This window comes from Scyliorhinus canicula, chromosome 13 (assembly GCF_902713615.1).
Source record: "Scyliorhinus canicula chromosome 13, sScyCan1.1, whole genome shotgun sequence".
NCBI classification, from domain to species: Eukaryota; Metazoa; Chordata; class Chondrichthyes; order Carcharhiniformes; family Scyliorhinidae; genus Scyliorhinus; species Scyliorhinus canicula.
In genome coordinates, this window is record NC_052158.1 from 11,959,122 (window position 1) to 12,078,583 (window position 119,462).

General features: G+C 44.8%; 5 protein-coding genes, 1 long non-coding RNA gene and 1 other non-coding gene across 10 annotated transcripts; 4 read left to right on the forward strand and 3 right to left on the reverse strand.

The window, feature by feature from the left end:
• Positions 1-881: 881 nt before the first annotated feature.
• On the reverse strand, positions 882-7,435 carry LOC119975432 (zinc-binding protein A33-like). The gene is made up of 6 exons (XM_038815075.1): positions 6,991-7,435; positions 6,805-6,900; positions 6,478-6,711; positions 4,294-4,316; positions 4,084-4,199; positions 882-2,765 (listed from the first exon to the last, which is right to left on the reverse strand). The coding sequence occupies exons 1-6, from the start codon at positions 7,396-7,398 to the stop codon at positions 2,215-2,217; spliced, it is 1,428 nt and encodes a 475-aa protein (XP_038671003.1). The 5' UTR covers positions 7,399-7,435; the 3' UTR covers positions 882-2,214.
• A 9,856-nt stretch (positions 7,436-17,291) lies between these two features.
• LOC119975433 (zinc-binding protein A33-like) lies at positions 17,292-27,018 on the forward strand. The gene is made up of 6 exons (XM_038815076.1): positions 17,292-17,708; positions 17,799-17,894; positions 17,987-18,220; positions 19,073-19,089; positions 19,192-19,307; positions 25,970-27,018. The coding sequence occupies exons 1-6, from the start codon at positions 17,298-17,300 to the stop codon at positions 26,518-26,520; spliced, it is 1,425 nt and encodes a 474-aa protein (XP_038671004.1). The 5' UTR covers positions 17,292-17,297; the 3' UTR covers positions 26,521-27,018.
• A 9,614-nt stretch (positions 27,019-36,632) lies between these two features.
• On the forward strand, positions 36,633-36,741 carry LOC119976893. Its single transcript, XR_005463051.1, has one exon. It is a non-coding gene; the product is annotated as a U6 spliceosomal RNA (small nuclear RNA).
• A 2,723-nt stretch (positions 36,742-39,464) lies between these two features.
• Positions 39,465-42,885, forward strand: LOC119975436 (zinc finger protein OZF-like). Of its 2 annotated transcripts, none has more exons than XM_038815082.1 (2): positions 39,465-39,804; positions 41,214-42,885. In XM_038815082.1, the coding sequence occupies exon 2, from the start codon at positions 41,472-41,474 to the stop codon at positions 42,780-42,782; it is 1,311 nt and encodes a 436-aa protein (XP_038671010.1). In that variant the 5' UTR covers positions 39,465-39,804; positions 41,214-41,471; the 3' UTR covers positions 42,783-42,885. The 2 variants fall into 2 exon arrangements, with proteins under 2 accessions (XP_038671010.1, XP_038671011.1); XM_038815083.1 differs by lacking the exon at positions 39,465-39,804 and adding an exon at positions 40,584-40,900.
• Positions 42,886-61,336: 18,451 nt separating this feature from the next.
• On the reverse strand, positions 61,337-63,888 carry LOC119975441. The gene is made up of 2 exons (XR_005462763.1): positions 63,702-63,888; positions 61,337-62,419 (listed from the first exon to the last, which is right to left on the reverse strand). It is a non-coding gene; the product is annotated as an uncharacterized LOC119975441 (long non-coding RNA).
• Positions 63,889-69,167: 5,279 nt separating this feature from the next.
• LOC119975439 (E3 ubiquitin-protein ligase TRIM69-like) lies at positions 69,168-88,779 on the forward strand. Of its 2 annotated transcripts, none has more exons than XM_038815092.1 (4): positions 69,168-69,635; positions 70,513-70,535; positions 71,367-71,482; positions 87,535-88,779. In XM_038815092.1, the coding sequence occupies exons 1-4, from the start codon at positions 69,450-69,452 to the stop codon at positions 88,068-88,070; spliced, it is 861 nt and encodes a 286-aa protein (XP_038671020.1). In that variant the 5' UTR covers positions 69,168-69,449; the 3' UTR covers positions 88,071-88,779. The 2 variants fall into 2 exon arrangements, with proteins under 2 accessions (XP_038671020.1, XP_038671021.1); XM_038815093.1 differs by lacking the exon at positions 87,535-88,779 and adding an exon at positions 77,039-77,285 and having other exon boundaries at positions 69,181-69,635.
• Positions 88,780-94,419: 5,640 nt separating this feature from the next.
• Positions 94,420-107,647, reverse strand: LOC119975435 (nuclear factor 7, brain-like). 2 transcript variants are annotated; one of them, XM_038815080.1, is made up of 8 exons: positions 107,014-107,647; positions 106,829-106,924; positions 106,504-106,737; positions 106,015-106,037; positions 105,728-105,843; positions 102,693-102,802; positions 102,126-102,230; positions 94,420-95,080 (listed from the first exon to the last, which is right to left on the reverse strand). In XM_038815080.1, exons 1-8 carry the CDS (start codon positions 107,422-107,424, stop codon positions 94,775-94,777), a joined length of 1,401 nt encoding a protein of 466 aa, XP_038671008.1. In that variant the 5' UTR covers positions 107,425-107,647; the 3' UTR covers positions 94,420-94,774. The 2 variants fall into 2 exon arrangements, with proteins under 2 accessions (XP_038671008.1, XP_038671009.1); XM_038815081.1 differs by lacking the exon at positions 102,126-102,230.
• Between the last annotated feature and the right edge of the window lie 11,815 nt (positions 107,648-119,462).

A 119,462-nucleotide genomic window follows, 5' to 3' on the forward strand; every position in this document is an offset into this window, starting at 1 on the left:
CATCCAGCGGGATCTGAATTATTTGTGTCTATCTTTCCCCGCATCGGGATCACGTAACCTCTACGCGCAGGATTTGATTCATTTCATGTTGGTTACCAGATCACTTTGTTATTCCTGGTGTTCAGGGGAAGCCTCCCGCACACCAGTACCTTTTACACCAACTATCTGTTGTGGATATTCTGTGTCGGCACTAATTTGTTAACAGCATGGTGGAGTGGTCCGACATTAATGGTCGGTTTCTTGGTTTGGGCATTCAATTAGATGAGATTGAAGAATTGTCCTACACTGTGGTAGGTTATTACCACACCTGAGGGGGAGGTTTTCAGTTGTAACTTTCAGTGTCGCAGCAAGGAAGATTGAGGAAAGTGTTGGTGTGATGACGCATCCTGTTTGACACCTACTTTTATAGTGTAGGCTCTGAGATGGGATTTGTTGCATGGTACTGTCCCCTGTTTATTTGCAAAACTGACTGCATCTGCGCTCTATTCGAAATACTGCATAACCATAAATGTTTGATCATTTTCATACCTTGCGTTTTGTAATGTTTCTTATACTCGCTCCTTTGATTTCGGTTCTAGCTGGTTCCACTTTATAACTCGGTGATTAATTCATGTCTCAGACGGTTTCCTTCGTCATGTCATTCCCACTAGTGTTTAATCTCACCTTGGATCCTTTACCCCTGCTCCTGGTTACCTTCAACCCCCCGCCAGAACCTACGGTTCTCTTGGCGTTAGTTATTCACTTCCTGACCTTTTATTAAATTCACCACTCTCTGTTCTTCTTGATGACATTCTTTTATTTAATTTTAAAATAGTCTCTGGAGGAGTCACCACGAGTGTGTTTTACCGAACAGGTCAAACAAAACAACCATTGCCACGGTGCCAATTTGGCAGATTGTAACTTTTATTGCTTCTTGTTTAAAGCAAGGATGAACAGAGTCGCAAGACCATGGATTGATTTTTAACAGCATAATAAAACATGTATTAAACATGAAAAGATTAACTACCGTGCACAACTCCTTCGCCTCAAATACATCTTTACAGGTATATACAGATTCGTAAGAACAACACAAGTTACACATTTTATCGTATTCTCTAACGTTCTCAGTAAGTGCACGCTCCAGATAACCAACAGGCGAGATATGGCCAGATAGCAGACACTCAGAATCCAAGTGACAGAATTAAGCTTCTGAGGACTTCCCATCAAATCCTTCCAAATGCTGGTAGCCAACTGGTCTGACTGCAACTCTGGCTTCTATACAAGTGCTTCCATACTCCATTCTCGAAAAACATACTTGAAATGTTCTCCCACATAAGGATTTCTCTCAGATCCCTTCATCAGGGCTCCACATCCAGGATTTTAAACTGTTCTTTCTGTACTCTTTCTGTCCTGGATCAATGCGTGCATTTAAATTTCCACATAATTTCGCAGGTACCCAGCTACACCAACAGGACACTATTGTTTCACAGGCTGTACTAAGATGTCATCAACCTCAGGATTACTTCAGGTTTCTCGCTAGCTGACTCCACCAGGTCTGCACATTGCAGTTGTCATTAACTACGAGCTCATCGCTGCTCCTCTCTTTGACGTCAGTGAGCCATTCCTTTTTCCACATTCTGTTTCTTTGAACCTTTGACGACAGTCTTCCTGGGATTCCGCTTATCATTCCCTGGTTTCAGGAACGTTCTGTTATTCAGTTTTTTTGACTTGTTTCTGCGCTTACTTTATTATCCTGCCTGTATTGGAACCTTCCGTGAGAGCTGCTTTCTTCCGGATAACTGGTTCAAACTGAAAACTGCTGCTTTTGATTGTGAGCCTCTGGTTTCTATGCAACAGATTATTTTAAAGCCTGACATTGTTTTATGTCCTAAATCCTTACGCACCATGCAGGTAAAGTTTACAGTGGAAGCAAAACCTACAGGCTTGCAGTCACCCGTGTTAACATGAAGCTAAGCTGAGTTTTAACAATTTCTTAGCACACAAATACAGAAACACAAATTCAGCTTAAACTTAATTATATGCCTTATTTCTAATACATGAAATACAAATATGATATTTTAAAACCAGCTGTGATTTCTAACATTGTCACCAACAAGATATTGCCACTTGGCCTTCTTTGTCCTGATTTCAGGTAACATTTGGACCACCGGCCTCGCCTATTCAGACCGATGCCCATTCAGCAGACAGACGCTGTGAAAGTATGGGATAGATCTGCTACTGACGTCTAACCCCACAGATTCTCAATGGTGCGGAGTTTGTCCCATCGATATTAAGACCTGGATAAAAGATGGGAAAGAGTTTCCCAGTGAAAGTTTGGGTGAAAGTGTGGAGATGGGTCATGTTGTCCGCATTGTAAAATGACACCTGCCCCCTTTCATAGTCCAGGAAAACACCGATGATCGGCGCTTTCATTCTCTGGGTGAGGCGGGTCTCGTTGGGTGAGGTGCAAGCTACATATCCTCTCCCTGGTTTCAACCACAAAATCCAGAAACCGGTTTCAGGTCTGTGGTCAATTGGCCCTTTCCTGTTAATAGATCCTCGGGCTACTCCCAATCGCCACTGAGTTTTCTCTCCCACATGCACCTGCCAATAATGCTTTCCTGATGAAAACCCCTCAGACCCCAGGACGCATGCACACTGATCAAACCTATCCGGGGTGTCAGGAAGCGACTGTTGTTTGTCTCCGAGTCTCACACTGGCCAGGTCCTTGGACAGGATGAGCCAGGGGTTCGCTGTATTTGGATTCAGAAGCAGCGAGGCTGGAGCTGAGGAAAAGTTAAAATAGCACATTCAGGATCCACTTTATTGCAAGAACTTGCCTTTTTAAATTGCCCTGTCGGGCTCTGCTTTGATGGAATGTTCTGCCACTCTAGGAATGACAGATGGAATTGCCAGAGGAAAGAGCTTCTACTACATACTCAATCAAAATCCCCATAAACCTTAAATACTTCTATTAATTCTCCATTTACATTCCCTGCACCCGGTTCAGGAATCCTAGCTTCCCCAGACTATGCACATAATTGTATTCCCTCCTTCCCAGTAGTATCCTGAGAAACGTCCACTCCACTATCTCCAGCGACTTGTGTCATTAATACACACAAACCATAAGCATTTATTGTACATGAGAATCCAACGCAATTGTTGTCTTCCATCGGATGGTTCATGAGCTGTACAAGCCCTGTTCAGTGGCACTGCCTGTAGAATTCCGTAACCTACCTTCTAAAAGAGACGCTAAAAGCCCGACATCATATGATGCCAGGAGTTAGTTCTGCCCTGTATTCTGAATAATATTTATCCCTCAAACACTATCAGCAACACAGATTAATTAGGTCATTTTCGCATTTGCCTTCGTGAGATCTTGCTGTGCATGAACCGATTGATGCTTCCTCTGCAATATAACAGTGACTACTCTATAAAAAATGTTTCATTTGTTGTGAAAGGCATGGTGAAGAGGTGCATTGTTTGTTCTCCCTACTGCTGGATATCCCTCGACTTTTCATCTCTCCACATGTCCCATACTCCATTTCTCTGCACTTCACCCTCGCCTCTAAGTAGCTTCTGCTCAGATTAAGCCCGGTCGGATATTGCCTCTCTCTTGCCGCCGGTCTCACTGCGGCGTGAACACTCCCCCAAACTCCAAATCTGTGAACAATTCACCAGAATATTGGACTGAAACCCGGCGCTGAGACCAGATTGAGTCTCTGACCAAATTCATTTGGCGAGCATTGGGTTGACTAGCTACCTGCCTGCCTGGGTCCATGGGGTCATTGAAAAGCTGATCCGCATTCACTGCAGGCTGCCTTTCACCCTCACTGTTCTAAGGTTGAAGCTATGGCGGCTAAGTTGTGCACGCTATGATGCTATAAAACCTATAGTTATTCACCTTTTCTCTGAAGATTAAGGTCTTGAAAAAAGCATTTAGATAAGAGTATAAGACTAAACTCTCCCTTATCCAGTGTAAAGACTCCCGAATTCGAGATCTGACAAGGGCATCAGTGACTGTTTAACTTGGAGTCTGGGGACCGATTTCTACCTTTGCCATCTCGATATATCAATCAGGAAAAAATAAGATAAGTGTATTACCGGGTTTAATGAAGTGTATCATCTCCTTCCACGTTCTGTACTGTAAAAGACCGTTGAACTTTATGATAGACAGGGCGCCACCTTTTACTGTTAATGTTTGACGTTCCTCATTAATCCTGCCAATATTAAACTGCTGTTATAAACTGACCACAAACAATGTTTTGAGTTATTTACTAACTTGTTCAGAGATACGGGAAAGACCTGTCCTACCTTCTCTTCCGAGACGCCTCCTCCTGAAATAAATCAAACACAGACCGTAAGCGGGACTGCGACAGCGTTTACAGAGGAATAAGTAGACACGCTGATGAGGAAATTTAATGCAAAGAATGAATTGTGCAATTCGGGAGAACATTAAGGCGAGGCAATCTAAAACCAATGAGACCATTTTAAATTGGGTGCCACAAGAGATCATTTACAAAAATTATTAAGATGAATGGGAAATGAAGTGGGATTTATTTTATTAAACAATGGCTTGTGGCGGTCTGAATGCATTGCCTGGTAGGGTGTTGGAACTCACGTGCCACGGTAATTTCCCCAAAGGGACAATACGGGATAGTGCTGACGATTGGAAAATCTTGCAGGCAGCTGACAAGAGCAAAATGTGGCAAGCTGCCTCCTTTTAGGGATTTCAAACTGAAAATTCTGATTTGCGTGCCAGATATTGGAATTAAACATCGATCTCATCGACAGGAACATGGATTCTCATTGCCAGAAGGTCACATCCACACACACTCACCAATTCAATTTAAACTGGATAGTGATACCAGATCTTAAAAAATAAATAACTTCAGGTGGACTTTAATCCGGACAAATGCAAGGTAATGCATTTTGGAAGGTCTAATACAGGTGGGAAATAGACAGTAAATGGCAGAACACTTAAGAATATTGACAGGCAGAGGGATCTGAGTGTACAGGTCCACAAGTCACTAAATGTAGCAATGAGGTGGAGAAGGTAGTCAAGAAGGCATACGACATGCTTGCCTTCATTGTCCGGGCACTGAGTATAAAAATTGGCAAGTCATGCTGCAGCTGTATTGAACCTTAGTTAGGTCCCACTTGGAATATCGTGTTCAATTCTGGTCGCCACATTACCAGAAGGACGTGGAGGCTTTGGTGACGGTACAGAAGAGGTTCACCAGGATGTTGCCTGGTATGGAGGACAATAACTATGACGAGAGTTTGGATGAACTCAGTTTGTTCCCACTGGTGTCATGGGAGAGTACCTTTAAGAAATGGGTATTTATAAATGAGTGTGTATATACATATCTGTAGTGAGAGTACCTTTACAAAACGAGTGTTCATCACTGCAGTGATGTCAGAGAGTGTTGGAGCTGAAACCAGACCAAGCAGGTGTACTGCTGTTCTCTCTGCAATCAAAAGACGATCTCTTGATCATTTGGTGAATTCAGAATTATAAATGTTTTCAGTAGTGACTTTAACCTGATATGCTTCTGATAAAGGTTTGTCTTTAAGTCCTATGGATGTTAAAAAGGAAAGCTTAAAGGTTTACTTAGTGTTGGTCTTTGCGGGTTGTATGCAAATTTATGGTTGCCAAGATGTTCACTATATGTTTTAAACATGTTAACTTGAGCTCATAGAATAAACATTGTCTTGCTTTAAAAATACTTTTCCATTTCTGCAGTACCACACCTGTAGAGTGGGCTGTGTGTTCCTCATACCACAATCTACTAAAAGTTGTGGGTCAGGGGAACACTATGATACACTATGGGGTTCTCTAAACCCTGGCCCAAAACACTGGAATGATGGAGGTTTAGGGCAACCAGATAGCAGTCAGCAAAATTATGAGGGGCATGGACAGAGTGGATAATCAGAAACTTTGTCCCAGAGTGGAAGAGTCAATTACTCGGGGACATAGAGTTTAGGTGCGAGAGATGATTTTAAAAGAGATTTGCTAGAGATGTTTTTAACACAAAGGGTGCTTGGAACTCGCTGCTGGAGGAGGTGGTGGAAGCAGGTTCTATAGTGACGTTTAAGGGCATCTTGGCAAATACATGATTAGGATGGGAAAAGAGGGATACAGACCCCAGAAGTGTTGAAGGTTTTAGGTTAGACGGGCAGATTGATCAGCCCAGGTTTGGAGGGCCGGAGGGCCTGTCCCTGTGCTACACTTTTCTTTCTTCTATGTTCCGAGTTCAGAAGCAAGTTACAAAATAAGTTTGAACATCACTAATTATCCCCTTGACATTCAGGAACTTGACTCTGCTGACAGCGTGGAACGGTTAATTCGATGAGAACAACAGAACCGACCCGGAATAGATCAATCCATTTAAGTCACTTCAACTTTTCAGAAAACTTACATGTATTTCAAAATCTTCATCAAATATTTTGTGACTGTGAAGTTTCCCTGAACTGACCGGCAATATATTCCCTCACCTTCAGAAATATCAGCTCGTCTTTTTGCTCCATCTGTTTCCGCAACTTCAAGCGTTTCTCCTCAATAGAATTTAAGTTCTCCTGAATCTCTCGAAGGTTTTTCTCCATTGGTTCTAGAATCCTCTCCTCTTCTTCCCTGAGATCTCTGAGTAAACGCTGCTCTTTCTCAGTGAGAATCTGGCGCATTTTACTGAACTCGGATGTGATGTGGGTCTGCAGACTGCCCGACTGTTCCTACCAAATGAAATGTGAAACATAATTAATGTCCCGCGATAAAGGGAACAAAACTAACCGAGATCCCAGAAAATCAGCACAGGGAGACCTTACCCTAACTTCAGAAATCTTCCATTTTTGTTTCTGTTCCGTTTCTAGAACCGCCGATTTCTTCAATGAGAGAGAATCTAAGGAAGATATCAGCTGGTTCTGGGATTGGGATAGAAAATAATAGAATAAACGATTTTGAATATGGAAATATGCCACTATAATCTAGTTGTAAAATATTTTTTCCTTTACCTTGCAGATTTCAACAGCTTCCTTAATCGGCAGGAAGTTATGAGATTTGTGTTCCCGCGAATCTCTGCAAGTGTAACAAATCAATTTCTTGTCAGTTTCACAAAACAGCTTCAGTTCGTCCTGATGTTCCTCACAGTGAAGTTTACTTTCCTCTGCTTTCGGACTCAGCTTTAATTGCCGAGCTTTCTCGGCCAGATTCGCTAAGGCGCGATTAACCTTCAAGTTTCTTTCCTGAAACGCCGCTTTGCATTCCGGGCAGGAGTTCAGCTTCTTTTCCCAACACAGGATGATACAGGGACGGCAGAAGTTGTGTCCACAATCCAGAATTACCGGATCCTTGAAGAAATCAAGGCAAATGGGACAAATTGTGTCCTCGGTCCAATTCTCGCTCTGCAGTCTGGAAGCCATGTTCACAATCAGCACTTCCTGATACAAACTGCCTTCTTTGACACTTTGACTTCCAGTGTTGCAAAATGATTTCGGTTCAGCTATTTCGTTCACCACACTATTAAACATATTATTATTCAATATTTTCCCATGTCTCATCGGTACTTTTACCGAGAAGCAAACTGGAGCCGTCTCAAGTTAATACGGGGTTAGCGCAGAGGGCAAACAGTGAAGACCAATGAATCTTTTGGCAGTGGGGGACGGGAAAGAGTTGTTGGGGGAGGGGCGCGGCGAGGGGGAAGGGGATAGGGGCAGGATACCGAGATGGGCGGAGATCGAGATTCAGTTGCACTTCTCCAAACGGAGCTTGCTGCCCACTGTAAACCCTCCAGTAAAACAGGTGGAATTATTCGGATCCAGGAACTATATTGTGGTGACGATAGAAGCCGCTCAGCCTAAAACTCAAACATAGTAATGTTAGAACATACAGTGCAGAAGGAGGCCATTCGGCCCAACGAGTCTGCACCGACCCATCCAAGCCCTCACTTCCACCATATCCCCGCAACCCAATAACTCCTAACCTTTTTGGTCACTAAGGGCAATTTATCATGGCCAATCCTCCTACCTGCAGGTCTGTAAACTGTGGAAGGAAGCCGGGGCACCCGGAATTCAGCTCTTTGCTCCGGCTGGGGGAGATGTTCAGTTTGATGGATTGGCTTCCTCCGGGAGCACACGGCTCTAGATCTCATTCAAGTCATAATCCAAACTCTGGCCTGCAGTCCTGCTCCACACCTTATCATGTACTTCCTCTTTGTTAGGAACTGGCGAGCTGCACTCTCTTCGATAAGAATCCACAATGAACAACATTGAAGCACATGGACGCATTCGAATGTTCAGTTTCGTGGAATCTCAGGGGGAAATTAACCATAAAAAGAAAGCTAATGATAGTCACAAATAAACTTAACACTGCAGAGAGCCTAGAGGAGTATAGAAAGTACAGGGGCCAATTAAAAAAGAAAATAAGGAATTCAAAGGGAGGGCATGAAAAATATTAGCAAGCTAGATTAAGGAAACGTCAAGGATGTTTTACAAGTATATAGAATGAAAAAGGATAGTTATGGGAAAAGTGAGACCTATCAGAGATTAATAAGGCAACTTGTGTGTAGGTTCAGAGGATATGGAAAGAGCATTCAACGATTTTTTGTCTCTGAATTTACAAAGGAAAAGGATGATCATGATGTAGTAGTTCAAGAGGAGCAGTGTGAAATATTGGTGTTCGTGGAGTTGGAATACTTGAAAGTGGATAAGTCACCAGGGCCGGATGGATTGTTTCCTAGGATGTTTAGGGGGGTCAGGTAGGAAATAACAGGTGCCGTGAGAAATTTTTTCCAATCTTCATAGGACACAAGGAAGCTGCCAGAGGACTGGAAGAATGCAACTGTAGTGCCATTGTTTAAAAAGGGCACGAAGGATAGAGGAGCTTCCACTGAAAAGGGCAGAGAGGAGCTTCAGATACCTGGGGGTCCAGATAGCCAGGAGCTGGGGGGCCCTGAATAGGCTGAACTTTACGAAGCTGGTGGAGCAGATGGAGGATGAGTTCAGGAGGTGGGATGTGTTGCCACTCTCCCTAGCGGGCAGGGTCCAGTTGGTCAAAATGACGGTGCTCCCGAGGTTTCTGTTCCTATTCCAGTGTCTACCCATCATGATCCCAAAGGCTTTTTGCAGGAGGGTCAGTAGGAGTATTACGGGGTTTGTGTGGGAGCAGAAGACCCCGAGGGTGAGGAGGGTATTCCTGGAGCGGGGTAGGGAAGTGGACGGGTTGGCGCTGCCCAACATGTGTGGGTACTACAGGGCTGCAAACGTGGCAATGATACGTAGGTGGGTGATGTGGGGGGATGGGGCAGCGTGGAAGAGGTTGGAGGTGGCGTCCTGTGTGGGCACGAGCTTAGAGGCGCTCGTGGCGGCGCCGTTGCCGCTCCCCCAGCAAGGTATTCTATGAGTCCGGTAGTGGTGGATACCCTCAAAATCTGGGGGCAGTGGAGGCGGCATGGGGCGAGGTGAAGGCATCAGTTTGGTCCCCGATACGGGGGAACCACCAATTTGTACCGGGGAGGATGGACGGAGGGTTTTTGAACTGGCACAGGGTAGGTATCAGGTGGATGGGGGACCTCTTTCTCGATGGGAAGTTTATGACCTTAGAGGAGTTGGAGGGGAGGCGGGGTCTCTCCCCAGGGAATACCTTCAGCTATATGCAGATTAGGGTGTTTGTTAGGCAGCAGGTGGCGGAGTTTCCACTGTTGCCACCAAGGGGGGTTCAGGACAGAGTGCTGTCGGGGACGTGGGTCGGTGAGGGGAGGATCTCGGCAATCTACCAAGTGATGCAGGAGGGGGAGGAGGACTCGGTGGAAGAGCTGAGAGCGAACTGGGAGGAGGAGCTGAGAGAGGAGTTCGATGAGGGGACGTGGGTGGATGATCTGTGGAGGGTGAATTCCTCCCCCTCTTGCGCACGGCTTAGTTTAATCCAACTAAAGGTGCTGCATAGGGTGCATATGACTGGGACCAGGCTGAGCCGGTTCTTTGGGGGAGAGGACAGGTGTGGCAGGTGTTCGGGGAGCCCAGCAAAGCACACCCACATGTTCTGGGCGTGTCCTGCATTGGAGGACTTTTGGAGGGGTGTTGCTGGGACCTTGTCAAGGGTGGTTGGCTCCAGGGTGGAGCCGGGCTGGGGGCTCGCAACTTTCGGGGTAGCATCGGAGCCGGAAGTGCAGGAGGCGAAAGAAGCTGCCATTCTGGCCTTTGCGTCCCTGGTAGCCCGGTGGAGGATTCTTTTACAGTGGAAGGATGCAAAGCCCCCAAGCGCGGAATCCTGGATCAACGACATGGCTGGGTTCATTATACTGGAGAGGGTCAAGTTTGCCCTAAGGGGATCGGTGCAAGGGTTCTTCTGGCGGTGGCAGCCGTTTTTAGACTTCCTGGCAGAGCATTAGGGCTGCCAACTTCAGCAGCAGCCCGGGTGCGGGGGGGGGGGGGGGGGGTTACTTGTTCGCTATGGGGGATGGGTGTGTGGTTTCATGGTTTAATGCTCATTCTTATTGTTAATTTATTGTTTTTGTATTGGGGGGGTTACTGTTTTTCTTTGTTTTGTTGGTTAAAATTTGTTGAAAATTTGAATGAACATTATTTTTTTTAAAAAGGGGCATGAAGGATAGACCAAACAGTTATGACCAGTTAATCTTACTTCAATGGTGGGTAAACTGTTAGTATCAATCCTGAGTCATTGGATAAACCATCACTTAGAAAGGCGTACACCAGTCAGAGATTGTCATATTGTTGTTGTTAAGGGAATATCATGACTTATAAATTTGACTGAATTCTTTGAGGAAGAGGCAAGGAGCATAAATGATGGTAGTGCAGTGGATGTTGTCTACATGGAGTTTAGTAAGGCCTTTGACAAGGTCCCACATGGCACAGTGGTCAAAAAAGAAAACATCCATAGGATGCAGGGTAATGTGGAAATTTGCATCCAACGTTGGCTCAGTAGAAGGAAACATGGCAATGGGTGATAGCTGTCCTTGAGAATGGAAGGACATTTCAAGTGGTGTTTCGCAGGTCTCGGTGTTGGGACCCCTGCTGTTTGTTTTATATATTAACGATGTGTACTTGAACGTGGGGGCAGGATTGGGAAATGTGGCAAAAGTTGACAGTGTAATGGGTGGTGTATTGGAACAGGTGTCATCTCCAAAATCACATGGATGGGTTGGTGGAGTAGGCAGGAAAGTGGCAGATGGTGTCTACTTAGATAAGTGTAAGGTAGTGCATTCAGGAAGGTTACGCAGTAAACGGGAATACACAATACACTGCAATATACCTAAAGGGGGAGGTAAAATGAGTGATCATGGCGTGAAAGTGCACAGGTAGATTAGGTTATAAAGAAGGCATATGGAATCTTGCCTCCATTGGCAGAGGCATAGAATACAAAAGTAGGGATGTACTTATGGAACTGTAGAAGACACTGGTGGGGCCATAACTGGACTAATGTACGCAGTTGTGGTCACCACATTACAGGAAGGACGTAAATGCTGTGGAGAGAGTGCAGAGAAGATCTACTAGAATGTTACCAAGGCTGGAGAATTGTAGCTACACAGAGAGATTGGAAATATTGGCGTTTTCCTTGGATTAAGAAGGTGGAAGGGTGACATGATTGAGCTATACAAAACTGTGAGGGACAGAGATCGAATAGATATGAAGAACCTGTTTCCCTCGGCAGAGATTTGAAAATACATTAGGCAGAGATTCAAGCTAAATGGTACAAGTATTAGAGGGGACATGAGGAAACATGTTTTTGTGGAGACAGTAGCGGGTGTATGGAATTCGCTGCCTGAGCTGGTGGTGGAGGCAGAGACCCTAAACTATTTTTAAATATTTGGATCTGCACCTTAAATGCTGAAAGTTGCCGTGCAATGGACCGTGTGCAGAAAGATGGGAATACAAAGGACACCTGGGTGTCTTTGGGTTGGCACGGACGATGTGGGCCGAATGGCACCATACTATGCTGTGAGAATTATATGGTCCGATGGTTCGCAATATTACAACTCCCTTTTCCTGACACGTTTGTCATTCTGTCTGAAGAAAGTTTATATGGTTTATAGGTTAGGACTCGTAAACAGCACACAAGTCTCAACGTGGGCTCTCAGAAAGACTAAAAAAACAAATTGCTTCCTGTATTCTTTATCCTATTCTCCCAACATTTTCAAATAGAAAAAAAACAGAAGGTAACAATAACCTGGTGGAGGGTTATATGCAAATACATTTTCGGTGGATGTGATGGGGTGTACGATGCCTTTTCTCAGGTTGTCTACGTATCATATTTTTTGGTGCCCAATGACGTAGCAGGAGTTAAGCGTAAGAATTTGTTCAGGATAGCCACTCCCACCACAATATTCATGAAGAACTGACACAAGGGATGTAGCAGATTGGGAGTGATTCCAACATGCCAGGGTGTTGAGACAAAGACCACCAACAATTCTATTCATGTCCTGAGTTTGCTAGTCACTTATTTTCTAATTTTTTGTACCGTGCCATTGGAGCATTATTGACTTGATGTAAAGCGTATTGGTTGATATGTAAATGTGATACAGAGTAAATCTGAGCAAGCTAAATACTGTAGAATCTATCAAATCCTATAAATTGGTGGACAATCTTAATTCGTCTATATTTTCCTAATTGTGAACATTACTTTGGAAGTTTTTTATATGCTGACTTTTCCCAATGATAGCCATGAAATATGTATTACTGTGAAGCAATAGTGCCAACCACTGTGCTACCATGCTACCCTGTTGTCCAGGGAGACCTCCTTGTTCCTCTTTACTGTGGAATGAGAAATATCCACTTGATGCAAATACAGCTTATGTTCAAATATCTCACAGGAAGGACTGACCAAATGATAGGAAGACATGAAAATGAGTGGGTAATTCAGCTATTTGAACTATTTCCACTTTCCAAATCAATCGTGACTCATCTCTCCCTTAATTAATTGTGTGCCCCTTAAATCTTTGGATACCAAGAGAAGGCCCTGACTGTCCCAATATCTATAATTCTTTTTGGGGGGGGGGGGGGGGGGGGAAAGAAAATTCCCCTTTTCTCAGATGCTTTGCAGTGAGAAAGTGCTTCCTGATTTCACCCCATGGTGACAATGCTGCTAATGGGTCAGAGCATTTTCCAAAATCAAGTAGAATTTCTGACAGGGAGGATTGTCGCCAATGACAGAAATGTCCCAGAATTTCCTTCCATTGAAATAAATGTAAGGAATTTCCACTGGGCTGCGAAACATGAGGTTTTCCTTCCTGTGCTGCAGAAAGGAGCTGTTTAACACCCAAACATGAGCAATAAAAATACACCTGGATGCTCCATATGACAAAATATCTGCAACATTTTGCAAAAACAGGGGGATTCTCCATCGGCCGATGCCAGAATTGGAAAAGGTGATTGGGCGGAGAATTGGTTTTGATGCTGAAATCATGGCGAGCACCGGTTTCACGCCAAATCGCAATTCTCCGGTGCCTCGACAGCGTCGTCAATACGTTTTACTCTGCAGTACAGAAAACGCGTTCCCATATTATTAATACTGACCCAGTATTCTCCAGGGCCCCCATGATTCGCCGCCTCCACTGAGGAGAATTCCCAATGGCAAGGTTCACTTGTGCTTTTAAAATTTGAGAAATCAGCGTCATGGCTAATGAGGAAGAGAGAGGAGGTAGAACACGGAGACACACGACCGTGGGCTGCTGGTTCTGACACTGGCCAGGCGGGGGGACGAGGCCCGCCAGGGCTGGGGACCACTGCACCCCGCAAAGGACTGGGGCAGAGTACAGGCACGGATTACCATTGCAGTAGCCTGAAAGGCAGCCACCTTGTTGCGCACCCCACTGACCACCCACCTTGGCATCTGGTTCTGCAGAGTGACACCGGCCATATGGGCGACCCCACTCCACCCCCTCCCCACACCCTAGTCCCCGCATTCCACCCCCCACACCCCAGCCCCCACTCTCCACCCACCACCCGTGCACCCAACCTCCAACATTCCACCCCAACCGGCCACCACCCATGGAAGCATACGGCTCACCCAAGGCAATGCCTATTATTGCCATCACGGGGGGCAATGGACTGGGGCTAAGGACCATACCCTTGGCAGCAGGGACGTGCACCAGGGCCAGAGGCCCCCATGGTGCCGGGCACCAATGGGGCCTGGGGTGCAGAGAGGGGATGGAAAGGGTAAACATTCGGGATAGAGTCCGCAGTGCCAACTGGGTCCACCGTGTTGCCCGGTGGACCTTTGTAGGCATAATATTATGCATCATTGTCACACGCCGGCCTTTCACACCCTGCAGACAATGGATATTGGTATTCAAGCAGTGCCGGTATTCCTCCTAGTCGCCTTAGCCGCTGAGGCTGTACGGGCTGGAGTTCCTTGAGAAGGAGGATGTTACAGCAGTGGAATGCACAGACGTGGAGCATGCTCCAGAGAAAAAGGAGGCAGCCGCTGACCATGGAGAGCGCTCACCCAGCAGGCCGAGGAGGAGGAGGAGGTGCAAAGGAGGTGCCACCTGAGGCCTCGTTTGTACAGGCAGTGCTGTCATGCGTTATTCTCTTTCCATTTGCTTTCTGTATTCCCAACTTAACCAAAGTGGTTTCTGATTTCTCGGGTCAACCAAGGAAACATCGCATAATGTCACAGTCTTTGTTTTCTCCCTGATGGATTACCAGGTGTGACTTGCTGCTGGGGAAGAGCCTCAAGAGCAATCCAGGTAAGATGTGGATAGCCTATCAGGGGAAAGCAACAGCAGCCAGAACCGTGGCCACAACTGGTTCTGTTGTTCAGCATAGGAGAGCAAAGTGCAGGAGAGCAATAGTTATAGGGGACTGTATAGTAAGGGGCACAGTTAGGTGCTTATGTGAATGTGAAAGATAATATGTTGTCTCCCTGGTGCCAGGGTCAAGGATGTCTCTGACAAACACAGGACATCCTGAAGGGGTGAAGAGCCAAAGGTCGTAGTGCACTTAGCTATGAAATCTGAAGCAAAAACTGACTTGGGAGTCCTTGTTCACGATTCTCTTAAGGTTAACCTGCAGGTTCAGTCAGCAATGAAGGCAAATGCAAGTTAGCATTCATGTTGAGAAGGCTAGAATACAAGAGCAGGGATGTACTTCTGAGGCTATATAAGGCTCTGCTCAGACCCCATTTGGAGTATTCTGAGCAGTTTTGGGTCCCATATCTAAGGAAGGATGTGCTGGCCTTGGAACGGGTCCAGACGAGATTCACAAGAATGATCTCTGGAATTAAGAGCTTGTATGAGTAACGGTTGAGAACTCTGGGTCTGTGCTCATTGGAAGGATGAGGGGGATCTTATTGAAACTTACAGGATACTGTGAGGCCTGGATGGAGTGAACGTGGAGTGGATGTTTCAACTTGTAGGAATAACTAGAAACAGAGGACACAATCTCAGACTGAAGGGACAATCCTTTAAAACAGAGATGAGGAGGAATTTCTTCCGCCGGAGGGTGTTGAATCTGTGGAACTCTTTGCTGCAGAAGGCTGTGGAGGCCAAATCACTGAATGTCCTTAAGACAGAGAGATATAGGTTCTTGATTAATTAGGGGATCAGGGATTATGTGGAGAAGGCAGGAGAATGGGGATAAGAAAAATATCAGCCATGATTGAATGGCAGAGGAGACTCGATGGGCCGAGAGGCATAATTCTGTCCTCTGTCTTATAGTCTGATGCCATAGCGCCTTTGCCTTTCCCATGGGTCTGTCTCAACATCCTCCCTGTGAAGTACTTCCTGTTTATCAGTAAGTGGGAGAGCAGCCAGCGCTGTCTGAAATGTGAATCTGTAGCTCAGAGTTCAAGTGTCTCAAGATTTGTTTTTTTCTGTTTCCAAAACAACCCCAATATTCCAAAACAGATACCAAACAATCTCCAAATGCATTGTATATTGCATCAAGGCAGCTTGTAATGCAGGCCTCCCTGCCAATATAGCAATGTTCTGCACTTCGATTACTCCAAGTGGCAGTGAGTAATTCTCACCACTATGTAAGCCAAGAGTATCCTGACATTTCAGCAGAGATGCGACTCCAAGATCTTCCAGCATCAGTTGATGTGATTTTGACTCGGCCATTGTCGTTGGGTAGGATCCACTGAAAATAAATTAAAATCCCTTATTGTCACAAATAGGCTTCAATGATGTTACTGTGAAAAGCCCCTAGTTGGCACATTCCGATGCCTGTCCGGGGAAGCCGGAACGGGAATTGAACCCGTGCTGCTAACCTTATTCTGCATTACAAGCTAGCTGTTCAGTCCACTGTACTACACCAGCCCGTTGAGAGCAAAAGCTTGGGTTTTGGGCTGGTTAGCCAGGAGGTGGACCAGAAAGATAATGCCGGATTTATACCTCCAGCCCTTTCCTTGGTCATCCAGTGCGCCTGGAGATCGAGTTCCACCCCAGAAAACTATTGACAGAATCTAGGCAGAGACTCCAGCGCAGGACTCAGGAGAAGCTGGACATTGAGAGCTGCGTTTTTCGGATGAGAAGTTGAATAGACTCTTTGTTCTGCCTCTCAGGCGGATGCAAATGTCTCTATCGCACCAACGGGAACAGGGAAATCCCCCCCCCCCCCCCCCCCCCCCCCCCCAACAACATTTCTCCCTTATCCGGCACCTAACCACTGTCACCCTGGACATTGATTTCATAGCTGTTCGTGAGAATTTGCTGTGCTCAGATTGGCTGATGTGTTTCCCTAAATCACATCAATGTCTATAGGTTCTTCGTATTTCGCGGTATTTTAAACCCTTTGGGCCATCCCGCGGCGGTATAAGGCGCCAGAAAAATGCAGAATCTTTATTCCTTTCCTTGCTGACAGGAAGAGAGAATGTCATCGCTCCAATCCCTGCCAATATCTTCGCTATACCTATTATCCATAATGACTCATTGACGATTCCACCTCCTTGCCTTTAACGTTGAGCGCTGCATTCATTAACATAATTCGATTACTGGGACGGTACCTTACCCCGTGCTGCACCAGAGGGTTTGTATTTGGCAGCAGGTTTAGTCTGGGGTAAAGGGCAATGCAATCTCGGTCTCCGTTTATCTCCCTTCCCTCGCCCTCCTCTCCTTTTTTCCCATTGCCAACAATCCTTGTGACTTTGCTTTCCCAGCCCGCGTTCAGTTACTCGATTCTGCATTCGGAGTCGAATGGTACATACAGTCATTTTTGTCCGACCTCCGCAAAAATCGACAGCTATTAATGTTTTCCGAAGAAGTACAGTGACCTTCAACGGGAAATCACTGTACTGATAGTGTTCGGCAGCGAAGTAACATTGTAACCAATATCAGTTAGACACAGGGGAAGCGCTGAGTGTGAACATGGCTTCCACACAGCAAGCAGAGAGTTGGATCGAGGAGACAATTTGTCCCATTTGTCTTGATTTCTTCACTGATCCGGTAATACTGGGTTGTGGACACAACTTCTGCCGATCCTGTATCATCCGGCGTTGGGGGAAAAAGACGATAAACACTTGCCCGGAATGCAAAGAGGGGTTTCCGGACGAAGACTTCAGGGAAAATCGGGCCTTAGCAAATTTGGCCGATAAAGCTCGAAAATTGAATGCGGATCCGAAAGAGAAGGAAAGGCAACTTCGCTGTGAGGAACATCAGGAAGAACTGAAGCTGTTTTGTGAAGCTGACAAGAAATTGATTTGTTACACTTGTAGAGATTCGCGAGAACACAAGTTTCACAGTTTCATACCGATTGTAGAAGCTGTTGAAATCCACAAGGTAAATGAACATGGACGATCTCTTGATTATTTCATTCCATATTGTCATGGTCTAACACTTACATTCTGTGATGTTCTCTCCCACTGCCAGGATCAGATCAAATCTGCCGTGGATTATCTGACAGACAAGAAGACTGTGGTTCTGGGAACTGAACTGACACAGAAACGGAAGATTTCTGAAGTTAGGGTAAGGTCTCCCTGTACTGATTTTCTGGGATCTCGGTTAGTTTTGTTCCCTTTATCCGGGACATTAATTATGTTTCACATTTTATTTGGTAGGAACAGTCGAGCAGTCTGCAGACCCACATCATATCCGAGTTCAGTAAAATGCACCAGATTCTCACTGAGAAAGAGCAGCGTTTACTCAGCGATCTCAGGGAAGAAGAGGAGAGGATTCTAGAACCAATGGAGATAAACCTTCGAGAGGTTCAGGAGAATTTATATTTGATGGAGAAGAATCTCCCAAAGTTGCAGAAACAGATGGAGCAGAAAGACGATCTGATATTTTTGAAGGTGAGGGAATATATAGCGGGTCAGTTCATGTATAGCGGGCCATGAATCTTCAGATCTTCAGATCGAAACATAACAGAGAATAACCTTGAAATTAATATAGTATTCGAATGAAAAATAGAAGCGGATTGAAATTGATTGTTTTGCCTATCCCCAGTCGGTGCTGCTGTAGTACGAACAGACGCTCACATGGTCTGCAAAATACATGGCTAACTGCCGCCTCTCAGGAAGGATTTGTCGTGATCTTGATGCTTAAACATCTGTTCCATGTTTAGCAAGTTTAGTATTGTCCAAGAGCTCATATCACTTCATTCCCCTTTTTAAGAATGCATCTAGTTCCCTCTTGAAAATTTCTGTGGGCAATACCTCTGTCACTGTGACAGTCAGTGCATTCTTACTTCCGGCACTGTGTCAGTCTGTGCATTCCTCCTTCCAGTTTTGTGTTAATTGCAACCGTACTTCCGGTTCTCTGTCACTCTGCGCAATCCGACTTCCTAAACGGTGTCACGGCGATCATTGGTTCTGAAGAAAGCTCCTTGTCATGCAAGGTTAACTCCGTTGATTTGTCAACCGATGATGCCAGATCTACTGAATATTTCTGGCATTTTCTGATGTTATTGCACATCGCTAGTCGTTGTTGAAAATAAATTATCTCTCTTGTTTTAACAACGCCATTTAAAATTTCCATATGCAGTGCCTAGTTCTCTCTGTCCCTGCACCCAATTTGAAACGGCTTCATTTTACGAGTCTCTGCAAAAACATTCCAGTTGCCCTTGTCTGTTGATTTCACCAACCCGAGTAAGTCCTCCTAAAGTCTGCTCCGAACCTCATTATTTGGTTATTCATGTCTTGCAGGACGTGGACCAAGAAAGGTAGGACGTGGAATTTACTGAAACTCTCTGCAAATATTGTTTTTAAATAACCATGGCAAAATCTATAGCCAATATTTAACATGTACTCTTTAATATTTACAGGAGTCATGCAGAATATCAAATAAAACCAGTAACATATGGCAACATTAATGTTTGGAATGCCAAAGGCCCTTTACAGTACATTGCATGGAGAGAAATGTTAGACTTCATTGACCCAGGTAAGAATTTATAAATTCCGAATAGACGAGCATCCAGCCCTCAGATCAGATAATCGATAATGCTGTGTCAAACATTGATTCAGGAGTCACTGCATTGTAGATGGTGAGATGAGGGTGATTTTAGAATGATACCTTAGATACAGCACAGTAAGGATGACCCATGTACAGCTTTAATCAGATCACGGAATCAACGAAAAGGTAACGAGAATCTGAAATTTAGAGAAAACGAGGGTCAAAACGCAGTTCAGAGTGAACGAGGTTGAGATTTTGGGGTGACCCCTTGGATCGAAAACTGAGCCAGAGTATCCACTGCTTACCACATGAATATGGGCACAGTAGGAAATCTTACAACATCAGGTTAACATCCAACAAGTTTATTTTCTAATCACTAGCTTTTGGAGCGTAGCTGCTTCGTCAGGTGAGTCACTGACCTGACAAAGGAGCAACACCGAAAGCTAGTGGTTCTAAACAAACCTGTTGGACTTTAACCTGGTGTTGTAAGACTTCTTTGTCAGACTTCTTACTGTACCCCAGTCTAACTCCGGCATCTCCACACCATAAATATGGTTAGTGGTCCCAACCATTCTCAGGATTCGGATTCATTGACAATTATCGGTGTCTAGTATCTACATTTGGAGTGAGGCAACATTTGCTATGATCCCTGATGGGGAAGTTGAGAGACAGTAAAACCACTCAATTCTCAATCGAGGCAAGTCAGTATTAGTTGGGAGAATGGGTCAGTGACTGGCATGGGGGTGGAGCAAAATATGGAACAGTAAAGATTGACCAGCAGCAAGCAGAAGCATTCATACACTTTCTGGACACCAATTGTTATAAAAGAGTGAGGAACAAAAACAATGACTCAAATTTATATAGTGCCTTTCTCAATTACTTCATGTACCAAAAGGCGTTACAGCAAATGAACTGGTGGCAAAATCTGCAGTCTGTTGTACGGTTGGAAATGCAGTTACCATTCTATGCACAAATATGACATTGACCAGACAATCTAATTTTGTGATGTTGTTTGAAGGATAAATATTGATCAGGACACTCACCGTCACTCTCTTTAACCTTGACTCTCACCAACTTTTCCCTATTTGTTTTCAGTTATTTTCTGTTCTCACTGCACATCCATCTCTGTTCTGATAGACAACAGTCCTACTTTAAAAATCGGTTACAGGGTTCGTATCAGTTATAAATTCTCACTGCATTGTTCTTTATACTATACGCTTGCGTGGTGCAAGTAATCAATCGGAGTAACCAATTAACAGTCATCAAGCTGTTGGTCCAAAGTAGAATTTATTCCCAAGCCTCCTTACCCCCACTGTTTAAAATTCCTACCCTGAACCCTTTCTGCCAACGCCATACTCGCACTCAACTTCATACCCTTCGGTGTTTTTAGTTTCTAAAATCTATTTCTTGTTAAATGCATTTAAAGATATGGCCTCCACATGCTTACACGATAGAGATTTCCATAGGCTCACCACCTTCCTAACTGCTTGCTCAATTTGCATGCAGACTCCGAATGACTGGTCCACTTGGACATCCAGGTCCTTTTGTACATCAATATTTCCCAATCTATCATTAAATAGGGGCTGGTTTAGCACAGTGGGCTAAACAGCTCGCATGTAATGCAGAATAATGCCAGCAGCATGGGTTCAATGCCCATACTGGCCTCCACGAATAGGCGCCGGAATGTGGCGACTAGGGGCTTTTCACAGTAACTTCATTGTGACAATAAGCGATTATTATTATTACTAACTAATACTTTACCATTCTGTTTTTCCTATCCACGTGGATAACTTCGCAGTTATACACATCATTCTGCATCTGACAAGTAATTTCCCTCCTTTATTTAACGAAGTTAAGGCTTGAAAAAATATTGAAATAATCAAGAAATAAACACAACATGTTGGAGAATGAGAGGGAGATAGCCTTTACCCCCAGTAATCATTTAGTTTGGGTGGGAAAACGTTTTGGAAATTAGAATTATAGAACATAGAACATAGAACAGTACAGCACAGAACAGGCCCTTCGGCCCTCGATGTTGTGCCGAGCAATGATCACCCTACTTAAACCCACGTAATCTGTATACCCGTAACCCAACAATCCCCCCATTAACCTTACACTACGGGCAATTTAGCATGGCCAATCCACCTAACCCGCACATCTTTGGACTGTGGGAGGAAACCGGAGCACCCGGAGGAAACCCACGCACACACAGGGAGGACGTGCAGACTCCACACAGACAGTGACCCAGCCGGGAATCGAACCTGGGACCCTGGCGCTGTGAAGCATTGATGCTAACCACCATGCTACCGTGAGGCCCCACTGCAATTATGTGCTCTCTCCGTGGAATTTATTCATTGGTGAAACACAATAAGTATATTTCTGTTGTGGGGGTAACACTAGGGCACCATACATAAGCATTATTCAAGTGTACATAAACTGGGTTCTGACTTCCAAGGCGGCAGCAGGAACTCTGACAAATGCATTCGCACTACAACAGAATGCAGAGCAGTGTGTACTCTCCTCACGCCACAGGTTTTCTGTATGGTAGTGCACATCCTGTGCAACCACAAATGTTTCCGACCTTCAGCTACACTTGTTCTAGAAGTTTTGCTTTCCCCCCGGATTCTACTGTATCAACTCGTATCTATACAGAATATCTACATACTAAATTACAGTTATTCCAAGCTGTCCTTGACAAAATCAAGTTTCATTCCACTGTGACTCTCCCCCCTCCTCACTCCTCCTCGCTTTGGCCTGAGGCCAAACACTTGGCCTCAAGCTGCCGAAGGCCTACACCTGTGGGTATATCCTCAAGGTCCACCGGGGTCCTCAGCTGCCAGGTAATATATCTTTATGACTCTTATGGCCCTGAATTCGTCCTATTGGTCACCGTTAGTCCTGGGCAAACACTAACAACAGTGTCTGTCCCATTACTCTGCACCACATGCTGCGGTGACGTTTCACACTGGCTAATCACTGCTTGCTATCGTGAGTGCTTCGTCTTCTTCCTTTGAAGAGTTCAAGTGAGGCAAATCATGTAAATCGTCAAACAACTGTATTGCAGCAATCCATATCTTTAGCCTCACATCTCTTTGCGACTTGTATCTCTTCTATCTGGCTTGTGAGCTCGATCGAGCCTCTATTCATCTCATCCAATATTTAGGCTACGGATTGAATTGGGATAGATGCATAGGTTGTTGTATTATCTGATTTCCACTCAAACATCTTTTAGTTTAAATATATAGACCAACCAACTTTTGCAGTTGTCTACCACCATTGGCCTTTCTCCATATAATGCTACCTGGGTTGGTTCCATACTGGCTGTGATGGCTTCTGTGGTAGTTATTTGTGGTTGTTAAATCAAATGTCTTGTCATAAATAGGGCGAGGATACAAGATCGTAGAGCCCCTGGTGCTATATGCGACCATTGTCATCTCTATCATCTTCCCTCAATACCCCTATGTTCTCCACTCTCTGACGCCTGCCCTCTACCAGTGGAGTTAAGTCAGCAAGCACAGGCATGACCAGCATCAGCCCGATGACACCCTTCTGTTTGCAATATCATCAGTCTGACTTAACAATAGATGTATTAGTCTCCTGGGTTGGGATGTGGTTGTGCCAGACACTATTTTCCTTGTATGTTAAAAGATTGATGGATCCAACACTTTGCATTGTATATATCATCATCATTCACATGTTCATTTCCTATCTTGGACAGGGTACATTAATTTCCATGATGGTGATACTCTATTCTTTGCCGTATTAGTGATCCTTCATTTTGAGATGTGATACCAATTTAGTCTACCATATTCGCTGCTCCAAATGTCATCTCCTCTACACCACGAAGACTAAATCCAGACAAGGCGACAACTTTAAACAGTGCCTTCATTCCGTCTGCAGACATGGCCCCAACCTTCAGTTGCTTGCCATTAAACTTGGGATCTTTCTCACAGACCATCTCCATTTTTGGCCTACTGCAATGTTCCAATAGAGCCCAGCGCAAACTGAAGGAGCAGCAACTCATTGTCCAATTAGAAACATAGAAGGAGGGGGTATTCGGCCATTCGGCCCTTCAAGCCTGCTCCGTCATACATTATGACCATGTCTGATCATCCAACTCAGTAACCTGGTGGCCAACACTATTTGTCTTCTTCACCACCTCGTGCATCTACATGCTCACAGGATCACCTAGATTTCGTTGCATATTTCCTCCCCCAATCTCCAGCAATTCCGGTAATGATATCTTGCCTGTTTCTGCCACCAAAGTGCTGAAACTCATATTCATCCACATTATCCTATCTCGGCCATTTATTTGCCCACTCACTCAACTTGTCCAAATCTCATTGAAGCATCTCTGCATCATCCTCACAGCTCACCCTCCCACCCGGATTTGTGGGGTTACATTAGCTACCCTGCAATTCATAGGAACTGTTACAAAGTCTATAGAGTCTTGGAAGATAGTTCCATTAATAAGCCGTGTAATTATCCAAAACGTTTTTTGTTGCAACCAACCGTCCCCACTGAAACTGATGAGCAATGCTTGTTTGCTCTCAGGTGGTCATAAATATTGGGTACTCTCTCCTTCAGCAGGGATTGACGGCAGGGGAATTGAATAGTTTTAAGGCAGAAGTAGATATATTTCTGACTAACAAAGAAAAAAAGGAATATCGGGGGTATATGGATATGTGTGCCTATACACACTTTCTCCCCTCCATGCGTTTATTTCGCCACATCAGTTTCCCCTGTTATATGTAGATATTTGTGCACGTCCTATTATGTGTTCTCTATTTGTCTCTGCTCTCTCTTTCCCATCCTCCCTCCCCTCCTTTTATCTCTTACACACTCCTCATTCTCAGCATTCTCCTGCTTTCTTCAATTCCCCCACCTGCCTCCACTCCCCCCTCCCATTCCGTTTTCTCCCCTTTTTGAGCAATCTCACTCTGTCCCCTTGCCTTTCTGTGCTCTCTTTTACCTCCCACTCCTCCCACCTCTGTCAACACTCCCCTTCCTGTCGTTCTCTTGCCCCTCCCTGAGCCACTCTATCCTCTCACTCCCCTACCAACCCATTCTAGCTCCCCTCCTGGCCCTCTTCTTCTCTGCCTCTCTTTGCACACGCCCATTGCCACTCCCCACATCACTGCCCGCCTCCACTGCTCACTCTCTCCATCCCATCTCCTGCATTTGATCTTACTCCTCCCAGACTCTCTGCTCTCGACAGCCCTCACGCCTCCATTTCAGCCTATCGATCCCTACTCCTCCTCTTTGCTCCTCTGCCCTCTCTCTACCTTTCCTGTCACTGTTTTTGCCGCCTCATACCTCTCCCCTCCCATTCTCCCCCTCCAGCTCCCTCTCCTATCTCCCACTCTCACATCCTCAACTCCTCTCCACTTCTAGCTCTCTCCCTCCATCTTCCATTCCTATCTCCTTTCCCTCTCCATCTCCCAATTTCCACACCATGCTCTCATCTCTGATCCCACTCACAATATTTCCTTCACATAACTCAACTTCCCACTCAGTAACCCCTCACGTTCCACTTTCAAATCTCTCAATATCCCACCATAGCTGTACCTGATAGTCCCCCCTCCCTCACTATTTACCCCTCACTTATATGTTGCGACCCCTCCTGATCCCCTACCCCTCACTCCTCCCTATTCTTGCCATCCTCTGGACTTCCTGCTGCCTCTTAACTTTTCCCATTTGCTGTCCCTCCTCCAGACTTTGTCCCTCTATTCTCTAGCTCACATATTCCTTTTGTCTTCATCCCCTCCCTTGGGTTAACAATAATAATCTTTATTATTGTCACAAGCAGGCTTACATTAATACTGCAATGAAGTTACTGTGAATTCTCTATCCTTCAGGTTCCCTTTTCATCTCTCTCACTCTACTCACTCTCCATCCTTCTGCAGTCACCCCTCTCCTTATGCACTGTCAAATCCGTGGGAACCCCCTCCGTCTAAGTCAGTGTCTTTCAAACTTTTTTTCTGGGGACCTATTTTTACCAACCGGCCAACCTTCGGGACCCATGCCAGCTGACCTTCAGAGCCCATGCCAGCCGACCTTCAATGGCCATGCCAGCCGACCTTCACAACCCACACTGGCCGACCTTCACGACTGACGTGAGCTGACCTTCACAACTCACGCAGGCCAACCTTCATGACGCACGCCAGCCAACATTTGGGACCCACCATTTTCTCTTACCTTTAATGCGAGAGGTGAGCCTCCTTGGTTCTCATTTACTTGTTTGCTGCTGAAAAAATGGAGGAATCGCAATCGTGCCCAAAGCACATGACAGCGACATTCGGGGTGCATGACCTGCTCTTTGCCTCCCTTCAGGCAGGAAGTTTACATTGAATTTAAAAAAAAATCTTCTGCATCTCCGATTGCGCAAATCCACGTGCAACAGCTGGCTTTTAACAATGCCAGCTGCGAGCGGCCTTCAATATGATGGCGAGGACCATATTCAAAAATACATGCACAGTGCGCATGCGTATCCGCACATCGGTGCACATGCGCAGAACCTCTTGAAGGCCGCTCACAGCCGGCTCCGCGACCCTCCTAACATCCGCCAGAGACCCACCTGCGGGTCGTGATCCCAACTTTGAAAATGCCTGCTCTAAATCACTGACTGTGTTATTTTAACTTTCCCCCAGCTCCAGCCTCTCTGACTTTGGATCTGAACACAGCGAATTCCTGGCTCATCCTGTCTGAGGACCGGACCAGTGTGAGACTCGGAGACATGTGGCAGCCGCTCCCTGACACCCCGGAGAGGTTTGATTTATCACCCTGTGTCCTGGGATCAGAGGGATTCACATCAGGGAAACATTACTGGGAGGTGGAGGTGGGGAGCAAGACTGAATGGCGGCTTGGAGTGGCTCGGGGCTCAGTGGACAGGAAAGGCGAAATCGACCTGAAACCTGAGAACGGATATTGGATTGTGAGACTGATTGCCGGAAGTGTCTATTTTGCCTCTACTTCTCCCGCACTGACCCCACTAACCCTGAGTGTGAATCCCCAGAAGATTGGAGTTTTCCTGGACTATGAGGGGGGACATGTGTTATTTTACAATGCGGACAACATGTCCCATCTCCACACTTTCACCGACATTTTCACTGAAAGCATCTTTCCCTTCTTCAATCCGGGATCGAAAATGGATGGGGCAAACTCCGCGCCGCTGACAATCAACAGGATGAAAGGTCATTAGCCGATCCATCTCCCTGCCATCTCCTTGCCTCCGGTCAGCTGTAAACTGATGGGTGTGGGTTTCAGTCACAAGATGTGAGAGCAGCCAGGTTAACATTAACCCTGTATGGGAACTGGGAACTGAAAAATCAGCAAGGACTTCTGTAGGGCTGGGGAAAAGAAGCAGGGAGAGAAAAGAAACAAATAGAAGCTCAATTGTAGAGAGGAACTTACTGGGTAGAATGAGCTGTGAACTACAGGAAGCCGGTATATCTTCCTTTTTTTTTAATAAACGTTTTATTGAGGCATTTTCTTTGGCTTTTTAACAGCAACAAAATCAACAATATAAATAACAAGATAAATATATACATAGTGCAAATTCCACCACCCTCTCCCACAGGTCTTGCCATTACTTACCCCGCTAACCTATGCTAACCTAACCCCCTCGCCCCACCTTTTTTTCTGCTGACGATTAGTTCTCTGTGCGGAAGTCGACAAATGGTTGCCACCTCCCGGTGAACCACAGCTGAGACCCTCTGATGGCGAATTTAATTTTCTCCAGGCAGAGGAAGCCAGCCATGTCTGAAAGCCTGGTTCTCCGATTTTGGGGGCTTTGAGTTCCTCCATGCCAGCAATATACACCTCCGGGCTACCAGGGAAGCAAATGCCAGAACGTCTGCCTCTTTCTCCTCCTGGATTCCCGGGTCCTGCGATACCCCAAAAATCGGCACCTCCGGACTCATTGCCACTCTCGTATTTAATACCTTGGATATGGTGTTGGCAAACCCCTACCAAAATCCCCTCAATTCTGGACATGCCCAGAACACATGGTTCGCTACCCCCCCCCCCCCCCCCCAACAACCTGCACACTTCGCACATCTGTCTTCCACGCTAAAGAATCTGCTCATCCAGGCCATTATCATGTGGGCCTGGTGAACAACCTTAAATTGGATCAGGCTGAACCTGGCACATGTTGCGGTAGCATTGACCCTTCCTAACGCGTCCGCCCAAAGGCCCTCCTCTATCTCTCCCCCCAGCTTCTCCTCCCACTTACGCTTCAGCTCCTCGGTCTGCGTCTGCTCCAAACCCATAATCTATGTCCGAGATGCTCCCCTCCCCTATCCATCCTCTAGAGACCACCCTGTCCTGGATCCCCCTTACTGTCAGGAGTGGGAAGGTTGATACCTGCCTCCGCAAAAAGTCCCGCACCTGTAAATATCGGAGATTATTCCCTCCAGTCAGTGCAAACTTCTCCTCCAGCACCCTCATACTCGGGAAGCTACCTTCCAAGAATAAGTCCCCCATCCTCTCTATCCCCGCTCTCCGCCAAATACGGAACCCCCCCATCCATCCTCCCCGGACAAACCTATGATTGTCGCACATTGGGGACCACATCGATGCCTCCTCCACTGCCCCCAGACTCTCAGGGCCGCCACCACCACCGAACTGGTGGAGTACCGCGCCGACGGGAACGGCGGGGCGCCGTCACGAGTGCCCCTAAATTTGTGCCCTTACACGAAGCCGCCTCCATGCGAACTCACGCCAGCTCCCCTCTCCCCCTCCCGCCCCCACCAGCTACCTCGTCACCATGGCTATATTAGCCACCCAATAATAATTACTGAAATTTGGCAGCGCCAGCCCTCCATCACCCCAACTCCGCTTGAACATTGCCCTCTTCACACGCGGGGGCTTGCCCCCCCCACCCCCCACACACACAAAGCCCACAATAATCTTATTAATCGGCTTAAAAATGGACTGTGGGATGAAGATGGGGAGGCACTGGAAAATGAAGAGAAACCTCGGGAGAACCGTCATTTTTACCGACTGCACCCTACACGCCAGAGACAACGGGAGCGTGTCACATCTCAGGAAATCCTCCTTCATCTGGTCCACCAACCGGGCCAAGTTCAATTTGTGTAGCCTATCCCAATCCCTCGCCACTTAGATACCCAGGTATCTGAAACTGTCCCCTACCACTCTGAATGGCAGTTCCCCTAGTCGCCTCTCCTGACCTCTCGCCTGAACCACAAACAGCTCGCTCTTCCCCATATCAAGCTTGTAACCCAAAAACCGGCCGAATTCCCCTAGGATTCCCATAATTTCCCCCATCCTTTCCATTGGGTCTGAGACCATGAAGGCAAGTCATCCGCATACAACGATACTCTGTGCTCCACCCCCTCCCCCCCGAACCAACCCCTTCCATTCACTTGAGGCCCTCAGACAATTGCCAGCGGCTCTATCGCCAGCACAAACAGCAGTGCGGGGAGGGGACATCCCTGTCTCATCCACCGGTGTCATCTGAAATATTCTAACGTCGTCCTATTCATCCACACACTAGCAACCGGCGCCTGGTACAGCAGCCTAACCCAGTCAACAAAGCCCCTCCCAAACTCAAACCGCTCCAGCACCTCCCATAAGTAATCCCACTCGACCCGGTCAACACTTTTTCAGTGTCCATCGCAACCACCACTTCAGCTTCCCTGCCTTCCGGGGGCATCATAATCACATTGAGCAACCTTCTTACATTGGCCCCCAGCTGCCTTCCCTTAACAAACCCTGTCTGGTCCTCCCCTATAATGTCTGGTCCACAGTCCTCAATCCTAAAGGCCAGAATCTTGGCCAGGAGTTTGGCATCCACGTTTAACAGGGATATTGGCCTATAAGAGCCGCACAGCTCCAGGTCCTTGTCCTTTTCAAAATGAGCGAGATCATGGCCTGTGACATCGTCTGGGGTAAACCCCTCTTTCCTTGGCCTCGTTAAAGACTTTCAGCAGTACCGGCCTACAATATTCCGAAGAACGTTTGATAGAACTCGACTGGGTACCCGTCTGGCCCTGGGGCCTTCCCCGACTGCATGGCCTTCAAGCCCTCCACTATCTCCTCCAGCCCGACCGGGGCCCCCTGCCCTTCTACCAGCTCCCCATCCACCTTTGGGAAAGTCAGCCCATCCAAGAAGTGCCTCATCCCCTCCGGCCTCCCAACCTACTATAAAAGTCCCGAAAGGTGTTGCTCACCCCCTCCGAGTCCCCAACTAAGATCCCATCCCTGTCAACCACTTTCCCTATTTCTCCAGCTGCCTCCCTCTTTCTGAGCTGCTGTGCAAGCATCCTGCTGGCCTTCTCACCGTGCTCGTAGATCGCTCCCTTCACCTTCTTCAGCTGCTCCACTGCCCTACCTGTAGTTAACAAACCCAATTCTGCCTGCAGACTCCGGCGTTCCCTCAATAGCCCTGCCTCTGGAGGCTCCGTATTCCTCCTATCCACTCGTAGGATCTCTCTTACCAGTCGGTCCGTTTATGCCCTTTCCGTCCTGTCCCTGTGAGCCTGGATCGAGATCAGTTCTCCTCTCACCACTGCCTTCAGCGCCTCCCAGACCACTGCTGCTGGGACCTCCCCAGTGTTGTTTACCTGCATGTAGTTCAGCATGCACTCCCTCAACCTCCCGCAGACCGCTTCATCCATCAATAGCCCCACATCCAACCTCCAGTGCAGGCACTGCTTGCTGTCCATACTGACCTGCAGGTCCACCCAGTGCGGAACATGATCCGAGATCATAATCGCCGAATAGCCCTTGTCCACCACCCCCGCCAACAGGACCCTGCCCACTACAAAGAAATCTATCCGGGAATACACCTTGTGAACGTGGGAGAAGAAAGAAAATTCCTTGGCTGTCGGCTGCCTAAATCTCCACGGATCCACCCCCCCCACACACACACCCACCCCCTCCCCCATCTGTTCCATGAACCTGTTCAGCTCCTTCTCCATTGCTGGCACCTTGCCCATTCTCGAACATGACCAGTCCAGGCCTGGATTGATAACCGTGTTGAAATCCCCACCCATAATCAGCCTGGGCGAATCAAGGTCCAGCATCTTCCCCAGTACCCGCCTTATAAAATCCCCATCGTCCCAATTTGGCACGTATATGTTTACCAGCACTACCTTCAACCCCTGCAGCCTGCCACTAACCATGATGAATCTACCTCCCACATCCGAGACTATTCTCCCTGCCTCAAATGCCACCCGCTTGTTGATCAAAATCACAGCCCCGCTTGTCTTCGAATCCAGCCCCAAATGGAAAATCTAACTAACCCAGCCTTTCCTCAACCTGACCTGATCCACGACCCGAAGATGTGTCTCCTGCAACATCGCCATGTCCACCTTCAGTCTCCTCAGGTGTGCAAACACACGAGCCCTCTTCACCGGCCCATTTAGCACCTGAAAATTCCAGGTGACCAGCCTAGTTAGAGCAGCGCCTTCTCCACCTTCTGAATCGCCTGGTCCTGGGCTTCCAGTCTGCTTTCCAGGCGATCTATAGACTCCTTTCTCGGGCCCAGGCATTCCCGCTTCTGTCCGGCGGAACCATCCTGAATGGCCTGCATCACTGGGTCCGCTGCACTCTGCGCTGCCACCCCAGGGGTCCAGACATCGGCCATACTGTCTCCCGTTACAACTTCAACACTGCTCGCTACTGGCTTCTTGTTTCTGCCCTTTTGCACACTTCTGATCCTTTTTTCCATGAACCAATGCAAGGAAACAGTGCCCAGCTGCATCAGCCAATGAATCTTCCGATTAAAACCAAAGAAAAGGCCGGGAGAATGGTCCAAAAGTCCAACCAGAGCGGGAGCCACCAGCTGTGTGACTTAGTCCTCCATAGCCGCCACCGGAAGTCGCCGGTGACCTTCCTGTATGTAATGTTGCTCCACAGGCGGAAGGTAGTGTGACATCACCATGTTTGAGATTAATCAGTTCATCAGATTCTCACACTGGGGTCTTTCCAGAGGGTCCCCGAAATAGCTTTCCGAGAGGGTGGGGAAGGAAAACAGTGAGTGAGATAGAGTAGAGAGCATTTGCGAAAGAGGCAGTGTGGGGGGTGGGGGGAGAGTAATGACAAGAAATCCACTTTGTATACATTCCCAGGAGTTAGTGTTAGTTCTGTATCGAGCATTTGCATATTTCCACCCCAAACCTCCCGAATCCTCTCCCTTCTTCACGGTGATGGACATTTCACTGTCATGGTTTTCAGCGGTGAGTCTCACATTGACTTTCAGTAGGAGGGGAGGGGAGGGGAGGTGGGAGACCAGCTGCTGCTGTGATACTCACTGTCTTCAGTTTGGGCTCAGGCAGTGAGTAAGTGCCGTTATCCAGCTGCCCGGCCTGCTGAGTATTTCCATCATTCTCTGTTTATATTAAGCTCTAGTTGGTTAGTCTCCTGTTGAATGTTTGAATGAGTCCAGAGCACGATGGAAGTGGGGTGTCCCACATCGGATGGCTCCCACCTAGGAAGAAGAAAGAAGGCTGAAGCCTGGTCCCAGGGGAGCTCTGGATGAATGCAGAGGAGAAAGAAAGAAGATTTTAAGATTTAAGGAAGTTTGGTGAAGTTTTTTTTTCTTTTCCCCCTTTTATTTTTCAAAAGGAAAAAGAATAATTCAGATTGATGAAGGACAGGAGGGTGGAGGGGGGGGGAGAGGAGAAGAGAAAGAAAGTAAAAAACAATAAACCGCTGAAGGATGCGAAAAGCAGCGTCGAAGAAAGGAGTTCGCCGCAGAAGGAGAAGACGAATAAAAGTGTTGACAGGCTGGCGGAAGCCGAACCGCAAGGCAGGGCAGCATTACCTACAGTGGAGAAGATGACCGAGGTGATGGCGGTGGAGCTGAAAAAACAGTTTGCGAGGCACATGGAGGCCTTGAGGAAGGAGACGGTGGTCGTATTGAAGTCACTGGTGGAGGAGGCAATCGCCCCGGTGGCGGTGGCAAAGGCATTGGCCGAGGTGAGAGAGCAGGGCGAGTAGATGAAGGAAATGGAGGAAGCCGTGTCACGATATAGCGACCAGGTCACCTCGATGGGGGATGAGCTGCGGAGGGTTGTGGAGCTTAACAGAGGACTCTGAGCAAAGCTTGAAGACTTGGAAAACCGCTCAAGGTGGCACAATTTGAGAATTGTGGGCTTGCCCGAAGGGACAGAGGGCCCAAGGCCAACACAATACTTCACTAAGAAGTTGGCGGAGCTGATGGGGGAGGGTGAGAACCCCTCCCGGTACGAGCTAGACCGAGCTCATCGGTCATTAAGGCCGTAGCCCAAAGTGAACGAGCCGCCAAGGGCAGTAATTATCTGCTTCCATCAGTTTTGCATGAAGGAGAAGGTATTAAACTATTAATCGGGTCGGGGATTAAGACGCTAAAAGATTTGTTTCTTCGGGGTCGATGTGCAGGATTGAGGGAGCTGGAAGCGAAATATGGGCTGGAGCAGGGAGAGGTGTTTAGATATATGCAGGTTCGGGACTTTGCCAGGAAGGAGATACAGAACTTCCCGGAGGAACCGGCTTCCACATTGCTGGAGGAGGTGCTGGTGATAAGGGGACTGGAGAAGGGGGCAGTGTCAGCGGTATACGGAGCTATGTTGGAAAAAGATAAGGCACCACTGGAGGGGATCAAAGCAAAGTGGGAGGAAGAGTTGGGAGAGGTTATAGAGGAGGGGGTCTGGTGTCAGGTGCCCCGGAGAGTGAATGCCTCCACCTGTGTGAGGTTGGGGCTGATACAGCTGAAGGTGGTGTACAGAGCACACCTCACGAGGGCGAGGATGAACCGATTCTTTGAAGGGGTAGAAGATGCGTGTGAACATTGCCGGTTGGGCCCCACTAATCACGTTCATATGTTTTGGTCCTGTCCAAAGCTTGGGGAGTACTGGAAGGAGGTGTTTAGGGTAATTTCGAAGGTGGTGCGTGTGAAACTAGACCCGGGTCCCCGGGAGGCTATATTCAGGGTGTCGGACCAGCCAGGGTTGGAAACGGGTGTGGAGGGAGATATTATCGCCTTTGCCTTGTTGATCGCCTGAAGGTGGATGCTGCTGGGATGGAGAGCAGCCTCTCCACCCTGTGCCCTGGCGTGGCGGGGGGACCTGTTGAAATACTTGACACTTGAGAAGGTTAAGTTCGAACTGAGGGGAAGCTCGGAGGGGTTCTACGAGTGGGCACTATTTATTATGCTCTTTCAAGAACTGGATAACATCGAACATTAGTTGGGGGGGATGGGTCGGTGGGTTGGGGGGGAGGGGGGCTGTGTATATTAAAGATGGCTATGGGTAATCTCTGATTCCTTTTTTGCAATTTGTTTGTGTTAACATGCAGGCTGATGTTTGGAGGTTGGTGGGAGGATGGGATCGTTGTTATTGTTATGGGGTTTGATATATTTGTTGTTGATTATTGTTTGTTGTTGGTGGGTGTAAATTTGGGAGAGAAATTGTGAAAAAGGAGGGAAATAAAAATATTTTTAAAAAAAGAAACACGTCTAAAGTCTGACTTTTTAAAATTTCGAACACTCTGTCCTCAGTTGTGGTTGGCCTATAGGGTACGAACAACTGGAATTGATGAATCATGTGGAATTTATTAAGCAGGATATTACATGTGCTGAACAAGAAACAAATGACGTTTTCCATCTCGCAAAATGCCAGGAATTCTTAGTTAGCATGGACGATACACTTCCTTTTTGTCTTTGAAGTTATATTGAAATGTGCCCAGAGGAGTCAGACGACTGAAACCATGGTTCCCACTTTACAAACAAGGATTATAACTTCTCCACTTCTATTACCTCAGTTTCCCATTCCTCCTTCCTTTGTTTGGAGATGGTCCAAATTCACTCCTCCTTATGGAGATTATGCCAATCATTATGTGTCACCCAATCTTTGCAACAACCCTTGCTTCATGGGTCACAGACTCTAGAAGTTTACATTCCATTCCAAAGAAATGCATATTTAATCCTGATACGGAGAAGCCATAAATTAAGTAATATTCTCTCATCAACACATCTTAACCCAAGCCCCATAATAAAGATGTTAAATTCAACAGTTAAACCCACATCCTATTATAACGTCAGAGAATAATGATACAGATCAATTAAAGCAATGACTGGTTTAAACATTGAGTCACCTTAGGTTCACAATGTTTTAGCCATTCCTTCAGATTGACACATTGTGGTTTTTCAGACAACTTCAGTTCAAGACTCAAAGGAGTTCTGTCATAAAACAATAAAACAATTTTGTTTCTTCGCAAATCACTGTTTTCCAACTCTGCAACTCTCTCCTCGATTGTTAATTGTCCAACCTAATGTCAAAACAGGAATATCTACTTTTAGACTGTGGTTACAGAATAAAATCTATACCTATTACACATTCTAAAAAATTGTAGAATGACAAAAATCTTACACTGATTCTCAACCCATTCACCAATAGAAACTGATCCTTCCGATCTACTCTGACCAGACCGCTCATGATTTTGAACACCACTATTAAATCTCATTTCAACCTTCTTTCCTCCACGGAGAACAGGCAAACTGTCTCTAATCTATGTACATTACTGATATTTCTCATCCCTGGAACCATTTTCTTCAATCTGTTCTCCACCCTCCCTAATGCCTTCACATTCTTCCAAAAGTGTGGTGCTCAGAACCTGGCACACTGCTCCATTTTTGAGGCCAACCCTATTTTCTTTATACTGATATAATACAATTCCTTGCTTTGGCATTCTATACCCCCTGTTTAAAATCACAAAATATCATATATTTTATTCACTGCTCTCGATCTGTCCTGACTCTTTCAATTATTTATGCACAAACATAATCCCGGTTCCATTTTTCCTGCACCCACTTTACAATTGCGTCCTGAATTTTACATTGCCTCTCTCCATTCTTTCAACCAAAATGAATCACTCCGCATTTCTCTACATTAAACTTCATCTGTGAATTGTCTGAATTCCACCAACTTGTCTATGCCCTACACTACCCTCCTCGCAGTTCACAACACTTCCAAATTTCATTCTAGTCCTGAAAATGTTGAAATTGTGCCATATTCACCAAAGTTTGGGACATTAATATATATTAGGAAGAGCAGGGTCGTAATAACAACTCCTGGAAACTCCACAAAAAGAAATCCCTTTGTTTGAAAAACAACCATTAAACGCGACTTTTCTGTTTGTTGTCACTCAGCCAGTTTTGTATCGATGTTGCTATTGCCCCCTTTGTTCCATGAGGTCTACATTACTGTACGTTATCAGATGTAGTTTGGAAGTCCATATACACAACAACAGAAATCCAGAACGTTAGTAAATACAATATACATTTAATAAATGTGTGCTGGTTTTCCTTAATTAACTAGAATTAGCCATATGACTATTAGTTTTACCCTAAGTTACCATTTCTTAAAGCTTTCTCACCACCAAGGTCAAACTGTTGCCGGACTAAGTTGAACATTAACAATTTTCCCATCCACTGCTCCTCAGAAAATATGAAAAATAATGGTGAGTGCCTCCACAATTTCCATTCTCACTTGCCTCATTATCCTTGAATGGATCTCATACGGTCAGCCTTATATATATGCAATACTAATCCAGTAAACAACCAGTTTGCGCTGAAATGCTATCAGAATTCCCGACTCAAAGCTGCATAAACAGCTCTAGTCTGAGATATTCCAAATAATTAGTTCATACTGGGATCAAAGGAAATGTTTGAGATTATTTTTTATTTTTTTTATTAAATTTAGATTACCCAATTATTTTTCCAATTAAGGGACAATTTAGCGTGGCCAATCCACCTACTCTGCACATTTTTGGGTTGTGGGGGCGAAACCCACACAGACACGGGGAGAATGTGCAAACTCCATATGGACAGTGACCCAGAGCCGGGATCGAACCTGGGACCTCAGCGCCGTGAGGCGGTTGTGCGAACCACTAGGCCACCGTGCTGCCCTATGTTTGAGATTATAATCTTAAAACCTCTCTTACGGTCTGCACTATTGACAGAATACTTGGAAGCAGGTGTCCAATTGTGACTAAAATGGCCATTCATTCTCAAAAATGAAGTCAAGACTTTTTATTCAACAAGACCAGCTACTGGGAGATTAAGAGAGGGCAGATGATCGAGCCAACAATCAAGCACAGCCTCGATAAACCAATAGCTAATTTCTTTACTGTGGAAGAGCCTGCAAGGCTAAGAAAAACCTTCTGGCCCACCTGTGAACGTGCAGCCAAACGTGGCATCACCCAAGCATAGAAATGATGGTATTATTAGGGGTTGCTGATGAATAACTACTTTGCTATCATAACCTTCTTTATCTTGAGATAAAATTACCTTACACAATTGTACCAGCGGTGCTCGCCTTGGCAGCATGTATACTAAAATGGGAACGATACAGAGAAGATTAGCATGGCACAATTGTACCAGATGTTTACAAGCATATGTGAAGTTGTGCACCTGATTTTAAGGTGGTCTGCAAACAATTTATTTTAAATATGTTTAAATCAATCGACTTCATGCTGAATTTATAAATAAATCAATGCTAAGATCTCATCTAGAGTGCTGTGTTCAGTTCTGGGAAGATGTCACGGTTTTTCAGAGAAGACAGAAGAGATTTACCAGAATTGTAACAAGGCTGGTGGGTTTTAGTTATGTTGTTTGATCGGGTTGGGGTTATGTATCTTAGAGGAAAGACAAGTTAAGAAGAGATGAGTCACAGATATTGAAACATGTGAGTACGTTTGACAGACCAAGTAAGGGGAAGGGTGGCCGTAAGATCCAGAGGATATAGATGGAAGCTGATGCCAAAATGACATCTGTTTTCAATTATTTTGAGCTGGAACACAGTCTGAATTGGTGGGCGTAACAGAATCTGCAGTGACATTCAAGAGAACATTGCAGAGCCATTGAAGGGTTTGAGTAAAGAACAGGTGAGTGAGACGAATCAATAACTATACAAAAGCATGAACTCGGGCATGGTGAGCCAATGATGACTCATCTGAATGTAATAGCGAATAATGTCCAAAACTCCAGACTCCTGAATGACTCTCGTATAGATTGATCTGATCTCTTCACACATCTTCTCTACTGAGTTGTACCGAACTCCGTATGCTCACCCGTTGCCTGAGCCTATGTCTTTACTCGCCCTTAGTTTAAGATCTTACAAAATGAGTTTCCAGTATATTATTGGCAAGGTGCAAAACTGCGGACCATGGATGATTCTGTCTGGGAAAGTAAAGGTTACTGATTTCACATCAGCAACTTGCATTTACATAACATTGTGGTAAAATGTGCCAAAGTGCTTCACATGAGCATAACCATTGAAGAACTGACACTGATCCAAATAAGCAGACAATAAGAGGGGTGCACTTTCAGAGGTTCGGTGCAGACTCAATGGGCTAAATGACCTCCTACTGTATTGTTGGGATTCAATGAATATGAAAATAAATTATGGCTGTAAACACCAGGTAAATGTGTCACCAATTGTCTGAAACATATTAGGAACCTCAGGTGAACAATATTCTGATACATGTTATACAACTTTATTGACAAAAGAAATCTCAAATATTTTTCAAAATATTATTTTCTTGAACAACAATTCACTCAGACCCACGCCTCAGTCGAGTCGGGTTCCATCCCTCGAAACAGCAATTGTTTACAAATCCTGCTGCTGCCTTGGTACTCCAGGCCTCTGAACGTCGTCCTGACATTTCCCAGAGCCACCAATCACTATGATTCTCGTATAGATTGATCTGATCTCTTCACACATCTTCTCCACTGAGTTGTACCGAACTCCGTATGCTCACCAGTCGCCTGAGCCTATGTCTTTACATTGTGTATTTATGTATGTCCTATGCTTTTTTTTCATCTGTGGAATGACCTGTCTGGACTGTTCGCAGAACAATACTTTTCATTGTATTTCTGTACACGTGACAATAATAAAAATCCAACCCAAATGTGCAGGTTAGGTGGATTGGCCAGTGGTAAATTTTCCCTTTGTATCGAACAATAGGGCAGCATGGTAGCATGGTGGTTAGCATAAATGCTTCACAGCTCCAGGGTCCCAGGTTCGATTCCCGGCTGGGTCACTGTCTGTGTGGAGTCTGCACGTCCTCCCCGTGTGTGCGTGGGTTTCCTCCGGGTGCTCCGGTTTCCTCCCACAGTCCAAAGATGTGCGGGTTAGGTGGATTGGCCATGCTAAATTGCCCATAGTGTCCTAAAAAGTAAGGTTAAAGGGGGGGTTGTTGGGTTACGGGTATAGGGTGGATACGTGGGTTTGAGTAGGATGATCATGGCTCGGCACAACATCGAGGGCCGAAGGGCCTGTTCTGTGCTGTACTGTTCTATGTTCTATGAATGGTTAGGTGGGGTCGCGGGGATAGTTCGGATGGTCAGTGCGGACTTATAGAACATAGAACAGTACAGCACAGAACAGGCCCTTCGGCCCTCAATGTTGTGCCGAGCCATGATCACCCTACTCAAATCCACGTATCCACCCTATACCCGTAACCCAACAACCCCCCCCAACCTTACTTTTTAGGACACTACGGGCAATTTAGCATGGCCAATCCACCTAACCCACACATCTTTGGACTGTGGGAGGAAACCGGAGCACCCGGAGGAAACCCATGCACACAGGGGGAGGACGTGCAGACTCCATACAGACAGTGACCCAGCCGGGAATCGAACCTGGGACCCTGGAGCTGTGAAGCATTTATGCTAACCACCATGCTACCCTGCTGCCCAAGGTCACTGTCTGTGCGGAGTCTGCACAGAGTCTGCACGTCCTCCCCATGTGTGCGTGGGTTTCCTCCGGGTGCTCCGGTTTCCTCTTGATAGGTTGAAGAGCCTCTTTCTGCAATGCAGGAAATCTATAATGCTATGATCAAATTAAATGATATGTTGAATAGGTGGATTGGCGATGCTAAATTTCCCTTAGTGTCCAATAAAAGGTTAAGTGGGGTTACTGGGTTACGGGGATAGGGTGGAGGTGTGGGCTTAGTTACGGTGCTCTTTCCAAGGGCCAGTGCAGACTCGATGGGCTGAATGGCCTCCTTGAGCACTTTAAATTCTATTTGTTCCGCACCACATCAATGACGCGACAATACACAGAATGCTCACGATTGGTGAATCGGGTCTTTCCATCAGGACAGAAAGGCGCATGCGTACTAAGGCCCGCCTGCGAAGAGCCCACGTGACTACGAGGAGCATGCGCGGGGTGGCTGCACAAAGCTGAGCTGGGGCGAGTGCATCTGGGCAGGGTCGGAATTCAAGCCGCCCGGCGAACCTACGGCGTGGTGCTGGAGATCGGTCGCCATCAAAGCGATGATGCAGCGGCTCCCAACCCGAAATGACGATTCACTCTCCCGTTTTACCGAGTTCATTCAGAACAAAGGAGCCGCCAGCAATGACCTTGGGGAGCATGCGCACTGTGAGGGCAAACGGAAATGAATGCGTTGGATAGTGATTGCTGGGGCACAGGGCATTGTGGGAACTACGGCCGCCATTACTTTGTTGATTTTCTTTGTAAGTATTTGACCGGCCGGGAATGTCAACTCTCTTTCCAAAAAAGCTATCCGACGTAATTTTCCAAATTTATTTATTTTATTTCATATTTCTAGCATCCTTACTAATTTCAGCACGGAAGCATAGAACATACAGTACAGAAGGAGGCAATTTGGCACATCGAGTATTAACCGACCCACTTAAGCTCTCACTTCCACCCTATCCGCATAACCCAGTAACCCCTCCTAACCTTTTTTGGACACTAAGGGAAAATTAGCATGGCCAATCCTCCTAACCTGCACGTCTTTGTACTGTGGGAGCAAACCAAAGCACCCGGAGGAAACCCATGCAGACACCGGGAGAATGTGCAGACTCCGCACAGGCAGTGACCCAGCAGGGAATCGAACCTGGGACCCTGGCGCTGTGAAGCCACTTGTGCTACCATGCTGCCCACAGTGGTTAGCACAATGGCTTCACAGCACCAGGGTCCCAGGTTCGATTCCCAGCTTGGGTCACTGTATGTGTGCAGTCTGTACATTCTGCCTGTGTCTGTGTGGGTTTCCTCTCTGTGCTCCGGTTTCCTCCCACAGTCCAAATATGTGCAGGAGTAGGTGGATTGGTCGTGCTAAATTGCCCTTAGTGTCCAAAAAAGGTACGGTCAGGTGGGGCTACAGGTATAGGGTGGAAGTGTGGTGATAGGGTGGAGGTGTGGGTTTAGGTAGGGTGCTCTTTCCAAGGGCTGGTGCAGACTTGATGGGCTGAATGGCCTGCTTCTGCACTGTAAATTCTGTGATTCTGATTCCCTTAGCGTTATTGCACATGTCGCCACTGAACTGAGTCGTGAAACATAGACCAACGTTTGTATCAACGTAGAGTGTTGAATGTAGAACTCGGTCCCCTGTCTTGTGTCATTTTTTTTTGTTGTTGCACGGTTTTGAATTATACTGGCAACAGTGGATAAGCTACTGGTTTTCTCTCAGGGCACATTTGAACCCAGTGGGACCCAACAATATCCAGCGTGCAACTGTCAAGAAACCTAGATTCTAGGCGATGATACGTTACTGAAGCACACTATCTCTACACCATATAAATGAGTGAGATGCAGAAGAATTTGGAGGTGATGATTTCCCATGTAGCTGTTTCCCTTATCTTCCCAATGTTTATGGTTTTGGGAGATTGTCAAAATTCTGGTTCGATTGACGATCTATTAAATTCATCTTCATTCCTTGCTACGTCCACTCTCTTCGCATTGAGTTCAGCATGCTGTGTAGTCCTCTATCAATTGGACCACTTGAGGTTTTAAGACAATCAATAGTTTTCAAGCTCCTGTTTTCCTAGAGTTGATCCTACCAATCCATTCAGCTCGATTACACATCTTTCCTTTTTATTCCTTTTTCACTCACATTTACTTATTAAAATTTATTTCACAGGATATCAGAGGGAGAGAATTTTCAAAACCTGATCATTCACTGATATTGACCTTTTGAACATGGAAACAAAAAGTAACATGCAGAGCGAGGAGGTACTGTCCACTTATTATACTGTGGTAGGGCAGAAACTGATCATCAGGCCTGTCGATGCACGATTACTGTCACACCAGCAAGTAACCGCGTAAATGTGGGGACTGTGGCAAAGAATTGAATTGCCCAATTGAATTGGGACTTTATAGGTTTATTCACAGCGGGAAGATGCTGTTCATCTGCTCTATTTGTAGAAAGGAATTCACTGATTCATCCCATCTGATGAGACATCAGCGAGTTCACACTGGGGAGAGGCCATTCAGCTGCTCCATTTGTGGGAAAGGATTCACCCAGTCATCACATCTGCTGAGGCACCAACATGTTCACACTAACAAGAGACCTTTTCAATGTTCAGACTGTGGGAAGACATTTAAAAGCAAACAGGATTTGCTGAGGCACCAGCACACTCACACTGGAGAGAGGCCGTTCACCTGTTCAAAGTGTGGGAAGGGATTCACTAATTCATCCAACTTGCTGAAACACCAGCGAGTTCACACTGATGAGAGACCTTTTAAGTGCTCAGACTGTGGGAAATGCTATAAAAGCTCAGAGGAACTGACATGCCATCAACGTGTTCATACAGACAAGAGACCATTCCGGTGCTCTCACTGCGGGACAGGGTTCACACGATCGTCTCAACTCACTGTACACCAGCGCCGTCACACTGGGGAGAGACCGTTCACTTGTTCCATATGTGGTAAGGGATTCACTTGTTCATCGCACCTCACTGCACACCAACGTATTCACACAAATAAGAGACCTTTTAAATGTTCTGACTGTGAGGAGAGCTTCAAAAGCAGAAATGAGCTGCTGACGCACCAGCATAATCATACTGGTGAGAGACCATTCACCTGCTCTGAGTGTGGCAAGGGATTCTGTCGGTCGTCCCACCTCCTGATACACCAGCGAGTTCATAATGGAGAGAGACCATTCACTTGCCCTGAATGTGGGAAGGGATTCACACAGTCATCTATCCTGTTGACACACCAGCGAGTTCACACTGGGGAGAGACCATTCATCTGCACTGTATGTGGGAAGAGATTTGTCCAGTCATCCCACCTCCTAACACACCAGCTTGTTCACAATGATAAGAGACCTTTTAAATGTTCTGACTGTGAGAAGAGATTTAAATCTAAAAGGGATTTGCTGACTCACCAGCGAGGTCACACCGGAGAGAGACCATTCCACTGCTCCATGTGTGGAAAGGGATTCACTCATTCATCCCAGCTGCTGACACACCAACGCACACATACTGGGGAGAGGCCATTTACCTGCTCCGTGTGTGGGAGAGGATTTACCTGTACCTCACACCTGCTGAGACACCAGCGGGTTCACACTGGGGAGAGACCATTCACCTGCTCTGTGTGTGGGAAGAGATTTACTCAGTCATCCCACCTACTGACACACAAGAGATGTCACATGCGTCAGCAAGGATTGGATTCTGCTGTTACTGCTGCTGTTAATCCCATCCAGGACTGAACTACGACAGCTGGGATTTGTTTCTGTTGTTAAGAACCCCTCGAATTAGACTGAAATTGAATATTCAGGACAGATGTGAAATAAAGCAACTTTGTTTTAAAAACATTCTTGTCAATTTTTGTCTTTCCCACCTGAGTGTTCAGCATCACCTGGCTGGAGCTCAGAACAATCTGAGAGAGGATTATATGGTGTGAACAGTCTGGTGGACAATTCTTTATCCAATTATCTACCTCTTCATTTGTACAGTATGTATATATATTTTTATGTGTCATATATCCCACATAGCAGACTAGTCAGAAAAGTAAAAGCCTGTGGGATGGAGGAAAATGTGGTGAGTTGGATCCAATTTTGACTTTGCACCTGGAAGCATTGGTTGATGGACGTTTTTGTGAATGGGAAGCAGTTTCCAGTGGCATTCCTCTGGACTCAGTGTTGGGTCTCTTGCTCTTTGTTGGATATAATAGTGATTTGAACATAAATTTGGAAGGCATGACTTGGAAATTTGCCGATGATGCAAACGTTGGCTGTGCAATTTATTTGGCAATGCATCTGGAGAGGGCAAACAAAGCAAGGGAATACACAATAAATGGTAGGATATTGAAAGGGGCAGAGGAAGTGAGAGACCTTAAGAATATATGTCCATAGTGCCCTGAAGGTGGCAGGACAGATAGATAAGGTGATGAAAGTATATGGCATTCTCTCCTTTGCACAAAATATAGAATTCAAAAGCATGGATGTATTGCTGGTTGGGGCAGATCTGGAGTTTTGTGTACAGTTCTGGTCATCATTATACAGGAAGGACATAATTACGCTGGAGAGAGCACAGAGGAGTTTTCCAAGAATGTTTCCAGGGCTGACATTGCAGCTATGAGGAAAGATTGAATAGGTTATGGGTTTTTTCCTTGGAACGGAAGCTAAACTGGATGGAGAACACGTACTTGATTCCCCTAGCTGAGAGCTCATTTACGAGGGGGGATTGGTTTAGGTGATTGGAAGAAGGATTAAAAGGACATGATGAAAATCATTTTCATCTGGAGGGTCTTGTGTGTCTGTAACTCATTGCCTGGTTTGCTGGTGGGAGGCAGGAACCCTCAACTCATTTAAAATGTATCTGCACCTGAAGTGCTGGAACCTTCAAGACTATGGGCCAGATGCTGGAAAGTGGATGAGAATGGACGACTAGTCTTTTTTCCCACCAGTGATGGGTTGAATGGTTCTGTACTGTTAACATTTCTAAGCTTTTATGAATAACAGTGGTTTTGTATTTTCCATTTTATTCAGAACATGATATGGATCTTCCCAACTGAACTGCCAGTGCCTTTTTAAAATGTTCCATGGCGGATGAACGTAACGGGTAGGGTGCTTATCTCTGGAGGTGATAAGATGTGCAGCACCCATCTTCTTTGCCGCAGGTAGTTGGGAGGATACAGACATATGTTCAAAGTTCTGAACAATCTGGTCATGAGAAATAGCAATGGCGGCTGGAATCCTGGTGAGATATATAACCCGCATTTCATAAACTGACACGATCTGAAATATGTGTATGAGAGAGTGAAAAGAGTCAATGGTCATTTAGATAACAGGCAAGGCAGTGACTCAGTCATTGGCCAAAACTGCCCACAATATTCCAGATGTGGCCTCACCAAGACCCTGTATAATTGGAGCAAGACATCGCTGATCCTGTACGCTAATCCCCTCACAATGACAGCCAGCATGCGGTAGCACATTCGTTAGCACAGTTGCTTCATAGCTCCAGGGTCCCAGGTTCGATTCCCGGCTTGGGTCACTGTCTGTGCGGAGTGTGTACTTTCTATCCGTGTCTACGTGTGTTTCCTCCGGGTGCTCCGTATTCCTCCCACAGTCCAAAGATGTGCAGGTTAGGTGGATTGGTCGTGCAAAATTGCCTTTAGTGTCCAAAAAGGTTGGGTGGGGTTGCTGGGTTACGGGGATGGGTGGAGGTGTGGGCTTAGATAGGGTGCTCTTTCCAATGGTCGGTGCAGACTCGATGGGCCAAATGGTCTCCTTCTGCACTGTAAGCTCTCTGATTCGATGCGAGTCCCAATGCAGTGATGGATGAAGAAAAGTCCCCTGTGATATTCCATCTGTTTGACCATAGTCACATACAAGCATTGTAAATAGAAGCAGGAGGAGGCCATTCAGCCCTTTGAGTTTGCTGCACCATTCATTATGATCATGGCTGATCATCAAGTTCAATACCCTGATCCCGCCTCCACCCTCCCCATCCCCACTTATATCCCTTGATCACTTTAGTCCCAAGAGCTATATCTAATTCTGTCTTGAAATTACACAGTAAAGAACAAAGAAAACTATAGCACAGGAACAGGCCCTTCGGTCCTCCAAGACACACCAACCATGCTGCCCGTCTGAACTAAAAACTCTACCCTTCTGGGGATCATATCCCTCTATTTCCATCCTACTCATGTATGTTTTAAAACGCCCTTAAACGTCACTGTCGTATGTACTTCCACTACCTCCACCAGCAGTGAGTTCCAGGCTCCCACAACCATCTGTGTAAAAACAATTGCCTTGTACATCTCCTTTAAACTTTGCCCCTCACACCTTGAGCCTATGCCCCCTTGTAATTGACTCTTGCTGGGAAAAAGCCTCTGACTATCCACTGTGTCCACGCCCCTCATAATCTTGTAGACTTGTGCCCCTCAACCTCCGTCGTACCAGTGAGAATAAACCAAATTTCTCCAACCTCTCCTCGAAGCTCATGCCCTCCATACCAGGCAGCATCCCGATAAATCTTTTCTGTAGCCTCTCCAAAGCCTCCATATCCTTCTGGCAGTGTGGTGACCAAAATTGAACACTATATTCCAAGTGTGGACTAACTAGGATTCTATAAAGGTGCAACATGACTCGCCGATTTTTAAATTCAATGCCCCGGCCGATGAAGGCAAGCATGCCATATGCCTTCTTGATTACCTTCTCCACCTGTGTTGCCCCTTTCAGTAACCTGTATACCTGTCCAGACACATCCATCTGCCTATCAATACTCTTAAAGGTTCTGCTATTTACTGTATATTTCCCATCTGTACTGGACCTTTCAAAATGCATGACCTCACATTTGTCCGGATAAAACTCCATCTGCCATCTCTCCACCCAGGCCGCCAACTGATCTATATCCTCTGACAGTCCTCATCACTTTCCATAATTCCCACAACCTTTGGGTCATCCACAAACCTTTTTTTTTAAATTTTGAGTACCCAATTATTTTTTCCAATTAAGGGGCAATTTAGTGCGGCCAATCCACCTACTCTGCACATTTTTGGGTTGTGGGGGCGGAACCCACGCAGACACGGGGAGAATGTGCAAACTCCACATGGACAGTGACCCAGAGCCGGGATCGAACCTGGGACCTCAGCGCCGTGAGGCAGCTGTGCTAACCACTAGGCCACCGTGCTGCCCAGGATCATCCACAAACTTACTAATCAAAACAGTTACGTTTTCCTACAATTTATTTATATACATTACAAACAGCAAAGGTCCCAGCAGGGATCCCTGAGGAACGCCACTCGTCACAGCCCTCCATTCAGAAACAAACCCTACCACTGCTACCCTCTGTTTTCCATGAGCCAGTTTTGTAACCATCTTGCCAGCTTAACTCTGATCCCATGTGACTTCATCTTCTTTACCAGTCTGCCATAAGAGACTTTGTCAAAGTCATTACTGAAATCCATGTAGACAACTACCCTGATTCATCATCTTCATCACTTCCTCGGACAAATTGATCAAGTTAGTTAGATATGACCTTCCATTCACAAAACCATGTTGCCTCTCGCTAATACGTTCACTTTTTCCAAGTGGGATTTAATCCTGTCTCGAAGAATCCTCTCCAATAATTTCCCTACCACTGACGTAAGGCTCACCAGCCTGTAATTACCTGGATTATCCTTGCAACCCTTCTTAAACAAAGGAATAACATTATCTATTTTCCAATCCTCTGGTACCTTTCCTGTAGCCAATGAGGATATAAAGATTTCTCTCAAGGCCCCATTAATTTCCTCCCTTGCCTCTCTCTATATTCTGGGGTATATCCCATCAGGTCCTGGGGGCTTGTCTAACTTAATGATTTTCAAGACCCCCAATACTTCCTCTTCTTTGATCTCAACATGCCTACCCCAATTTAGCACCGTCACCTGAGGACTGCACTTATCTTTATCCATCAGTACCTTAAAGCTTACTGAATTGTGGTCACTGTTCCCATACTGCCCCCCTACTGAAACATCGACCACCTGGCTGGACTCATTCCTCACTGCCCCTTCCCTAGTTGGACTATCTACATACAGTTTCAAGAAGCCCTTCTGGATACTCCTTACAGTCTCTGCCCCATCCACACCACTAGCACTAAATGAGTCCCAGTCAATACAGGGGAAGTAAAAAATCACCCATCACAACAATCCTGTTACTTTTACACCTTGCCAAAATCTGCCTACATATCTGTTCCTGTATCTCCCGCTGGCTGTTGGAAGGCCTACTGTAAACCCCCAACATTGTGACTACACACTTCCTATTCCTGAGCTATACCCATATTGCCGAGCTGTATGAACCCTCTGAGGTCCTCTCGATCCACAGCTGTGATATTCTCCTTAACCAGTAATGCAACACCCCCACTCCTTTTACATCCCCCTCTATCCCACCAGAAACATCTGTATCCTGGAATGTTAAGGTGGCAATCCTGTCCTTCCCTTAACCAAGTCTCTGTAATGGCAACAACATCAGAGTTCAAAGTACTAATTCAAGCTCTAATTTCATCTGCCTTACCTGTTACACTTCTCGCATTCAAACAAATGCACTTCAGTCCACCAGACCCTCTGATCAGCAACCACACCCTGCCTGCTCTTCCTCTGAGTCTTACTGGCCCTACTATCTAGTTCCCCTTTAGTTAATTCACCTTTACTTTGGTTCCCACTCCCCCGCCAAACTATTTTAAATCCTCGCATGTGACACTAGCAAACCTCCCGGCCAGAATATTTATCCCTCCAGTTTAGATTCAACCCTTCCTTAATGTACATGGTCCACCTGACCCAGACAAGATCCCAATGGTCCAGATATCTGAAATCCTCCCTCCTATACCAGATGTTTAGCTACATGTTAACCTGCACTATCCTCCTATTTCTAGTCTCACTGGCACATGGCACAGGGTGTAATCCTGAGATTACAACCCCGGAGATCCTGCTTTTTAACTTTCTACCTAACTCCCAAAACTGCTGCTGCAGGACCTCGTCACTCTTCCTATGTCATTAGTAGTGTTAGGTACCACACCTCTGACTGTTCACCCTCTCCCGTCATAGAATCCATAGAATTTACAGTGGAGAAGGGGGCCATTCGGCCCATCGAGTCTGCACCGACCCTTGGAAAGAGCACCCTACTTAAGCCTACCCTATCTCCGTAACCCAGTAACGCCACCCAACGTTTTTGGACACTAAGGGACAATTTAGCATAGCCAATCCACCTAGCCTGCACATCTTTGGACTGTGGGAGGAAACCGGAGCACCCGGAGGAAACCCACACAGATGTGGGGAGAACGTGCAGACTCCTCACAGACAGAGACCCAGGCGGGAATCAAAACCCGGGACCCTGGAGCTGTGAAGCGACAGTGCTAACTACTGTGCCGCCTGTTTTCAAATTTCACCGTCTGCCATTGCGGGATTCAAACCCAAGTCCCCAGAGCATGACTCTGGGCACCTGGATTACTAGACCAGCAACAATACCACTGCACCTCTGCCTCTCCCATGCTTTTAGCCTGAGACATCCAGTACCCTGGCACCAGGGAGGCAACACATCATCCCGGAGTCTCTTTCACGTCCACAGAAGCGCCTATCTGTACCCCTAACAATAGAGTCTCCTATAACGATTGGTCTACTGCTCTTTGTCCCACCCTGCTTAACAGCAGAGCCAGCCATGCTGCCACTGCTCTGGCTGCTGCTGCTGTTATCCCTTGATAGGCCACCACCCCCCTACCCCCAACAGTATCAAAAACGGTATACTTTCTGGAGAGAGGGACGACCACAGGGGACTCCTGCACTGATGGCCTGTCCCTTCTAGCAGTCACCTATCTATCTGCCTGCACCTCAGGTGTCACTGCAAAACTCCTGTCTATGGCGCTTTTCGCCACCTTCATGCTTCTAAGTGCATCCAACGGCTGCTCCAACCTATCCATGCAGTCTGTGAGGAGCTGAAATTGGGTGCACTTCCTGCAGATGTAGTCGAGCGTCACGTATCTCCCACATCTCACAGATGCAGCACTTAACCCCACTGACTGACATTTCTATCACCAATTAAATTATTGAAGAAAATTTATTAAACTCTTACCATCACTTCTCGCTGCAGATTCCTGAGGTATCTCTTTATATCACTTGCCTTCCCAGGATGCTCTCTGGATCTCTCCCTGCAGTTAACAGCTACAAAGCAAGAAGAAAGAAAACAAAACAAAAAGGGAAAAAGCACCTCCTCCCACTCTGCACTGAATTACCACACTGCTCCAAATTATCAAGTTTCAATCGCACAGTGGCTGCCTCACTCAGGCTATCTCCAACGTCATGTGCGCAAAGCTACCTGAGAGTGCGGTTATGTCTCTTGCGTGTATAGAGCTCAGCCGGGCTGAGATGACTCCCACACCAGTTAGGCTTCAAACAGAAGAATGCAATTTACACCTTTTGTCTCTAATCAGGCTTCAGGTGATTGACAGATAACTGCCACTCAGTTATTTGGGTGGGGGCATCACCTTTTTACCAACTAACTGGAGCACTAAACGTATAACTGAAAAAACCAGAAAAATTAGGTTTACCACTTACCTCTTTAATTACCACACTGCTCCAAGGTACCAACTTTCAATCCCACTCTGGCTGCCTCACTTGGGCTGTCTCCCACTTCACGTTTTGGCCTCAACTACTTTCTGTGGTAGCGAATTCCACAGATTCATCACTCTCTGGGTAAAGACATTTCTCCTCACCTAAGTCCTAAAAGGTTTACCCCTCATCCTCAAACTATGACCCTAGTTCTGGACTCCCCCACCATCGCGAACATTCTGAATTTCCCCTGTCTAATCCTGTTAGAATTTTGTAAGTGTTCTATGAGATCCCATCTCATTCTTCTAAACTCCAATTAATATAATCCTAACCAACTTAGTCTCTCCTCATGTGACAGTCCCGCCATCCCAGGAATCAGCCTGGACTCCCTCCATAGCGAGAACATCCTCAGATAAGGACACCAAAACTGCATGTGATACTCCAAGTGTGGCCTCGCCAGAGCCCTGTACAATTGCAGTAAACATTTCTATTCTTGTATTCAAATCCTCTCGCTGTGAAGGCATTGCCTTCTTTACTACCTACTGAAACTGCTCGCTTATTTTTAGCGACTGATACACGAGGACGCCACAATCTCGCTCAATATCCAGCTCTGCCAATTTACACCCATTAAACAATAATCTGCCTTCCTATTTTTGCTACCGAAGCAGATAACCTCACATTTATGCACATTGCACTGCATCTGCCCACTCAGCCAGTCCAAATCCCACTGAAGCACCTCTGCATCCTTCTCACAACTCACCCTCCTACTCAACATTGAATCATGTGCAATTTTGAGATAATACATTTACCTTGTCCGCCTCCCCTTTTTACAACACTCCCTCACCCCCCCCCCCCCCCCCCCCCCCCTCCCCGCCTCGTCCAAATCATTAATATATAATGTGCACAGTTGGGATCGATCCCTGCGGTACGCCACTAGTCACTGCCTGTCAATCAGAAAAAGACCCATTTATTCCAACTTTTTGATCCCTGTCTGCTAACCAGCTTTCTATCCATCTCAAGACACTACCCGCTAATTCCACATGCTTTAACTTTACATATTGAAAGCCTGCTGAAAGTCTTAAGTAAACCGCACCCACCCGTTCTCCCTGGTCAACTCTTAATAGTTCAATCTTCAGAGAATTCTAGTAGATTTGTCAAGCATGATTTTTCTTTTGTAAATCTATGCTGACTTTGTCTGTATGCCACTGCTTTCCAAATGCTGTGCTATGAAATCCTTGGAGATAAATTCCAGCAACACCCCTACTAGCGATGTTAGGCTCATGGTCTATAGTTCCCTGATTTTTCTCTCTCTCCCTTTTTGAATAGCAGGGTTATGTTCAAAACCCTCCAATCTGTAGGAACAATTCCAGAGTCCAAAGACTTTTGGAAAATGACCACCAATGGATCTACTATTTCTAGGGCCACTTCCTTAAATACTCTGTGATAAAGATTATCAAACCTTTCCCTCCCTTAATCCCGCTTTCGACCTCCTTATCCTGCAGTCCCTAGGCGTTAGATGCGGGAATGTTGATACCTGCCATTGTCCGGTGTCCTTCCTTTCAGTAATGTTTCCCAGTCTCTCAAAGCCAGATACAAAGTCCCTCACCTGCAAATAACGGAACCCATTTCCACCGGGCAGCTCAAATTCCTCCTCCACAGAACACCCCTGTCTATAAACAGAACCTCAAACCACTCGGTCTCCGGCTGCCACTTCCAAAATCCCCCATCCAGACCACCCCCCCCCCGGAGCAAACCAGTGATTGCCACATATCTCTGCCCACACCGAAGATCCATCCAGCCCCATGTGCTGCCGCCACTGTCCACACACCCTTGGGACCACCACCACTACTGGGCTTGTGGAGTACCTGGAAGGCGAGAGTGGTGGAGGTGTCGTTAATAGTGCCCCCAAACTGGTGTCCTTGCATGAGGCTACCTTCATTCACTCTCAAACCGACCCATCCCTCACTATCCGCTTCCTGATAATTTCATGCCCAGTGGTAATTTATAAAGTTTGGAAGAGCCCGCCCCCTCACCCCCTCTTCGCTCCAGCAGCAGCTTCTTCACTTGCAGGGTTTTACCCGCCCACATAAATCCTGAAATGACTGCGTTCACCTTCCCAAAAAAAACACCGAGGGAATAAAAATATGGAGGCTCCGAAACATGAACAAGAACCTCGGGAGGCCTATAAAACTTCTACAGTCAGTTTTAGAGTCCCCGCTAGTTTGCTGTTGAACCGTATTTTCCCCTTCTTCATCAACCCCTTGGTCTGTTGAATTTTAAACTGTTCCCAATCCTAAGATGTATTGCTTTTTCTTGCTAATTTGTATGCCTCTTCTTTGAATCTAACACTACCTCCAATTTTCCTTGTAAGCCATGGTTTGGCCTCAGTCCCTTTCTACTCCTGCGCCAAATAGGAATGAATCACCTTTGGAGATCACCTATTTGTTCCTTGAATGCATGCCTTTGTCCAATGTTCTTCCTTTCAATAATGTTTCCCAGTCTCTCAAAGCCAGTTCATGCCTCATACCATCATTGGTCTTCATTGAGGTTCAGGACCTTGGTCTCAGAATCAACCAACTCACTATTCACTTGGATAAAGAATTCTATCATATTATGGTCACTCAGCCCTAAGGATTCTCTCAAAGTTAGATTGCCAACTAATCCTTTCTCATTGCACAACACCCATTCCAGGATGGCCAGTTCCCTTGATGGTTTCTCAACTTACTGGCCCAGAAAATCATCATGTATACACTCCAGAAATTCCTCCTCTATTGTACTGTAACCAATTTGAGTCACCCAACCTATATGCAGATTAAAGTCATCTATAATAGGGCGGCACGTGGCATAGTGGTTAGCACTGTGACTACAGCGCTGAGATCCCAGGTTTGATCCCGGCTCTGGGTCACTGACCGTGTGGAGTTTGCACATTCTCCCCGTGCCTGCGTGGGTTTCACCCCCACAACCCAAAGATGTGCACGTTAGGTGGATTGGCCACGCTAAATTGCCCCTTAATTGGAAAAATATATATTTGGGTACCCTAAATTTAAAAAAAAAAGTCACCCATAATCACAGATGTTCCTTTATCACCTGCATCTCTGATTTCCTGTCTAATGCTATTGCCAACATTACCTGCAGTTTGGTGGTATGTATACCACACGCACAAATGTTTTTTGCCCCTTGATGTTTCTTAACTTGACCCAGACAGATTCCACTCCATATCACCTGTACCAATACCTTTCCTCAATATTGTATCAATATCTTCTTTAATCAACAATGCAAATCCACCTTTTCCTTTCTGTCTGTCACTCCTCAAAACTAAATAGCCCGCAATGTTTAATTCCATCCTTGCTCAACTTGGAGCCACGTCTTCGTAATCGCAACTTTATCATATCCCTTTACATCTATTTGCACAACTAATTCATCCATTTTATTTTGAATGCACATTCAAGTACAAAACCTTAAGGCTAGTCCTTTTATCGTTCCTTGTCCTGTCCCTCCTATTTTTTTTACAGTGCCGTTATCTGATACAGGCCCGGGATTTCTCTGTCTATCACTTTTCTTACTCTCCTTTCTGTCTTTTTCTCTTGTTCTTAATTCTCCCTGCGCTGAATCCTTACATAGGTTGCCATGCCACATTAGTTTAAACCCTCCACAACCGCTGTAGCAAGTACCCGCCCCCTCCCCGCAAGGACATCAGTCCCAGTCCTGCCCAGGTATAACCCGTCCAGTTTGTATAGGTCCCACCTCCCTTAGAACTGATCCAAAGGCCCCAGGAATCTGAAACCCTCCCCCTCACACCATTTCTTCAGTCACGTATTCATCCTACTTTCCCACTCTGACTAGCATGTGGCTTAGGTGGTAATCCTGAGGTCACTACCTTTTGAGGTTCGACTTCTCAACTTTCTTCCTAACTCCCTATATTCTGTTTTCAGGACATCCCTTTTTTGCCTCTGTCATTGGTACCGATGTGCACCACAACCACTGGCTGTTCATCCTCCCCTCCAGAATGTTCTGTATCCGCTCAGAGACATCCTTGACCCTAGCACCAGGGAGGCAACATACCACTCTGGAATATTGTTTGTGGCTACAAAAACACCCATCTATTCCCCTTACAATTGAATGCCCTTTAACTATTGCATTCCCACACTTTTTACTCCTACCCTCTGCAGCAGAACCAACCATAGTGCAGCAAATTTGGCTGTTGCTGCTTTCTCTCAACAGTATCCAAAACGGTACATCTGTTTTGCAGGAGAATCACCACAGGAGACTCCTGCACACTCTTGCTCTGCCTGGTGGTCACTCATTCCCTCCCTGCCTGTGGAGTCTGAGGCTGTGGTGTGACCATCTCTCTGCCTCACGGACGTTCCACAGTGCCCCCAGCTGCAGCTTGAGCTCTGAAACTCAGCGTTCCAGGAGCTGTAGCTGGAGACACTTCCTGCACAAGTGCTGGTCCCAGGCACTGGAAAATTTCCCAGCCTCCTACATGGGGCAAGAAGAGCAAACCAAGGCTTTGAGTTCTCCTGCCATGACGTATCCTTTTCAATTAAAGCTTTGGAAGAGTGGCGGCATGGTGGCACAGTGCTTAGCACTGCTGTCTCATGGTGTTGAGAACCCGGGTTCGGCTCCGGGTCACTGTCTATGTGCAGTTTGCACATTCTCCCCGTGTATGCGTGGGTGTTGCCCCCATAACCCAAAAATGTGCAGGATAGGTGGATTGCTCATGCTAAATTTGCTAGAAACTGCAGACTGTGGTGAACTCAGCCCAACGCATCACACAAAAATGCCACCCCCACATTGATTCTGTAGACACCTCTCACTGCCTCAGGAAGCCAGACAGCATTATCAGAGACCCCTTCCACCCAGGCATTGCTTTCTTCCAGACCTTTCCATCAGGCAGAAGGTACAGAAGTCTGAAGACTCGCACATCCAGACATAGACAACAGCTTCTTTCCCACAGCTACTAGACTCCTCAATGCCTCTCCCTCAGACTGATCTGTTCCCTGCAAGAACACTATTCACGGCGCCCTATGCTGCTCTTGCTCGTGTATTTGCTTTGTTTGGCCCCTTGTTCTCCATTGTGACCAATCACTGTTTTGTCGATGTACCATTTGTCAATGGTCCCAGTTGATTATTCTTGTGTCTGCTATGTACGTACTGTGTACGTTTCTCGGCCGCAGAAAAATACTTTTCACTGTACTTCAGTACATGTAACAATAAATCAAATCAAATTGCCCCTTAATTGTAAAATGTTTTAATACTTTGGAAGAAGTTTGATATTCAATTAAATCCAATTCTCTATGGCCCTTCTTTGCTCTTCCTCATCACTATCTGTTATAGCCCTTACAGATTATAATCCGCATCATTTATTTCCAAACTATAATTGATGAAAGTTGCAAAGACTCATTGACCTTGCCACTACTTACCAAACAGCTCTCCCCATTGTATCCTCAGCTGCAGCAGGGCCAGATCATTTGCTGAAGATTTAAAAGTTACATAGCAAGGTGAAAAAAACAAAGAGCACCTCTTCCCAAGCTGTAACCGAATCCCCACTCTGCTTCAGATTCCCAAGGTTAAAACTCTCTCTGTCTGTGGTCTCACTCCGGATGTGACCTCTCTCCACTGCTCATGCGCTAAGGTCACTTAGCTCTTTACTGAAAGCTCTTTACTAGCACAATGTGTTAAACAGCTGGCTTGCAATGAAATGAATGAAATGAAATGAAAATCGCTTATTGTCACGAGTAGGCTTCAATGAAGTTACTGTGAAAAGCCCCTAGTCGCCACATTCCGGCGCCTGTCCGGGGAGGCTGATACGGGAATCGAACCGTGCTGCTGGCCTGCTTGGTCTGCTTTAAAAGCCAGCGATGAAGCAGCGCGGGTTCAATTACTGTACCGGCCTCCCCGAACAGACGCTGGAATGTGGCGACAAGGGGCTTTTCACAGTAACTTCATTGAAGCCTACTTGTGACAATAAGAGATTATTATCATAGAATCTACAGTGCAGAAGAAGGCCATTCAGTCCATTGAGACTGCACCGGCTCTTGGAAAGAGCACCCCATCCAAGGTCAACACCTCCACCCTATCCCCATAACCCAGTAACTCCACCCAAAACTAAGGGCAATTTTGGACACTAAGGGCAATTTATCATGGCCAATCCACCTAACCTGCACATCTTTAGACTGTGGGAGGAAACCAGAGCACCCGGAGGAAACCCACGCACACACGGGAAGGATGTGAAGACTCCGCACAGTGACCCAAGTCGGAATCGGACCTGGGACCCTGGAGCTGTGAAGCAATTGTGCTATCCACAATGCTACCGTGCTGCCCGTGCTAATTATAATTATATTATTATTATTAAATAGAGCTGAGATTGTCTGAAATGATTCACACACCATCAAGTTGAATGCTCTGACAAGTTGTTAAACCAGGTGTGACTGGAGAAATCTGTGCCAAGGTTTGTGCTTTGTGTGGATCCAATGGAATCACCTCTGTAGTAGGTTTATGGTTGAGTCAGTCAGCCTGGTTATTCCCATCATCCTTTTCACTAACTCCTGCTGCAGATATATCTTCACCCCACAAGTAGCCATTTGTCGTGGAATCTTACCAGCAATTTCACAAATCGTTCCGAGTGGTGGGTGAGTGGTTTCCATTCTGCTGTGGAGAAGTCATGTTTTTACTGGAGAGGTAGGTTTTCCATGCGGGAATTACAATCAAAGCAATTGTCAGAATAGATGACAATTTTATTCATAATGGTTTGAAGGGCTGTGACCATAAGAATTGGCTCAGCTTTCTGGACCTAATAATGCAGTGGGAATTTAATGAAAATTCTCCAATCATCATGTGAAACCCAATGAGGCAGCATGAATCCGATACTTGTTCAATGGGAGCCATCTACATTAACCCCGAGTTTAACAGTAATGTGACAACCGGACATGGCCTCTTCTACCTTGTAGCTATGTGGTGGTGCTTCATACTGCAAGCCAATTAATAGTTTTGAGATTGCAAGGTGGGAATATCTTTGCTTTGTCACTCCATGATTCAAGAACCCAATCACACTGGGGATACCACTTTAACATGATCCTTTATTAACAATGCTGCATAGATATGTGGTATGTGTCAAATTATTAAATTGACACTAGATGCACTCTACCTACACAAAATGAATGATTGGACCTGCGTAGTGTACTGGTTGATTATTCCTTCCCCGCGGTGAGTGTGTAAGAAATAACCAACCAAAACAACTTTTCCATCCATCTCGTCCTACAGCAGATACCAATCATTCTGACAATGTCCGAAGGAATTGGGGGCTGGATCAATGGATCTTTCAAAGAATCACCACAGGCATGTTGGGCTGAATGGTTCTATATGTGCTGTTTCATTCTATAAAATAATGAATGTGCAGGGTTTGCGGGGGTGTAGAGAGAAAGGGAACCAATGAATGTAGAAGGGAACCCACCCAGAATCCGCTTCAGAGGAGGAGAAGCACAACATTAACAGCTTTATTCTGTACCCCTGCCACCAATTTACCTACTCTAGGGAAAGTGCAAAGGAAGCTTGGAAAATTTAGGAAACATTTCTTGACAAATGGAATTTTCTTACAAAAAGCAGTCAATCCTCAATGAATAATGTTGGTCTGATTATGAGTTCTTCCCATTGTTCCACTGTGTCTCCTCTTGGATTGGATCAACATGTCTATCTTATTCTTATTTACTTAACTGTTGTTAAAGAATCACTTGCATAGGTTTCTCTTCTCTGGTGTCCCTTAATGATCTATCCTTGGACCTCTTATTTCTCACCCACTTTCTGCCCCTCAGCGACATAATCTAAAAATACAGCGCAAGTTTTCACATGTATGCTGATGACCCTCCACCTCCTAACCACCATGTCTCTCCAACCTCCACTGATTCCATGTTATCATATACAGTGCTGGGTGAAATTCCCTCCAATTAAAAAATGGGAAGACTGAAGCCATTGTCTTTGATCCCTGCTGCAAACAACAGGATACTGACACCATCTCTCACTCTGGCAACTGTTTGAAACTGAAGACTTCACAAATTTGGTGTTATATTTGACCCCAAGATGAACTGCCAAACACTTACCTGTGACATCACTAAGACCACCTATTTCCAAACTAGTAACATTGCCTGACTCCCCACCTGCCTCACAGTATTTGCTGTTGGAATATTCTTTAATGCCTCTGTGACCTCCAGACTAGACTCCTCCAATTAATTCTTGGTTGTTCTTGCACATTCCACCATCAGTAAACTTGAGGTCATGCAAGATTCTGAGCCTGTCTCTTAACTCGCATCAGCTCCTGCTACCTATCATCACCGTGTTTGCTGACCAGTATTAGCTCCTGGCCAAATAATATCTTGATTTAAAAAATTCTTATAGTTGTTTTCAAATCCCTTCATGGTCGTCACTCCCTATCTCTGTAATCTTCTCCAACTCCTGAACCTTCTGTGGTAATCCCTAATCTAATCTAATACCTTTCATATGGGACAGTTACCTGATTTTCTTTTATAATTGCTCCTGTAGCAAACCTTGTGATGTTTAATTATATTTAGATTTACATTTGTCACGTGTACAGAGGTACAGTGAGAAGTGCTGTTTTGCATACATTCCAGGCAGATCACTCTTAAAGATACTGGATAAATACAGGTTGTTGTGAGGAAGATAGGAGATAGACAAACCATTTGACCATTTGTGTTTGCTCCAACATTCAGTAAAATCTTGACTGATGTGGTTGTGGTATCGGCTCCACTTTCCTGCCTACCTCCTTAACCCTCAACTCCCTTGCCCAGGAAAAATCTGTCGAACCCTGCTTTAAATAAATTCAAAGACCCAACCTCTCCTTTCTGAGGAAGAGAATTCCAAGGATACGGCACGGTAGTACAGTGGTTAGCACAGTTGCTTCACAGCTCCAGAGTCCCAGGTTCGATTCCCGGAGTCTGCACGTTCTCCCCGTGTCTTCGTGGCTTTCCTCCGGGTGCTCCGGTTTCCTCCCACAGATGTGCAGGTTAGGTGAATTGGCCAAGATAAATTGTTAGGTGGGGTTACTGGTTTACGGGGATAGGGTGGTGGTGTGGGCTTAAGTGGGATACTCTTTCCAGGAGCTGGTGCAGACTCGATAGCCGAATGGCCTCCTTCTGCACTGTAAATTTTATGATACTCAAGGAGATAAAAGTTTATTCTCTTAAAAATGAATCCTATTTTAAACTGTGGCCCCACACAAGAAACATCCTCTGGGTATCCACCCTATAAAATCCTGTGGTGACTTAATATATAATTCTCTATACTCCCAAGGATTTTGATCTAACCTGTTCAACCTTTCATCATATGTAAGACAACTCCTAAATCCCGGAATAAGGTGAGTGAATCTTAGCAGAACTGCACACAGTAATCCAGATGTGGTCTCTCTAAGGCCACAGCCATCGTAAAACTTCACAAATGTTTTATTTAATTCTTCTTGCAATAAATGTCAAAATTCCATTTGTCCTCTGACTCGCTTGCTGATCCTCCATACTAAAATGTGGTGATTCATATACCAGGACACCTGGAAAACACTGTGCACCAAGTTCTGCAATCTTTCTCCATTGGAACAATATGCTGCTTTTCTATTCTTCCCGACAAAAGTGAACAAGTTCACATTTACTCTCGGTCATTTTTTCAGCCACTCGTTTAGCCTGTCTATATCCCATTACAGGACCCCAGCTCCTCGTCAACTTCCTTTCATACCTGCCTGGTGTTTCTGGCAAATCTATTGGCAAGTCATTTGTATAGATTGTAAATGGCTGAGGACCCTGCATTGATCCCTGTGACACTCCATTAATTACAATTTACCAATCTGGAAAAGACCCATTTATGTAGACGCTCATGCTCTGGAGCGGGTACAAAGGAGATTCAATAGGATGGTACCTGGGATGGAGCTTATGAGCTAAATGGAGAGATTGGATAGTCTTGGATTATTTTATTTGGAGCAGAGAAGGCACCAGGGGTACGATTGAGGTGTATAAGATTGAGGGATTTTGACAGGGTAAATAGGAAGCAACTGTTCCCCTTGGTTGAGGGATCAATCACAAGGGGGCATAGATTTATGGTAAGGGGATTCGAGAAAAATAATTTTCACACAGAAGATGGTGATAATCTAGAATGCACTTCCCAGGGAGGTAAAGGAGGCTGGAAACTTCACAACCTTAAGCACTTGCATGACTACTTGAAAGAACATTGCAGTCCAGGATATGGGACAAGTGCTGGTAAAGTGGGATTAGTGTGAGATTTGGGATAGCAGTCTTGATGGCTGAAGGGCCTTTTCTGCGCTGTATGATTCTACTTCCTGTTAGCCAACCAATCATTTACCCATATCAAAAAGTTACCCCCTACACCATGTGCATTTTATGCAGTAACCTCTGATGTGGGACCTTATTGCTATTTGGATATCCAAGTACACAACCACCAGAATGTTGAATTCCTTACTGATCCAAGACTTTAATTTGACTTGTTGTCTTATATTGATGGCTTATAGTTTTTATCTCTCACACAAATAGAAACTGCCTGTGTCTACCCTATCAAACCTTTTTAGCATTTTTACCTCTGAACTTTCACCTTTCATCAGTAATGGGTCTCGGCTGTTCCTCATCTCATTGCACATATAATCTTGCATAAGACCATGTATCCTTTTTGTGTCTGATTAACTTATTTAATATTTTCCTTGAATTTTTAATGTGCGACTGTCATTCATAAACTTAACTTCATTTCTAATTTATGAATCTCATTGCAAAATATTAAATCAAAGTAATCATTATTTCTGCCACTTTGCTATCTGTGGTTTTTTCCTGTTCTTACCTTCATCTTATTCCTAGCCTGACTTATTTTTATTGAATATTTAACATTTTCATGTAAACTCAATTTCATGGTTCCTCTTTTTTGACCTTCTTAATCTCTTCTCATTCTCTCTCCTGCCGTCCATGTACTTAGTTTCGCCTCTCTCCTCACCCTTATTCTTTTCTCGTGTCTTCATTTCTCCATGGTACTCATTGGAGTTGTATTTGATTTGATTATTTAGCAGAATATTTTTTTCCTTGTTCAATGTACATTATTCTTATCCAATGTCACGATCCATTTTATTTTTCCAAACTTCCATTCCGAGCCTCTCAATCTTTGCCTCCCTCCAATCTGTTACCCGAGTCTTCCTCATGCCTTTGACGTTCTCCATTATTAATTTAAAGCACATTGAGATTGTCACTTACGCCTGCATGCTCCCTGAATTTTATTTCTCTTGCCCACTCTGTTGAAAATCCCCATGGTTATTTTTCCATTTTCTTTTGAAACTAACTTCCTTAATTTACCTGTATGTTTCTTCCTCACCTCCCTCCCATTGTTAGATTGTAGAGTATACCTATTTGTATGATTGCTCCTTTATTATATTTCATTCTTATCTACATTGTTTAATTTGATGGATTTGTTGATAATATTGTTTAAGTACAAATAAATTACATCCTCATTTTTTCCTTCATGATCTTTCCTAAGTATATTACACCTTAAATTCGCAGTTGTGATTTTTTTTTTTTGCAGAAATGAATCGAGTGCCTACTCTATCTGATTCCTCGTAACATATAATTGCCTCCAGTAGCTGTTTCAGTACAGACTCTGATCCAGCAATATAATTCAACGATGAATTCCAGGCACTTCATAATTCCTCAAATCAACTTGCCCTGTCACCGATAAATACTAGAAACTGTATTTAAAGGAAAGCCGATTACTTTTATTTTTCAATTTATACAGAATATCAAACTCTAGCCTAGGTTATAGGTGTTATTCACTTCAGTCAAAACAATCCCCATGGTCCAGTCCTGAATATGATTCGGAGCAGTGATAACAGCAGAATCCAAAATGCAGTCACTTGTGAACTCTGCCGTGTCTCTGCAGGTTGGATAGAAAAGTGAATCTCATCCCACACACCGAGCAAGTGAATGGCCTCTCTCCAGTATGAACTCCCTGGTGTATCAACAGATTTGATGATCGAGTGAATCCCTTCCCACACTCCGAGCAGGTGAATGGCCTCTCCCCAGTGTGAATGTGTTGATGTGTCAGCAATTCCCTTTTGGATTTAAAGCTTTTCTCACAGTCAGAACATTTAAAAGGTCTCTTATCGGTATGAACACGTTGGTGGTCAACAAGGGTGGATGAATTAGTGAATGCCTTTCCACACAGAGAGCAGATGAATGGCCTCTCCCCAGTGTGAATGCGTTGGTGCCTAATCACATCATGTCTTCTTTTAAAGCTCTTCCCACAATCGGAACATTTAAAAGGTCTCTTATCAGAGTGAACCCGTTGGTGTTCAATGAGATGAGAGTACTGACTGAATCCTTTCTCGCAGAAGGAGCAGATGAACGGCCTCTCCCCGGTGTGAATGCGCTGATGAGTTTCCAGCTCACATGGGTAACTGAATGCCTTCCCACAGTCCCCACATTTCCACGGTTTCTCCATAGTGTGAGTGTCCTTGTGACTATGATAGTTAAAGTCTTGGCCACTCACGGAACACACGTATGCTTTTTACCCAATGTGGATAGTATTGTGGTTTTGGAGGCTGGGATTCTCACTCATTCCACAGTCAATGCAGTAGAACACTCACGTGTGTATGTTCAGGTGTTTTTACAGTCAGACTGATATTTGAAATAATTTCCCACACACAGGATAGACATTTCTCCTTCGACTTTTCAAAGATCAATGATATCTAGGTCCTGCTGAATCGATTGACTTTGTTAGATCTTGGATATATTTGGTTTGAGAGTCTGCTTGGTAAAATCCTCCCCTTCGAATACCCTGGAAAGAAGTTTACAAAAGTAATCACTTTTAGTATAAGGGAGATATTGAGAACAGACAAATCTAGTTTCAATGGAACAATATTTCCTCTGCTGTTTACGAAAGGCTGTTTAATCTTCATCCCATATACTGTCCCTCCTCCCTGTGCTGAAATCTTAAACAATGGCACTATCTGCACCAGTTCACGCTCCATCCTTTGCTCTACTCTGGGCTATGTTCAGTATTCCAGCTCTTGAGGTCAGATGAGGATGAAATCAAGGAATGCATGATCTTCTGCTGAGCTGAAATCTCCCCTTCCTGTAACAGTTTTCAAAACCCATCACTGTCAGTCCAGTATAGAAATTCACAACATTCTCTTCTGCTGGCTCAAGACAATCGTACATAAGTACATCCTGAATGTCAACTCCCCCCTGCTCCACCTGACGCACATCATTTCAACGTAAAGTAATTTAAGTAAAGCCACCATTGTCCCAGATGATCGTAGGCTGCTTGTTCCATTGAAGGGGAGAGCTGACTGGTGATTATTTAACCCGAGGATCACCACTCCCCAGTTGATGAGGGGCATGTTGAGAAGCCGGTACAGAAATTGAATCTGCACTATTGGCCTCAGCCTGCATCCCAAAACCAGCTGTCGAGCCAACTGAGCTAACCCAGCCCACATCTCAAATGTACCAAGAGGATAAAAACGGCTGCTGGAATCTGAAAAAACCCCAGAAAATACTGGACAAACTTAGCAGATCTGACATCTGTGGAGAGAGGACAGAGATGATGTCTCGAGACTGGATGACCTTTGAAAATAGGATGTTATTTATACTATTTGGGAGGAGGGGGGGGGGTGAATGGTGTGTGATGGGGGGGGGGGGAGTGGCATGGGGGGGGGGGGGAGTGGCATGGGGGGGTTGGTGAACGCCACGGGGGTGGATAAATGGTCTGCCAGAGGTGGTGAGGGACAAAGATGTTGTGGACAAAAAATGTCAAGGGAATTTCTCGTTCACAGCTTTGACAAAGGGTCATCCACACTCAAAACGTTAGCCCCATTCTCTCTCCACAGATTGAGTCACTGCTGAGAATGATCCCATTTTCTGTTTTTGATCCCTATGTACCAAGTGGCTTCTCTCCCGCAGTTGGGAAGGCCCTGAAGCCCAACCCATTCACTGCTCCTGCACCAAGATGGCTGCCGAGCGACCCTTTCCCTCCTCTTCCAAGATGGTGGCCGCTAACACGGGCCTGTTCCAGGAACAAAGACCTAGAGCTGTAAATGCTGGACCTGTAGGGCAACAACCTGATTTACGGCCGCCACGAAACGTTTCCGGCGTATCCCTGTCCATCCGCCGGTGGTATCGCTCCCTCCGGCCCTGCCTGCTCCCCGTTGCCGACTGCAGCCCAAACAAACAAACAAGCCGCTGCTCCGTCGCTACCACTTATCCTGCGCATGCTCCAAACACTTCCCGCCCCAACGCCTGCGCACTGCCCTCTGACGTAACCAAATGACATTCTTGACCGCGCGGGATGTTGGGTAAAATCACTACCTCAGAAATTCCCAATCAGGTTGGAGTGATTTTGAATGACAGAATTGTGACGACACAGAAGGAAGCCATTCGGCCCATCCTGTCCCCAACAGATCTGCAAATAAACATCATAACAGAGTGCCATTCATTCCCCTGCTTTTTCCTGTACCGATGCACAAGGTTTCTATTCAAATAATCATCGAATGCCCGCTTGAACTCCTTGATTGCACCTGACCACCACACTTTCCAGGCAGTGAATTCCAGATCCTAACCACTCCTTCAGTGAAAATATTTTTTTCTCACATTATATTTACTTCTCTGTGCAAATCATAGAATCCCTACAGTGCAGAAGGAGGTCATTCGGCCCATCGAGTCTGCACCAATTCTTCAAATGAACACTTTACCCATGTCCACTCCCCCATCATCCCTTAACCCCATAACCTAACTTGCACTTCCCGGGACACTAAGTAGCAATTTAGCATGGTCAATCCACCTAACCCGCATATCTTGGGACTGTGGGAGGAAACTGGAGGAAACTTGCGCATACACTGGGAGAATATACAAACTTCACACAGACAGTGACCCAAGGCTGGAATTGAACCCGGGTCCCTGCTGCTGAGGGCAGTGCTGACCATTGTGCCACCATGCCAACGCTTAATCACTTTAAGTCTGTCCCCTCTCGGTCTTTATATTTTTACAAGGGGGACCAGACTTTCTCCCAACTGTCTGTCTGAAGGTTCTCCCCATATCTGTGTGGGTTTCCTCCGGGTGCTCCGATTTCCTCTCACAAGTCCCGAAAGACATGATGTTAGGTCATTTGGACATTCTGTATTCTCCCTCAGTGTGCCCGAACAGGTGCCGGAATGTAGCGACGAGGGACTTTTCATAATAACTTCATTGCAGTGTTAATGTGAGCCTACTTGTGACAATAATGATTATTATTATTATACTACTCTGTCCAGCCCTCATGATTTTGAACATTTCTATCAAGACTGGGACCGCAGGTCTAATCAAAAAAATTAGGAATCAAATTGCACAGAACCCGAATGCACAGAACTTCCATCATCCACAAGAAATAGGAGAATGGGAAATTGTGCAGAATCCAGCATCCCCAAAGGAGAGGCAATACAAGCAAAATCCAACAGTTACATGTGATTCACCAGTGTACCTATAGTTGGGATGAACAAGAGAATTTCTTCCCATGCATACTGTATTAAAGTAACCCCTCTCCAGTAAGAATGTACTGATCACGTATCAAATTATTTGAACTAAAATAGGATGTTAGCAGGTGGGAAAACTGAATGAATTTCTTTGCACGTATCTGAATGATCTCCTCCATCTTGCTGCTTTGTACATGAATGGGATGACTGAGTACACTCCTTTCCTTGTCTAGCTAATGAGCACTCAATCCCTGACTGTATGTTTTTTCAAACTCAGATGAACAACTGAATGCCTGCTGACAGTTAACAACATTAACAAACAACATGTATTTGCAAAACACCTCTGTCATCGCAAGAATATTCCAAAGCCTGTACATGGCAAAATTAAGTTCTTTTGAAAGGTCATTGATCTGAAACATTAAGGGTGGGATACTCTTTTGGTCGATGTGGAAATTGGGAAACATGATTGAACAGAGAATCTGTTCCGATGCTGAAATCACAGCGGGCGCCAATTTGGCACCAAATCAATGGGCCAAATGGCCTCTTTCGGCGCTGTAAATTCTCTGACTGTATGACTATGAAATGCACAGCAAGGGAGTTGGTGCAAGAAGGAAGCTTCTAGATTCTTTGGATTTTGGGGCAGGTGGAGCAATGGGACATATTCAGAGGGAATAAAAACAGGAAGTAGTGTTAGAAACGAAAACCAGTGAACATAAAGTGAAATCTAAGACTAATAACCCTCTGAGAGGGAAAGTAATCTGCCATTTCTGTTTTAATTGTGCCTCTGATTCTAACACCTTCTTTAAACGTAACATTATCTCAATGTCCATACTGCCAAGTTCACCTTGGGATTGTATATGTTTCAATCAGATTATTATACTGTTGTTCAATAATCATGGATATCCTGCTCAAAAAGGCAGGACTGGGCACTGGGAAGGCAAAAAGGAGGTGTCTGACTATTCAGAAACCGTTGCAGTATTAAAAATGTGGAATGTTCCAGGTGGATCAAACACAAAAGCTTTTTGAAGAGAGCTAAGGATGTATTGTGGCCAGCCATTTACAGACTGATACAAAATGGCCAGCAAAGAAAGGACACTTTTCTGGTTTGATGGGAAATGTGGAAATGAAGACATTTATTGTCTTTAATTTTATGACCAGCCATAAGGAGTCAACAGGATACTGAACAATAAATGTCTTCAAGGGAAAAACTAACATGCCTAAAAAGGAATGGGACCCCTGAGTCTGTCAGCGGGCTGGATTCTGCATCCTCGTCACAGTTCACCTTCCCATCCAACTTGGTATCATCTGCAAACTTTGAGATGTTACATTTTGGTCCCTCGTCCAAATCATTAATATATGTTGTGAATATCTGGGGTCCAAGCACTGATCCCTGTGGCACCCCTGCCAGTTTGAAAAGGATCCATTAATTCCTACTCTTTGTTTCCTCTCTAACAACCTGTTTTCTATCCACCTCAATATACTTCCCCAATCTGATGCACTTAAATCTTGCACAATAATCTCTTATGCAGGACTGTGTCAAAGGTCTTCTTAAAGTCCAGCTACACCACATCGACTGGCTCCCCCTTGTCAACTGTACTATCTGCATTCGCAAAGAATTGCAACAGATTTGCCAAGCCTGATTTCCCCTTCATAAATCCATGTTGACTGTGATTGATCCTGCCACTACTTTCTAAATGTTTTGCTAAAAAGTGCTTGATAATGGTTCAAGAATTTTCCTCATACCGATGTTAGGCTTATTGGTCGATAATTCTCTGTTTTCTCTCGACCTCCATTTTTGAATATTAGATGACATTAGCTACCCTCCAATCTGCAGGGACAGTTCCAGAATCCATAGAATCACAGAAGATGACCACCAATTCATCCACCATTTCGAGAGCCATCTCCTTAAACACTCTGGTATGCAGATTCTCAGACCTTGGGGATTTATCTGCCTTCAATCCTATCAATTTTTGCAGCATCATTTCTCCACTAATATTGATCCCCCTCAGTTCTTCCCTCTCACTAAACCTTTCATTCTCCAACATTTCTGGTATCTGATTTGTGTCATTTATTGTGAAGAATACAAAGTATGTATTCAATTGTTCAGCCATTTATTTGTCCATTATTATACATTCCCCTGTTTCTGTCTGTTGGGGGCCTACATTTATCTTTGCGTGAATGTTTGCGTTCCGTGAATTTTTGCTATTGCCTACCTACTGTCATCTCTTTAAGTAACTCTTCCTAATCTATCAAGGCCAACTCACGCCTCATACCTTCATAGTTTCCCTTATAAAGATTCAGCATCCTAGTCTCTGAATCAACTACTTCACTCTCCAGCTTGATAAAAAAATTCTATCATGTTATAGTCACTCATCCCCCAAGGGGTCTCGCACAGCCAGATTGGCAATGATTCCCTTCTCATTAGATTGGGCATTGTGGCCAGTTTCATTTGCCCAATCTATGTGCAGATTAAATTCACCCAGCAGCACGGTGGTTAGCACAATTGCTTCACAGCTCCAGGGTCCCAGGTTCGATTCCCGGCTTGGGTCACTGTCTGTGCGGAGTCTGCACATTCTCCCCGTGTGTGAGTGGGTTTCCTCCGGGTGCTCCGGTTTCCTCCCACAGTCCAAAGATGTGCAAGTTAGGTAGTCTGGCCATGATAAATTGCCCTTAGTGTCCAAAATTGCCCTTAGTGTTGGGTGGGGTTGCTGGGTTATGGGGATAGAGTGGAGGTGTGGGCTCGGGTAGGGCGCTCTTTCCAAGAGCCGGTGCAGACTCGATGGGCCGAATGGCCTCCTTCTGCACTGCAGATTCTATGATTCTATGGGCAGCACGGTAGCATTGTGGATAGCACAATTGCTTCACAGCTCCAGGGTCCCAGGTTCAATTCCGGGTTTGGGTCACTGTCTGTGCGGTCTGCACATCCTCCCCATGTGTGCATGGGTTTCCTCTGGGTGCTCTGGTTACCTCCCACAGTCTAAAGATGTGCAGGTTAGGTGGGTTGGCCATGATAAATTGCCCTTAGTGTCCAAAATTGCCCTTAGTGTTGGGTGGGGTTACTGAGTTATGGGGATAGGTGGAGCTGTTGACCTTGGCTAGGTGCTCTTCCAAGAGCTGGTGCAGACTCGATGGGCCGAATGCCCGCCTTCTGCACTGTAAATTCTATGATAATCTATGATTACACAGAACCCAGTCTATGATGGCCTGATCTCTAGTTGGTTCCTCCACATATTGGTCAAGAAAACTATCCCGTATACACTCCAGGCATTGTGGCCAGTTTGATTTGCCCAATCTATGTGCAGATTAAAATCACCCACGATCACCGATGTTCCCTTGTTACGTGCATCTCTAATTTTGTGTTTAATTCCATTCTCAACATCACCATTGCAGTTTAGGGCGTTACATATGACACCCACTAATGTTTTTTGCCCCTTGGTATTTCTCAACTCTACCCACACAGACTCCATATTGACAGAACTAATATTCTTTCTCACCATTGTGTTAATTTCCTCTTTAATCAGCAGTGCCACGTCACCTCCTTCTATTTTATGCCTATCCTTCCTAAATAATGTATACCCTCGGACATTCAGTTCCCATTCCTGGTCACCCTGCAGTCATGTCTCCATAATCCCAATTATATTGTATCCATTTATATCTATCTAAGCGATAGATCGCATTCCAGATCCTTTAACACAGATATCAGACTTGCTCTAAAGTAGACCGATGGATTATCCAACATTGCAACAACCACTAAGCTTAGAAAACGCCAAGGCAGGGTGGAAAGCGTTATAAAAGTCAAAGTTTTAATCGATATCGAGCAACTAAAACCACACCCCACACTCCACCCTGCTTTTCTGAACCTATCGCCCAAAATGACGGCCTTTACATTGAGGAGTTTTTTGGGGGGCAAATTCTATAATCGTGAGTACAATTCAATTCATGGGCTTGAAACCTGAACGTAGTTTCACCAAAGGGTTTGCCATCGGCAGCGAGTTCGCACTGGTGTCAAATGCAATGACATATTGATTCCGCCCATCTCCGCCCTCTCTCGCTCGCTCTCTCTCCACTGTCAACATCCCCTGGAGCCCAACTCAACCCCGACAGGATTCACTTATTCCCCTGCGGTCTCTTACTCCGTGTATCCTTCACACTGCACAAGGTTTCATCAACCTGAGTGAAAATCCAGAGGACATAGATTAATTTATAATAATATTGCGTACTGCATTGAACGTCATCAGGAAATCGCGCAACTGAAGATGTTCAGGAATGGAGTAACACCGAATTTAAAACCGGTTTGAATCAGGAAGTGCTCAGTGTGAACATGGCAGTCTGCAGACCCACATCACATCCGAGTTCAGTAAAATGCACCAGATTCTCACTGAGAAAGAGCAGCGTTTACTCAGAGATCTCAGGGAAGAAGAGGAGAGGATTCTAGAAACAATGGAGAAAAACCTTCGAGTGATTCAGGAGAATTTAAATTCTATTGAGGAGAAATTCTCCAAGTTGCAGAAACAGATGGAGCAAAAAAACGAGCTGATATTTCTGAAGGTGAGGGAATATATTGCGGGTCTGTTCAGTGAAACTTCACAGTCACAAAATAACGGATAACTGTGAAGTTAATGTAGCATTTATTTTTCTGAAATCCAAGCAGAACTAAAGCGACTTTGTCAATTTCTGGTCCTTATCACTGAACTAACCGTCTCCACATTGGAGAATCTCAGGAATACAAGTAACCTCCCAGAAATGAGTTGTCCCGGTCAGGACACTTGTTTGGAATGATTTCCTTGCTCCATTAGTGTAATTTCCTCCTGGAATTGACATTATAATGCAGTTCCATTTCCTTGTTGTGGGTGTGTCTAATACGGTGGGTGTGAGAGTCACTGTATCTGTGAGCCGGATTGATGTTGAGTTCCAGTATCTGACACAAAGATCATCTCAATAATATCGTCAATTCGACAGCACAGGGGGAAACAGTACTCTCCATCTTGTCTGTGCCGGGTCAGTGATAGAGATCTCCAGTTAGTTCCACTGCCCGGGCTCTTTCCCCTGATTGGGGGCAATTGTTTCCTTTACAGATACATCTATGAATTCCTTGGGAAACGCATCATTGAAGCTGTTTTCTCCACCATGTCAGCAAACACGTTCCAGTGAATCACAATTAATTACGAAAATAAAACACTAATATTTTCCCAATTATCCTGAAGCTTTTTGCACTTGATCCGCCAGATCTCTCTGTTCCTGTATTCCTTTTAAATTGGAGTATTAGGTTTATTTAGTCTCTCTTCAATTATCCTTCCAAAATGCACCTCTTTACACTTCAATGTCAAATCACATCTGCCCAGTGTGTATCCATTTCAGCATCCTGTCTATCGCCTTCCAAAATCTGTTACTACCACCCTTATTATTTGTGATTGATTTATTTCAGGAGGCAGCTCATCAGAAGAGAAGGTAGGACATCTTTATCGAAACTTTAGAGTTAAGTCAAAACAATTCTGAATTGTGTTGCGTTGGTTTTTAGCTGATTTTCCCCCTGCTTACAAATAATTTTGAAAAGATTTCTTAGTTGGATATCAAATACTCTGTTTGCGTTTAATACACAATAACACATTTTAATACAGTGATTATTAACTGTTCTCGAATGCTGCATTCATTAACACGGTGACATATCATTAATGGGACCATGTTCCAGTACTATACTATAATTCAGCCTTATTTTGTCCCCACAACAACTACAAGAGCAACAATGTGTATTTATGCAGCACCTTTAAAACATAAAAAAATCCCAAGCTGCTGCACAGGGGCATTAGAACTTAGAAAGGAAAAATTCAGACCGGGCTTCAAAAAGAGATATTAATTGCGGTAACTAGTCTATTATCAGGCTAGGAATCGTTTTCTTGACATGAGTGTTTCCATTCCCTGCCCTGGAATTTTGAAGTTATATTTTGCAGTTAAAGAAACAAGATTAATATTTAATTTTCTATCAATTTGCTCCAACATGATATTACTTAAACCTGTTAGGTTTAAATGTTAGGATAGTTCGCTTAGCACAGTGGGCTAAACCAGCTGGTTTGCAGTGTAGAACAATGCCAGCTGCGTGGGTTCAATTCGAGTACCAGCCTCCCCGAACAGGTACCGGAATGTGGCGACTAGGGGCTTTTCACAGTAACTTCATTGAAGCCTACTTGTGACAATAAGCGATTTTCATTTAATTTAATTTCATAGTTTGACCATTTGCATCATTTACCAAATATTCTGACATTAACTGATTATTATATGCAGGCTCAGTGATGACACTCTAACATTCTCGGTATCTGCTGCTGCCCTGTCTATCGGAAAGTTCAAAGGCCCTTTACAGTACACAGCGTGGAGAGAAATGATAAACTCCATTAACCCTGGTAAAACTCTTCTTTTTAAAATTAATTTATGGGATGTGGGCGTCGGTGGTTAGGACAGAATTTATTGCCCATCCCTAATTGCCCAAAAGGTGGCGGTGAGCTTATTTCTTGAACCACTGAAATCCTTGAGGTGTTGATACACCCACTATGCTGTAAAGGGAGGGTATTCCAGGATGTTGCCCCAGCGACAGTGAAGGAAAGGCGATATATTTCCAAGTCGCAGTTGGGAGTGATTATAATTTTTTCCGATTATAAATCCAGTGGTTAAGGTAAGCACGGTGGTGCAGTGGGTTAGCCCTGCAGCCTCGCGTCACCGAGGTCCCAGGTTCGATCCTGGCTCTGGGTCACTGTCTGTGTGGGGTTTGCACATTCTCCCCGTGTTTGCGTGGTTTTCACTCCCACAACCCAAAAATGTGCAGGCTAGGTGGATTGGCATTGCTAAATTGCCCCTTAATTGTAAAAAATTAATTGGGTATACTAAATTTATAGAAAAAAATATATAAATTTAGTGGCTAAATCACAGACGTGGCTGCAAGGGGATCAGGGCTGGGATCTAAATATACAAGAATATGTGTCCTATCAAAAGGACAGGCAGATGGGCAAAGGGGCAAGGTTGCATTGTTGGTAAGGAATTGAGGTACATCAATAGCAAGGAGCGAAAAAGGATCAGAAGGCATAGAATCTCTGTGTGTAAAGTTGAGGAACTGCAAAGGTAAAAAGACTCTAATAGGAGTTATGTATAGGCCCCTAGCAGTAATCAGGATGTGGGGCAGAAAATAAATCAGGAGATAGAAAAGGCATGTAGAAAAGGCAATGTCACAATAATCATCGGTAGCATAGTGGTTAGCATAAATGCTTCACAGCTCCAGGGTCCCAGGTTCGATTCCCGGCTGGGTCACTGTCTGTGTGGAGTCTGCACGTCCTCCCCGGGTTTCCTCCGGGTGCTCCGGTTTCCTCCCACAGTCCAAAGATGTGCCGGTTAGGTGGATTGGCCATGCTAAATTGCCCGTAGTGTCCTAATAGTAGGGTTAAGGGGGGGGGGGGGGGGGAGTTGTTGGGTTACGGGTATAGGGTGGATACCTGGGTTTGAGTAGGGTGATCATTGCTCGGCACAACATCGAGGGCCGAAGGGCCTGTTCTGTACTGTACTGATTTATGTTCTATGGGGAACTTCAATATGGAAGTGTACTTGGAAAATCATGTTGGTAGTGGATCTCAAGAAAAGGCATTTGTGGAATGTGTAAGAGATGTTTTTTGGAGCAGCTGGTGACAGAGCCTACTGGGAACAGGCAATTCTGGGTTTGGTGATGTGTAATGAGGCAGACTTTATTCGGGAACTTAAGGTGAAGGACCCCTTAATATGATAAAATTTACCCTGCAGTTTGAGAGGGGGAGGCTGGAATCAGATGTAATGATATTACAATTAAATAAAGGTAACTAGAAAGACATGAGAGAGGAGCTGGCCAGAGTTGGTTGGAAAAGGAGCCTAGCAGCAAGACAGTGGAACAGCACTAGCAGGAGATTTTGGGGGTTATTCACGAGGCACAACTGAAATTCATCCCTAGGAGGAGGAAACATGATAAGGGGAGGACAAGGCATCCATGGTTGATGAGGGAAGTCAAGGACAGCATAAAAGCAAAAGAAAAATCATACAAAAATGGCGATGATTAGTAGGAAGCCAGAGGATTGGGAAGCCTTTAAAAACAAGCAGGGGACAGCTAACAAAGTAATAAGGGGAGAGAAGATGAAATATGTGCAAGCTAGTTGGTAATAGAAAAGAAGATAGGAAGAGGTTTTTTTCAATATATAAAAGGTAAGAGAAAATAGACATTGGACCACTGGGAAATATGGCAGGAGAAGTCTTAATAGGAAACAAAGAAATGGCAGAGGAACTGAATAGTTACTTTCCATCAGTCTTCATGGTGGAAGACACCAGTTAGGTGTCAGAGCTCCAGGAGAATCAGGGAGCAGAGGTGAATTTATTGAAATGTTCAAGGTTCAATAAAGTAGAGAAGATGAATGTCCACAGGTTTAACACAGTGACATAGTGTAAAAAAGAGAACGGTAACATCAAGTGAGATTCACAAAGCGGTTTAGAATAAGTGAGGTTGATTTTCTGAGTGATCCCATTGACCGGGCAGATAGTGAGGCAGTGAACTCACTCCATGAATTTGATTAGAATCCCAATCCATTCAGTACATTTTGTTGTCCACTTTTACAGTGTGGGAAAGATGATCCTTTAAGGGGGAACAGGAAATCTACTGACAGCTCCAGTAAGGCCTTCGGTGTGGTGCGGTGGGGGTGAATTTAGCGGTGAAATGCGCCTTCGGCCTCGTCCACGGCGTGGTGTGTTTGAGGAAGACTTGCGGTTGAAATGTGGAAAACGAGTCAATTTGTGAACAGCCTTGTGATAATGGTGAAGTTTGGTGCTTTGACGATAGCATTTATGGTCTAAATATTGGCATAAATAAATCGAGAAAGTAAACTTCATATATTGTTTCCATAAGACAGAGGAGCAGAATTAGGCCACTCGGCCCATTGTGTCTGCTCTGCCATTCAAACATGGCTGATATTTTTCCTCATCCCAATTCTCCTGCCTTCTCCCTGTAACCCTTGAACCCCTTATTAATCACGAACCTATCTATCTCTGTCTTAAAGACAACAGTGATTTGGCCTCCACTACCTTCTGCGACAGAGCTCCACAGATCTCTGGTTGAAGAAATACCTCCTCAACTCTGTTTTAAAGGAACATCCCTTTAGTCTGAGATGGTGAGATGGTGTCCTCTGGTTCTACTCTATCCAGGCTCGCTTGTAAGTTTCAATGGGGTTTCCAGTGGTTCCTCTCAAACCACGGATTAGATCATTCTACAGACTGTTTCTCTGGATGGGGCTTGCACATCTCATTCATCACCATCCGTTGGAAGACCGAGATTAGATTGAGGCCACAAATCAACTGTCTGCACGTTTAAGGCTTCTCCTTGTACTTTATAAAAACAAAAACGTGCTGAAAGGGGCCTGTTAACATCTGTGGAGACAGAGAGAGAAAGTTGCCATTTCACGTCGCTTTGGCCTTTATTCGGCTTTTATTTCAGATCAGCTCCGCTGCAAAGTATTGCTTTTGGCTTCTCCTTCTGTTCAGTGTGGCAATACTGGATACCTATTTTGTATAACAGTGGGGGAGGGGGGAAGTGGGGTGTTATGACCGGAGTGCACAGCTCAGAGGTCCGCAGTGCAGTGGCGAACTGTCTTGAAAGTTTGTCCAACACAAACCTGTTGGACTTTAACCTGGTGTTGTAAGACTTCTTACTGTGCTCACCCCAGTCCAACGCCGGCATCTCCACATCGTGTCTTGAAAGCCAATGGGAATAAACTTGCATTAAGTTGGAAGGCTTTAAGAGGAAGAGTAGAATCTGATAAACTAGGCAGTGACGCAAAATAGACTTTACATTTGTTCTGTAGCACATCAGATAGCGAAACCTGGGGCTGAATAATATGGTCATGAACCGGTGGGGTGAGGGGGGTGGTCTGCATCCCAAAGTTGTTGTCGTTCTACATTCGGAGCCCTCGGCCAGAGAATGTCCGATAAACGTTAATAGCTGCCAATTAGGGACAAGGGCCGGTTACCGAATTTCACCTCGCCCAACGTGCCAGGTGGAATGCAGTCCAAGGCCTCCCACACCCCTGGGCCAATGTGGTGTGACTCATCAGTGAAATAAACAAGCCCGTCTACTCTACAGAGAGGCTATTTGTGCATTTCCCTGTCTGGCCTCATCAATGCATTCAAACTTTAACGAATCTCTGCCATCCATCGCAATCTTGCTAAGTGACATAATTGTATGAATCAGGAATTGCCCAATTTTTCAGCAATGATGAGTTAGAACATACAGTGCCGAATGAGGCCTTTCGGCCCATCGAGTGTGCACGGACCCACTTAAGCCCGCACTTCCATCCTATCCCCGTAACACAATAACCTCTGCCCCTGCTAACCTTTTTGGTCAGGAAGGGCAATTTATCATGTCCAATCCATCTAACCTTCACGTTTTTGGACTGTGGGAGCACCCGGAGGAAACCCACGCAGACACGGGGAGAACGTGCAGACTCCGCACCGACAGTGACCCAGCGGGGAATCAAACCTGGGACCCTGGTGCTGTGAAGCCACAGTGCTATCCATTTGTGGTACTGTGCTGCCGTTATCAATTTGTTACATAATTCACACATTGATGTCTGCGTCCACGGACCAAGGACAGAGGTTTTCCAGAAGCGCCAAACTAACCTCCAGGTTTACTTTATTATAGGTATGCCTGGTATTCTTCCTGCCATGTCCTCCTGCCCTTTTTTCTTAAACCAGGTTGATGCTTGGTTTGCTAGTAGTGATAGAGTGGGGGATATGCCAGGTCATACGGTTACACATTGTGGTTGAGTACAATTCTGCTGCTGCTGCTGATGGCCAACAGTGCCTCACGAATGCATAGTCTGGACTTGTTACACTTGTTTTAGGTCTGTCCCATTTAGCATTGGTGATAGTGCCGAAGAACAAAATGGTGGACATCCTCAACACGCAAAGCCGTTGTCTTCTCAAGGACCATAAATAGTCTTACGTAGGTTAACGACCAACAGATTTGTTTCGAATCACTAGCTTTCGGGGTACTGCTCCTTCCTATGGTGAATGTATAGTCTCAAGGGCCGTTCAGTTATCTCTCCTACCCATACTGTCATGGCAGATGGATCTGCGGCAGGTAGGTTACTTAGGATGAGGGTTAGTCTGTGTTTCCATCTTGTTCCTTCACTCACGACCTGTCACAGATCCAGTCTCGCAGTTATGGGCGGCCAGCTCAGTCTGTGGTGGTACTACTGAGGCACTCTTGGTGGTGGCTCTCCACCCAGAGTGCATTCTGTGTCCTTGCCACCCTCATGAGCATGTTGGGCCTGAGCCAATAAGGAGGAACGATCTCCTTCCCTGAACAGCGTGATTAGGAGAGATGGGTTTTTATGAAAACTGACAATATTTTCATGGCTCGACTGTTAGTTCTAGATTTCTTTTATTGAATTGAAATTCAAATTCCTCTGTGTCTCTCGTGATTCTCTCCTACCTCACCCTTGCCTATGTTTTCTCTCCCTCACTCTGCTCTCTCCTCCACTAGTCTCTCTGCCTTTATCTCCCTCTCATGATTTTGTTCCATATTCCCCATTCTCTTTGGGGTTCTGTATCACTCCTCACACCCTGTCCCCTCTCTACGCAGGACCTAGGACAAATGATAAATACACAATGTAAATACAAAGACAGACATTGTGAACCATACGGAGTGGAATGCTAGAAAATAGGGGCTGGTTTAGCACAGGGCTAAATCGGTGGCTTTGAAAGCAGACCAAGGCAGGCCACCAGCATGGTTCAATTCCCATACCAGCCTCCCCAAACAGGCATCAGAACGTGGCGACTAGGGGCTTTTCACAGTAACTTCATTTGAAGCCTACTTGTGACTATAAGTGATTTTCATTTAATTTCATTTCATTCCCTTTCTCTAAATCACTGACTGTGTTATGTTTCCTTTCCCACAGCTCCAGCCTCTCTGACTCTGGATCTGAACACGGCTCATCCTGTCTGAGGACCGGACCAGTGTGAGACTCGGAGACAAACAGCAGTCGCTCCCTGACACCCCGGAGAGGTTTGATCCCTGGGTCAGTGTCCTGGGATCAGAGGGATTCACATCAGGGAGACATTACTGGGAGGCGGGGGTGGGAGGGAAGATTAAGTGGGTTACGGGAGTGGCCCGAGAATCTGCCGAGAGGAAAGAAGCATTCCAACTGAATCCGGGTTCTGGATTGTGAGGCTGATTCACGGAATTGGTTATTTTGTCTCCACTTCCCCCTCATGGACCACCCTCACCCCGAATGTGAATCCCAGGAAGATCGGGGTTTTCCTGGACTATGAGGGTGGACAGGTGTCATTTTACAATGTGGACAACATGTCCCATCTCCACACTTTCACCCACACTTTCACTGAGAGAATCTTTCCCATCTTTAGTCCGGGTCGGAATATTTACAGGAAAAACTCGGCCCCGCTGACAATCTGCAGGATTAAAGGCCACTAACAGATCCATCCCATAATTTCACACCATCTCCCTGCCTCCTACCAGCTGTAAATTGCTGGGCATGGGTCTCAGACACAGTTGGAGAGAGAAACCAGATTAACATTCCGGGTATTGTTTTATTATCACAAGTAGGCTTACATTAACACTGCAATAAGGTTACTGCGAAAAGCCCCGAGTCGCCACATTGCGGCGCCTGTTCATGAACACAGAGGGAGAATTCAGAATTCCCTCAGCCGGTACAGGCATTGAACCCGCGCTGCTGGCCTTGTTCTGCATTACAAGCCAGCTGTCTAGACCACTGAGCTAAACCAGCCCAGTCTAAACTCTGTATCGGAACTGAAAGATTAGCAAGGACCTCTGTAGGGCTGGGGGAAAGAAGAAGGACGAGAGAAGAAACAAATAGAAGCTCAATTGTAGAGAGGAACTTACTGGGTAGAATGAGCTGTAACTGCAGGAAGCCGGTGTCCTTCCTGCCTGTAATGTTGCTCCACAGGCGGAAGGTGGCGATAGATCACCGTGTTTGAGATGAATCAGTTCAGTGATTCTCAAACTAGAGTCGGGGGAAATTTTCCACGGAGTCCAAAAATATTTTTCTACGGATGTGGGAGAGAGAGAGAAGCACAGATGCGAGTCTAACATTCACTGTCGGCCGGAGGGGAGGTGGGAGACCAGCTGCTGCTGTGATACTCGCTGTCTTCAGTTTGGGTTCAGGCAGTGAGTAAGTGCCGTTATCGAGCTGCCCGGCCTGCTGAGTATTTCCATCATTCTCTGTTTATATTAATCTCCAGTTATTTTGTATATTGTTTATTGTGAAGTGAGTCAGTTTGACTCACTTCACATTCTCACCATGTTTCCAGATAGTGTATTCGTACATGCGGTTAAATAACATTGACAAACTACACTTTTTTTACAGGTCTGTAAATATTGTCACACTCCAGTGTGATTTCTTCGTTAAAATTAGAAAGAGGGAAGCTTGTTTGTTCATTTTCTTTCATTTTTAAGGATATATCAACCTATCTTAAATATGTCCTGCTTAAAGATGGGCTGTTTAGCACACTGGGCTAAATCGCTGGCTTTGAAAGCAGACCAAGGCAGGCCAGCAGCATGGTTTGATTCCCGTAACAGCCTCCACGAACAGGCGCCGGAATGTGGTGACTAGGGGCTTTTCACAGTAACTTCATTGAAGCCTACTCGTGACAATAAGTGATTTTCATTTTCAAGATGTAAATTGTAGGAAAGGAACATAGTATTTCTGGGAGTTTTTATTTTACATTAAAACAGGAAGCTGCCTTGAGACAGTTTAAAGATGTAAATAATGTGACACTGCTGTGAACACTGATCTGACAGTCTGTCTGTATTGAACATGATGTGTGAACTGATGGGGTTTGTATGACATTAACAGATAATGTTTAACCAGATGAAAAGCAGTTCAGTTGCTGCACTAGAATGTTAGTGGAGTCTCAGTTATCATTTATCTCTGGTTTGTCTGCTCTGTCTCATCACTGCCCACATCAGTGAAATAATCCTGAAGTCACTAGTATGTAATTACCTGTTATATTTACATTTTTATTAAAGATCTAGGTACATCTAACCTGTCTATATTCTGCAAATTTTATACCATCTATAATTGTAATGCACATGATTGCATTTGAAGGGCAGCACGGTGGCCTAGTGGTTAGCACAACCGCCTCACGGCGCTGAGGTCCCAGGTTCGATCCCGGCTCTGGGTCACTGTCCGTGTGGAGTTTGCACATTCTTCCCGTGTCTGCGTGGGTTTCGCCCCCACAACCCAAAAATGTGCAGAGTAGGTGGATTGGCCACGCTAAATTGCCCCTTAATTGGAAAAAATAATTGGGTACTCTAAATTTATAAAAAAAATTAAAAAAAATAAAAAATGATTGCATTTGAAAAGTGGTTCTTCAAGCGAACAAAAAGAATCTGGCAACATAGGCCAGGGAATCCGCTTTCTCAAAAGAGAACACATTTAATTATTATATCTAAGAAGGAGAAACCAGTTATGCTCTTTATTTTGTCCACAAATTGTTCCAGAGTCCATACTCAGTGAATATTTAACCAATTCCACGTCTTCTAACAAAGGAATAGGTTGGATTGAAAGGGTAATGTATTTGACGCGGTGTCCTTGGACATCCTAAAGCATTTGACAAAAGTGTCACATAAGAGACATACAAGCACAGTTGAAACCCATGCAATAAAGGGAGCAGTGACAGCATGAATATGAATATGGCTGAGTAGCAGGGAACAATTCAGGAATGGTCACTTTTCAGGCTGGAGTAAGTTTTACAGTGTTCTTCCCCGGAGGTCGGTACCAAGATCACTCCTTTTCTGGTTGACATTCCTGAAGTGAACTTGGGCACAATTTAAAAATGCATAACCGTCACAAAACCTGAAAGTCCTGTGAACTCTGATGGAGATCTAGAGGGTATAGGCATCTGCTGGAATGCACAGATATTTGACAGATTAAATGTAATGTCAGAAAATGTGAAGTGATACATTTTGTTGGGAGGATTAGAGAGAGAATGTAAACAAAAGTGTCCAATTTTTAAGCGGGTGGAGGAACGGGCAGTTGGGGATATTTGTGAACAATTTGCTCATCTTGAGAAAGCAGTTCAGCAGCAACAGAATATTCACCTTGAATAAAAATACACATCAAAGGAAATTCTATATGACACTGATTGGAACACTATTAGATTATCTTATCCAATTCTGGGCAGTGCAATTTAGGAAGGATATAAAGGCTTCGGGGAGAACGGTTTATTTGCCGAGGGATTTCAGGTACGAGATGAGATTGGAGAACATCTGGTTATTCACCATAGGGGAGAGAAAGATATATGTTTTCAGTAGATTTGTTGGAGGATTTCAAAATAATGAGAATTCTGGATAAAATAGAAAGTGAGAAATTTCTCATTGGTGGAACAGCCTGAGATTGTGGTGGAGACAGATTCAATCAAAGTTTTCAAAAGAAAATTGGGACATCATCCTTCCTCTTCAGTGAATGCATCAAGCAGAGGGTTAGCCCGGACACAAAGTGCTGTACCATTCTAAAATTCTGTGATTTTCAGGAATTTGATTCAACCATGACTGATCTTTACCTCAACTCTATTTACTCACTGACAATCCATGAGATTTCTCCTGTGCCTATCAGGAAAAAACGGACCTGGAATTCTTTCCATTATCACATTGATATTATGCCGCAGCACCTGTTACTCAAAGTGAGGGAGGTGGCTTTCTGGAGATTGGGGAGTTTTAGGGTAAGCCCCTCAGTAAATTGGGTTTGTACTTGCTTGAGAATGAGAGGTGATATATTTGAAACAAACAAGGTTTTTTAGGGATTGTCTTCTGGTGATGTAACGCAGGGCGTGAGACGTGCACATGATGGCTCCTGCTGGAGAACTGATAGTTTTGTCCTTCTCTTGGTGACACGGGTTGTTTATAGCTTGGAAACTCATGATAGTTATCAGGATAGTGTGATATTCTCTTTGTTGAAAAGCCCAGACAAAACAGATAAAGCTTTGAGCTGAAACTGGTCAAGGGAATCCGATGCAACTCAGGGCTCAAAGGGAGGTAAGATGGCAAAGTCCAGAAGACCATAAAGCATAGGAGCAGAATTAGCCCACTCGGCCCATCGAGTCTGCTATGCCATTCAATCATGGCTGATATGTTTGTCATCCTCATTTTCCTACCTTCTCCCCATAACCTCCGATCCCCTTAGTGGTCAAGAACCTATCTATCTCTGTCTTAAAGACACTCAGTGATTTGGCTGCCACAGTCTTCTTGGCAAAGATTTCCACAGATTTATCACCCTGTGCGGGGTCTGCGTGTTCTCCCAGTGTCTGCGTGGGTTTCCTCCGGGTGCTCCGGTTTCCTCCCACAGTCCAAAGATGTGCGGGTTAGGTGGATTGGCCATGCTAAATTGCCCGTAGTGTCCTAAAAAGTAAGGTTAAAGGGGGGGGGGGTTGTTGGGTTACGGGTATAGGGTGGATACGTGGGTTTGAGTAGGGTGATCATTGCTCGGCACAACACCGAGGGCCGAAGGGCCTGTTCTGTGCTGTACTGTTCTATGTTCTATGTTTATTTAAACAATGGTGCAATGGTGGACCCAGCAATTACAGGCCAGTCAATTTAACTTCAGTGGTGGACAAGCTTCACTTTCAGCCAAGTGGACTGCAGCTGCCATGTGTTTTCCTGCTCGCTCAACTTGGTTAAATCACCTTGAGCCTTCCTTGCATCTTCCTCGCACATCACAATTCTGCCCATTTGTATGCCTTCAGCAAACTTGGAATAGTTACATTTGGCTTCTTTTCCAGGTCATTTATATATATTGTGAACAACTGGGGCCCATGCCCTGATCCCTGTGGTACCCCACTCATCACTACCTGCCACTTGCAAAATACCAGTTTTTCTCATTCTCTGTTTCCCTTCTATGTATAAAAACTCGAATCCATATCAATCCCTGTCCCATGTGCATTAATTTCCCCCACTAACCTCTCAGGAGGGACTTCAATTATAGATTGTAAAGGTTAGAAATAAGAAGACGAAGAAGAGATTTGATTGAGATGTGCAAAATAATGAATGGGCTGAAAAGGGCGGAATGGTAGCACAGTGGTTAGCACCGGTGCTTCACAGCTCCAGGGTCCCAGGTTCGATTCCTGGCCTGGGTCACTGTCTCTGTGGAGTCTTCATGTTCTTCCTGTGTCTGCGTGGGTTTCCTCCGGGTGCTCCGGTTTCCTCCCACAAGTCCCGAAAGACGTGCTGTTAGGTAATTTAGACATTCTGAATTCTCCCTCATGGTACCCGAACAGGTGCTGGAGTGTGGCAACTAGGGGATTTTCACAGTAACTTTATTGCACTGTTAATGTCAGCCTATTTGTGACAATAAAGATTATTTTAAAAAAAAGAAAGAATAGACAAGGAGGAATTGTTTCCACTCGTAAAAGATTCGAGAACGAGAGGGCACAGATTTAAAAGTAGTAAATGTGCTGTGGGAAAAATATTTTTCACAGAGGTGTCTGGTGTCTAGAATGTTCTGCCTGAAAATGGAAGCAGGTTCAATTGAAGCATTCAAGAGGGCATCAGGTAATCACTTGAATAAAAACAATGTTCAGGGGTATGGGGAATAAACAGGAGGACGGCACAAAATCATGATGTGTGCTTGTAGAGTGATGCAGACAAGATGGGCCAAATGGCCTCCTTCTGTGACGTAACAGTTAGATCATTCTGTAAAGCCTTACGCATTCCCTGTTCATACCTGGAGAGCTGATCAGACGCTCATGGGGAAATGTAACCTCTCACCCGTTAACCTACGCCAGGCTGCACAGCGAAATACAAAGGGATGGGATGTCTTATCTGTGCATCACGGCAAAGCCTGTGGCTATCAGGGATTGCTGACTGCCTAGATGGTCAGCACTGAGTGGTCAATGGCGATGGCACCCCTCAAGACAGTGGCCCTATGAATGTTTTCAAAATTCTTTTTTTGACTGCTACAAGGGCCATAGCCGTTCAAATGTTGTTAAAAATCACAGGGTTCCAATGTCCTGGCTCGCCTGATTACAACGCTAACCCACAAAGATGCCAGAATCATTTTCAAGATTCCCTTAATGAGTTTCAATGCCGTTCACATCGAGTTTTAAGGATGACAATTTCACCCAGATTCGAATCCTGGCCTTGGCCACTGTCCGTGTGGAGTTTGCACATTCTCCCCGTGTCTGCGTGGGTCTCAACCCCACAACCCAGATGGCAGGGTAGGTGGATTGACCACATTAAATTGCCCCTTAATTGGAAAAAATAATTGGGTACTCTATATTCCTTTTTTAAAAAGGAAAACAAAGGTTGAATGTCATCTAGCAGCGCGGGAAAAAAAACATTCGTCAATTTCTTCACAATGAATCTATTGAACCAGTTGATACTGTTTTTAAGCTCAGGAATCATTTGATACTGATTTGCTGTTAAGTCCTTGCTTACGGGGGTGATTTAACCTTGACGATTTGTCCACGCATTCCTACAAAGCTAAAGCTAACAAAGTCGGAAGGTTCAGTCTACGTTACAACAATAAGACATTTCCCTCTCGCCAACTGCAGAGAAAAACGCTGATATGAAAACAATAAATGCTGCAGAATCCCAAGCACGTTTCGCAGTCTCTGCGGGGAGTTACCGCCGTACGTATTCGGCGGCCCAGACATAATGCAACTCCAACTCCAACTTTGCCACGATCTGCTTTTCTGCGAGAGGAATATCCACATTTGTCCTACATTTGATCATGGAAAACGTGTTTTCCGATTGCACTTATGAATTTTAGCAAGCTGATATTAGCTGAGAGAATTTCCAAAATCGAATAGAATCCCGTCCGGCGGGAAGGATTCCAGGGATTGGGTGCACAGCGCTCTATGAGATGTGAATCCACGGAGACAAAATCCTTGATCCAGTGACTGATGTCAAGTATTTTGCCCCCAACCGTACAACAATCACCCCCCCCCCCCCCCCCCCCCCCATAACGCCACGTGTCACGGGAAGCATTAATTGCAAAACTCGACGTTTTGCAGATTGAGTGAGAGAAGACAGGGTGCCATACTTGAGTTCTAGCATTGGGCAGATATAATTATATAGGCACGAGGAAAGAGTTGGCCCAAACACACTGGGGACAAATAATTGAGGGTAGGACAGTTGAGGAACAATGGTGGATGTTCAGGGAGATATTAAACACCTCTCGATCAAAGTACATTCCTGAGAGAAAGCGGAATTGTAAAAGGGAGAAAAAAGTTCCATGGCTAAACAAGGAAGTCAAGGAAGGCATAAAGGGAAAAACTAGGGCATACCATTCTGGAAAAGCGAGTGGTAAACTGGAGGATTTGAAAATCTTTAAGGTTCGGCAAAAGGCTACTAAAATAAAATCAGAAGAGGTAAGATGATCTATGAAAGGAAACTATCAGAAAACATAAACACTGATACTAAGAGCTTCTGTAAGTGTATGAAGAGGAAGAGAATAGCTAAAGTAAATGTTAACCCTTTAGAGGATGATACTGGTGAGGTAATAATGGGGAACACAGAGATGGTGGAGGCACTGAACTAATATTTTGCCTCTGTCTTCACAGTAGAAGATAATAAAAATATTCCAAAAATTGCAATTAATGCAGCGGAACCGGGTGCAATTACCATCACTAGGGAGCGTATTGAATAAACTGATGGGATTAAGGGCAGATAAGTCTCTGGGTCCAGATAACCTGCACCCCCAATATTAAAAGAGGTGCAGTGGAGTAGTGGATGCATTAGTTATGATATTTCAGAATTCCCTGGATTCTGGAAGGGTCCCGGTGGATTAGGAACACACTAATGTGACACCCCTATTCAAAACAGCAGAGAGGAAAGGAAACTATAGACCTGTAGCTTGACCTCTGTGGGAGGAAGTTGCTGGAATAAATCAGTAAGGTTGCGATAACTGAATATTTGGAAAGTCAAAGCTCAATCCATCATTGTGAGCATGATTTTATGAAGGATAAGTCATGCGTGACAAATTTCCTTGAGTTCTTTGAGGGTGTAACCAGCAAGGTGGATAATGGGGAACCTGTAGATGTGATATATCTCGACGTCCAGAAGCTGTTTGATAAGGTGCTGCATAAAAGACTGATCCAGAAAGTGAGATCACAGGGGATTGATGGTAGAGTACTAGATTGGACTGAGCATTGGCTGACAGACAGAAAGTAGAGGTTTGGGATAAATGGGTCCTTCTCTGGCTGGCGAACTGTAACTAGCGGAGTTATCGCAGGGTTCAGTCCTCAGATCTCACTGTTTATATAAATGATCTGCAAGCATGGACAGAGTGTAACACAGCAACATTTATGGATGGTACTAAAATAGGTGGGAAAGCAGGTAGTGAAGAGGAGATAAAAAATTTAAAGATGAATTATAGTTAGATTCTGAGATTGGACAAAAATTTGGCAGATGGAGTTCAATGTGGATAAGTGTGACGTTATCGATTTTGGCTGAAAAAATAGAAAGGTAAATCATCTAAATAGAAATCAGATTCAAAATGCGTCTGGGCAGAGGGATCTGGGTGTCTTTGTTCATGAATTGCAGAAAGTCGGTGTGCAGGTACAGCATGTAATAAAAAAGGCAAATGGAATGTTAGCGGTTATTGCAAAAGGACTGGTGTATAAAAGTAGAGACGTGTCTGTTGAAATTGTATAGGGTGTTGGTGAGACCACATCTGGAGTATTGTGTCCAGTTTTGGTCTCCTTATTTGAGGAAGGATGTGGTGGCATTGGAGGCAGTTCAGAGGAGGTTCATCAGATTGATTCCGGGGATGAAGGAATTGACGTATGAGCAGAGACTGAACAGCTTGGGCTTATACCTGCTGGAGTTTAGAAGGATGAGAGGGGATCTGATTGGAGTATATAAAATACTAAAAGGAATTGATGAAGTAAACATAGACTAAATGTTCCCCATTATGGGGTAATTTAGAACAAAAGGTCACAGATATAGGTTGAGAGGTGGTCGTTTTAGAACTGAGATTTAGAATTTAGAATTTAGAACAGTACAGCACAGAACAGGCCCTTCGGCCCTCGATGTTGTGCCGAGCAATGATCACCCTACTCAAACTCACGTATCCACCCTATAGCCGTAATCCAACAACTCCCCCTTAACCTTACTTTTTAGGACACTACGGGCAATTTAGCATGGCCAATCCACCTAACCCGCACATCTTTGGACTGTGGGAGGAAACCGGAGCACCCGGAGGAAACCCACGCACACACGGGGAGGACGTGCAGACTCCGCACAGACAGTGACCCAGCCGGGAACCGAACCTGGGACCCTGGAGCTGTGAAGCATTGATGCTAACAGATGAAGAGGAACTATTTCTCACAGAAGGTGGTGAATTTGTGGAACTCGCTTTTCCATAGTGCAGTGGAGCCTGAATCATTAAATGGTTTCACGAAGGAGATTGATATATTTCTGATTTTAAAAACGAGTTAAAGGGACACGGGGAACAGGTAGGGAGGTGGATTTGAGACCAGGAAGAGATCAGCCATGATCTGATTGAATGGTGGAGCAGGTTCAAAGGGCTGAATTGCCTACTTCTGCTCCTAATTCTTATGTTCCTATGTGCTATGGCAGTATATGTGGTGATACTGGTATCTGCATCATTAACCGTAGGTATGATTTTGTAAATATGACGATGTCAGGTTGTTGTAGAACTGGTCTGTGAAACAGATTTCCCATTTTATGAAACAAGACCAGATGTTACAACGGAAGGTTTTGCAGGATCTACTGTTGTCATTCCCAGTGCCCAATTCGATGCTGGATAGGCGATCTAGTTTCATTTAGGTCTTTTAGTGGTTTGGCACAACATTCTTTTTGTTTAAATTTTAAATCTTTTTTTCCAATTAAGGGGAAATTTAGCGTGACCAACCACCTATCTTGCATGTCTTTGGGTTGTGGGGGTGAGACCCATGCAGACCTGGGGAGAATGTGCAAACTTCACACATACAGTGACCCGGGGCCTAGATCGACCTCAGATCCTCGGCACCGTGAGGCAGAGGTGCTAACCACCGTGCAGGTCCTTATGTTTTATAGGCCAACCGCATTGTTGTGGGTCTGATGTAAGGCCAGACTAGGTAAGGCAGCAGATTTTGTTCCCTAAAGGGCATATTGAGTCAGAGTCGCTCAGGAAAGATTTACAAAATCTGACAACGCTTTCATGATCATCATTCGATTTTGTTCTAGATTTTTTATTGAATTCAAATTCCTCCCTGCCTCTCATGCTTCCTCCTCATCTCCATCCTGCCCACGTTTTATCTCCGCTCCCTCACTCTGCTATTTCCTCTACTCCCCTCTCTGGCCCTTCTCTGCTTTCACCATCTTTTCCCAAATTCCCACTCCCTCCTGGATTCTTCCTCACTTCTAACTCTCAACCCTCTAAATCACTGACTGTTTTTTTTAACTTTCCCTCAGCTCCAGCCTCTCTGACTCTGGATCCGAACACAGCGAATCCCTGGCTCATCCTGTCTGAGGACCGGACCAGTGTGAGATTTAGCGACAAATCACAGCCGCTCCCTGACACCCCGGAGAGGTTTGATCCCTGGCCCTGTGTCCTGGGATCAGAGGGATACTCATCAGGGAGACATTACTGGGAGGTGGGGGTGGGGGGGAAGACCGAATTGAAAATTGGAGCGGCTCGAGAATCCACCAAGAGGAAGGGAATATTTCAACTGACTGCTGAATCCGGATTCTGGATTGAGAGGGTGATTTCCAAAATTGGTTATTCTGCCTCCACCTCCCCTTTACCGACCCTCCTCACCCTGAGTGAGAATCCCGGGAAGATCGGGGTTTTCCTGGACTATGAGGGGGACAGGTGTCATTTTGCAATGCGGACAACATGTCCCATCTCCACACTTTCACCCACACTTTCACTGACTCTTTCCCTTCTTAGATCCAGGAAAGAATATTGCTGGGGAAAATTACAGCCCACTGACAATCTGCGGGATTAAAAATCACTAACATTGCCATCCCATAATTTCACACCGTCTCTCTCTGTCTCCTGCCAGCTGTAAACTGATGAGTGTGGGTCACAGGTGGAGAGAGAAACCAGGTTAACATTCCGGGTATAAACCCTGTATGGGAACTGGGAACTGAAAGATCAGCAAGGACCTCTGTGGGGCTGGGGGAAAGAAGGAGGGAGAGAGAAGAAACAAATAGAAGCTCAATTATAGAGAGGAACTTACTGGGTAGAATGAGCTGTGAACTGCAGGAAGCCGGTGACCTTCCCGCCTGTAATGTTGCTCCACAGGCGGAAGGTGGCGATAGATCACCGTGTTTGAGATGAATCAGTTCAGTGATTCTCAAACTGGGGTCGGGGAATCTTTCCGGGGGCGGGGTGTCGGAAAAATGTTTTTGTAGGTAGTTGAAGAAGCGAAAGCAGAAGATATGAGTGGACGTGAACGAAACATAATATGGCGCATAATTCTCTCCCTTCTTCACGGTGATGGACATTTCACTGTCATGGTTTTCAGCGGTGAGTCTCACATTGACTTTCAGTAGGAGGGGAGGGGAGGGGAGGTGGGAGACCAGCTGCTGCTGTGATACTCGCTGTCTTCAGTTTGGGCTCGGGCAGTGAGTAAGTTCCGTTATCGAGCTCCCCGGCCTGCTGAGTATTTCCACCACTTTCATAGAATCATGGAATTTTACAGTGCAGAAGGAGGCCATTCGGCCCATCGAGTCTGCACCGGCTCTTGGAAAGAGCACCCTACCCAAGTCCACACCTCCCCCCTATCCCCATAACCCACTAACCCCACCCAACACTAAGGGCAATTTTGAACATTATGGTCAATTTAGCATGGCCAATCCACCTAACCTGCACATCTTTGGACTGTGGGAGGAAACCGGAGCACTTGGAGTAAATCCACGCGGATACGATGCAGACTCTGCACAGACAGTGACCCAACCTGGGAATCGAACCTGGGACCCAGGAGCTGCGAAGCAACTGTGCTAACCACTATGCAACCGTGCTGCCTTTCTGTTTATATTCATTTCTAATTAGCTTGTTTCTTGTAATTCTGAAGAATCTGTGAGTTTGACTCACTTGAAACTCTCACCATGTTTGAATAATGTAACTTCCTTGTATGATTAAATAACACTGACAAACTGAACTGGGTTTGTACAGGTCTGTAAATATTGTCCAGAATGTCATGTTCCAGTGGGTAATCTGTAGTAAAATTGGAGGGAAGGAAACTGTTTTTCATTTATAATAAAATACGACAACCTTGTTACTGCTTAAAGATGTAAATGATGTGACACTGCTATGGACACTGACTGGACAGTCTGTCTGTATTGAACATGATGTGGGAACTGATCGGCCTTATAATGCCAAAAGGTAATCTGAGAACTAGGGCCAGAGAATCAATTTCTCTTGGGGAAAAAAATGACACAGTTCATCATCAAATATAAGAAGGAGAAATTAAAAGTGATTTGTTTTATTTCCTCTTGTAGGTGCATCTGGAATAATCACTGCTTCAAAATAAGGGATCGCCCATTTAAAATGGAGATAAGGGGGAAAATCTCTCAGAAGTCATGACACTTTTGCAATATCTTCCTGAAAAGGCAGTGGAAGCATAGTCTTTGAACATTTTCAAGGCAGCGAGGGATGGATTATAGATAAACAAGGGGGTAATTATGTGTTCAGAGTATGCAGGGTGCAGATTTGAGGTTATGATCAGGTATTAAATAACGAGCGAGCTCAAGGGTTCAATGGTCAATGTTGCTTATTCCTATGGCCTGCATGTTGTGCAGAGACTGTGCGGGGCAGGAAGCAGGAGGGAGTGGAGAATGCAATATCAGGAATGAGCTAGGAGTGGGAGAGAGAGAAAAAGGGGAGCAGTGCAGGTAAAGGGAGGCAAAGAGAGAAGGAGGTGGAGGGGAGAAAGACAGTTTCTGGAGGAGCGAGACAGTATCGTCAGGAATAGAGAGATGGAGAAAAGATGGAGGGAGAGGGTTTGAGAGGGAGAGGACAGAGAAAAGGTGAAGGAGTGATGAGAGCTAGTCGGAGAGGGAGAATACAGCAGGAAGGACAGAGAGTGAGGGTTGGAGGGGAGAGAGTGTGGGTAGAGAATCAGAAGACAGAGAGAGGTAGAAATAAAATGGAGGGCAGGTGAAAGTCGAGAGAGATGGAGTGGGGGGGTGAAAAAAGGGTGGAGGGGTTGATTTAGACACTGAAGGAGGGGGAGAGTGGAAGGGGAAGGGGAGAGAGGGGGGATGCAGAGTTCACGAACAGTCATGATCATACTGAATAGCTGAGCAATTTTGACTCGTCAACTGCTCCAATCTCTTATGTTCTTGGGAGAGTTGTTTTCTCTTCGCTGGCTAGACCAATATTTATTGCCCATCCTAATTTCCCTTGAGAAGGTGCTGCATTCCATGTGATATAAGTATACCAACAGTGCTGTTAGCGAGGGTATTCTAGGACATTGGCCCAGAGGCAGTGAAGGAAAACTGATATATTTCCAAGTCAGAACAATGAATGGTTTGGTGGGGAACTTGCAGGTGGCGGTGTTCCCATGTATCTGACATCCTTGTTTTTCTAGATGGTAGTGTTTGTGGATTTACAAAATGCTGGTAAGTAGCCTTGTCGTCTGACTCTACACACAGCTTGCCACGTTGGTGCTGAATGGGTCCTATTCTTTCCCTGGTTATCCTCTTGCTATTAATATACTTACAAAACACCTTTAGATTTTCCTTTATTTCACCTGCCAGTGTTTTCTCATGCTCCCTCTTCGCTCTCATAATTTATTTTTTAAGTAACCCCCCTCACTTTCTATACTCTTCCAAGTCTTCCACTGTTTTGAGCCCGTCAAATGTATTTCCCTTTCTTTCCTTAGCCAAGCTTGAATATCCCGAGACTTCCAGGGATCTATGGACTTATTGTTCCAGCCGTTCACTTTCATGGGGACATGTTGGTCCTGTACTCTGTACATTTCCTTGTTGAATAAATAGCTCTTCTGATGTAGATTTCCCGACAGCTCGCTGCTCCCGGTTGAATTTTGCCAGATCCTGTCTTATCCTATTGAAATTGACCTTTTTCCCCCAATTCAGAAACTTTATTTCCAATCCGCCTTTGTCCCTCTCCATAATGACCTTACATCCACTATTACCAAACGTGCCTAGTATGAATTGAAACAAAGTTTGGCAGTTAATTGTCAGTCATCAGTTAACTGGTATATTATCCACAGCAATGGGTCTACCAATCAACGTCCACGTGCCAATGAATCAGAACTCTTATTATGAAGTACAAATTGTGGTTCTCTTTAAATTATGCAGTCTTGTGAATTTCCCAATGAGTGCAAGATGGAAAGCTTCTACATCTCTTTTTTCAATGATACTCAGTTCTGGACCAAACAGTGACAAATAGGAGCATTGTACTGCAACATTAGCGCTCCAAAGACAAATTCACATCCTCCTCCAGCACACAAGATCTCCTGAAAATATGAAGTTTTCTATTTGGTAAAAGAGGAGAAGAGCTCACGCCAGATATGTCGGTGAGTTCGCAAAAAATCTGGCAATGGAGTGCAATGTGGCCGAAGGTGAAATTGTCCATTTTGGCAGGAAGAATGAAAAAGAGCTTATCATCTAAATGGTGAGAGATTGCAGAGCTCGGAGATGCAGAGGGATCTGGGTGTCCAAGTGGATGAATCACAAAATGGTAGAATGCAAATATATCCAGCAATTAGTAAAGCGGATAGAATGTTATTGTTTATTATAGAGGGGAATTTATTACAAAGGTAGGGAGGTCATACTTCAGCTGTACAGGTCATTGGTGAAAGCACATCTGCAGACATGTGTACATTATTGGTCTTCTTACGCAGGAAATATAGAAATGTAGATAAGCAGTTCAGTGAAGGCTTACTGGACAAATTCCAGGAATGGATGCATTGTCTTACGAGGAAAAGTTGAAGAGGTTAGTGTTGTAGCCACTAGAATTTGGAATAGTAAGAGGGACTTGATCAAAACCTTTAAGGTCCTGAAGGGAATTGACAGGGTGCGTGTGGAGAGGATGTCTACTCTTGTCAGAGAATCTAGAATTGGGAGACACTGTTTAAAAATAAGGGGTCGCTAATTTAAGACAGAGATGAGGGACAATCTTGTCTCTCAGAGGGTCAAGTGTGCCTGCAATTCTCTTCCTCAAACAGCAGTGGAAGCAGAGTTTTTCAATATTTTACGGCAGAGCTGGAAAAATGCTTGATTAACAATGGGGTGAAAGGTTATCGGTAGGCAGGAATGTGGGGTTGAGGTTACAATCAAATCAGCCATGATCTTACTGAATGACAGAAAAGGGTCGAGCGGTCAAGTGGCCAATCCTGCCCCTAATTCGTATGTTTCCATGTATGTTTGTATATTTCATTCAGAATTGTGATATAAACATCAACTTATTTCCAGACCATAACTTTGATTTTGGGTCTTTTGTTACATTAAATATGAATTCACAAAGTATCATTCATCTCAGGTTGTATATAAATTACATCACATACTCTCCCAATTTGTTCATTCTTAAACTTAAGAAGTTTAAGCTGCATAATGATCAATATTATTTTCCCCTGGACCTTCGCTACACTTCTTCCAAAGTAAGGTGCTTAAATTCTGCTGCAGTTGCAGGATTATAATGATGCAAATTCATTTTTGCCTCGTTCATGGCGGGCAGTCATTGTTTTTAAAAAGGGAATAAAAGATGTCTACCCATGTACGCTCAGTAGGCTTATTGACTGTGAGACTGGATGTAAAACAGCCAAGGAGCTAAATCAAAGGATGTCAACATTAATGTCACTCGTTGAGGTGTAGCCTGCACTTAAACCTGCAAAAATTGTCAAATTCTCCTTTCTATTGTACACACCTCCAATTGTTTTGGTTTTGATTGGAAACTGGGTCATTACAAACTGACTTTTCAAGAATAGATTATATTATCAGGGCCTCACGGTAGCATGGTGGTTAGCATCAATGCTTCACAGCTCCAGGGTCCCAGGTTCGATTCCCTGCTGGGTCACTGTCTGTGTGGAGTCTGCACGTCCTCCCCGTGTGTGCGTGGGTTTCCTCCGGGTGCTCCGGTTTCCTCCCACAGTCCAAAGATGTGCGGGTTAGGTGGATTGGCCATGCTAAATTGCCCGTAGTGTAAGGTTAATGGGGGGATTGTTGGGTTACGGGTATACGGGTTACGTGGGTTTATGTAGGGTGATCATTGCTCGGCACAACATCGAGGGCCGAAGGGCCTGTTCTGTTCTATGTTCTATGTTCTATTGTAGGCAGAATAAGAAAGCTTGCACCCCATAAATACAAGATGAAAATAACTTCTCTATGATCTATATATTTCGAAAAAAATGGCTACAAAATTATCGTAGCCCATTGAACTGCCTAGTGTAGCGATACAGATAACTTCTTTGATAAGAATTAACTAATTGAAACTTTTATCTGAACCAAAATTCAAAGCTAAAGCTACCCCATTAAAATCTGCTCAGTTACGCTGAAGATTATATATCTCTAAGGTGGTGCAATAAAAATATTGGAAATTGTTACTTGAGTGCAATGGCCTGGGACACAATGTCTGGGAATTGTGATGTTTTAACTGTGGTTCTGTTATGATGGACGGAAGTTCAACTGCAGCAGCTTGCAGTTGTGGCTGCTGTTTGAGAGCCACTTCTTTTGCTATTCTATCAGCAAATCTGTTACCACTGGAGACTTCATCGTCTGCAGTAGTGTGCGCTTCACACTTTAATACGGCTATTTTGCTAGGCAGCTGAACAGCATCAAGTAGATTTAAAACCAATTTAGCATGTTTAATAACTATGCAGTTCTAAACTGTACTTGTTGAGGAAAAAATACCAGCACTTCGAGTTTTCGCCATAGGTCCTTTGTTTTAACACGAAGTTCATGGGGGGATTTAGAGTGACCAAAGTCCTTCTAATTGTTCCCCCCCTGTACAGAGGCAAGGCTGTACTTTATATTGTTCAATAAGCAATATTTAGAAAAACGAGGCATTCCATTGATAAGCCCAGAGACAGAAAAGCGAGCAGCCTTAAACAACAGGCCTTGAATTCGTAGTCTACGAGCAATAACAATTATCTGCTGTCAGCAACAATGTGCAGCTGTGCACTTGTTTATATGGACTGACCTTCTGCTATTACATGCAGAACTTCTTGACTGAAATAAGGCTAATATATATCCATCATGCTTTGCCAAGTGCCTATTGCCACGAAATATAGTCAAGCAGACGGTTAGAAATATTACAGGGTATTAAGGCAACTAATCCGCCAAGTAAAGGCCCTTCTACAGTACTATATAAAATAACAGACAAAGGAATTTCATACGAACGAGATAAATAATTTCAATGTCAATATTTTGCACTGTGATGTGATCGTACACTTGAAATATTCAGGTTAGATCAGCCACTGAACATCATGACCTGCACTTAAATTGGAAATACATGAAAGGGAAATATACAAACTGTTTCATTTTGTAATAACATTTTGTGACAACTGAATAATACATGGTGTATTTCAAATTTGATTCATCTTTGGGATAAATATAATGTACAACAGGAAATTCTTCTGAAAAAGAAACACGTTCTTTCAACTTCCTGAGTGTTAGGTTTCACATACCAACAACTTGAGCACAAGAAGCAGGAAATCCAGTTTTCTACACCAGATTCTCTTCCTTAATCTCTCTTTCTGTATTTCTTATGCTTGTGTTTTTTATGTTTATTGGTCTTTTCCCAATCCTTGTGTCTTTTGGTATCTGTACATCCCTGCTTACTATTCGAATTCAAAGACTGTCTCAGAAAAATCCGACATCTCCAAGGATCCGACGTCTCAGAAGAATCCGACGTCTCAGAAGAATCCAACGTCTCAGAGGAATCCGACGTCTCGGAAGAATCCGACATCTCGGAAGCATCCGACGTCTCAGAGGAATAGGACTCAGAGGAAGATCGCTTGTCTTTATTCTTCTTCTGTTTCTTTTCTTCCTGCAGGAAATCAAAACTTTTATTGCACCAATGCTGATAAAACAGCTGCTATTTCCTTCACATGACAGGATCAGAACTGCAGATCTCTAAACTGGGGTTATATCTTTTTTCCTTCAAATTCATTAGTCTTTCCAAAGCTCCAAATGTCACCTATTGCAAGATTGGCATGGTCCAATCCTTGAATATTTCACAAGATGCAGCTCCCATTGATTATACCCCATCAGATCCACTGTTGCGTTTTCTTCTTTACCTCAAACAGAAATCTGAGAATTCTGCCTCCGGCGGCAGAAGCATCAAATCAGGTCGATATTCAGGGATGACACTCAGCAATCGAATTTTATGTTATAGTTATTGAAACATTTGCAAAGTGACGTGCGTTAACGATGTTTCAGGATTTGAAAGTTGTTTAATACTATTATTAAGTCAAGAAAGGTCAACAATAAACTCCCATTACAGCGTGGCACAGGCCCAGGTTCAATCCCGGTTCTGGGTTACAATGTGGAGTTTGCACATTCTCCCATGCTTGTGTGGGTTTCGCCCCCTGAACCCAAAGATGTGCAGGGTTGGCCATGCTAAATTACCCCTTAATTGGGAAAAATTAATTGGGTATTCTAAATTTATTTTTAAAAAGTTAGAATATAAGTTTGCCGAAATTGGATGGTGCAATGTTACTCGTAGGCTTGAATGTACAGCACTTATTGAAACTTGGTTGATTACACTGGAACAAAATGTTGGTGGGAAAAACTGTAGCTGATGAATGGGCAACCTTCAAAACAGAAATGGTCCAGGTGCAATCAAGGTATATTCTTGTAGAAATGAAAGATAGGGGAAACAAATCCAGAGCTCTCTGGATTAAAAAAGAGATGGGAATTAAAATAATGAAGAAAAAGTGTGCTCATGATAGGTGTCAGGAAAAAATACATTTGCAATGAAGAGGCCTACACATGTTTCAGAGGGGAGGAGGCAAAGCTCATTAGAGAAGTGAAGAGGGATTAGAAGTGAAGACGAATTATAAGAAAAGACTGGTAGCCAACATAAAGACTAGTAGCCAACCAAAGTCCGCAGTAGACATGCAAATAGTAAACGAGTGGCAAGAATGATGCTTCGCCTGATAGAATTAAACAAAATGTTGGTGGGGACAACTGCAGTTACCATCAAACCGGGGGACACAGTCAAAGTATATTCCCTGAAAAGGAAATACTGAAGAAACAAATCCAGAGTTCCCTACATGAAAAAGGAAATATAAATTAGGGTAAGAAAGAAGATGTGTACTTATAGAACATAGAACATAGAACAGTACAGCACAGAACAGGCCCTTCGGCCCTCAATGTTGTGCCGAGCCATGATCTCCCTAGTCAAACCCACGTATCCACCCTATACCCGTAACCCAACAACCCCCCCCCCCCCCCCCTTAACCTTATGACAGGTGTCCAGGAGAAAATACAGTTGAGAATCAAGAAGAATACAGAGAGGAGGTGAAAATACATTAGAGAAGCAAAGAGGGATTATGTGAAAAGACTTGCAGTCAACTTAAAGGGGAATCCTCAAGCTTTCTATAGGCATATAAATCGTAAAAGGCCAATCAGGCATCTAAAAAGGGAATTTACATGGATCATGGGTCATGTCAGAGGCATTACATGAATCATTTGCATCCGTCTTTATTAAGGATGTAGATGTTCCCCAGGACAAGGTGACAGACGAGGGAAGTCTCGCTAGTGGGGGTCAAAATTAATCATGAGTAAATATTGAATAGACTGTCAGTACTGAACTTTGACAAGGCACAGGGATCGGCTGAGGTGCATCCAACGATCTTGAATGAAGTGAGAACGGAAAATGGAGGGGCACTAGCCGTAATGCTCCTGTCACCTCTAGACTTTGGGGAGGTGCCAGAGGACTGGAGAATTGTTAATATTACGCCCCTGTTCAAAAAAGTTTGGAAGGATTTGGAAGGGACCCCCAGCTTCACTTGAGGAGGGTAATGATGTTGATGTGATATACATGGACTTTCAAAAAGGATTTAAATAGAGTGAGATACAAAAGTTATAGTTCATGGAATAAAAAGAACAGTAGCAACATGGATACAAAATTGGCTGAACAATAGGAAGCAGAGAGTGAAAATCAATGGATATTTTTCAGGCTGGAGGAAGGTTTATAGTGGTGTTCCCCAGGGGTCAGTGCGGGAGACAATTGCAAAGTATTGTAAACTGTGAAGAGGACACCGTGAACTTCAAAAGGACATAGATGAGTTGGTGAAGTGCGACCCTCCCGACACCCGCCCGTGACCCACCGTGGGTCGAGACCCCGACTTTGAAAAAGCCTGCTCTAAAGCCTGATCCCGCTTTCCTCCCATTTTGTTTGATCCCCTTCACCCTAAGTACTATACAAGTAGAGGTGAATACATCCTTGATGATATTATAATTAAACATACGTGCCCAGATTATGATCGGATAATCATACTGACGAACATTATAGCTGAATTGTGTGAAACTCCCGCAACAGGGCACGACAGAGCTGAAAGGAAGAAATTGTTCCCATTTGGAAAAGGATAAAGAACAAGAGCGCATGGATGGGATTTACAAAACAAGCAAATGTGATGCGAGAAAAAAACTTTTTCACACAAGTGTTTCAGGTCTGGCGGCACGGTGGCACAATGGTTAGCACTGCTGACTATGTCACTGAGGACCTGGGTTTGACCCCGTCCCTGGGTCACTGTCCGTGTGGAGTTTTCACATTCTCCCCGTTGTGGGTTTCACCCCCACAACCCAAAGATGTGCAGGCTGGGTGATTGGCCACTTAATTGGAAAACAAATCGGGTACTCTTAATTTTAAAAAAGTGTTTAGGGTGGTGCCAGGTTCAATTGAGGCATTCAAGAGGGCATCAGATGATTACTTGAATAAAAACAATGTGCAGGGGTATAGAGAAAAGGCAGGGGAATGGCACTTAGCAAGAATGCACATTTGGGTAGCTGGTGATGGGCCAAATGGCCGCCTTCTGCACTGGAACAATTCTGTGATATCTGGATAACAAACCCATTCTGAGGTGTTAATCTTACCAAGTTGAATGCATATTCACAAATGAAGATATACTTTCTTTTGTTAATAGCTGTTTCAGTAGTTAATTGAACAATTATCTTTACCTGCAAGGAATCCAGCATTAAGTAGAAGTCATAAGACCGCAAGACACAGAGCTGTCATTTTCCATACACTGAACAATAAAACCGCATAACTTGCAACACAAGTTAGCTGCAAAATAGAACTAAAGATGCTGATAAATGTCCTAAAGATCAGCGGTGTATATGTGGAGACGAGAGGGTAAGAGATGTAAAGTATGCCTTTTCTTATCCCATCTCTAGTTCTCTTGATCAAAGAATTAAAATGGGACTGGTTTAGCTCACTGGGCTAAATCGCTGGCTTTTAAAGCAGACCAAGCAGTCCAGCAGCACGGTTCGATTCCCGTGCCAGCCTCCCCGGACAGGCGCCAGAATGTGGCGACTAGGGACTTTTCACAGTAACTTCATTGAAGCCTACTCGTGACAATAAGAGATTTTTATTTTTTCATTTTCAAATGCAACGGGTGGTTCCACGGGGGTTGGAAGTTCTCCAGTACCATGTCCAAACAGCCATTCATGTGTGATCACAGTGAGTTACCACTGGTAGGCTTGACTTCTAGAGTCATCATCGCCCAGGTGAGTCCGTCTTTGACAAGTTATCTTGTGTGCTTAAAATGGACTTGGTGAGTTAATGAGACCATTGTAGTTTAAAATGTACTCTGTAATCTGTGCTAATCTTAAAATCTGTGTGTAATTGTTAAACTAAGGGGGGAGTAAAGGAGTATTTTATCATAATCCACTTTTTTCAATAATATTTATTGTTTTTATTGATCTTGTGAGCCAAGATTCCCTTCCAGAATCTATATGTCCAGTTATAATATAAACTTTAAATGTTCTCTCTCCTTTTTCTCTTTCCCTTTCTTTTTGATTTTCTTGCATCTCTGGTTTAAGTTTTTTAAATTTCTATTTAATTTTATGCATTTCTGATTTCTTCTTTTCCGTTTGTTCCTCTTGATATTTTTCTTGCATTTCTAAATGCATTTCTTGCATTGTTCTTAAATGAATTTTAGCTAATTCAATTTCCTCAACTTTTGCAATATATGGTCTCTCTCATGCAACTAAATGTTTGCTATTCTTTCAATTAAGAACATAAGAACTAGGAGCAGGAGTAGGCCATCTGGCCCCTCGAACATGCTCCACCATTCAATTAGATCATAGCTGATCTTTTGTGGACTCAGCTCCACTTTATGGCCCTTAATCCCTTTATTCTTCAAAAAACTATCTTAAAAACATATAATGAAGGAGCCTCACCTGCTTCACTGAGCAAGGAATTCCATAGATTCACAACCCTTTGGGTGAAGACGTTCCTCCTAAACTCAGTCCTAAATCTACTTCCCCTTATTTTGAGGCTATGTCCCCTAGTTCTGCTGTCACCCGCCAGTGGAAACCACCAGCCCGCATCTATTCTATCTATTCCCTTCATAGTTTTATATGTTTCTATAAGATTACCCCTCATCCTTCTAAATTCCAACGAGTACATTCCCAGTCTACTCAACCTCTCCTCGTAATCCAACCCCTTCAGCTCTGGGATTAACCTAGTGAATCTCCTCTGCGCACCCTCCAGCGCCAGTACGTCCTTTCTCAGGTAAGGAGACCAAAACTGAACACAATAATCCAGGTGTGGCCTCACTAACACCTTATACAATTGCAGCATAACCTCCCTAGTCTTAAACTCCATCCTTCTAGCAATGAAGGACAAATTCCATTTGCCTTCTTAATCACCTGTTGCACTTGTCAACCAACATTTTGCGACTCATGCAATTAGAGTAGATAGGTTCTTGATGGCCGGCCCAGACAAGATGTGCTGTAAAAACTCTTGAGTATGAGAGGGAAAAGGAGAAATAGAGAGCATTTCAGCTTATATTGCGGGAAGTTGAAGTAGAGACACAAGAGCAGGTTGACGAAGGGCCTAGTTTTAGACATGAACTTAGGGGGGAAAGTTATACAAGCTCTTTCAAAATTTGAGGAAAAGGATGGGGAAGCATTATTTCGGTGGGATTGTCCAGACGTCTGCTGGCAGCGGGATACTCTGGTCCCACCGGCAATGCATCCCAGCCTGTGGGTTTCCAGGCGCATAAGGTGGCCTCAGTGGGAAATTCTATTGACAAACGGCGGAAGTAGAGAACCCCACTGCCAGCGAGCGGCGATCCAGATTGTCCGTCCTCACTAGCAGCAGTAACGGGGTGGGCATACATTGGAGAAACCCAGCTTTTATTTATTTTGAACAGGTAACTAAACAGATATGAAATTGCCAAAATAAATTTGGACTTTACTTTTACAAAGCAGACAGAGAGGTAGAGCTAGTGGGGTGCATGTGTCAGAAGAGCTACCTGTAGATTATATTGTAAAGAAAGCCATCCATAGTACATATGACTTGATTTCTGAGGTGTACGGGCAGAAATTGCGAAACGCAAACTTGGATGAACTCATATTGAATTTGAGAGGGTGAAGCTAAATAATTCTGACCATTGGATATGCGCATTGAAGAGGAATTTAAAGATGTACTTCCTTTGTCTACTGAAACTAATGTTGAGGAACAAAAGTATAAATTGCTAGACAGGCAACAGAGTTAACTGTTGATTACAAACTGGTCCATAGAACCAAACATTTTTCCAGCATCCTTTTAAAAATGAAAAGGATGGAAAGGGAGCCAAAGATAAGAAAACAAATAGTCAAGAAATAGATGGAATACTTGGAAATGGTCAGGAAATGTCACCTCACCTCAGAAAGGAGAGTGGACGTGATATTCCGAAACCCAAGTGTTTCCAAGTGGGAAGCATTTGGGCAGATTGTTGGAAATTAAATGGAAGACCAGTTGCAGTAGTAGGAAAGCAAGCATCTAAAAAGAAATGGCTGTTAAATCTGTAGCAGTGGTACAGGTGAAATAGGGGCACTCTTTCACAATCTATGCAAAAAAGGACATCGAGCTCAAGATAGTTCAGAAAAGTACTGGTCAAGGGAGACAGGTTCTGGATGTTTTATTTCAAAGGGAGAAGTTTTCCTTTTCTCGTCAAACAAAATAAGTAAGCAAGTTAACATTTTGAGAAATACAGGAGCAGATCGATCATTGATGGTTGCAGATGATAACAATTATCTGGCGAGTTGCATTCTGGTGAGGACAATGAAAATGAAATGAAATTGCTTATTGTCACGAGTAGGCGTCAATGAAGTTACTGTGAAAAGCCCCTAATCGCCACATTCCGGCGCCTGTTCGGGGAGGCTGTTACGGTAATCGAACTGAGCTGCTGGCCTGCCTTGGTCTGCTTTCAAAGCCAGCGATTTAGCCCAGTGTGCTAAACAGCCCCTGTTTATGCTCTCAGATGGCTGTAATCATAGGTTAGGTCTACATCCACAAATAAATAATTACCTTTTTCTTCTTTGGAGGCTGAACCTCATATTGACTGGAGCAGTCAGCATCAGGAACTAGGTTGTACTTAAAACCTCCAGGTTGCTTCAAGCAGTCTTTCGCAATCTATGCAAAAAAGGACATTGAGCTCAAGATAGTTCAGAAAAGTACTGGTCAAGGAAGACAGGTTCTGGATGTTTTATTTCAAAGGGAGAAGTTTTCCTTTTCTCGTCAAACAAAATAAGTAAGCAAGTTAACATTTTGAGAAATACAGGAGCAGATCGATCATTGATGGTTGCAGATGATAACAATTATCTGGCGAGTTGCATTCTGGTGAGGACAATGAAAATGAAATGAAATTGCTTATTGTCACGAGTAGGCTTCAATGAAGTTACTGTGAAAAGCCCCTAATCGCCACATTCCGGCGCCTGTTCGGGGAGGCTGTTATGGTAATCGAACTGTGCTGCTGGCCTGCCTTGGTCTGCTTTCAAAGCCAGCGATTTAGCCCAGTGTGCTAAACAGCCCCTGTTTATGCTCTCAGATGGCTGTAATCATAGGTTAAGTCTACATTCACAAAATAAATAATTACCTTTTTCTTCTTTGGAGGCTGAACCTCATATTGACTGGAGCAGTCAGCATCAGGAACTAGGTTGTACTTAAAACCTCCAGGTTGCTTGAAGCAGTCTTTCGCAATCTATGCAAAAAAGGACATTGAGCTCAAGATAGTTCAGAAAAGTACTGGTCAAGGAAGACAGGTTCTGGATGTTTTATTTCAAAGGGAGAAGTTTTCCTTTTCTCGTCAAACAAAATAAGTAAGCAAGTTAACATTTTGAGAAATACAGGAGCAGATCGATCATTGATGGTTTCAGATGATAACAATTATCTGGCGAGTTGAATTCTGGTGAGGACAATGAAAATGAAATGAAATCGCTTATTGTCACGAGTAGGCTTCAATGAAGTTACTGTGAAAAGCCCCTAGTCGCCACATTCCAGCGCCTGTTCGGGGAGGCTGTTACGGTAATCGAACTGTGCTGCTGGCCTGCCTTGGTCTGCTTTCAAAGCCAGCGATTTAGCCCAGTGTGCTAAACAGCCCCTGTTTATGCTCTCAGATGGCTGTAATCATAGGTTAAGTCTACATCCACAAATAAATAATTACCTTTTTCTTTTTTGGAGGCTGAACCTCATATTGATTGGAGCAGTCAGCATCAGGAACTAGGTTGTAGTTAAAACCTCCAGGCTGCTTGAAGCAGTCTTTCGCAAAATGTCCTAGGAAAGAAAACAAAGTTAACTCCAAGTGTGAAGCTGTGATGTACTCGCATTAAATACAAACTGACTTATTACAATGGAATCAAGTAATGTGACAGATTTGTGTTCATTGTCTGCTGAACACAAATCGAACAAAGTAAATGTGACAATTGAATACCAAGTGTATTGGTATATTTGACCACAGAGACCATTGCCACTGAGTTCAGTCCTGACATTAACCTTTTATTTCCTAAGTGTGCATGTGTTTTGCGGGTAGGAGAGGTTTGGAATGGAATCGGTTCCTGAACAACAGGAGGACAAAGGAAGCATTTCAAAGACACTCTGAAAGCTTACTTCAAGAAATGCAATATAGACGTCAACGCCTTACTCAGAAGAGACTTACTTGGAGGAATGACCTGATTGAAGGGACACCCGACGGCAAGAGCAGGCCTGGAAAAGGAGCCTGAGAAAGGAATACCAGCACTACCAAGTCCAAGGACCAATCCCATTTCCCAGAAACACCTGCTAATGTGTGTGGGAGAAGATGCAGTTCTAGGATCGGGCTCACCTTCATTGTTGGAAGGTGGATAGAGAATCCTGGAAATATACACAGAACTACCTTGGCCTGACAGTCATTAATAATAATAATAATTGCTTATTGTCACAAGTCAGCTTCAATGAAATTACTGTGAAAAGCCCCTAGTCGCCATGGCGTCCCTTACAATAATCCCTCTGCCCAAGAGCTGCTCAGGCTCCCATTCACTCTACGGAAAACTACATGCAAAAATATTTTAAATTATGTCTGCCTCTGATGCATTGAGCTGCTCTAAACTATGCATTCCAAGCATCATGCTGAGAATTCCAGCAATGTGTTATGTTTGGTCAATATCTCCTATGAAAAAACATAAAAATAGCAGACTACATTGTATTCACCATCCGTTCAGTCTCACCGCATCCTGTCCCCACAGCAACAACTATAGCCAGAGGTGGTAAATTTAATGAAGACTCAATGTTAAGATTGTAATATGTCTTGTGCATAATTGTCAAAATATTATGCCAACCCCCGTGTAATTTATTTTTCATTCACTGGGGGGGTATATTCCCTGTGCACAGTAACATTTTACAGCAGTGTACATCAGTACATCAGCACAATATCACGTTTGGACATTACAGACCTTTTAAGACTCCCTTTTCAATTGTTCATGGAATATGAACATTCTTGACAATGCCAGTATCTAGTGCTGGACCAAGATTGCCCTAGTGAAGGTGATGGTGAGCCGCCTTCTTGAACAGCTGTAAACCATGTAGTGAAGGTACACCCGCAGTGCTGTTGGGAAGTTAGTTGCATGATTTTGACCCAGCGACAGTGAAGTGGCGCTGATATATTTAATAATAATAATCTTTATTATTGTCACAAGTATTGTCACATTAACACTGCAATGAAGTTACTGTGAAAAGCCCCGTGTCGTGACATTCCGGCGCCTCTTCGGGTACACTGAGGGAGAATTCAAAATGTCCAGATTACCTAACAAGCACGTCTTTCGAGACTTGTGGGAGAAAGTCAGAGCACCCGAGGGAACCCACACAGACACGTGGAGAACGTGCAGTCTCCACACAAACAGTGACCCAAACAGGAATTAAACCTGGGACCCTAGTGCTGTGAAGCAATGGTGTTAACCACCGTGCTACAGTGCAGCCTTTTGATCGTGTGTCTGAAACAATATTAGTTAATTTGACATTTACAGAGAGGATTAAACACCAGTCCAGTTATTGGGATTATTAACATCAGCAAAAATAAACTCCAACAGTCAGAATCAACATGGTTCAGTCCTGGATGCGCTTAACAGCAGCAATAAAAGCAGAATCCAAGACCTTAATACTTAACTTGAAGATTGCTGAAAAAAGAGATATGCTGTAGAAGATTGGGTTTAGCTCAGTTTGCTGGAAAGCTGATTTGTGATGGAAGACCAACAGCGCAGGTTCAATTCCCATACCAGCTGGGAGTGTCCATGAAGGCCCACCTTCTCAACCTTGCCACTCGCCTGAGGCATGGTGACCCTCAGGTTAGATAATTACCAGTTAGAATCATAATCCCTACAGTGAAAGGGACCATCTGGCCCATGGAGTCTTCACCAACCCTTTGAAAGATCACCCTACCGAGAACCACTCCCCTACCCTATCCCTGTAACCCAACCTTTGGACACTAGGGTGATTTTAGAATGGCCAATCCACCAGGCCTGCACATCTCTTTGGACTGTGGGAGGAAACTGGAGAACCCGGAGGAAATCCACAGGGAGAAAGTGCAAAATCCACAGTCACCTGACCTGGGTCCCTGGCACGGTGAGGCAGCAGTGCTGTGCCACCATGCTGCCCTCAAAGCTCTCCTCGTCAAAAGGGAAAAGTAACCTATGGTCATTTGAGACTATGGGACTATTACTTCATTGTAGACACTGCCCATGTTAAACCAGTAGATGTTTATCTTCTCTCTATTGAATATTTCAGTAAGATCACCATGCCTTTCCCGAGAGTGCAGATTCGGAGTTTCTGCAGCCCCCTCTTGACTAAGGCGGCTGTTTTAACCAAATAGATTAGCTGCCTGTTTACACATGCTCCCTAATGTACACATGTCTTCCCGATAATACAATGATAAAAAATATAACCCAGGACTCCAGACAGCAACATCCAGTCTCCTCTACAAATTGGGTTTCCCATCCTGAGATTGGTGCTCTATCCCTCTGGTTATACAGATCCCTTCACTGCTTTGACACACGGTGCTGATGGCTTCAGACACTCACCCAGAGGAACCCACAGAGAGTAAAATATGAGAATGGAGAGGCTCCCGAGGATTAACAAGCGGCAAAGTGAACATTTAATCTGGGTTTTGGAGACCCTTTAGTCCCGTCACAACTGGATTTAAAATCAGGAAAATGAATAGAAGAGTTTTACCGGGGTTAATGATCTTTCCCACTTCTCTCCAGACTCGGTATTGTAAAGGACCTTTGAACTTCCCGAACGATAGAACGGCATCTTCGACCGAGAATATTTTAAATTCATCCTGAATCCTGTCAGTGTTAAATAGTTAATGTTATAAATTCGTCTTTGTTAGAATATTTTTGAAATGATTGAAATATTCCAGCTACATTCATCTCTTTCAGCATTTTTAACCAGAAAGAAAATCCATAATAACACTTTCCGAGGACAAATGTGCTGTTTCAGTCAAGCGCATTTCCTACCTTCTCTTCCGACAAGCTGCCTCCTGAAAGAAATCACAAGAGTGAGGATGTTAGTAACAGATTTCAAGATATATAAACAGGCTGGTGAGACACAACACGGAAGTGGAAAGTCATGGATTTTGGAAGGAAGATTGTGGAGAGTCAAATAAACTGGAACTGAGCATCAGTCCCGCTCACAGACACAGTGACTCTCACACACCGTACCAGACACACACACACACTCACAACATGGAACTGGAACTGGATTACAATGGGAGTTCCAGGAGAAAATTAAACTTGGGAAACACGGAAATAATTCAACGTAAAGATCAAGACAACTAATCCTCAGGATTTTACAGGCGTTCCCGTGGTTCTGCAGAGTAGAGTTGAATGCAATTAGTTCTGTAATAACAGCCGATTAACCTTAATAACAAAAAAAGTCAGTGTAATTCTGTATTTAAGCGGGTGACAGGGAGTTTCACTAAACTGATCCGCAATATGTTCCCTCACCTTCAGAAATATCAGCTCGTCTTTTTGCTCCATATATTTCTGCAACTTTGAGAGATTCTCCTCAATAGAATTTAAATTCTCCTGAATCTCTAGAAGATTTTTCTCCATTGGTTCCAGAATCTTCTCCTCTTCTTCCCTGAGATCTCTGAGTAAACGCTGCTCTTTCTCAGTGAGAATCTGGTGCATTTTTCTGAACTCGGATGTGATGTGGGGCTGCAGACTGCTCGACTGTTTCTACCAAATGAAATGTGAACCATAGTTAATGTCCCGCGATAAAGGGAACAAAACTAACCGAGATCCCATAATCAGCACAGGGAGACCTTACCCTAACTTCAGAAATATTCCCTTTCTGTTTCAGTTCCGTTTGGAGAACCTCCGATTTCTTCTCTGTGAGAGAATCTAAGGAAGATTTCAGCTGATCCTGGGATTGGGAGGGATAATCACAGAATTAAGATCTTACAGCAGGAAAATGTGATAAATTGTCAGGCTAGATAATCCTTTCCCTTTTACCTTGTAGATTTCAGCAGCTTCTTTAATCGACAGGAAGCGGTGGTCTCTGTGATCCGGCGCAACTACACAAGTGAAACAGATCAATTTCTTGTCAGTTTCACAAAATAGCTTTAGTTCTTCCTGATGTTCTTCACAGTGAAGTTTACTTTCCTTCTCTTTCGGATCCAGCTTTAATTTTCGAGCTTTCTCGGCCAGATTCCCCAAGGCCCAATTTATCCTGAGGTTTCTTTCCGGAAACTCCTCTCTACATTCCGGGCAGGAGTTTACCTCCTTCTTTCCCCAACACTGGGAGATACAGGAGCGGCAGAAATTGTGTCCACAATCCAGTGTTACCGGATCAGTGAAGAAATCGAGACAAATGGGACAAATTGTCTCCTCGGTGAAACTCTGGACCTGCTGTCTGGAAGCCATGTTCACACTCAGCACTTCCTGGTTCAAACCTTCAGTTCCGCGCGCGATTTTCTGATGACGTGCACTTCAATCTTGAAATATTTTTATTCAAAACTCGTTCGGTAGAAAAGGAGAAGAAAAGCTTATCGTTTTGATAGGCGAACAGTGTTTGAACACGGAAGTGGAATCAATCCCGGGTGAAGTCCACAGGCAGTTGGCAGTCGGCGATACGGAGGGAGAAAGTGGAGGTGGGCGGGGATGGTAATTTCATTGCACATTTCTCCAAACCGATTTCACTGCAAACCCTCTGTTGAAAAGATGCATCAACTGAATTAAGCAAATGATTGAACATGCCTAACTTAAAACACAGTAACATAAATGTCAATGAGATATTTCCGAGCAGAAGTGGATCTATGAGGCTTGTTTTTACTTGGAATAAACTCTTGCATTTATATGGCGCCTTTCACAACTATTGGACGTCCCAAGGAGCGTTTCAGACCGTCAGCATTTCTAAAAAGTGTTTCCTCCACGTGCAGAATCCCCAAATAACTGATAATGCATGGGGAGGCACAGTGGTTAGCACTGCTACCTCACAGCGTTAGGGACCCGGGGTCAATTCCAGCCTTGGGTCACAGTCTGTGGAGATGGTACCTTCTCCCAGTGCCTCCGATTTCTTCCCACAGTCCAAAGAAGTGCAGGTTAGGTGGATTAGCCAAGCTAAATTGTCCATTAGTGTCCAGGGATGTGCAGGTTAGGTTGTTCTACAGGGACATGGGTAGGGTGCTTTTTCCATGCCGGTGCAGACTGAAGGGGCGAAATGCCTCCTTCTGCATTATAAATTTTATGATTCTAATTTTTTTTTAATTTAGAGTACCCAATAAATTTTTCCCAATTAAAGGGCAATTTAGCGTGGCCAATCCACCTGCCCTGCAGGTCTTGGGGTTATGGGGGCGAAACCCACACAAACACGGGGAGAATGTGCAAACTCCACATGGACAGTGACGCAGAGCTGGGACATCGGCGCCATGAGGCAGCAATGCTAACCACTGTGCCACTGTGCTGCCCCTGATTCTAATTTTTGAGGTGATATCCATTTCAGGTGAATGATTTCAAGAAATTGCATGACAATTTGTCAGTGTTTAAGACCATTACTGTGAGAAATAAACTAAACTCAACATCAGCTATATGTGTCTGTGTGGGTTTCCTGCACGTGCTCCGGTTTCCTCTCAACTCCAAACATGTGTCGGTTAGGTGGGGTGATGGGGTTACAGTCTGGTTGGGATGCTTTAAAAGGATCGGTACAGACATGATGGGCCAAACGGCCTCCTTCTGCACTGTAGGGACATTATGGGTGCATTACAATTTTTCTCTTCTTAGTACTTGCTCCATTTTTATGTACAGGCTCATGCCATTAATTCATATTTATTATCCTTCCAACACCATTCTAATTAACAAGCTTGATGGTGGAAATGCAGATGCCCAATTTTGCTGATAGTGCAGTGGTAGTGTGGATGGAAGGATCAATTTGCAAAAAATATATCCTCATGTTCATTGAATGGGCATGATGGTGGCCACGAGAGGTTTGGGCGAAACAAACCTAAAGAGAGGCGGTCAGTCCAGGGTGGACCAACAGCCTGTGAGGAAAATCAATCACCTGAGCTAGCTTCAATTTTATCTGGAGGTCAAAAATGGATCATGTCCGCAGGGAAAAGGTTCGGAATCCGCTGGATAACAGGATGGAGGGGCGGGAGGGAGTGACCACAGTTGTCCACCTCCTGATGGCTATTTCTATGTGCAGTTCCATCAAAATCCTGGATCTCCTTCCCTGACAATGCTGTGGGTTTGCCAACACAATATGTATTGCAGCAGTTCATTAGGGCATCTCATCACCATCTTGCTAAGGGCAAAATTGACCCACTGGCTGCTGAGGTCACAGAAACACAGAATACTACAGTGCAGAAGAGGCCCTTTGGCCCATTGATTCTGCACCAATGCATGAAAGGCCCTGATTTGCCCACCTAATCCCACTTGCTCATAACGTTGAATGTTATGACATGCCAAGTACTCAGTCAGGTACTATTTAAAGGGTGTGAGGCATCCCTCCTCTACCACCCTCCCAGGCAGTGCATTGCAGACTGTCACCACTCTCTGGGTAAAAAGCTTTTCCTTAAACCCGCCTTAAACTTCACACCCCTCACTTTGAACTTGTGTCCCTATCCACCCTGTCCATGCCCTTCATAATCTTGTGCACCTTGTTCAGGTCGGCCCTCAGTCTTCCCTGTTCTAGAGACAACAACCTTATCCAACCTCTCTTTATATCTTAAATGTTCCATCCCAGGCAACATTCTGGTGATCTTCACTGAATTCCCGGGCAGCACGGTGGCGCAGTGGTTTGCCCTGTTGCCTCACGAGGCCGAGGTCCCAGGTTCGATCCCGGCTCTGTGTCACTGTCCGTGTGGAGTTTGCATATTCTCCCCGTTTTTGCGTCAGTTTTGCCACTACAACCTAAAGATGTGCAGAATAGGTAGATTGGCCACACTAATCTACCCCTTAATTGGAAAAAATGACACAAAATTAAAAAAAGAAATTCTCTGCATCCCCTCGTGCAATTACATCCTTCCTATAATGCTGTGACCAGAATTGAATACAGTCCTCCAGCTGTGGCCTCGCCAAAGTTCAATACAGTTCCATCATGGCCCTGCTTTTGTAATCCTATGCCCCGATTGTTAAATGCGAGTGTCCCATAGGCCCTTTTCACCCGCCCATTTCAGAGATCTTCAGAACACTTCAACTTTCCAGGGGCAGGCCTTTCATAGTCTACTTCCTTGCTAAATTACTCCTGCCAAAGTGTATCGCCTCACTTTTCAGGATTAAATTCCATCTGCAACTTATGTGCCCATTTGACCATTTTACAAGTCTATATCTGCCTTGTAACCCACTCAGCCTGACTGTTAACCACCAGGCCAATCTTTGTGTCATCTGTAAACTTCGTGATTCTACTGCCCACATAGTTATCCATGTCATTTATATAAACAAAAAACAATATGGGGCCCAGCACGGATACATGCGGTACATCACTGGTCATTGGTTCCAGACACTAGAGCATCCATCCGTCATCACTCTCTGTCTCCGACCGCTAAGCCAATCATGAATCCACCTTATCAAATCGCTCTCCATCCCATGTGTATTTGCCTTCATAATAAGTCTCCTATGTCAGACCTTATCAAGGGCTTTGCTGCAATCCATGTAAACTACATCAACTGCACTACCCTCATCCATACGCTTGTTTACATGCTCAGAAAATTCAATCTGATTTGTTAGGCATAACTCCCCTCTGACAAAACCATGCTGACTATCCCTGATCAAACCTTGCCTCTCCAAGCGGAGATAGAATCTCTCCTTAAGAATCTACTCCAGTAGTTTCCCAACCACTGACATTGTTCTCACCGGTCTGTAGTTCCCTGGCTTGTCTCTACAACCTTTCTTAAATATTGGGACCACAGTAGCGGTTCTCCAGTCCTCTGGCACCTCCCCATGGCTTGACAGGAATTAAAAATTTGGGTCAGAGCTCCGGCAATCTCCTCCCTCGCCTCCCATAGCAGCCTGGGACACAATTCATCCAGACCTGGAGATTTGTCCACTTTTAAGCTCGCCAATACCTCCAATACCTCACCACCACCCTCTCTGATAATTTGCTCAAGGACCTCACAATCTCTCGCCCAAGTTCCATAACTATCCCCTCATTCTCTTGGGTGCAGACAGATGTGAAATATTTATTCAACATCCTCGGGCTCCACCTACAGGTTTCCCCCTTGGTCCTGACTATGCCTTACCCTTTCCCTGGTTATCCTCTTCCCATTTATATACTTGGAAAATATCTTGGGATTTTACCTACTTTTAACAGCCAGAGCTTTTTCTCATATCCACTCTTTGCTCTCCTTATTGATTTACTAAACTCCATCCTGCTCTTTCTGTGCTCCACGAATCTCTCTGCAGACACGCTCCACTTTATAAAAACCTCTCATTTCCTTCTCATCGCATTCTGAATGTCTTTCGTCATCCATGGTTCTCTGGGTTTGTTACAACTTCCATGGATTTCTCATCAACTCCCCCAGCCACTTGTTACATTGTGAGAAACTGGTCTCAATTAAATTCTGCCTTTCTCACAAGGGCTTCCAATCTCCACGCTCAAATACTGCCTCTTGGAATTCTCTCCCAAATCTCTATTCCACTCAGATGTCTTTAACAAAGATCTACCTCTGGGTTTCAACTCACCTAACAATGTTCCTTTCCCATGGATTTCCACGTATACTCGGGCTTCACCTTCCAAGCACACTTCCAGATATTCAGCCACTGCTCCAAAGGCCCATAGTAAGGAGTCACCAAACTTTGGTTACTTCCTCAGACCTTCTGCTTTCTCTCAATCCTTTGCAAAACAGAGCTTCCCTCACTCTCCCTGTCAGCATTCCACAGGAACCGCTCCCTTCATGCCAATCTGGTCCACTCCTCCATCACATCTAACTTCCCATCCTCTCCCATGCTACTTTCCTTCAAAATTTCAGAGCGTGCAACACCTGCCCTCTTACCGCTTCCCTCCTCACCATTTAAGACCCCAAACATTCCTTTCAGGTTAATCACCATTTCACTTCTACTTCCTTCAATTTGGTCTATTGTATTTGCTCCTCTCAAAGTGGTTTCTCTACATTGGGGAGACTAAAGACAGACTGGGTAAAAATGTTGCAGGACACCTTCACTCAGCCTGCAAGTGTAAGCATCATTCCAACATTCCTGTTGCAAACAATTTTCACTCAGCACTTTGCACTGATGCCCACATGTCTGTCCTTGGCCTGTTTCAAAGCTCCAGTAAAACCCGGTGCAAGTTAGAAGAGCAGCACCTCATCTCATGATTAGGCCCATTACAGACCTCAGTATTCAACACTGATTTCAACAAATTTAGACTGCAACTTTCCTCTTCATCTTCATCTTAAACAGTTAAAGATAATTCCCATACATCAAGCTTTTATCCCTTCTGGGGGTGAGGAAAATACAATTTGTATGATTTGCATTTAAACTCAAGTGTGCACACTCAAGTCACCAAATGCTATTTTCTGAAGATCACATTATTTCTTTCTTATAGACACTTACTTTGGATAATCCGATTTCGATTCCCATAGACGAAAGGTAAAATATATGAGGAAACACCTTTCCTGCTTCCTTTCTGCTTATTTGATGCATCTCCTTGTCCAATGACTTTACATGAAAAATACTATCGTAAAATGAAGATATTTTAATACTGTACCAATACAAGTCTAAGTAAGGCTAGATATTACAAAAATAATTGAAGACCAAAACGTAAGGTTCTGTATCTGAATGTATGCAAAATAGATGAACTGATAATTCAAACAAAAATTAATAAGTATCACCTGATAGCCATGGCAGAAGATACCAATTGGGACCTGAATTTTGAACAAGTGACATTCAGGAAAGACAAGCAGTTGGGTGTCCTCATAGATGTGTGTTGCTTTGATCAAGAGGTTCCTTCGAATAGGCCTCTTCTGAGCAAGTGTCACCCACATATTGACATCTTTGTTGCATTCCTTGAGGTAAGCCTTCAGGTTCCTTTGTCCTCTTCTTGCTCGGGGGCCTTCCTTGAGCTGAACAAAAATTTACATAGGCAGCTCGGACTCTGAAATCCTAAGTTTGGGATGATCATAGCCTCGATAATGGTGGCTCTTGGCTCCATCTAGGGCGCTGACGTTAATACACCTAACCTGCCAGCTGATGCATCTCACACAGCAATGATGGCACCTCTCTAGGACCTTGAGAAATCTGTACACAGTCCAGGTTTCTGAGCAAGAAAGAAGATGTGGGAGGATGACCAGCTTGTACATGAAGATCGTGGGGTCAGCACGGATGTCATTGTGCGGCAAAGACCCTTAGGTATCTGAGGGACATGCTCACAAATTGCATACAGCGTCGGAACTCCGCATCGAAGTGGCTCCCCAGGAAGGGGAAATGTTCCGTGTTTGGTAAGGTTTCTCCATTGATCTTGATGGAGAGAAAGAACAGATCTTGCCCTGGGGTGGGTTGGTAAAGGATTTGAGACTTCTTGAGGTTGAAGCTGAGACCGATTCTTCAGTATGCTTCTGCGAAGGTGTCAAGCACGGCTTGGAGACTCTCTTCTGAGTGAGTAGAGATGGTAATGTCATCCGCATATTGAAGATCCACAAGCAACGTCAGAATAATTTTCTTCTTGGATTTCAACCGGTTGAGTTTGAAAGGTTTTTCTTCCATCTTGTGGATCATGTCCACTCCACTGGAAGGCTTGTTTTAGACAAGGTGAATGATGGTGGTGATGAAGATGGAGAAAAGGGTTGTGACGATGACACATCCTTGCTTGACTCCAGTCTTTACCTCAAAGTTTTCTGTCTTATTTCCATTGGACATCTTGTCATGTAACAGTCGGAGGATGTGGATGAATTTCTTTGGACAGTGGGCCTTTGACAGGGTCTTCTATAGCACTTGCTGATTGACTGAGTCAAAAAAACCTTGGTCAGGTCAAAGAAGGCCATTTAAGTAGTTGATGTTGCTCCTGGTATTTCTCTTGAAGTTGCCAAGAGTAAAACTCATTTCCGCTGATCCACGTTTTGGTCACAACCCACACTGCCTTTGAAGGATTTCTTCAGAGATTGGGAGAAAGCAGCTAGCGAGGATTCAGATGATGATCTTTCCGGTGATGGAGTAGGAAGATTCCTTGGGAGTTCCACAGACTGCTTTGCCTCCTTTCTTGGAGATGGTGGCGATGGCAACATTCCTGAGGTCCGCAGGATTTCCTTTCAGTCCATGATTTTCAGCAACAGCTGATGGAGATGATGGGTGATCTCTTCTCCTCCAAGTTTCAAAATCTCCACTGGGATCCCATCCACTCCTGCAGCTTTTGCATTCTTCACATGTTTAATGGCGGCTAAGAATCCATCCATGCTTGGCCCCGCACCTGCGGGAGATGTTCACAGACTCGCTAGCTAGGGGCACACTGCCACCCACGTTAGCACAGGCCTCAGTCTCGCTGATACCTAAGAAAGACAAAGACCCAACGGAATGTGGGTCATACAGACCCATATCTCTGCTGAACGCAGACGCCAAAATACTGGCCAAAATACTAGCCAAAAGGCTAGAAGACTGTGTACCTGAGGTGGTCACAGAGGACCAGACGGGCTTCGTCAAAGGTAGACAGCTTACCGTGAACATCAGGCGCCTGCTGAACGTGATAATGACCCCCTCCGGGGAGAGAACACAAGAGGTGATCGTCTCCCTGGACGCAGAAAAGGCCTTCGACAGAGTCGAATGGAAACACCTCATAGAGATACTGGAGCGGTTCGGGCTTGGAACAGGGTTCACCGCTTGGGTAAAGCTCCTATACAACGCCCCCATGGCGAGCGTACGGACCAACAATACCAACTCCCAATACTTCCAGCTGCACAGGGGCACCAGACAAGGATGCCCACTGTCCCCGCTGCTGTTCGCACTAGCAATCTAACCGCTAGCAATCGCACGCAGGGCAGCAAAAAATTGGAGGGGGATCCGAAGGGGAGGTAGAGAGCACAGAGTCTCACTCTAAGCGGATGATCTGCTCCTCTATATCTCGGACCCACAAAGCAGCATGGACGGAATCATCGCGCTCCTGAAAGAGTTTGGAGCCTTCTCGGGCTACAAACTCAACATGAGCAAAAGTGAGATCTTCCCAGTACACCCGCGGGGGGGAGGGGGGTGGGGGGTGGGGGGGCGCAAAACTAAAGGGGCTGCCGTTCAAACAAGCCCAACACAAATTCCGCTACCTGGGGATCCAAATAGCCCATGACTGGAAAGGGATCCACAAACGGAACGTCACCAGCCTGACGGAGGAAGTTATAAAGGACCTGCAAAGATGGAACACACTCCCGCTCTCCCTCGCGGGGAGAGTCCAGACGATCAAAATGAACGTACTGCCCAGGTTCCTCTTCCTGTTTAGATCCATTCCGATCTACATCCCCAAGGCCTTTTTCAAAGCGCTGGACAAACTTATCATGGCGTTCATATGGGGGGGGGGTAAAAATGCTAGGATCCCAAAGAAGGTCCTACAAAAAACAAAATCCGGGGGGGGCTAGCCATCCCGAATCTACAATTCTACCACTGGGCAGCAACAGCCGAGCGAGTAAGGGGATGGATCCAGGAGCCAGAAGCCGAGTGGGTGCGTGCGGAGGAGGCCTCCTGCATGGGGACCTCCCTCCGGGCCCTCGCCACGGCAGCACTCCCATCCCCACCCAAAAAACACTCCAGCAGCCCAGTGGTGACAGCCACCCTCCAATCCTGGAACCAACTGCGGCAGCAATTTGGCCTGACCAAAATGTCGGACAAGGCTCCCATCTGCAACAACCATAGGTTCACACCAGCACTGACTGACGCCACCTTCAAAAGGTGGAGGCAGGACGGGGGGACACTGACAGTCAGGGACCTATACACGGACGACAGGATCGCAACACTGGACGAACTGACAGAGAAATTTCAGCTAGCTGGGGGGAACGAGCTACGGTACCTGCAGCTCAAAAACGTCCTACGGAAGGAAACAAGGACGTACCCACAACCGCCACGACAGACACTACTGGAAGACCTACTGGACGCAAGTATCCTAGAGAAAGGGAACTGTCGCGACATGTATGACCGACTGGTAGAAAGGGACGACACCGTACTGGACGCAACAAGAATGAAATGGGAGGACTCCCTGGGGATGGAGATAGGGTGGGGACTCTGGAGCGAAGCACTGCATAGGGTCAACTCCACCTCCACGTGCGCAAGGCTCAGCCTGACGCAACTAAAAGTGGTACATAGAGCCCACTTAACGATAAACCGTATGAGTAGGTTCTTCCCGGAGGTGGAGGACAGATGTGAACGGTGCCAAAGAGGCCTGGCCAACCACGCCCACATGTTCTGGTCTTGCCCCAGACTTGTGGAGTACTGGACAGCCTTCTTCGAGGCTATGTCCAAAGTGGTGGGGGTGAGGGTGGAGCCATGCCCGATAGTGGCGGTCTTCAGGGTTTCAGACCAGCCAGATATATTCCTGGGGAGGAGGGCCTTCCTGATCGCCCGCCGTAGAATCCTGTTTGGCTGGCGGTCAGCAGCACCGCCCAGAGCTGCAGACTGGCTGTCTGACCTCTTGGAATCTCTCCAAATGGAGAAAATCAAATTCGCCATCCGAGGGTTAGACGACGGCTTCCATAGGATGTGGGAGCCATTCATGCAATTGTTCCGGGACCTGTTTGTGGCCAACGTACAAGAGGAAGAATAGTCGGGTGGCCAAGAATCAGGGGAAATGGATGGGAATCGGGGGAAGGTAGCCCGGGGTGGGGGGGGGGGGGGGGGGGGGGGGGTTACGGGTTCGTTATGGGGGTTTGATGGCAAGCTAAGGCCCAAAACCAAACTATAAATAAATGCCTATAAACATGTGCCTCGGCCATATTGGGGAATGTAAAATATGTATGCCGGCTAAAGGGGGCGGCCACAATTGTTGTTATGAAGATGCTTACCTGTAAATATACATGTTAAATTTTTGTGTTTTCTTTTTTTCTCTCTAATAATTTGTAATTTGTCATATATAAAATATGAAAACTCAATAAAAAAAACATGTATAAAAAAAAAAGAATCCATCCATGCTTGATTGGAGTCCAAGGTCATCTTAGATAGGGACTTGGAGGATTCTTTCAAACCTGTGCTCATCTGTGATTGTATCACAGTTTAGGAATTCTTTGAAGTGTTTGCTCCACTGAAGTCTCGGTCTTGCAAAAGGGTTCCATCCTTACTCCACACCGGTTTGAGGCCGAGAGTGTTGGGTCCATATGTTGCTTTGGTGGTACTGAAGAAGCCCAGGTGTATTGCTTGTCAGTAAGGAGTTGTATATCCTTAGCTTTCTCAGTCCACCACTGGTTCTTGATTTCCCTAGTTCTCCTTTACCGCTCAGTTTTATCTGACTGTACTTTGGTACAGACTGGACATCTGATATGCCATTGCATATCAGCAGACATACGGTCCTTTACAGAACATAGAACAGTACAGCACAGAACAGGCCCTTCGGCCCTCGATGTTGTGCCGATCAATGATCACCCTACTCAAACCCACGTATTCACCCTATACCCGTAACCCAACAACCCTCCCTAACCTTACTTTTTAGGACACTACGGGCAATTTAGCATGGCCAATCCACCTAATCCGCACATCTTTGGACTGTGGGAGGAAACCGGAGCACCCAGAGGAAACCCACGCACCCACGGGGAGGACGTGCAGACTCCACACAGTGACCCAGCCGGGAATCGAACCTGGGACCCTGGAGCTGTGAAGCATTTATGCTAACCACCATGCTACCGCGCTGCCCCTTTTTTGGAAAAAGTTGGTCTAATTCCACTTGCAAGGGAACCTTGATGACTGGTTGCAGCCACTGATACTAAACAAGTATCATCCACCTGCTCCACTGCTGAGGACTTGTTTTGGATTGCCCTTTGTCTGGTTCCTCCCCAATGACCTTACCGTCAATAGTCACTTGCCAGGAGTTGAAGGCTCCCAGTCGCTTTTCTCTCTGGATCAATGGAACATTCAAGCCTCCCCCCCAACTGCAAATTTGCATCCAAGAAAATGTGGAGGTGGTGTACAGGTCCCATAATTGGAACTACATGGTACGTCACAGTATAAAAGGAGCTTGTCAGAAAAGTACTGCAATAATCATGGGGGATTTTAATCTACATATATATTCGGAAAGTCAGGTGGCAAAGCGCGTATAGATGAGGAGTTCATGGAACATTTTAAGGATAGTGTCTTAGAACAGAGAGCAGGCTATACTAGAAGCGGTATTCTGCAATCAGATAGGACTAATTGATAAACTCAGTGAAGGCAACCAAAGGTAGCAGAGGTCATGATAGAATTGAATTTTACATTTAGAGGCAGAGAAGAGGGCATCCAAGACTAGTATTTTTAAGTACACCTAAATAAGGGGAACTGTGAGGGCATGAAAGCAGAGTGAGCTAAAGTGAACTGGCAAATATACTTCAGTGATCAGGGACAAGTGGTGTACCAGAGAGATCAGAATTGGTACATCACCCCTTTTACAATTTATATAAATAATTACGATGAAGGGACTGAAGATATGGGTGCTAAATTTGCTGATGACACAAATATAGGTAGGAAAGTAAATTGTGAAGAGGACATAAGGAGGCTACAATGGGACATAGATAGGGTAGGTGAGGTGGCAGAAAATCTGGCAATGGTGTGTAATGTGGGAAAATGCAAAATTGTCCATTTTGGCAGGAAGAATGAAAAAGAGCTTATTATCTAAATGGTGAGAGATTGCAGAATTCAGAGATGCAGAGGAATCTGGGTGTTTGAGTGCGTGAATCACAAAAAGCCAGATTGCAAATACAGCCAACAATTCGGAAAGATAATAGAATGTTATTTTTTATTATGAAGGGAACTGATTGCAAAAGTAGAAACATTATGCTTCAGCTCAACAGTGTACATGTCCACACATGTACGCTCAGTAGGCTTACTGACTGTGAGGATGGATGTAAAACAGCCAAGGAGCTAAATCAAATGATGTCAACATTAATGTCACTCGTCGAGGTGTAGCCTGCACTTAAACCTGCAAAATTTGTCAAATTCTCCTTTCCATTGTACACACGTCCAATTGTTTTGGTTTTGATTGGAAACTGGGTCGTTACAAACTGACTTTTCAAGAATAGATTATTTTATTGTAGGCAGAATAAGAAAGCTTGCACCCCATAAATCCAAGATAAAAGTCACTTGTTTCTGCACAGACTAAATAACATGGCTACAAAATTATCTTAAATATCTTAACTGCCTAGTATCGGAATACAGATGACTTTTTTGAAAAAGAATCAACACATTGAAACTTATCTGAACCAAAGTTCAAAGCTGAAGCCATCCCATTAAAATCTGCTCAGTTACACTGAAGAAAATGTGTCTTTGGATAAGGTGGTGCAACAAAAACATTGGAAATTGTTAACTGAGTGCAGTAGACT

Coding starts and splice junctions, on each gene's coding strand:
- LOC119975432 (XM_038815075.1), bottom strand. CDS start 7,398: ATGGCTTCCAGACTGCAGAGCGAGAATTGGACCGAGGACACAATTTGT. Junction 6,712..6,804: donor GGAAGATTTCTGAAGTTAGG/GTAAGGTCTCCC, acceptor TTCATTTGGTAG/GAACAGTCGGGCAGTCTGCA. Junction 2,766..4,083: donor GATACACTTCATTAAACCCG/GTAATACACTTA, acceptor ACTTTTCCTCAG/CTCCAGCCTCGCTGCTTCTG.
- LOC119975433 (XM_038815076.1), top strand. CDS start 17,298: ATGGCTTCCACACAGCAAGCAGAGAGTTGGATCGAGGAGACAATTTGT. Junction 17,709..17,798: donor AAGCTGTTGAAATCCACAAG/GTAAATGAACAT, acceptor TCCCACTGCCAG/GATCAGATCAAATCTGCCGT. Junction 19,308..25,969: donor GTTAGACTTCATTGACCCAG/GTAAGAATTTAT, acceptor ACTTTCCCCCAG/CTCCAGCCTCTCTGACTTTG.
- LOC119975436 (XM_038815082.1), top strand. CDS start 41,472: ATGCTGTTCATCTGCTCTATTTGTAGAAAGGAATTCACTGATTCATCC.
- LOC119975439 (XM_038815092.1), top strand. CDS start 69,450: ATGCACCAGATTCTCACTGAGAAAGAGCAGCGTTTACTCAGAGATCTC. Junction 69,636..70,512: donor ACGAGCTGATATTTCTGAAG/GTGAGGGAATAT, acceptor GATTTATTTCAG/GAGGCAGCTCATCAGAAGAG. Junction 70,536..71,366: donor GCAGCTCATCAGAAGAGAAG/GTAGGACATCTT, acceptor TATTATATGCAG/GCTCAGTGATGACACTCTAA.
- LOC119975435 (XM_038815080.1), bottom strand. CDS start 107,424: ATGGCTTCCAGACAGCAGGTCCAGAGTTTCACCGAGGAGACAATTTGT. Junction 105,844..106,014: donor GCAGCTTGTCGGAAGAGAAG/GTAGGAAATGCG, acceptor TAACACTGACAG/GATTCAGGATGAATTTAAAA. Junction 95,081..102,125: donor AGCCTCCAAAGAAGAAAAAG/GTAATTATTTAT, acceptor GATTTCCTGCAG/GAAGAAAAGAAACAGAAGAA.